The following is a 144,179-nucleotide window of genomic DNA, read 5'->3' as shown; positions in this document are numbered from 1 at the left end:
TATTATTTTTATAGGTACATCAATTTCCTAGTCCAAGCATTTTAATAGCCCTCATTTAAATAGTTAATTACTAAAAGTTTTATAGTTCACTAACAGCTGAAACCAGAGTTACTTTCCTCAATCCATTCAGGTGAATGTGTCCGGGACCGAGCAGCTGGGAGGTGAGTTTAACCCTGTAACTAAGGGACCCTATCGGTGCAGAAGATCCCGGTAATTTTAAACATGGAAGTCAAACTTAATACCCCACTACTACCCCTCTTTCATAGGAATGAATAGGGCCTGTAGCAGCAATCCTGACAGCTCGTTTGAAGGCACAATTTCTGAATATAAGCTGCTTTATAATTAAAAAAAAGACATGGAAACCTCACTTTTTACAATATTGGACATTTAAGACGAAATGGTCAAACTATACAATAAGTGACAATTATGTTTTAATTTAATTTCCAGCTAATTAGAATGTTGTTTCAGAGGCCACAACAGCAAAATCTCCTTTAGATGTAAGTTGAGTTGGCGAGACAGTTGGGAGACCTTAGTAAGGTGACCACAGACAAAATGTACCATGAGGCTTTGCTGAGTAATGCTAATTAAAATAATGAAAAGATGGATTTTAATGTGAGATGGGAGCCAGTGTAATGAGACTGAGTAATGTGAGCAGGCTGTTTTGGTGTTTGTTAGAAGTCTTCTGTTCATTGTGTTTTCCACAGGACAAACAACCTCCAACAGAGATGAATCCAAAAAAAGCAATTACAACATCCAGCACAACAACACTCACACTGTAATGGACGTGTCTACAGCCAATAACTGGCATGAGCTTGACTTGGAATAGCAAAAAAAAGAAAAGAAAAGACAACAACACTTGAATTCAAGCTATTTAGAGTTTTCTCAGCTGAAGTAGATATGTTTTAATTAGTTTGTGTTTACTCTTGGTGTGTGTGTGTTGGACAGCAGCGTTTCTGTCAAACTGAAGTTGCATCAAGCAGTGCAGCACAGTGGGGGACACTGACAAAATATAATTGTAATGATGGCGTTATCTGTAAAACAAAAGTGTTTCTATGGCTGGCTTTTTTTTGTTTTTACACAGTGCTTGATTTATGTTCCATTCTTGTGGATATCAATTTCGAAGCTATCACAACATTTGAGATACACAGAGAAAGCCAAATACAGCTGGATTGGTGTTGAGTTAAAGCTGGGGTTTGCAGTTTATTTTTTGCCGTCATCGGGCAAAAATTCCACAATAACCTTTCAGCATATATTGCAAATCAAGTATCTGAGAGAAAACTAGAGTTCTGCATCTCTTCTTCCACTCTGTTTTTCGGGCTTCAGAAAATACGGCCAGTGACCAGAGACACTGGCCAATCACAGGTCGTTTTAGAGAGCGAGAGAGTGTTCCTATTGGCTTTGCATTCCTTCTTTTAAAGTCTGATTCTTTAGCCTTTTGTTAACTGTAGCCAAATGCTCAAGGCTGCAGCCAATTCAAGGTTCATCTGTTAGATAACAAGGGCATATTGTTATCCATTTATATTCAGTGATTTATAAAGAAACTAAAGTTGACTTCACATATATAGTCTATGTGACTCGGTGCGATTGAAGTTGCAACATTGTTGCATTTTTCCATTTGGTTTGGTTTGCTTTCATACTGTGCTTTATCAAGCATGGTACACAAATATCACACTGTTGACAGTCTATTGGACAGAATATGTGAGGGGAAGAGCTGCCACATTCTCTGAGCAAGTCACAGACTACTGTTGGTAGAGTTTTTTCACTTTATGTGGCATTGATCTACTGTGCGATTGAATCTATTAGCCACCATTCTGTTGCTAAATAATTTGAATAAAGACTTCTGGTTTTTGTGTGTATGTTCTGAGATCATCTGACCATATTTCAATAACGGCCTTTACTTAATCGTTAGACCACGTAGACATTTTTCAAGCCTACTACTACCTTGCCAGATATTGATTCTCAAATTTCAGGCCAAAATTCCACCCAGAATGCACTGTGTTTGGTTGGCTTCCTTCCTTTGGTTCGGACTGCATTCTCACGTGCAGCAAACCGAACTCTTGTGCTTTTGGAAGCAAATCGAGACCCTCAGAGTTTTTTGGGCATACACACTAGCAAAAACTTTCATTTCAAGCTGTCCAAACAGCTCAGGTGAGAATGCCCCCTTAATTGTGTAAAAAGTTATTCCAGTTTATTGTTCAGGGAACAGTCAGGAGAGCTTGTATGCTCGGGTTAGCCTTTAGCCTAAAATAAACACCAGCTTGTTTGTCTCATTTACGTTTCCTCTCACACTGTCTATAGTATCTCCTTGACTTTGGAGGGCAGCAGTAGGCTATGCTACAACTTCAGGTTCTGGTCCTTGTAGCGGGCTAAAGGCCTTTACACACCATGGTATGCACTATCTTAACAAGGTTAAAAGAATTAGACGTTCAGAGTCTTGGTTTGGACTACAGAGCCTCTGTGTTGCTGTTTTATAATCCTCATAAGTAAACAACACAATGTGATTGTTAGATTGGTTGATGACTTTGTGAGCCTTTGGCTGCGGTTATCAAAATTAACTAATGAACCACATTTTCTCTCTGTCTTTGAAATACTTTGATGATATTGACATTTATTATATATTTTATTGCTGACAAATGCAATGTGACTAAATCAAACTCCTGGACTTTCACCCAGGAAACTGCTGTTCTTGTGCTGTGTTACTTAGCTTTAGTACATAACTTACGTAAGTTACATAAACATAATTACTTTAATGAAAGCAACACTCTTTTCCTAAACCTAAGCAAGTATTTCTTTTTGCTGAAACACATTCAGATCTGAAGGGTCTTGTGCAGGCGTACTGATTACTTGTGCATGACCTTTTGTAGGTTATCACAGGAAACCATTGTATGAGGAAGTTCTCCCTCAAAAAAATCTCTCACAGCCAGTCTTTTGGTGGGGTATCTGTAAAAGGTGGAAGACTTAAGCTTAAATTGTTCAACACACACACACACACAGTCTGAAACAGAAAGGTCAGAGAGAGTATGTGAAACATGATGAAGTGGAACATATGTCACGGGTAGTGTAGTGCTCCAGGATTAATGAAACATTAAATCACCTGTACTGGTGTATGTCATTGATGATATGAGAGACGAGTGTTGAAATGTGGGTGGTCGATACGTACGCCACACCTCAGTCAGACTCCCCATTGGCACACTTCCTTTGAGAAGAGAATGAACAAAGTGTGCTGTATGTACGTAAGCAATCACACACATGCTGTAGATTACTCACAACATGATGCAGATCACTGGTTCTCATGCGGGACATGTCATGAGTTTGCAAATTCTTTCCTATGAATGTGTCTCAAAGCCATCACCAGCCTCGTCCTGCTCTTTGTCTAATCCTGCACGTACAACTTTAATGACCTCAGCTGTAAAAACAGAGAGCGTACTCATCTCCTCCTCCGCGCCCTGTCCTACGGCAGGTCTCCAGAGGCCTGTGTTGGCGAGGGGGGAGTTTGCAAGCGTCTGTTTTTTTGGGGGACCCAGATGCTTGGTTTGAAGGAAGCTAAATAACTTCAAGGTTCACTTGGTTAAGCGCCGTAAGACATATTTCAACACTTCCTTCACTCTCTCCCTCTCACTCTAGGTGGGTGCGCCTCCACTGTATGTTTGTGTAAGGCAGTGTGAGAGAGCGAAAGTTTGTGTTATTCTTCAGTGCATATCAATCCTTCTACATTTATGCAGCCAGGAGGTGTCTTGCTGAAAGAAAGAATATCAGGAATCAAGTGTAATGCCATTTTGGAGCAAGGAGAAGAAAAACAAACAGGTACTGAAGGTCTGAATAGAAATGTTATTGTGAGTAAGTGTGAGTAAAGTAGTTAAACGCTTCCATTGCTCTCCCTTTCTCTCTCCTTCTGCCCCTCAGGCTCCATAAAATGGTAGTGGATAGCAGGCCGTCCCTGAGGAGCATCACTAGGATAAACACACACTCATGAATGGCCTGCATTGAGCCGGGGCTGGAAGGGGATGCAGGGGAATACAGGGGTCACCAGTGGACCCCTCCTGCCGGGGGAGAGGTCACCACACTGACCGCCCTCATAGCAGCCAAAGACAAGGAGGATAAATTCTTTGGTAAACCCCTTCTCCACTCCTCCACTGCCACCAGCCCCGGTTCCCTCCATCCCTGCCTTATAGAGTGAATTGATAGCCCCATGATTCCCCCTGCTCTGCTACTGAGAGACTGATTATTTGTTTAGACTGGCAAAGTCATTAAGTATTAACGAGAGAGTATCAATCTGTCAGGTTGTTTAACTGTCAGTTTGAGCCACTCTGAGCTGGATGTCCGGTAACAACACTAGAAAGTAGTTCACAGGTATATCCTGAGCTAAAGGGTGTGTACAATAATAAACTGATGAGTTGCTTCAACTGCCATCATGGTCAAAATGTGGCAGGAGATGAAGGCATATAACAGCTAAAATGTCAGGGTTTTTAGTGTTGTTTACCTAAGACCATGTGGTCTTATGCCTCATTACCACTGTATGGGTCAGTTTGGTTTGGCTTGACTCACTTTTGGTTCTCTATTGAGAAAAGCCAGTTATTGACAGTAGCTTGGTTATTTTAAAATGATGGGTTCGGGCCACCTTCTAGTACCATATAAACTCACATGAAACCTCGAGCGAGTTGGTGCCAAAAGGTGGTAAGTACCAGGTACTAACCACAAGTTTTCTTAGATTAAGATTCAGTTTTGCACACACACACACACACACACACACACACACACACACACAGTGAAACAGTGACCTGCTTTAACCCATCCTTTACAGTGCCCATGCTTGGAAGCAGTGGACAGCACATTTCTGTGCCCGGGGAGCAGTGGGAGGGTTAGATGCTATGCTCAAGGACACTTCATTCCTTGACCTGGGATTCGAAGTGGCAACCCACCCGATTTTTTAACCTCTAGGCCATGGACTGCTTTTGTTAATGAAACAAACAAAGTGAGTCAACTCTTATTATACTGTACTTTTAGAGCCATATGGCATTGATTAATTTATCTAAGAAACTGTAAAATTAACCCAAAAACTGGCCTAGTCTATGCAACAGTTGCAAAAGTAGGAGGCGTGTTATTGAAGTATGAGGAAAATGGGGGATGAAAAGTTCCACAGCTAACTAATGACCAGCGTTCAGATGCACAGATGTATGTGTTCGCTCTGTGACATCCTCGCACCATCCAACCAGCACTGCATTTCACGCCTCTTCCCTCATCGGCACACGGTAACCCTATCCCCTCTGGTGACGGGCAGAGAAATGGAAACACGCTGATCTGTGTAGCATATGTGCTCACACTGGTCTGAGACCACGTCCTGGACCCCCTACCGCCTCGTTCCACCTGAGTGCAGAGTGACGGGAGAGGATGGAGAGATCAAGAGAAGGAGGACCGGAGTGACCAGTGAATCAATTAAGCTACTGTGAAAACAACGAGGCAGGCAGGGAAGCCACAGCTGTCAGAGTTGCTGCAACTGTCTGCAAGCAGCGTCGAAGGGCTTCTTAGATTTGTTGTTAGGTTTGTGAGTTTTAGTCTCATCCTGGACTCAAAAATGCACATGAATACATGGTGATTTCCTTCAGATGACTTCCAGGAAACACACCAGACTCTTTTTAAACCAATTTCTCTATAAGCTGCCTCACTTATTGTCAAAATTCTTGACTATGTTTATCTGGCACCTAATATCTTTGCTTTAAAAACAAGAACTGGCTCTGTAATCCAGTTTTGTTGAAAGTTTCCAAATGTATTATTCTATTATGTTTGAGTTGGCTGCAGCGCTGTACATGAATCGGTAAAGAATAAACAGCCACTGAAGACCATCCAGGGCAGCGTTTGAGAAACTTCCACGGCTAAAGAAACAAATACAGATTTTAAACAAATTTAGATGTTGTTATCTTAGGCTTCATGTAGCCCACAGCAGACCACAATTAGTGAAGCACTGCATATGCTCAGCATAACAGCCAAAGTATTGTGAGAGGAAGATAAGAACATGTCATTGTGTTTTATCATTAGGGTTCAAGTTTTTGTCATTTATTTTGCCTTTTTTGTTTGGTTGCTTAATTGAAAAGAAACAAGGAAAATACAGTAGAGAGCCTGAGGGAAACAACTGAACAAACACTGCACATAAAAGGCCACAGCTGACCTCTGGACTCATTATCTTTATTTTTACTTATGTAGCCAGGTGCTTGATTTTTTTTTTTAAAGATACGAGAACAGGCCATTTTTAGGAAATCATTTCAGGGCAAGGCAGGTTTTTACAAATACTTAAGTTACAAATCCAAATTCCAAGAGTGCCAACCCACCCTAAAGACATTTCTGAATATCAAACAAAACCTTTTCTCATTATTATTACTATTATTATTATTATTGTTATTATTATTATTATTATTATTATTATTATTATTATTATGTATCATCATCATTCATTTAAATTGTATCTGTGTAAATGCTGTTTTGAATCATGTCCATTGCCTGAGTCCAAAAACATTTGACTTTATTTCAAATTTGTGAAAATTGTGGTTTTTTTTAGAAAACACACCTGTAAAATGACAGACATCATACGTGATTTTCACATGTGGTGTCAATTATGAAAAACATTACCCTTAGCCTACACATTTTTTTCTGGAAAAAAAACAATTGAATTTGATCAAAAGTTTAAATCAGAGTGCAATGATTTTTAAATTCTTTGCAACCTAAATTAAATCTCAAACTACAAAGATAGATATCTAAAGGTTAAACTGGGAAACCTTTGGTTTTTGTCAATATGTATATAATGAATTTGATGCATTTGGTTTTTATTTAGCCTACATTTTCCACAATGTGCAACCCCAAAGCTTTCTTAGGAAAAACTCTATTAAATATATATTATATCATCTTAAAACTTGTTTTGATGATTTCATGGTACATTTTATACGTTATTAATCAGTTGCACAGCCTTAAGAGCGTGCATATCACAAATGCTGAGTCTTGTTGGTTTTCTGAGAATCTACTGCACCTACTGGTACCTTGTTTGCCATGTAACAATAAAAATATACTAAAAACCTGGATTAATCTGGTTAGTCACATTGGACTGCTATTATTTTGAACATTACTGTATATTCCTAATATATTATTATTGATTCATTTATGTAAGCAGTGTTTTAATTTTCTGAAGGTGTGGCTCATTAAGCAACACTCTTCGCTGAATGTATGGGAGTAAAAAGTACAATATCTGCCGCAAAATGTTGTGGAGTAGAAGTATAAAGTTAAATAAAACTGAAATACTCAAGTACAGTACTTGAGTAAATGTACTTAGTTACATTCCACCACTGCATAAAGGCTGCTGTGCTGTTAATGACAATTTACACAGAGTGTCAGTGGTCGGAGGAAGTAGTAAGATCCTTAGTTAAGTAAAAGTCGCTTCTACTACCACATACACAGGTTAAAGTCCTGCAAAGTATAATACAATATATTATAATATATAAAGGGTACAAATCAGATAAGCCTAAGTGAAGTGTTAATTTTAAGAATTTTAATGCTTAAATAATGAATGAGGAGCATCACAAATTCATGTTGCTTACCATTAAATAATGATCAAGCCACTATGACTTTATGTAATTAGTTTTCAATAATTCACAGATATGTACATTAATTGAAATGGGACCAAATTGTGTTTGTTTATTTGTTTGTGTATGTTTGTTGCTGTTGAAAGCATTGGAGCTTAAACATGTCTGATCATCTCTAATTTGGCAATTGTTACCTGCTAGATGCTTCACTGCTTCACTCTGCTGGTCCTGAAATAAACTTCTATGTGAGGAAAATAATCCAGCTAATTCAGTTAATGTATGAAGTCATTGTGAATTAACATTCCTTATGTGTGAACTAATCACATAAAGACATAGTGACTTGATCATTTGTTGATGGCGAGCAGTAGGAATTCATCATACATCCTGCATTAATTCATGCATTAGGACATCATGGGTTGTGCATAAGTATAGGATTTACATCCTTAAGTGTGATCGAAATTTTACCTAACAAAATGTATTCAAGTATAATCAGTAAATTGTACTTATAGTATTAAAAATAAAAGTACCCCATGCAGACAAATGTCCCCTTTGACCGATGTGCTATTATATATAATATAAGTTCTTATCATTGTGTCAGCGGTACTATATAAACAATTTGGTAGTGTAAGTTTAAAATGTATCATATCTTATAAGCTATTTGCTAACTTTGTGTGCTAAAACTTGTGCAGTACAGAGTAAAATATTTACCTCTGGACTGTAGTCGAAGAAGAAAGTAGCATGAAAGGAGAAGACTCAAGTAAACAAGTACCTCAAATTTGTACTAGAAAATCTTCTTGTAGATAGATTCTACCATCGCAGGCTGCTTTTTTAGGCCCACTCATGTCTGTGATTGTGCCTGAGTCCATGTTTGTTTATTTGTTTTGAAAATTGATAAGTGATCATTTCCAATTTTATAATACATTTCAGAGCTAGTATAACCCACCATATGTAATTTAAGTTTAATTTTAGTATGTTAGCTCCTCTTCAGGTTGTTAAAACTTGTAAATTGCTGAAAGAATTATTAACCTACGAATTCACCGCTGTATGATATGAAATGAAATGTGCATTTGGGTAGTTGGCTGCTCTTTAAACCAGTGGCCCCATCATCAGTATCATGGAGTCAGAGTAACAGCACTGCTTCCTGGTAAAACAGATATTTTGCTGTTTGGAGAAGCCCGCTTGCATAATGATCGCACTGAATTACCACTGTTGGATGGCGATAATTAGTCTTGATGTTCACATTTAGGAGTGTGTGTGCACTGATGGCATGTGGGTGTGTAAAAAGCCACTTTTCCAGCTTTGCCGCGTACGAGAGGGCAAAATGGAAACATAAGTGAGGCACTTTGAGCATTGGAGATAAAACATGTGAAAAAAATCCACACCAGAGTGATTGCAGATTCAGCCGGGATACAGTTCAGATTATGGAACTTCAGTAAACACACAAGATGGACCTCTTTAATGCTCAGTGAACTGATGCAATCTGTGTGAATTGAGCAGGAGTGCAGCTTTCTGGTCCCTATCAGTTATATTTAGCTTGTGTTAGCAGTGGGACTGCATTTAAATCCAGCCTGTAAATGTAGCCTGTGCTAACATTGGGGTTCGGCTACATTTCAGCAGGTCTGCTGCACCCTGCTGCGCACTGAATATGTATCCAGTTACCTGCCAGTGGAGCCACTTCACATATCCAACAGAGATCTGCTCAGAATTGGCGGGCTTGACCACCTTGAAGCACAGGGGCCGCTGGACACCCCCTTCGGCGAAGTTATACTTTGATAGAGGCCCCTGAAAATGTTGTGACGGGGAACAGGAAGTGCTTACTGCCTTGGGAGGAAGTATCAAATAGAACAGCTCTTTTTTTCCCCCTTTGGTGAGATCTTGCCAGTTAGATGTTTTCTGTAGTGAGTTTGACCACTGGTACTCCAGACAAAAGGAGGCTTTCAGCAGGACCTCGTGAGGATTTACAGTGTTTTTACAGTTTCTTTCCTCCCTTTGAGAGAGTCAACATTGTTGTTGCACACTAGGTGTATGTTTTCTTTCATTATTTGATCAAACCTGTGGAGGGAAAAGATGGGAATGGAGAAGGCTTTTGGGAGGAAACTTCCATCAATCTCCAGAAAGTTTCTATATTGCCTCATTTGTGCTCCCTATATGAATGAAAACAGATACGTCCATTTTAAACAATGTAACGATCACTACTCACAAACTTCCGTGTTTCCTTTATGTTGATGTCGATGTTAGCAATATATCCACTAGACGGCAGCTCAGCTCAGAGTCAAAAGTTTCTGACAAACTTTTTTCTGTCATGGCGAGGGCAGAGGTCAATGTACTAAAAACATAAGTCTTGAGGCAAAAGTTGAGGCAAATTCTTCAAAATGTGTTCTTTGACAGTGTCCTGGTCAAACTATTAACCACACAGCCCTGATACTTCCGGTGGTACAACTCTGTTTTGTCCATGTCCGTAAGCTTTCAGAAAACATGCAGAAATACGGAAGAAATCAACACAGAAGTCTCCATTTGTATATCATAGAGAACATTGACAATAAATGAGCCCTAATGCCTCATGATGCTCCCTTTACATGCAGAAGTTGACACGTCCATTTCAAATGATGTAACAGTCACTGCCTACGGACCTCCATGTGTCTTTACGTTGGCATGGATGAAGCATTGTAGATGGTGGTGGTCTGTGAGGCCATTAAACGCATCTCAACATGTGGATGGATAATGTTTTTCACTAATTTCTAGGAATGTATAAAGAGAACTGGATAAAAGGTTGGAGGCAGGGCCCCATTCATTTCTATGAAAGTTGCTCAGTGATGCATGAAGCCAACTTCCATGTATAAAATTACCCAGAGCTTCCGCATATATGGGCCCAAAGAGCAAACAAACTGGAGACTTCCACTGGTCGAGTCGGCTTCTTCAGCTTTAGCACTCTACTAACTTGAACAGGAATAAAGTTAATTCATTTTTTGTGCAGCTCTATTAGACTTTCAAATGCTATTGGACCAAATTAGTTAAATTCTGATAGTGAAATTAATTATTTTGCCGAGTTGTTACACTTCTTTCTTCTACAATTACAATTCTCTCTTCTGAGTTTTAGACATTTCTTTCCAAACGTAAATCTATGGGGAAAAGTATTTTTGGAAACAATGGTTTGGAAGCCTGATCCTCTTCTTGGGGGCTGTCCTCAAAAAGTTTGGCAGTTTATCAAGTTTCTTCATCATTTCCTTTGACCGTGTGTTGCTTGAACTATTCACTATGCTGCCACAATGATTTCCCATGGCATTGCTTTGTTTCATCCTTGTCAGTAAGCGTTCAAAAAACTTGAATACAGATGAAATGAAAGCTGATTATGGACAGAAACCTCCATCTATGCCCATACATATCGAACAGTGAACATAAATGAGCCTTAAGATCAGACGTATGACTGCAGGCAACTGTGAGCTCTACATGCACACATGCAGTAGATGTTAGGAAATGAACACTCAAATCTTCACATTTACTGTATTTCCTCTCACTCTTTCCCCTCAGTAATTGTTCTTTTTCCAATCATGACTCAGAGGCCGCTTGACAATCTAAGACCATGCCTCTCTTAGGCATTTTCCTCACCTCGGCAGTGTCATACATAACCGCGCAGTGTGTGATCACAAAATCAAAGCTCAGATCCTTAATATGTTGCAGAGGGTCATGGTTTTTGTCTTTTATGTGGCTCACAGTTTGGATGAGGCTATATCCAAAAGTTGGGGTGCTTGGGTGTGTATCATAAAACCTCTGGATCTAATTGTGGGTCGATATGTTGTGAAAAGAGCACATATGTCACATATATAGACGGATTCGGGCAAACCTCCAAAAGCTGGGAGAAGCGACACAGAAGGAGGTAGGGCGGCTTGAGCCGACCACTTAAATGCTCAGCTCCAGCGTCTCCCTGTTCCTTTTCAGAGATCCGAGTCATCTGCCATAGACACTTTGTGGTCGAGTCAATGAGGCGGAGAGCTGGAGAAAGAGGAGGATGGTGGGGGAAGAAATATACAAACAGAGGGGAATGTTCGGGGGAGGAGATGGGGAAGGATATTTAGGAAAGGAAAAGTGAGGAGTGAATGGGCCTACATGGGTGGCTTCCACTGTTGATGTTTTCCCTTTTGAGTGACAGGGCCATTGAGAAATCGATGACATAACGCAGAGGATGCAGACTGAAATTTCAGACTTGGAAGCTGTCTGAGGGAGTTTGAACCACCCACAACCTCACCCCTCCACACAGAAATGCAAGAGCTTTCCATCTATCTGGTTTTGAATACATCCTACTATATTTACTGTGAGTGCACCGCCCTGTGTTTGCTGTATAGATTGCTGGCAGTCTGTGTTTAGAAGCTCAGAGGAAATGTTTGGGGTTCTGCCTTGTGTCAGCTGCAGCCGTTGGTGTGGATTACCTGTGGGTGTCACGATGATGAACGGGCTGCAGGAGCTCGATGAAGTGTTTACGACCGAAAGGCGTTGTTGCATGTAACTAATCAGGCCTGAAGCTCACAAGCTTCTTAGGCAGAACCCCTTCTGAATGGTAACGCGAGGATGCTTAATGATGTGTAGGATGCAAACGGTCAGCGGATGCTGCGGTGACATCACACAGCTGCTGGATTCAGAAGTCTCTGCAGTGACCAGGATTAGGGACTTTCCAACTGTGCAGCCAGTTCTTTTTTGTTCTATTTATTGTTGTAACCTAAGTAGGAGATGTCTAGGTAACCTCTGTACTTTGTTTCAAGTGGACAGAATAATAAATCCTGCAGTAACAAATGGTTTGTTTCAAGCCGCCTGTTATTTTATCATCACATTCTGCACAAGCGTGATGGATAAGCTATACGGGCCCCAGTTGTTTGTATGAGCGGATAGCATGCCAAAGCAAACACGTGCGCGGCTAAAAAAGTGAAAAATGCAGCAACATAACTCTGCAGCAGATCCCGGATCTGCAGGTTCACACCGGGGTGAGACAGGCAAGATGTAGAACAAATAAAAACACCTCTGAAAGTCTTCAGCTAAATAAATTATGTGCAAGGACGCGTAAGCTTTGCACTTCATGGAGTGGTGAAAGCTCAGTGTTTCTCCCCGGCCCTGTGTGGAGCGAGGTGGCCCCGAGCCAGAGTCTTTAATTCCTCTGTCAAACAGCACTTCATGCACCTCTACAGCTGTTACTGTAACTGTGAGTCTCATCATGTGTACTCATCACCGCTGCACGCTCAGGCACTGTACTTTCACCATCACTCTGTGTGCATCAAAAGTGCTAAAACATGATGAAAGCGGTGTTCTGCTTTTTGTTAGACCGCTCAGATGAGAAGGAAGAAAGGAAGAAAGGAAAGAGAGGGAGAAAGAAAGAAAGAAAGAAAGAAAGAAAGAGAGAGAGAAGTAATGGGTCAGAAAAAGAGAGCAAAACGATGGCATTACAAAAGGGGAAAAGCAGAATCTATCCCAAAGCCACTCTTATGTAGCAGGTCCTTGCAATTCTGAGCAGCCTCTAATTAGGCTAGTATTCAGGGGTGGCATTAGTTCCCAAACTTTTTAATGGGGTGGAAAGCGGAGCTCCTTTTAGAGAGAGGGGATAAGTGTAGCGACTGTTCCATACGCTGAATAGCAGATGGAGAGATTCTGCACCTCCCTGGGAGGTATTCACTCTTTTTACTCCTTTTTTTCTTTTTTAAATTTTATTCCTTTTACTCACCCCTTTTCCATTTGCTCTCTTTTTCTCTTCATATTTCTCCTCTGTTTTTTTTCCATACATTTCACTTCAACAGATGTTTAAAGGTTTAGACACATTATTCTTGCTTCTAATTTGAATAAACGTATCCAGGAGATTAACAGTTGAATTGTAGCCTTTTGGCCAGCAGACTAATCAATATAAATTGCCCTATAAATAAGTACAATAATAATTAAATATGTAAGATTGACTTTAAACTCCTCTTTCTTAGATGGGGCTCAAACACTTACATAAAAATTAATTTATGACCGTAATATTAAAAGTATTCGGTAACTTAAAACAAAAATATATTTAAAACTTGTATCAGTACAGATACACAGAAACACTTATTTTCTGATTTGCTTTTTTTTTTTTTGTATATTTTAATTTATTTCTTTACTTATTTATTTTATTTTAAAACTTTTCTTTTTGTATGGGGCAAAGCATATTAAATAAGTTTGGATGATTTGTGATATAAATACAGATTATTATTATCATGATTAATATATTATTATTAGTGGGGATTAGCATTTTTTATTGTTAATTAATAAAAAACATGTAAACCTCCCAAATATAGCTTGGCTCAGCTCACAGGACTTCCGCTTTCCCTCCATGCAGTGCACCTGGGGTTGTAAATAATTTAACGTTTTATAGACTCATTACGGGTCCAGAAACACAACATGTTTACTATTACACTGCTTCATAAACTGTTTTTAATGAGAAAAAAATTAAATGAGCTTCAATGATCGTATAAGTCAGCTTGCAGTTATTAATTATTAGTGAAGGGTTATAAAAGTGCAGTTGTCGATGTTTTCTTCCTCTTTTTTATCAGTGTTGGAAATTTTATTTACTTTGAAATTTTTCTCATTAGAGGAGAAACAAATCTTATTCCAAAATCCTGTTTTACAGCATGCGGTCATAAATAAGTTGATGCTATTTATAGAAAAAATTAATAGCTCTTAAAAAACAGACTTATAAATACCAATATAACTGTGTAGGGGAGTATAAAATATATAATATATATAATATATAATATAATATTTTCAAATATTTTTACCACTATTTACACATTTCAAGTCCAGAAATAATTCTTTTTTTTTCACAATTTAAATTCAAGTACAACTCAAATGTATTCCCAGTCCTTATTGCCAGTTTTTCCCTGTCTCTACAAAACATTTCTGGTTTTGTGAAATGATGACAAAATCCGATAAAGTCAGTGTGAGACTTATACATTCAGCAGGGCATTAGGGGCCAAAATGAACCGTTTACTGTCCCTGAGTTTTTAACTAAAGTAGTCTTTACAACACCCTTTGAAATATAGATTATTCTCACAGCCTTGAATGCCCCAACACTTTTACCCAAAGCCCAAATGTCTTTTATGGGCTGCGTGTGGTGCTTTATCCCCTCTCCTCATGACCTGTGACCCAGCAGGATAAACTGCTAACTGAGCTTCAGTCATGCTCAAGGAGGCTGATGCCCACATGATCCATGACATTTCATGAAAAGACCCCTTTTTTTAACTGCAGGACTGCATACCTATATTCTGCTGTAGTTAATATAGCACATGGAAAAAGAAAAAGAAAAAATCTAAAGAACCAAATTCTGAGTTACAGACATTTTTGTCACTGAGTTATTTATTTTTGCTGATGTCTGCTTTGTTGTCATTGTTTTTAGCTGTATTTCAATTGATATCTGTAAAAAAAATTCCGGTGTGTGTACACATACTTGGCTAATACATTTAAAAACATTTTTTGAATATGAGATTCATAAATTAGCATTTTTTTTTTTAGCTTACTGGTGAGTTTGCTGCAAAATCAATACCCTTAAACATTACCTGCTCCACTTTAAAAACTCCTTATGGCTTTGTTTATTTTTAATATTCAACACTACACTGTTTGCTATGGACTTTTATTATGTAATGTGTCTTTGAGTACCTTTTAATGTGCTATACATATAAAATGTACTAAATTTGGATTATGTGGTATACTACTGCTACTACCACTACTTATAATAAATTATTAATAAATTATTAAAACAGTCTGTTTTTCTTAGACATATATTCTTTAAACCATCTTTTGGTGATTTTACCTACAACGATTTTTTTTGCTTCACCATTTTAACCCACTTAACCATTGCACACGGTTTACAAGATAGATAATAATAGATATTTATAGATATTGCCGTAACAGGCCGGCTGTGTGTGTGTGTGTGTGTGTGTGTGTGTGTGTGTGTGTGTGTGTTATAGTTGCTTTAGTGTTTGCATTGAGTCTTTTTTCATTTAAACAGAACGTCTGTATTATTTTATTATTTTTTCCTAAAAGGCCACGTGGAGTAGATCACGCATAGTCACTTAGAATATATAATTAACAATTTTGCCAGATAGCTCCATAGCACAAAAACACAGGCTATAGGCCCTGAGAGTCATAAAGGAGATAATTTGACTTAATTCATTCTTCATGAAACATGTCTTCAACATGGCGTTTGAATGCTTCATATGAAAGCAGTGTTTCCAAATGACGTTTATAAATTATTCTAAGCCCACGCACGGTGCATCTGCATAAATGCATGCATATTAGCATTAACAACCCCAAACTATTAGCAACAAATATATATGTAGAGAGAGAGAGAGAAAAAAAACTGCGTTGAGTACATTTCAGGAAATCCTACAGAAAATCACACAATTTATAGAGAGATAATAAAGGAAATTCAGATATAGCCAAACACATGCGATAAAACACCATGGAGGCGTCGTATATTCACGATGGAATATAATATGTTAAAAACAATATTGGTGCATCAAACTGCAACACATAACCAGATATTATATTTTAAAATATAATATTAAATTTGCCAACAATTAACCGCAGATACAGTGTGTTTCATTAAAGGCCTCTTATTTTGATAGTACAGCAATTGGAAAAGCCCCTGGCGGCTACACATATTATAATATTATATCTTATCGCATTAATTATTCTCACTTTTCACTGTTTAACCTTCTCTATTTGCAAACAAGTCCATACAACTGACCTGCTTCCCTGCTGCTCTCCCTCTCTCTCTTAACTGTGTGTGTATGTGTGTGTGTGTGTGTGTGTGTGTGTGTGTTTCCCTGTCTCTCGTTGCGTGTTACATCATCACGCAATCGCTGTCCTCCCGTGGCCTAGTGAACTGGCTCTAAGCGCTGCACCAATTTAGCTATCTACTACACACACGTTGCTTTGAATCAGGGGATGCAGACACGCGCAGTCGACGGGCGCACACATTCAGTCACGGAAGCTGCGCGGCTGCGACCGTATAGGCTGCATACAGAGCGCATGAAATATTGAAGGGATAAGGGGGTCTGCCTCATGTAGCATGCAGGGTTGTCGCTTCTGCACAAATATCTTTTAGATATTAAACATGTTAAAAATCCATGTCTTTGGTGCTTAATTATCTGCGAATTTGTGCGTTAAAACGCTCCATTTGGCTTTTTGTGCCACCACAGTACAAATGACACGCTCTTTCCTATGTGAGGGCGAAACAAGGGTGAGTAAACACTAAAGTGAGTGGATTGAGGTAACCTCCACTACATCTCTGCCCATGAGCCCCTGTTGGCCCCCGTGGCACACCAGAGCGAGACTCCAAAACATTTTCTCTTTGGGGAGGTAAAAAACTGTGTCAAATAAGAGCACATAATGAAATATTACACGAGGAGTGTTTTCTCAAGAGCTGACCAGCTGTCGACATCAGCACCGGTGTAATCACCGACCTGAAGCAGGCAAAACACAGCCCCTGTCTCACCCCGCTGACACCTTCCTGTCCGCTCACCGTAATTACGAGGATGAGTGTGAGAGAGGTCAGATGGACACGCAGGCCTCGTGTGCGCATGAGCACTGACGTTAGAGAGTGTGCAACATCTGAGCAAACTGTTTGAGCACATAAACAAATACTCAATTTCTCTTTTTTTGTGTGTTTTGTGCATGTTTTATTAAATTAAAACACCTTTCAACCACACTTCAAAGCCATAATGTTGTTATCATGCAGGCTAGTTGGGTTGTTGTTATTATATCAGCTGATTAATTTACATAACCCCCAAAGTACAGACCTGATGGAATCAATCATTTTTGGAACTTGGCATTAATAAATTATTTTTTCCAGTAAAGGCCCATTAAGGTCAGCGTTATTTAATAAATATATTTCCAAACAATTTACTTTTTTGCAAAACGAAATTTATTCTTGTTGAAAAACAAACTGTGTAAAAATATCACACTTCAATTACACAATACTTGCCAAAAAAATGTACAATGTTTTATTACTGAAATAAACACACACTGCATATTATTATTATAAATGTATGACTTTGCTCTCTGTGTTTTCTTTTTTTAATACAAAGTTTAAATCAAAACCATAAAAAAAGTTTTGATTTGCCAAACTAATAAAAAAAACATGGATGTGTTTGACACAAATACATTATTATTATAGCCTATTTTCAAAAACATGTGATCATTTATAACCTGTCCATTAAGTCCTGAGACGCCCTAAACAGTGACTGGAACGATCATGGAAAATACAAGGAGAAGTTCAAAAAGAGTCTGATTCACACCGAAAAAAATGAACATAAATATATATTTTTAAACAGCATGAATATAGGCACAAATAGTGTTTTTTATGTCCATCATTCAGCTGCGTGCTATCAAACAAACATACAAAAATAATCCTACCTTCAAAGAGGGGCGTTTTTTGTTTTTGTTGCTGTTTTTGAAAAGTTTCTTGTTAAGACATTTAACAGTCGCTAGTGCCGCTCACAGCTCTGCTTGGAAAGTTTTCAACCGGGTGTAAAATCGCTCCAGGGTGCGGCTGTGTGGCCGCTGGAGGCCCCAGAGAGGAGGGTAAGACCGGGATAACGGCCGGGGAAGTCCTGGAGGGGCTCAGCGACCCTCCGATGATGCTCTCTATGGAGAAGGGGGACCGCTGCACCGGAGAGCTGGACTTCTGCACCGGGACTGCAGCCTGCACGCTGGCTGAGCCCAGACTGGAGCTGAGCTGGGGGTAAAACCTACTCCTGGCTAAGTCCGTGGTGGTGGGCATCAAAGAGGGCGCGGGGATAATGGTCCCCGTGTGTGAATGCCTGGAGTGCTGCTGCTGCTGCTGTTGCTGCTGCTGCTGCTGCTGCTGCTGGAACGCAAAAAGTGCAGAGTGTGTGTGGTATGACTGGAGCTGGATGCCGTATCCTCCGCAGCCGTACGGTCCGTACCCATACGCAGCAGCGGCGGGGATAAAGCTGCTGTGCTCCCGCAGCAAGTCCTGCGCCTGCTGCCGCTTGAAGCGCTTCCTCCGCCGCAGAAAGCTCCCGTTGTCAAACATATCAGCAGACTCCGGGTCTAAGGTCCAGTAGTTGCCCTTCCCGGGGTTACCGGGCTCCCTCGGTATCTTCACGAAGCAGTCATTGAGGGACAAGTTGTGTCTGATGGAGTTCTGCCAGGCCGGGAACTTCTCCCTGTAGTACGGGAAACGGTTGCTGATGAAGTCGCAGATCTCGCTGAGGGTGAGCCTCTTCTTGGGGCTCTGCAGGATGGCCATGGTGATTAAGGCGATGTAGGAGTAAGGGGGCTTCACCAGGGTGTTCTTGCCCGCCGGCTTGTAGGAATCCCTTGAGGAGGTGGAGCTGTCCAGGCACGGAGGAGGAGAGCCGGCCAGGAGGATGCCGTCGTGCATCTGTGCCACCTCGTCCACGTAGGAGCGCGTCTGGTCTCCATCCTCCCCTTCCCCGACCACGTCTATGTCGGTCTCTTCCGAAAGGATGGAGGCATCCGACATCTCTGAGCTCAGAGTCATGGCTCACACACGGCTGTGCGCCTCCGACGCCAGATGAGGAAGACGATGAGCTGCCCTCCCTCTTCAACAACTCATATGAGGAGGGGGAGAGGAGAGGCGCGCTGAGAGATGTCCCCCTGCTTTCTCGCTATTTCCATATGTTTCCACCTTTTGTTTTTCTAATAACGAACAGTCCCGCTGATGCCAGGCTGTGTGCATGCAATGTGCCGGGGGAAACCTGCAAACGGGGCCAGACCTGAATCACAGAGGGGGCGGATCTTCTCCCGTTATTTATACCGCCGCCCTGGTCACATGGGGTGGAAACGTCACCGAGGCAAATGAAAAGAGAGAGAAAAAATTAAATAACACAAAAGGTCTTTGAAAATTAACTGTGAGTGGTTTTTTTAGAAAAAGTTTGGTGTGGCCTACATCCTTTTTAGTGGTCATTCACGGTGGCCTGTAGTGCGCATTAATCTGCAGCTTTTTATTCCACCGCAGTTTTGCTCAAAAATAGATGTTGAAAGATAAAAAAGGAAAGTCTAATTACTGGTGCTGAGATCGAAGATATCTTGAAAACCGTTTATTATTTCAAAATCTCATATTTTCATTGTTAATGTGCAGAAAATACATTTAAAAATACCTGGGATTTTTATTTTAAATTCTGCCAAAATATAAAATTTTGATAAGAGACCTGTGATGTGCCTTCTGAAACAGCGCCCGGGACTAGTGCACCGTACACAGGCAGCTCAGTTTGCGTGATCCGGTAGTTATCTAGATTATCCGCGAGCCATTTGTAATGGAAAAGAGTCAGCTGTTAACTCGAATCAGTCACGGGTCACGCAGAGCATGCAAGCCCCAGATATAAGGCCTCTGCCGTGCGTCTGCAGCAAGCATGCTGCTGTGTGTATGCGTGTGTGTACACATTTATATATTCATCTTGTTTTATTTTATGGAGCTAGGAGGGTGGAATAAGTATTTTAAATAAGTGTATAAATAAAGATACTATATATATTAAAGTTTTAAAGGTTTTTTCAGATAAAAGTAATGTTAAGTTAGTGCAGAGTAAAACGTTTGCAAAATGCGTGTGGGCCCAATAAAAGCATTATAATGTCCCACATAATATTTTAATCGTCTTGATTGTATATTAAAATTGATCCTAAATAAAATACGTGAAGTTTATAGACTTAATTTACACCATTATTCAGTTTAGTTGATTTGCTTTAGTAACTTAAGTAAAAAGTAAAAAACAAGATGAGTAAAAGTGAGGTAGTAAAATATGCTTTATAATGATTTTATTTTGAACGATCATCTCCATGACGTTCAGCTTTGCCTTGTTATTGATACGGTGGCCGAAAAGGATTTTGTAACTTTTTTTTTGCATGAAAAACATCCAACATGCTCCTTTTTTATTTCATATTTTTAAGCAAAAACAATATACTCAAAACAAGCACATTTATCAAAAAATATTGCAACAGATTTTTTTTTTTTTTTTTTTTAAAAAACCTTCCCAAACTCATGTGCATTATTTTTCTCACATTTTTATACATTAAGATAATATTCGCCAGTTTTCATAAAAAAATGTTGGCCTAAAACATATTTATAGTGTGCTTCTATCACAGATATATACATACGGCTGCTTATGTTGACTGTATCTTATGTTTTCAGGTGCTGTGTGGCCTTTCAGTAACTTTTCACAGGTTCTTATTTGACTGGCGCCATCTAGCGGTGAACTTGTCTCACGTTTAAAACACTTCTGGCCCATAAAAGTTACAAACTGTTGCAGCTGTATTTGTGTCACAACTTTGTAGTCTATTAACGTCCCTTTTAGAAGTCATTTTTAATGTAGAGTTTGGTGTAAAGCATAGCGTTTATCTGACTTGCTATCCTGGTAATAAAGCCCTGATTTATATTCTATTTGCCTCTATAAACAATAATTTATTTAATTCATAACAACCACGTTGTTGTAAATTAATGATAAAATTCTGACATTATTTTCTGTAATCTCTGTCTAAACTGATAGTTGATTATAACCGAGGCTTTATTTTATTGTTATTGTTGTTATTATTCATAATCACTTTTGCTACATTATTTTGGAATAAAGGGCTTTAATCTGCACAATCACAATCCATCCAATAAAGGCAATATATTCATTATTGGGGTTTTTTTGTAATCTACGGGAAAAAAATCATGGAAAAACTTCCACAGAGACACTAGATACACACTCGCTACCCACGCTTTATATATAATTAATCAATCTAAAAATAAATATTTTTTTCCTTCAAAATAAGTCGTTTTTTTTTTTTTAAGTGTATGAATCGGTGCATATTTACATGTGCAGATATTAAGGAATTTCTACAACAAGCTTAAGTTTTAATCGAATAGTTTAATTTTTTTTTAAATCCTAATCAGTAGTCTGCGGATTGTGCAATGATTTGACATAATTTGTAACCTACTCCGGAAATTCTGAGATAAATCAATGTATTTTATCAAATAAAACTTAAGTCTTCACTGAAAAAAGTTGACGTGCCGTCATGCATATTAATCAGTTAGAATAGATGATCTTATTCTTCAGACCTTTAAACCAGAAAGCAGCAGCGATGTGGTGAATGACTCATTGGCAGATAAAAAAAAAAAGTCAACTTTAAACGTTTAGTTTTATTATGAAAGTTAGTTTAACTTCAGTTTAAAATGGACTGCATGTTAATTTAATTTAATTTAATGAAGTGACGTTTGCAGAACCAAAGATTAGTTTTACGCACAAGACTTGTGTGAATGCACTGAATGAATGAAGCCCAAGCGGTTTTTTTTCTTCACTCGTCTTGAGCCGACACTTCCAGCAGCAGCTCTCGCATGTGTGGTAAACCACCTCTAAAGTGTTTCTAAATTCCCCCTCTGCGATCCGAGGGTGTTTCCGTGCCACGGGGTACCAAGAAAGCACTTAGCTGGTTAAACGCAATCCCTGCCTCTCTGCGTCCTGCTCTGACTAAACCCCTGAGTGTCACCAAACCGGCCCGTCTGAGAGGGTCTGAGAGGGTCTGCGGGGCATGTGATTAATGTGGATCACATGCAGGAGAGGCGAGACAACAGTCATACTGTGCGTGAGCTGGACTGCTCACTAAATTAGCCTGTATACGCCACAAATATCACTCGATGAAAAAAAATAGCTGAATAAAAATGTACTAATTTTCCAATTGCATCAAAACCCAATGGGAATATTTAGAAATATAGCCCATATTTTTGTTAAAAAAGTAAACGTGATACAGTTACTTGCATAAATAAAAATGCCAAACTTTTAAACTTGTGGAGAGTAAATATCTCCAAAATATGGCTCTGAAAAACTCAAGCTATATTGAGCTTGAATAGTGTGGATTCTCTCACTTTATACTGACTTTAAAAAAAAAATGTTTTAAATCTCTGTGAGGTACAATGGCGAACTATTCCATCGCGCCTTCTTTTAGAGATGCATTAATTAATTTAGCTACAAATTCACGCGCTTACCTTTTCATGGGTAAGAATTATCCAACACTTATTTAGAGCCTATAAACTTATAAAGTCATCAAAAAGTTCCTTAAACCGCACCAAAATGCTTATTTATTGTTGGGTATGGATAATTGTATATTCTTCAGTGTCTTATAGGTTGTAAGATGTAGTGTTATGTTTCTCATATGCCAATTTGTAATGGTGAGAAAATTTTTAAATTAGGAAAAGAAACTGATTACAACTCCATTATTATTATTATTATTATTATTATTATTATTATTATTATTATTACTATAACTTGTAAGGGCAGTATTATGGAAATGTACCTGTTTATTTTGTAGTTTGGTTTTACTAGCCCAACCCATATGGGATTTTTCCAACAGACATTGATTTTAAAGGTGGAATATTCACAGAAATGGCATCAGTCATAGTGAATTTTTGAGCTGAAATGAAATTTTCTGTGTGGCTTGTGCACCACTATGACTATACAAAGGTCGCCAGAAGGTTTAAACAACCAACTTTATTACAGAATACTAAGTTAAGTTAATAACAATAACATAACTAAACAAACATTACTATATGTCTAGTACCTTTCAATTTCTTTCCATTTAAAATATGAAAAATATAAATAAATAACTGACACCATTTTTAGCATGTTTTCTGCATTATAAGTTCTGTGAAAACAGTTTTCATATTGATGCATATTGGACAGCATATATGTTGATACTGATAGATACTGATATTTCTATGATAGGCCGATATCAGTCAGGCTCTGGTTTTTACAGTGTGTTAAGAAAGATAATCCGGGCTACATATAACTGTTTCGATTTGATAAACAGATGTATGTAAAATGTATTTTATGCTGATACTGTTTTAGTGACAGTCACTCAGAATCAAAGAGTTACAGGTTTATTTAATTTATATTGCACTTTAAAAGCAACTAGTGTTTTTTGCAGAAAAGTGCTTCTCAAAAAACAGACATAAGCATGAAGATGTATGCATGGATATTGTGGAGGAAAAAAGCAGGATTAAAATAGAAGTTTTAAGACATTTGAAACCAAAGGAATCAAATAGAAACACAAAAATGCACACACACACACACACACACACACACACACACACACACACACACACACACACTGTATCGGATCTACCGGAGTAAAGCTGATCTGAGGTGAAATATCCTTTGAATTCAAAGAGATTGCACGAATTGATATCATATCCCTGTTTGACCCAACAAGTACAGCACACTCTTTCTTTTAGTCGGCTTTTCCACCCAACATGTTCACTTTTTACTGCAGCAAAGAGTTGAGCTGAAGAGGTGAAGGTGTCACAAACAGGTGAAGGTTTTTTTGATGAGAGGTGCTATGTACACTTTTGGATATGATGGACATAATTTGCCTTTATGTGCGTATTCAGGACAAGAAGATAGAGTAAAAGGATACTTTTATGGTCATTTTCATGGTAATATTATAGTGTAAAGTTAATGAAATAAAATTCTGGGAAATTACAGTGTAGCAGCAGCATTACACACAGAGACAATGACAACACAATTAAATAAAAAGAACAGGATGTAATTGATAAAAAACAACAACAAAAGGAATAAAAACCAACAAATAAACAAAAGTTACAAGACACTACGGGAGCTGCAAATAAATTACAACAATTGAAAACAAATATGATGCATTTCCTTCTCTCTAATCACACCAGTGTGGCTGGCATTCATTGTAAAACAATTGTAATTGTAAAAGAGCGTTGTAATTATCATGCAAAAGCAGGCATCATGCCAGCACTGCACTGTACTGCTAATGACATTGTATACGTCTGTCTCCATGTAGATGGAAATTAAAATTGTTTGGCCCAGCAAGCAATGTTTTAGTAAATAACATAGTCTGTATAAATAACAATTCCTATTGTTACTATACTAACTATTAAAGGACTTTTCAAAGCAAAATTGCTTGCTAATGGCAGGTCTGTAGCTTTTAGACATCTATATGTAGAGATCTAATAGTTTTCTACAAATACACTATCTATCTAGTGTAATACAACTATCTGATCAGTCAATCATGTGGCAGCAACTTAATGCATTTAGGCATGTAGACATGGTAAAGGCGAGGTGCTGCATTTCAAAGTGAGCATCAGAATGAGGAAGAAAGGTGATTTAAGTGACTATGAACGTGGCATGGTTGTTGGTGCCAAGGCAAGTATTTCACAAACTGCTGATCAACTGGGATTTTCACACACAACAATCTATGGTTTATAGAGAATGGTCTGAAAAAGAGAAAATATCCAGTGAGTGTCAGTTCTCTGGGTCAGTGGTCAGATGAGTATGGCCAGACTGGTTCGAGATGATAGAAAGGCAACAGTAACTCAAATACTATATGACATACTATGTATTTGTAAATCTTTTTTTTTTCTAAATATGCATTCAAAAAAGGGCACGTATTCTTAATCTAGGGCAGCACCAAAACCAAATTTACCAATTTAAACCTTTATTCTTTGTTTCGCTTAACCCTCTAAACCCCAAGCTGTTTCAGGGCGTATTTTTCCATTTTTCCATTTAAGTCACTCTGGCCTTGTATTTTACTGCAGTATATTAGTCCTGTACCTCTATGGAATCAGCACAATCATGACTAGAAGTTGGAACATCTCAAAATTGTCTTTACTCCAGTATAACAAAGTTATAATGACATACATTGTTAAAAAAGAAAGAAAAAAAGGCACAAATGATTTGGTAAATTATTTTTCAGAAATTGGAATAAAATGGAAAACATTTTTACAAACCTACTTACAACCTCTCCTGTACTCTCCTCTCTGCTCTGTGTAAACAACCTGCTGTTCTGTCCAACTTTCAGTGAATATTTCTCACATAACCGTTTGTCTCAGCAAAATCACTTCCCAGTTGCGCTGAGTAGTGCAGAATTTAATGTTTAAACAGGATCTAGTTATTCCAAATGCTTTATTTTTGGTGACGATTAAAATGGGATGTGGAATTAAGTGCTTTTGACAGGAATATCACAATTTAAAGCTTTGTTTTTGTTACTTTTTCTTAGAGAAACTGTCATAACCTATCAGAAGGCTGTTTTTACAGCTTCCTTCTACGATAAACGGTGTGTTTTTAACGACGTTTTAAAGAAAACATTTTTTTTGGTGGGGGTTCAGAGGGTTAATGTGTCGCCTGCAAAGCTAAACTCAGGGCTAGAGAACCCCAAAGCCACAGTGCGCTTTTTGCCCTGACGTCACTTCCTCCCTCCTCTTTCGCTTCCATCTTGCTTCCCGCATGTGTCTGCTGTTAGTTTACAGGTCAGTGAGGAGCTTTAAATACCTTCTTCCCTGCACTGTTTCCCCTCGATCCGACGGCAAGAGGTAAACGAAAGCCTTTTCTGACTAGATAGCTGAAATCTGCCGGGGTTTGAAGCTAACGTACTGACACAGTGTGTGTGTGTGACAGGCCGTCCATTCCACTAGCTCCCAGCTAGCTCAAAGGCTAGCTAAAGTTAGCTTGTTACAAGTTATCTTGCACAAAAGCTAAAACCACACCTTGTTTCGGTGCAGTAGCAGGCTAAATTAGTCAGGAAACGTTAGCTTAAAGCTACCTGCGGTGCTTCTGATTTTTTTTGCCTTTGTTATGTGGCTGTCCTCGCTTCTTGTCTACAATACAGACAACATAGAAGAGGAGCAGTTCGCTTTCTGTAGCTAATTGCCCAAATCTAGTGCTTTAGATTGTGACACTGACAGCTACTCACTGGCTTTTTTAAAAGTCTGCCTTGATTGTGGTCTAACCGCCGGCTACCACACCCACACCAAAGCCTCTCCTCCCTGCTTGAGTGTGTGTTGACATACATGTGTCTCCTATCACTTGTTCGCACCTTGTTTATCGGTAAGATGCGAGCTATCAGGCAAGCTTTACGCTGACAGTATATGTCTACATTATATCGTCACCGTGTTAAAATAATCGCCTAACTCATTTTTTCAAGTTTTGAAGGAAAGACAAAAAACTTCACCAAAAGTGTAACATATGACATTTATTGATCATTTCACTCAAAAAGGATGTAACAAAGGATGGCTATTGGCATAGTAATAATAATACTTCAAAGTGTCAATAATGTTCATGATACATCCCATGTCATGTTTATGACAGCTCATGTCACTCTTATGTAGACACCTTCAAAATAAAGTGTTAGCATATCTTGCTTAAGTCACAAAGGCATGTTCAAAATTTGTCTTAAATCACATTTTATTTTGACTTAGGCAAAATAAATCTGCTTAAGGCACACACTTGACATAGGCCATTATCTTAAAGGGGTAAAATCTGATCAACTGAGTATGTAGGCGATTTTACCATAGGTGGCAGGCGTCATGAGGAGATGATTTAGGCAAAAAAAAAAACAATTTTGACAAAAAATGACATAGGCGATTATTTTAACAGTGTGACGATGTATGGCTTGATGTAAATATTTGACAGCTCATAGTGTTATTTAATCGGAAAATTTGTCATTTTCTGTATTAATTTCAAGTGTCTTTCTCTGAATATTGCCAACATTATTTAACATTACAGTACCATGGTGCACACTATACTGTAATCACGCAAACGGCTTAGATGACTCAAGTTCTGTTGATTAAACGTGAATACTAGCAGAAGTAACATTTGTAATGAGGTAATGACACTGGTGAAGTATGTTTTGCTGTCATTAGGGCCACTGATCTCCCAAATCGATTCTGATTCCCAACAATCAAATATCAAATCAAATATTGAATTGAATGAGGATTCAATTCAATATTTGATTTGATTTAATAGAGATATTTTAATTCCAATTTAATGTGGTGTTGTGATGTGAAAAGGATTTAGAGAGAACTGCATGCATGATATTAGGTTTTTGCCAATATGCCAATATTTTCCAAGCCATTTGGCTGATTGCTGATATCAATATATGCACAATTTTTGCAGCTAAATTGCAGAGCTCATCAAGTCTCTCCTGTAGTGGAACGAAGATATTATTATGCCTACTTTTATCCGGATGACCTATTGGCAGATTTAGACATAAAATGCAATGCTTTTCAAACATTCACTGTATGAAATCAAAAAAAGGTTACATGGAAACCTCGCCATATTTAATTTTATGTTTTCAGCTGATGCGTTTGGCCTTTAGGTGGTTGCAGTTATATTTCTTGGCATTGTTTAAGGACTGGAGAAGAGGCTGCTGACATTGTCTTTATTTGCTGATGCCTGATTCTCTTTACAAATCCAGCCTGATGCTCAGGATGATGGTTGTTTAGATTGGTAATTAAATTTGGAGTGCTGAATGGAATGTGATCTGGCTCCTGCTCACTTGGCCCGAAACTGTGCAATCATTGCAAACAACAACTTCGCTGTCCACTTCAGACACGTTAAAATCCTCAACACCACAGATACATTTTTCTAGTTAGTTATAAAGCCATAAATCATTTAACTGATGTCTATGGCCATGCCAACATCCATATTGTTTGTCTTCAGGGTTAGATTTTTTAACAACAAAGATTGTGTTTGCAGTGGTCAACGAGATGAGAGCCTCAATCAACACAGAAATGAACCAGATCATACCAAGTCACTACAAGCCCGAGCCTCAGTTTGTTTCTTGATTTCAGACAACTATGGTTTCCAGCTTGCTTTGATACAGACGATATCTAATTTTCAGCGTGTTGCAGTCCGACCATTTTATCTCCAGACTTGCATGTTGTGCTTTTACCTTGTTGCCTGCTATGGTTTATTTTCAGCAACCATGTGAAGTTTTGTGAATAACATTTCTTCCTGTCTTGACTGTTATGTGGAGCAGTTTGAATTGTTTAGCTTTGTTATACATGAAGGTTGTTAGAATAAGTAGACACATGTTTTAATAAAATTTATTTGTTTGTTTTTCCAGATGAAAGAAACAATTATGAATCAAGAAAAACTTGCTAAACTACAGGCACAGGTCCGCATCGGTGGAAAGGTAAGTGACAAATTAAAAGTATTATCACAAGTTCCATAAAATGCTCGATTTCTCTGCCAAGCAGTCTGCATTCTCTGCTGTTTCTTAATGCTTAAAGTTTTCAGAGTTTTGGCACAATGTTGTCTAAAATCTAAAATCAACTTCTTGACAGAAAATAAAGCTAGTTACTACATATTTAAACAGACATAGCCACTTTCAAAGGAGTCCCATGACCTCCAATCTCAAGATGTTGGAAAGAAAATAGTTTTTTATGGGTATCCACAAGTCTCTTTTTTTTTCTTCTTTATTTTCCAGACAAGTATCCATTGTCGAGTATAGTGCTACCTTCATCTAATTGAGGATTTTGTTTTAGAAGATAATGCATTAATAGATCAGTAACAACTTGAGGTTTACACAGTGTGACTGTCCCAACAGGGAAGTGCCCGCAGAAAGAAGAAGGTTGTACACAGAACAGCAACCGCAGATGACAAGAAGCTGCAGTTCTCCTTAAAGAAACTCGGTGTCAACAATATCTCTGGTATCGAGGAGGTAGGCACAAACTCTCCTCTCAGCTTTGCCCACTGTGATTCGAGGTGATGCTGATCCAGTACTGCTTGTTATATTGTTGTAAATGGTTCCAACACTTTGGTGTGTTCCAGGTTAACATGTTTACAAATCAAGGAACAGTCATCCACTTCAACAATCCCAAAGTGCAGGCCTCTCTCGCTGCCAACACCTTCACCATCACCGGCCACGCTGAGACCAAACAGCTGACGGAGATGCTGCCGGGCATCCTGAACCAGCTGGGAGCCGACAGCCTGACGAGCCTCAGGAGACTTGCTGAGGCTCTGCCCAAACAGGGTCAGTAGCTATAATACTCAAACAGCTTGAATAATTTAGCATACATGATCGATGAATTGGTGTATAAAGTGTTTAGTCTAACTTGTTTCACTAGAGATGCAACAAATGCGGTTTTCTTGTTTCCCCAATTACATTTAAATACTGCATAGTAGTGTCAAATAAAATGTAAATGTACAGTAGAATGAATACGAAATATAAACACTTTTGAAGTAAACTGTCAGCGCTGGGTTTAACTTGTGACGGCAGAATCTGGCAGTCAGGATCAAACCCCCATGTGGGGTTCCTGCTGGCTAAATTTGGGTTGCTACAGTCGCTCAAGGTCTCAGACCGTCTGCCAATCCTCTACTTTCTCTCTTCAACTTTATGCTTGAAACGGATATAATGCAATGTTCCTCTTCCAACTACCAAAATAAAAGTGGTCACTTCCTTTTAACTCTGAAAATGAAGCAACAGAATTTGAATTATATTGATTCAGGTAATTAGAAAATGTATCCTAAAATTTCTTGCTCTGTGTAAAGTCCCCTAAGTTGCTTTTTAGAAATAAAGTCATGTAGAGGGTCTAGAAAGTGGCAAAATCTTAAAAGAAAGTCGCCAAGTACGCATCACACTAGTCTGTTTCCTGCTGTGCGTGTGACATAAACCATTGTGTGGAACTTGCTGTAAATTTGACTGACACCTAATCAAGTATAACTGAGACTGAACTGAGTCATGGCCAATGAAGCTGAAAACTGTTTCATTCTCAGCATTTCTAGTTTAAAGAGATGCTGCCCTCAGGGTTTGACCTTGATCGTTTTGTGACTTGACTTTTTAAACTTTTTACACTGCTCTTCAAACTTCTCACTGATTGTTCCTCCTCTTGCAGCTGCAGATGGAAAAGCGCCAATTGCAACAGTAGAAGAAGAAGATGATGACGTTCCAGGTTAGTGCACAAATATTTGTTCCACCAATCGAAATAGAAGACTGCTTCTTTGAAGCCTTATTTGGAATTGTTTCTTCACACTTGTCCATTATGAGACATGGTCTTTTTTCCCCCCTTTTCTCTCAGTTAAATTAGCATGGCAGGTTTGTTTTCTTTTGGCTTGTGAAAGGGGTCATATGAAGGGGATTCATCAATGACTTTAGAATGATGGTGCAACGCAGGCTTTTGTGTTTGAATCTCATGTTCATTGTTTATAAGATCTTAAGATCCAGTTTGCTTTTCTTTGTGAGGAAAATAGGCCAAACACATGAGGTTGCCATTACAATAATCTGAGCTTTTCCCAGGACTTCTCCCCCTGTAGCTGCACTTCTCACTAATGTAACAAACGATTACGCGAGCATTCAGCAATAAGAGCAGTCAGAGCCGGATGGCACGGGGTTAACAGCCATCACCATCATGTTGTTATTGGAGTTAAGTTTCCTCTTTGTTCTCCCACTAAAGGAACATGTTTACTCAGACCTTTTTGAATTGTTTCCATTTTAACCCTTGACCCTTTGAGCCAAAACTTTGAAAGGCAGATTTCTCACATTTCATGTGAGTAATTGAGGCCAACTTTTTGATGCTTTACGCCATCATTTTTACAGCTGCTTTCAGTAGTTGTGAGGGCCTCATCTGTCAAGCACATTGCAGTCTACGTAGGAGCAGGGAAAGATGAGCAAATAATTTGGATGGCATTACATTTAGTATCATGTTTCAGATAAACACACTTTTCCTGAATTGTGCTCTGGCACCTCCTGAGCAAATGGATGTGCCTTTTCTCCCCGACTCAATCAATTTACCGCTGAATCTTTTGTTGTTTCAGACCTGGTGGAGAATTTTGATGAAGCATCCAAGGATGAGGCTAACTAGAGGAAATGGGACTCCCCAAAGTGTCAAAACTTGACAGGACCATGTGAGGCACAAGATGTTTTTCTGTCTATTTCGAGAGGTGGAAAGTTGAAAAGTTAAAGTACCCGAGAAGATGAATCATCTATCGACTTTTGGCTGTGAACATTCTGTAAAATGTGCAACACCTGAACAAAGTACTTGCCTACTCTTAAGTGAATTATTTTTGAGTAATTTTCTAGACTAGTACTCTGAAGTATTAAAAAAGTCGGGGGTAGCAGTATTCAAGTGCAAGGTATTTTTGGACTCATTCCACTTCTTTTTCACCAGACTCTCTAAATGCTTGTTGTGCTCTGTGGTCTGTATGTCCAGTTAGAGTGAGAGATTGTGTGTACAATGTGTTGTTGAAGGCTCCTGCTGTTTGTCTTTTTCCTTCATGTTACTGAACCTTAATTCTTCGTGGCCTCACTCCAACCACCATATCTGGAATAAACCTTTGCTACTGTCAATAACTAGCTAAAATTTCTGTTTTTTTTTCTTAATCTCAAGTATGGTTTCTGCTGCTGAAATACTGTAATTGCCCTTCTTTAAATTAGCCTCCTTAAAAGAAAAGCTCAGATTATGTTATTTGAGATACTTATCCAAAGTCAGTGTGTTACTACAGTAGATGGCGGTTGTCACATTTGGACAAACGAACAGGAGTACCTGCACAGAAGCAATGTACCACTGTGGACAGGGGAAGCACTTAAATGTATTTTAGCCACCTAAAAAAGACCCACCGAAGATAAAAATCAATCTGTTTGAGTGACGGCAAGGTAAAGCAGGGAAACAATTATAAAGACAACATACAGACAGCTCAATTTAAATTTAAATAGGGGGTAAATTAAACTGTATTATCTCTGCTCTCTTCAAACCACCAGACTAGTTTGACAAAAACAGTGATTTTACTTCACAGGAAACAGGAATTTATCTACCACTGCCTCGATCGGTTAGTTTGTGTTATTGCATAACTTTGGTGTGTTAAAGAGTTGGTTTGGATTAATCAAAGTCACACATGGGCAAGGACAAAAACAAAGTAACTAAGGAAGTGGTAGAAACTGAGGTAAAATTTGTATTTTTGTTAATGTCTGGTAACTTGGAAGAGAGCATAGGTGGATAAAACGGTTTCAGTAATTCTTAATGTATCAATCTTGCAAATAAGATAAAATCATTTTCTAAAACACTATAATGGTGTAGATACAAATAAGACATGACAATCATATAGCAACATATTTTTAGATTTCTTAGTTTTTAACTGTATAATCTTATAGCTTTACATTCAATCTTCCACTAAATAAGTGTGTAGCCTCTCCATGACTGCGACTGTTTGCAGTTCAAAAAGACATTTTAATTAAATAACAGCTTCAGATCAGTGACTGTAAACAGTTGTTTTACCTTTTTCGACTTGCAATCTGATGAATATCTGTACAGAATGACGGGTGATACTGAGGTCCGTACAAGTTATTCATTGATACACCATGTATGCCTGGTATAAAACACAAGCACTATCATACAGCACCACAATGACCTTGTGGGACATTTAAATGAGGTGTGATGTCTTAAAATTCACAACACGTCAGCAGACAGTATCACAATACACAGAAACACAACAGACTTGCATCAATATAAGGATTTTATCACATTACAACGAAATGTCTAAATTATTAAAAATAAATAAACTCAACAACACAAAGATCTTCAGGATCAACAAAAACAGTCTGTATCGTGCATTTCAGTCTGTATGAACATATTTTGGTAACATTTTATATGAAGACCACATCTATAGAGCATTATCAAGTCATATTGATATTCCTTAACATACAAAACATATATTCAAAGTAAGAAAAGTCATTTTGTCACATTTAATTTTCACTATAAGGTGAAAATGTGGTGTTCGAAAAAGTTTAACAATTTGGTGTCATAATAATCCGTTATGTTGCAGCATATATTCTTTTCAGTGCTCCAATAATGAAATGTTAAAACTGAACATGCTTTGTTATAAATGCATACAACGATAACTTATGATGCTGCATGGACTTATCTCCTTCGATGTGTCCTTAAAACGTGTAAAGGTTGTCATAATGTATTATATCTGTTTAAAACTACTCAAGCATCCATAAGAAAGCTGAACTTTTAGATCAAATCACATCTATAATGTTTTTATTAGTGTCGATATAGTGCATCAGAAAGCATGCACATTTATGAGTGTACATACGTGCATCATAATTCACCATGAACGCCTTCATAATGTACTATAGATGTGATCCTCGCAGAAAGTGTTACCCATATTTTCAATCCACCCACTGTAATCTTTATAAGAGCAAAATTAACCTCAGAAATGTGCTCGGTATGAGACCGGACAGTATGAACATCAAGCAATTCAACATGTTACATTAATATTTTACTCTTTAAAACAGATTCTTATGGTTAATAAGTTAGTTTATAAAACACTTGCATTGATGGAGAAAAAAAAAGGATAAAACAGCCAATGACGGCATGTCATGTAATATACAATATTAAAAGTCTTAAAGTAAAACCTCCGTGCAGAGTAAAAGCACAATCAATCCGACACTGCACTGCACATTTAGCAGCATACTACAGGTGGAGTGCAGTGCATGCTGGGTAACACTTGATACCTATGACACCCATGCCTTTAATGCATGATAAACATACTTATATTGCATTGTAATCTGCTTATAGTGTATATAATTATAATAGTTATCTGCCATCATAAACACCCATTACGATGTATGACAATAACAGAAACACATTATAAAGCATTTTATAATAACTTAAAAGGTCAAGTAAAGTATCATAATACTTCATAATTTACTATTTTTGCAAGGATGATAATGTATTATAATTGTCTTTCTAATACTATTATGATGTATTGTATTATGTGTTGCAAACTGATTATAGGGTCAGGTAACACTATTACACAAGTATATTTATGATGCATTATGGACATGGTCTTGCAACCTTCACCTTATAAGTCATTATAAAATGATTAAAATGTGCTATGGTTATTGTTTATAAGGCATTATGAGTCATACTTATAAAGTGCTATGAGCAGATTACAACACTTTATAAGTATGTTTATGATGCATTATACACATGAACTTCATAGAACGTGTTACCAAATTCAAATTTACACTTTTGTTCTTTAAATATCTGTCAGTGTATCCAGATCAGATGTGCTACTCCACACACTGTGAAGACTTGTAAAGAGTAAAACCATTTGAATGAGGGTTCAAATAAAAAATTCACACAGCACAAACCTTCATGTGCATCAGGTCCACAAATGTTGATATGATGCAACGCTGTTGAAATATCACTTCATGGAACTAAATATTCCTGTTGGCTGACAGCCGGGGCGTGCTACATGATTGTCCAGAGCCCAGCGTCCTCCCTTCACTATTTGTTTATCTCAAGTGTCACAGTTCATTCTCTGATTCCCATCAGTAGCTTCAGTAAGTGTGCCTCCATCACCTGTTGAACTAAACACAGAAATATACAGAACTTTATTGGTCGGCGTGTCATTTAAAGGTGAATACTAGTCAAACTTTCCCAGGCAATCATCCTTGACTCCCAGAAGAGAGACAAAGTGAGATTTGGCAGAGTCCTTTTTTTCTAAGCAGGCTTTTATTTTCTTGGAAGTAGCATCGTCAACAACTTATTTCTTTTTCAGATCAATGTATGACTGGAGAAAAAACAATTCTGTACATTGAGAGGAATTTAATTTGCCTCCTTCACATCAAGTGGATGTGAGAGTAGAAAATAAAACATACTCTATAAAAATGTTAAAGGAGAGGTCTGTAGGACTTAGTGACATCTAGTGGTGAGGTTGCAACCAACTGAAGATCCTTCCGCTCACCCCTCCCTTTTTGAGCACGTCTGAGAATTATGGTGGCCTTTATGTAATATTAATGTAAATATAAATTACATGACATGCCCTCTCTAGATCTGTCTGTTTGTCTGTCTCGGCTTTTGCGATACTATGAGACATTATATATGAGCAATTGGAAGGGATGACGAAGATTGGTTTTCCAATGGTGACATTAAATCGATTTTAATTAACTTACTGTCAGAACTAAGATGTTATATATAATAATCTCTGAAATCAGCGCCCTATTGTGCACTTAGAGATGTTTGTGATGGAGCTGCATGTCTGCCCACCGAGAATTTTAAATCCTTAATTCCAAAACTGTTTGCCGTCTTTTCCCCTGAGGCTTCCTTACTGCTTGGGAGCTGCTGGGAAATGGCTAACAGGAGCTACATTAGGTCAGCAGGTAATGTTCATGTCTAGGATTATACACTGATGAAAACATACATTTGAGTATTGTGTTTCTTTTCTGCCAGTAGATCCTCCTAAATCCTTCACATTTGTCCTTGAAGTACGTTTGCTTTCTTGTGCAACTGTGAGGTGAGAAGCCAAGACAAAAATCTATTTCACAGCCTGTGTGCTCCTTCGTGTTTTTCAGTCTTATAAATGTCAGCTCAGACTTTGTGTTTAATTTGCACGTACCATTTCGGTGGCCCATAGCTACAGCCATGTCCATTGCATTAAATCCAGAATCTGACTCAATGGTAGGATCAGCGCCACTCTCTAGAAGACAAACAAAAAATAATTTACATGTTAATGTAAGACGCAACACATTTTATAAACACAAAACACTGTTTATCGTGTTAACATATTAACAGATGTTACTTTCAGTAAAAGATCTGTTCTCACCTAACAAGATTTCAACACAGCGCACATGATTCCCATGGACAGCGTACAGCAGAGGTGCTCCTCCATTCTGAAACCCACAGAAATAAGTAAAATATCTCCCTTGTAACATATGATTTCTTTCTACTAAAGCAGATTCAGGATCACACGATAGTAACTTCTTACCCAGTCATATTCATTGACATCGACACCGCAGTCAATGAGCATCTTCACAATATCAGTGTATCCTTTACTGCAGGCCAGAGACAGTGCACTTTCTCTCCCCTTGGCCAGCAGGTTGGGGTCCGCACCCTTCAGAGAAGAATGATACACACTAAGTTAATACATAAAGAGAGCATGCTTTAATAAAATAAAACCATGATGTCTGAATAATACGGAAAAATGTCCTTACGTTTTGGAGCAGAAACTCAACGACAGCGATTTGTCCATGTGCAGCGGCCCACATCAGGGGGGTAAAGCCTTCCTCATCTTGGAGGTTTATTACAGTCTCTATTAGAATGACACATAAAAAGATAAACAACATGATCATTACATGTATTTTCATCACCAAACCCGTTTATCGTTTGCAGGAAAGCGTATGGGAGAGACTCCTTTAAATCTGTTATTATTACACAATTACATACATCTATATTACAGTCTTTAAAATATTCTATGTAGGTGTTTGAAAATATAATTAGACAGTATATCTACTATATAATTGCATTTTCTTGTTTAGCAAGTGATTTATGTGAAATATTAAGACCAGTTAAGCTTAAACGATTACTGGTTTGTCAAACTTCTTTGATATTTTTCAAAGCAAAATTGACAAATATTTTCCTTGATTTTTTTTATTTCCTCTGGCTTATATGATATTAAACTTTATGTCACTTGGGTTCTGGGAAATAGTGAAGGACATTTTTCTTACATTTTATTTACAAAATTATGATTGATCATTCAAGTTCTGCCAATTAAACTACAATTTAAATGGTTATTTAGCTAGCCCTACACACCAGTTTTGTTTTAGGTCATTTCACCAATGCCAGACTATGACGGACTCTAACTGTTGATGACTCAGAGGGGCTGCCTACCTTGTTCAATCCTGCTGGCCAGAAACACCATTTCCCCCTGGGCTGCAAGCTGGTGGATGGACAAAGCTGAGAGGAAAAACATTCATGCATTGATCAGTACTGACGTTTGATTTGATTCATGTTAAATAGCTAAAACAACTGTGGTACTTACAATGCACCAGAAGAGGTGTGGAAGAAACCTCATTGCCACGGTGTTTATTGGTGAGTGTGGTGGACTGTTTGATGGGGGAGAAATGTTTGGTGGTAGATGGCGTGTAAACGTGGCGCACTTGTATACCCGGGGACGGTGAGGTCTGGATGTTGCACTCAGCTGAAAGAGAGGAAAACCATTTTTGTGGTAAATAAGGTCACATAAGTTACAGCTTCAAGCATTGGACATTAAAACAAGGTAAATGAAAATTTAAACACCATGTCAATTACTTTTGAGCTGTGATACTGAAGTTATGCTCCGACCATTTTCTAATTAACAGTGAAAATAAACTGACACTCACACAGATTTTTTTCTTTACCTCAAATGTATATGCAAGAGTTCATTAAAGAGCTTGTTTGTTAAAAAAAAACCCAACAACTTTATTCTTTAATGGTCGGCAATTGACTGGTACTAAACATAGTTCTGGTGTTTTTTTTGTATTTATTGCTCTATTCTAGAAAACAACCATCTGGTTTCCATTGCTTTGTCATATCAGTGCACAATCCACATAGAAAATATCTATTTTCATTTCAGCTTTCAGCTCAAAATTTACAATATTTGCCCTTTTACCTCTGAAATATTTATCAATCTCATAAATCCTACACATAAATTTGTATTTCACACAAAAGAGCTTAAATACTCTATGCATCCTGTCCTTGACAGGATCAGTTTATGGTGTATAACAATGAATAATTACATTGAGTAACTGCACGATGGAATAGGTTCCAGGCTATGTTTGATGTTGCAAAATATCTTTAAATGTAAGAAGCTTTACAACTAAATTGCATTTTTTAGGTATTAAATGTAGTTAAAAATCGGACTTGTCTGTCATAGGCAAAGTTCCAAAGTAATAAGTCAGCTAATTTACAAATAAAGAACAGTGGGTCATGGCCTTTTCTTTTATGTTTATTCATTTGAGCTTGTGAATGTTAGTGTACCTCTTTAAGTCAAGTCTCCCTGCTTTAGAGACACATACACGGGGTTGTTACCTTTAAATAAAACAGAAGCCACCTCCAGATCAGAGTTGACCTGGTCCTGGATGTTCTTGCTGTCCTCCTCGTTGAGAGATTTGACAAATCTGGAGCAGACATTCATGTCGAAGCGGTTGGGCAGGATGAACTTGATGCCCATGGCCACATTCTGGGTGCTCGTGTCATCCGGACTCGCACCCACCGACTGCTCGGTCTTGATGGCGCTCAGATCCGGCATCACGCAGATCCCCTCCATGTCCTCCACGGCCCCACCGGAGGCTGTAACGTTGTCCATTCTCTGATCACTCACCGAGCTGTCACACCGAGATTAAAAGGAAGACACCGCACGCCTGCAACGCGAACACAGCTTATATTGTAAACAAAGAACTGTATTTTGATTCGGTATACATTATATATAGCGTTAATGTTACTTAACCTTTCTGAAAACGCTAATTTTAATACAACAGTTTGTGATAATACATATCCAACTATCTGCTAGCTATCAGTTAGCATGCTAGCTGTTGTAACCTTCCGTTAGTTATGGTAACGAACCGTAGCAAACAAATGTATACATGAAAACACATTAGGCACGAGAGTAAACAATGGTATTTATTTATTGTTTTTAAATAAAGAAATGTCTTACTTGATAAGGCATTGTTTTATTTAAATGTCCTCATGCGGTCGTCCCTCTTTATTCGGTGTTTTGATATATTTGCGCATGCCCAAATGATTACGTCCCCAAAGGGGTGCATCCACTATTTACCTCCCTCTTTCTAGTTCCGGCGCCCTGCATAGCTCTCCCTCTGATAGCAAGTGTGCTTTTTGCTGGAAAAAAAAATTCTCCATATTCACCAAGTTTATGAAGTAGGCAGGCGTAGGCGTAATGTGAAGTAGGCATATATATTATAAATATGTTATTTTTTATTATTAATTATTTGCACATAAACAAGTATATTAAAGACAATGAGAAGTAGAGAAAACGTTTGAAAATTGTGCAGAGATTCAGAGGCAAATTTGCTTATCCGTACCATCCGTACCTTTTTAAGTATCAATAGACATACTTAAAAAAAAGAAAAAGAGGACATTCAACTTTGACATTATATTGTGCCTCTTTGTGTGTAATTTTTTACGTATGTGTCAAGTTTTTATTTATTTATTTTTTGTCTCGTTTCTTTCTTTCTTTATCTATTTTTATTTATTTATTTATTTTACTATTATTATTATTATTATCATCATCGACATCATCATCATCATCATCATCATCATCGTGTGTTCTTGAAGAGTACCTATTGTGAAATTTGATAAACTCAAGTGGACATTCAGCTCCGACATTATATTGTGTGTACTTTGTTTTGATTATTATTGTTTTGACTTTGTTTAGTTTGTGTCAAGTTTTTCATAAAATTATTATTATTATTATTATTTGTGTATGTATGTTATTTGTTACTTTGAAAATTGACAATAAAAATATTTTGAAAAAGAAAAAGAAAAAGATTAAAACAAAGATTGCATAATTCAAGTTTCAAGACTTAGCAGTAATATTAAATAAATATATATATATATATATATATATATATAAAATTTGTATATACAAAATGAATCATATGTGCATTATAGAGAGAGGATACATTTTGTAGCAGAAGTAACTTCTACATATTTACCAGGGTTATCAATTGTGCTGTGATGTATGTACAAAATGAAATACTATAATGTTATAATAATAATAATTATAATGACAATACTAATAAGTCTTAAATTTGAATCACTTCTTGAAATCCAAGTTATGAATTGTAATACAAGCAGCAAATAAAACAGAGTCAAAATCATTTAGTTTTGCACCAGGAAAGATTCTTCGAGGAAAGTAAGTTGGTAAAATGGTATAACAATAATAATAAAATCCAAAAATTACAAGCAGATAATAAGTAGCAGACTTACCCAGTAAAGCATTTAAGTGTGATCTTAAATGATTAAGTATTGCAGAATTAAACTGATGCAAATTATTATCTTAATAGGAAATTTATACAGAAAGATTAAATTACTCAGGTTTTGTGTTGAAGGACAAAGTTATAGCCAAGATGAATATGAATGTTGAATGGCATATATTGCTTCAAGATGACAGAAAAGTCATAATGTCACCTAATTATCATTAATTGACCTCACTACAGGCTCCAATCCAGTATTTATGAGTCCTTTCTGGCAAACCACTTTGTAATATGTCTGTTTTTTAATATCTTTTTAATTTCAACTAATGACTGTGTAAAAATGATTACTATCAGTAATCACTTATTTCTTCTTTCTAATCCAAATAATGGTAAATAATGCTCTTACATAAGAAAAGTTCAACAAAGCAGAAAGATTTGGAAGTTGTTTAATGTTCCGTAAGATCAGTTTACCAAATTAATGATGAGGAATTACAAAATCCTTTCCAGAAGTGGTTCTTATCTTTCCTCAAAGCTCCAAAATGTTAATCTGATTTAGAGGAATTGGTCAAATACCTCCAATCAAAATGCATAAACAAGGCATTAGTTATTCTGAGATCTAGAGATTCTAGATCTATCTATCTATCTATCTATCTATCTATCTATCTATCTATCTATCTATCTATCTATCTATCTATCTATCTATCTATCTATCTATCTATCTATCTATCTATCTATCTATCTATCTATCATTTGTTTCACTGGTTTTTGACTTTGTTTGTTTGTTTTGATGTGACTGTGGCCTGAAAAGCTGGAAAGTAGCGATTAGGCTTTGCAGGATAAACAGTGCTTAAGCCCCTGGAGTATTTATCCCATTCTGAAATATTATCTCTAATTCTTTACTAATCATCTGGGCTTGGTATCTATGTGTATAAATAAGGTGCATAATTAAAAAGTAATCTTTAGACTGCAAGGTTCATCCCAGAAGGTCACTTTTCTGATTGGGTGTTTTGTAAGATGAAAAACTTTAATAAAGAATAAAGAAATAATTTTTGAACTTAACGAAAAAACTGCTTACACTGGAGGGGGTGTGTTGCAAAATTGAAATCTTGCAACTAAAGGACTGAGTTTTTATGATTGGTCCGTTTCAAAGGTCAAGAGGAGCTTTAGAGGCTCAGTTTGTTCAAGTAAAAAGTACCACACAGGGATTCATAAGCTGTTATTCTTGGACTGCGTGTGGAATGTCTCCTCACAGAGCTGACTCAAACAGTCTGAATAGAATTGTGCTGAGATCACACCTACAGGCACTGCAGAAAAACACAAAGATGTTTCTCCTGATGCATATTTACTTGTTTGTTTTTTGAGACTCAGATGAGGGTCAAGGGTTATGGTGGGTGCATGCTGCTGTGATGACTCCAGGTGGTTTTAGGAATAAAAAGCTTCAGTTTTCTTTTGCACCAATATGTTGTTGTTGTTGTTGTTGTTGTTGTTGTTGTTGTTGTTGTTGTTGTTGTTGACTTTTTCTGTCAAGATCAAGATCACACACATCTGTGTCCTTGGACTGCCTTATTTTGACAATGTGTGACAGAAAACACATTATTAATAAGGATGGATACTCGGATCACACACACAGATATTTATCAAATCTCATGCTATGAAATGTAAATATTTGGTATGTTATAAAAGTCATTGCCAGACAATGTACAAAGCTTTGTTTTTTTCAATGCATCAGTATAAATATGAAAGATGTTTTTAAGTTTACCAAACATTACACATTAAATATTTTTTGTAGCTGTATTTCTCTTTTTGGGATTAAATTATGGAATAATGCTAATATTAATTTCTGTAACTTTCCCCTCTAAAGAATATGTTGAGAAGTTATTTTTGAAGGTTCCAAGTGTGAACTATTTTTACTTGTATTGATAATTTTATTTCTGGAGATTTATAAGCATGTATTGGCATCGGCTATATAAGCATTATCATTTTGACCGTACATTTGCAGTCATTTCTTTATTTAATCACTACTTTGATTACCTTGTCCTATCTAGAATGTTTACACTATGTTGTATACTATTTATGTGTTGTTTGTGATGACTGAATAAAATACTACTCTGACAAAATAAATTCCAGCGTGCTGCTATCGCCATCTACAGGGCATCTGAATCAATTGCACTAACAATTACAAAAATACACCAGATTATGCCTTTAACCTCATCATCAGTTTATGCTTTATTTTGCAACTTATTTAGAAAAACAAGTTTGAATTTTAAGATGAAGCAAGCAGAGTGTTATCTGGAAAACCTCCACATGATGGCAGCATTGTAGCTTTATTTAATTTGTATTCACTGTTGTGCTTTCACCAACAGACGGCAGTACAGTTTCACCTGCAACATTACATCTATGATGGGCTTTGTTCTTCTCCCAAATGGCTCTAAATCCTCTCAACTCCCCAATTAAGCGAAACAACATGGAGCAGGGAGGGGGAACTGTAACATGAACTCAGACTGCTGACTGTGTAAAACAGCATTGTTGTTGACTGTCAGCTCTGGCCTCATTTCACACATTTAATCTGTTGCTCATTATCAGTCAGTGGGCTAAGTGTGGTAGCAGGAAGGGTGGGAAAGTCTTCCTCTCCTCTTCCTGTTACTGTCATACGTCTGTGTGTGATTATGGTTACAATCCAACTGAGACCTCAATGATTTCTATCCAACACAAGAGCATGAGGAAATATTTCATGCAAATCTAACACTGATATGAAGCAACACTGTCCTTCTTTCCCCCTCAGTGTACAAGTCATATATACTAGACTGAATTAAAACGTGTAAGTTTTATAATAAATATATCTAATCCTGAAAAAAAATGGTATACAGCCTAGTATAGTTTACAAAAATCTCAGATATAGTTATATGAAATTCTTAAAGCTACAATGTCATATTCAGACGTCTGCTGAATGTTACTAGACATATTGAAGTCTTAATGATACAATCAGTAATAGTTGAGTAGTTGTATCATTAAAGTGAGTAATAGGGTAATGCTAAATGCTACAACAGTTAACATAATGTATCTAAAAGTTGCTAAAATTAGACACAATTAGCTGCTGGTACAAGAAATCCTGTCGCAGCAAAACATTTTCTTCACCAGGTGGATCATGCATTTGGTAGCATATGTGCTGTCTGTCTCATACTACTGAACAAATCAGTCTTATATTTGTTTTGCACATTTACAACTGTTTAATCAAGCATCTTTAATGGCTATGGTGATTCACAAATTTTGATAAAACTGCTTTAGTGACTGTTTTATGTAAACATTGACTTCTGACTGTAGTGAAGCCACAGCCCCTTCTTCAGCCATGGTTTCAGCAAGCATGGCCGACTGTGAGGAAAGAAGGAAGCACATAGAATATATGATTTCATCTTGTTAAAGTACATAATTTGTAATGAGATGTTATATTACTTATACATGTCAAAACGTTTTATGAAACTTTTTTTTCCTTTTCAAAATGCATCCATTAGAATGGACATGGGATCTGAATGTCACCGGAAGGGAAATAGGGAAAAATATATAATATTTAGATTTACTTTGAATGTTCTGATTTGATTTTCTAATGATACAATAAGCTCATAATGCATCATATATATTAGGTACACAAATAAACAACGCATGTGACTTGGAATATACTGTTTTCTGGAGATAATTTACATTCTAAATGTTTAATTTGTGACTAGTATAAAATAATTGTGCAATGGGTTATAATTCATATACATTCATGAAAAATGGATCCTACCTAATAGTAAATATAACAATAGTCCCTAAAAGGACTATTGTTATATTTACTATTAGGTAATTTTCCATGTTCAGATTCTTCGGCCAATGGAATGAACAGAAAAAATGCATTTATTTGTTTTTGTTAATCATTTATGAGTGCAGTTAGAGTTAAAAAAAACAAAAAACAAAACCCAATGCCATTTCAATGCATGTTGTTGAAATATCTAAACATTTCAGCCAATGGGCTCAATGTAATAATACATATGAAAAAGAAAATATTTTTTACATGGATAAATAATAACAATATGTACAAATAATAGACAGAGAAAATACATACAATTTATAGATAAAGCAAAAAACAAACAACCCACATTATTCCTCTGTAAAGAAAAAAATCATTATACAATTTCACAGTTTTAACACTTTTTAGTGTTTACAAGTTTAAGTGTTTGTTCTTTGTGTACAACTGAGTATAGTGAATGTGACGTCACTCCAGCTCGTCTCTGATTGGAGGAAATTTAAAAAAAATACGAATGACCTGTGTGCAGCATGGAAGATAGCCCATGGAAATACCATGAAAGTGTGAAATTACAATATACACTCACTATAGTCAGTGAACATTAAAATATGGGGATATTATAAAAATATTCATGGGAATGTTTCTATCTCTCTTCAGTCCTGCAGCAGGGTGTGTGTGTGTGTGTGTGTGTGTGTGTGTGTGCACGTGCGTGTGTTAGAGAGAGAGAGAGAGAGAGAGAGAGAGGAGGGGGAGAGCAAAAGAGAGAGAGAGAGAGAGAGAGAGAGAGAGAGTGTGTGTGTGTGTGTGTGTGTGTGCGTGCGAGGGGGCTGGACCAGAGGAGAAGTCTGCAGAGAGGAGTAACAACTCTGGCGACACCTGCAAACAAACTCCCAACCGACTCTCCCGGAGCGCATGAAGCTGAGACGAACATTAACGCGGAATAAAGCGGCGAAAAGTGTTGGTTTTTAGCGGAGCAACAGAGAAACGTCAACTCAAAAACAACAAGTTGTGCGTTTTGAGTCGAGATCGGATCGTAAGCTGAGAGACACGAGATCAGGTAATGGCAAGCTGATTCATTTTGATTTGAATGAAACAAAAAAAACGTGCAGTGGGATCATCACTATCCGGATGCTTACAGGTTACTTTTTAATACAGCTGTCGTTTTATTGCTTTATAGCCGAACAAATGGTGGGGCGTTCACAGGTAAAATGTTTTTTTCTAAAAGCGTGGTAGTTCGTGTGGTCTTGCAGGAGACGGATCTGATGCATTTGGGGACTAGGCTATTTGACTGCAGGAGTTTCACTTCCCGGTGAAAGAAGTAGAGGTCATTTATTGTTCCCCTAGGATGTGTTTGAGTGCTGACAATGTGGATAGTAATTCTCTAAAGCCAGTTTTCACTAGACCTGTCCATCCAGTGGCTTAGCACTGAGGTTATTTCCCTTATTTCTTATTAAAAGGGTACAAAAAGAGGCTTCAGTTTTTGTTTACACCCTGAGTTAGAAATAATCCTTATTTTATTTATAGTTTCATGTGTGACCTTTTATATTTGTGGCCTGAAAGAAAGTTTTCACACCTTTTCATTACACAGTGCATGATGCTTATTGTGGCTCTATGTTAAAGAGCATCCTCTTCCTTTTAGAAATGACACATAGTCCCTAATATAGCTCCATAAAAGCACATTAAAGTGTAGTTACTAAAAAAGGTGAAAACATAAAAGTGCACCTTTGCTTTCAGCCCATAACTGATTGCAGTTTGTCATGTGAGAGGAATTAGATTATTCAATCATGCATCACCTGAACAAATGTTGAGGACAACAGGAATCGACCTGCGCACGTCTGGAAATATTTGCATCACATATAAAGATGTCAAACCGAGTTTCCCAAACGCTTCGTGACAGCGTTCGTTCTCTTGTTATGTGTAATCTCTTTTCTCACGCTCTGTTCTGGAGTGCGTGGCCACTAGCCAGGTCAGGTTTCTTATTCACATTGAACATGTCAGAGGCTGAAGTCAGCCCGAGGACAATGACTGACACACATTTTTTTGAAAATCTGGACATCTGGAGTTGAGATTCATCATCATTTTGTGTCATTTTTGCTCATAGATGATTGATCTTTTTCCATGAGTGGATCATATCTTTAAATCTTGCACAAACACAAGTAAACCAGAATATTCAGGTTTTGTTGACGTTATTGGGCGCAACCTGCCGGCATAGGACAATGTTTATTCTACAGTATGACATGTAAACCTTCTCTAGTTCCACATTACAATAGTGCAGCCCCATTGATGCAGTCTGAGCAGGATTAAAAACAAGAGATAGACACCCAGGCCTGTGGCACTGCACTTCTATTGATAACATGTCTTTTGGATGCAATAATATATTACAGTGACAGTGATATTACTGTGAGATAAACCCCAAGGACATCAGTTAGTGTATTACAGTGTAAGGTGACCTGACCTGTTCTTAGGACACTGGATCCTGTTTTTGATGTCTGTCTGATGTGTCACTTTACAGTTAAAGTAGTATAAAGTATTCTTAGGTTTAACCCGGATTGAGAGGATCGAGCCTCCTGGTCACAGACAAGTCAATTCTGTTCATGATGCAGCAGGTTATCTAGGCAAACTATAATCAGATTAATCACCTCTGAAAATACTAATTATTTGCACACCTAGCTAGGGCCTCAACGAGGAGAGAGTAATGTAATGACTGGTGTGCAAAAACAAACTGTAATAGCCTGTTGGAGTGGTACCAGCTCATGGAAATGAGTGTCTAGACCTGCAGAGCTGACACCACTGTGCAGCTTTGAAGTCATGCACTATTCACAGCTGAGAATGAAGTCACAGAGGATCAGGTGTGTGCTGATGATACAGTTACCCTTCCCTCCGCTGCTGCATCTGCCTGAAGAGTCTGACACTGTAGCTTAGCTCATTTCCCTACAGACTGTCAGCAGAGCATCATATACAGCTATAAAGTTTACTGGCTGCAGCATATGTTTTTACTCTTGTTTATGGATGTTAGACAACAAATTTTCACCATATTGACCAAAATGTTCTCAAATTCTAAACATTTCAATGAAATCAGTGCAATGATTTATGATGTTATAAATAATTTGATTCAAGCTGCAAATATTAGACAATTTATTAACTATTTTGAACATCATTGTATTCATTTTGATTTAAGGAAAAAAGCCAAACATTTGCTGGTGTCCTGCTTCCCAACTGTGTGAATTTGATGTTCTTCTTAGTCATAAATAACAGTAAATTAAATAGCTTTGGATTTTTAGTCTGTTGGTCATTTTTTTGGCCTCTGATTGTCATCTGTGGCAACATGCAACCCCGAATCCCTAAAAGTTGGGAGTTGTGCAAAATGTAAATATAATCAGAATGCATTATATTCAGCATTCATTGCATTTTTAAATAATCAATTTGAAGATTAAATATTTTATCCTTTTACTGCAGGATATGCAAATCATTGCATTCTGTTTTATGCACGTTTTTTCACAGTGTCCCAACTTTTTTGGAATCACTGTTGGACAGCAAAACCCGAACCTCAAAATAATTTAATTTAATTTATTTTCTGAAATGTATTTTCTGATGTCTTGTTGCCACCCTTGCAACCACATTTAAAAGACATTTTATTGAAAAAGCAATTAATTTGAAAATAATGGGCATTTTAATCAAAAATGAAAATAACAGCCCTACTTTTGACACCGTATTGTTTTCCTAAGAACATGTGGTTATACATTTGCCTGTACGACAAGGGGCAACTTTTTGAAAAACTGTATAAAGGTTGCAAGTTTGGTTTGTTATTCTCCAGATATTGTTGTAACATGACTTCTCTTCTGTAGGCATCTGGTGGATGGAGAGAAAATGGAGCTGAACAGAAGAGAGGTGCCTCTATATGTAAGTGCCTTTATGTTTCGCTCCAGTCTGTCTGATGTGTAGGTGGTCTCGTGGTGGGGTCTATTTGGATATTGTTGGGCTGAAAACATGAACCCTGAGAAGCCGACTCCCATATCAAGACACAATTCTGTGTTTATTAGAGCACTCTAGTCTCTCCCTGCAGCCATCTCTCTGCCCTCTCCCACCACTGCTTCTCCCTCTGTGCATTGGTTGACTGGCGAGCCTTGTGTCGCAGGTGAAACCCAAGCCAGGAGGGTTTCAGTCCCTGGGGAAGCCAGGCCTTACACAGCCGGCTCACCAAATGACAAATCCCTCTGAGAGCGTGGTGAATGAGAGAATATACCTATTTGTTTCTTGTAGGGTTGTCACGATACTAAAATGTTCAACTCGATACCGATACTCAGGAAAATATTCGATACTCAATACCATTTTCGATACCACAAGGATAAAAACGAAGACCTCAAAATTTAACAGAACCACAGGTTAAATATTTATAATAAAAACAGTTGTGCAAAAAGAAACTGCAACTATGATAACAAGCTTCAGGTCTGAGGTAGTGCAAAAAATAAATAAATACAATAAACAATAGCAATTAGAACAATATTTTGAGGTTGTATGGTTTAGCTGCTTAATAAGTTGTTGGATTGATACTTTTGAAAATGAGTATCATATCCGGATACAACGTTTTCGTATCGATACTTTTTTGAGTATCGATACTTTTGACAATCCTAGTTTCTTGGCATTTTTTTATGTAAGGAGTGCATGAATTGTATAAATTTCCTATTTGGAACCATGTTAGAGTGCAGGTGTAAATGTTTTTATAGTTTTTTTGACATAGTAGAACTCTCTCTGCTACTTTTATTTCACCATCTGTCTTCCTTTTCCCCTTCAATCTTCCATATCCGCCATCTCTCTCTTTCTCTTTCTCTTTCTCTCTCTCTCTTTCTCTCTCTCTCTTTCTCTCGCTCTTATTCTCCCGTTTGTGTGGAAGCCTGGGTGGGCCAGGCACTGAAGCGTTGCCAGATTTCTGGTAAGCAGAGTGTCTGCTTGTTTTGCTGTGTCACCAGTTTCAGAGGTGGAGAGGGAGGGAGGTAGAGAGGGGCTCGCCTCGTCTCTTGCTCATAGAGGCTGATTGAGGACCGCTCTGGAAGCCAGGCATGTGAATCATTACGGGCTCTACCGCTTACACATACACCTTCTCCATTAAGAGGAAGTGGCGTCTCCACCCTCTAAGGTCACAGCTCAACAGGGGCAACTCTCGCTGCTGAATGAGATCCAGATTTCAATGCCGGGCTTTGTGTATGTGAGCCACGGCACGCTGCTGTGCTATAAAGGCTGTTATTGTAACAGCCGTGGTAAAGTGTTATGGTGCACCTTCCACGCATGCAACACAGTGCCAGGTCCATACTGTTTGGCCAGATAAATGGATGCATTGAATCGCATCCAGAAAGTGTGGCAGTTCCTGTGTTTGGGGAGGGTTTATTGAGCTCTGGTGCAGGACAAAGTGATTTTGTTCGTCCTGAGCAGATGTGTGAGTAAAACTGATCCCCCTGCAAGAAGACTGTGTGCTCATGCTGGTGAGCTGAAATGAGAGAAGTCCACATCTGATGTTTGAGAGGAATATACCAAATAGGGGTGTGCCATATCGTATCGTTTATGAATATACCGGTAAAAATGCATATCATTATATTGGCAACATTCCTACTTCTTTAAGTAGTGGCGTAAGGCTTTCCCATTAATTACCTAGAATGTATCAGCCCGCCGGAGTCTCGTGTGCTGCGCTAACGTCACATTTCAAGCTACTGAAAGTATATTTACAGTAACTATTCATAATATAAAGTTATTTTGCGTTGTGCCTCTGTCTGTGTCTGTCACCCGTCATAACCCAACCCCCACCTCTCCGCCCCTCTCCGAGACATGCACACAAATTCACACTCTTACACACGCGCACTAAATATTCTGAGCTGATGTGCCTACCTGTCTGTATCAGTACCGTCACCACATCATCTCTCCGTGTGCGTCTGCGTGTGCAAGTGTGATGGAATAGTGGCATTGAATGTGTGAGAGGCCACCAAATTTGGGCTTTTATGAAAAAAAAATCTCCAGGGGGGCATGCTCCTGGACCCCCCTGGCCAGCTATTTTTCAACACTGTGTGGCTACTCCATGTCCTAGTGGAAAGCCCTGTTGACTGTGAAAATGTTATGTGAGGTGTTTGCTCACATTTAGCTCTCAAAGTGGATGAGATTGATGCATTGTACTTAAAAATGTACAAAATTTTCTCCTGGTGGGGCTCCCGGACCCCCTAGATGGTTATTTTTTATTATTTGCTAATATTCAAGAGTCAAGAGTAGTTTTTTTGTATTTGGCAACTGTTGGGATTTGCACTTTACACTACATTTTAGATTTATGATTGATTTTATATTTTGTTGAACAGTTTTTATTTATTCATACAGACTTAAAAAATCATATTTTCTATATATTTCTCAGTATTTTGTAATATCGTCAAGAATATCGTTATTGCAAAAATTCCCTGAAATATTGTGATAATCTTTTAGGGCCTTATTGCCCACCCCTAATACCAAAAAACAAATGCTTCTTAATTTTTAATCATCTCTAGCAGCATGGCCTGTCAGCCTGTTAGAGCGTCCACTACATTGGTTCAGCCTGAATTACCTCACAAACTACAGTGTATTTAAAAAATTACCAATTTTGCTCAAGCATTCATGGTCCCCAGAGGAAGGATCCTACTGATTTTGGTGTGACTTTTCCTCTGCGATCCAGTGATTTCAGCCAATATCAGCCCGATACTAATACTTGGCTCTGCACATGCCTAGTTATGAGAAAAATACCTCAACTATTTGAGGACATGATTCTTTTGTACAATCATTCATGTTTTTATTTTTTTATTTAAAACCAATTACCTGCAAAGCTAACGGCATGTCCTCAGCTGTACAGTACTGTGGGGTTGTCAGGGTCAGTTCAGTTTAAGTTTCTGCTATATTTAGAATATTTTCACCACTTTACTTTGCTGTCAGACAGCCCTGTTTAAGTTTACACAGGTGAACTGAAGCTGTTATCTATGATCTTGTCAAAGCAACCAGACTCCATTGACAAAACCAGTAATTTTACCTCGCAGAACACCACTGCCACAGCTTTCATGTCAGTACTCCTGCCTGCTTCTACAACTGCCATCTACTGTAGGAGGTCTAATAATTACCCATAATCCAAAAAAGTTGGGACCCTGTCTAGTATGTAAAAAAAACCCAGAATGTGACATTTTTCTAGTCCTTTGTGAGGTATATTCATTTGAAAACTGTTAAAATAAAACTGTTAAATCTTTGTTTTTGTAAATATACACTTTGAATTCTGAATTTGATTTTGTTTTTTTAAACACTGCATCCCAATTAATTTGGAATCAGGATCACACACTGACTGACTATAAAATGAAGTACCTCATATAACCCCACACTGAAAAAACCCAAACTGTCCCATTAATCTTGTTTCTTTATAGCAGCTTTTATCTGAACACAGCACAACTGCATGTTCACAAATGGAGCTAGATTAGCTATATCCTTGTTGTACCATGTTTGTACAATTGCCTGCATGTGTTGATAGTGACAGTTATCACCATGCTCTTTGAGCTAGCAGCTATCTCTGTATTATGGTTTATGATTTTGTGTCCCTGTAAGTGCTGCACTGATCATGTTTGCCATGCTTTTCACATGTCATACAAACAAAACCTCACCCTGCCAGTCGTTTATTGACATCCGATAAGCTGGTCAGTCATAAAAGAAGAACAAATAGACATTAAAGCAGTTTTCTCAAATATTCCAAACCTAAAATATTATAAATTCAGTAAAAGTTTTGCAACAATTCCATGCACTCATTATGTAACAAGGAGAAAACACTTGGCTGCTTTCAAATGAAATGTTTGTGGCACCATGCCAGCTCCACTGACAGCATTTCTGACATGTCGACTAGTTATTAGTATCTAATTTGCACAGCAGATTAAATCAGAGGTATGTGTCTTACAGTTCTAGCTGTCACCCTCAAGGCTCAAATGAGATTCTGGTCCGCTGAGTTTCTTTTAGCTCACTGCGGTAATGTGTGACTCAAATATTTAAAATGTTTTCACTTAGAAATGTTCTTAGGAGTTTGAAAAGGCCTTTTCCTGATGTGTATGCGTGTTTGTGAATGGTCCAAGCATGTGTCTTTCCTCAGACCTCTGTTGGTGTCTGATCAAAGCTAAAAGTTCGAATGATTTATAGCGACTGTTTGAGGATTTCAGCACACTTCATTTTCCACTCTAACTCCTCCTTGATGAGACAAAATGTCATTTGTGTCAGTTTCCTAACAGAAATACTACACTGTGAAAAACTGGTAATATTTAAAAACAAAAAAAATCCCTGCTGACGTCAGGCTGTCTTCTCACTGAGGGGACTGACTGTTATTGGAGCTGTTTTTGTTGTTGTAGTGATCTTGCTCCCCTGACGTCACCTACGTGTTGCACTCAGGAGATCATAGCACAGACCTCTAAAGCTGATGACTGCTGGTTTCCTGGAGACCACAGGCAGCAGATCTGACGCTGTTTTTCCCCGCTGAGTGGACAACAACATGGGGAGATTATAAAACTATGTCACTGGGGTATCATGGATATGGTGTTGTAATGAAGAAGTATATTAATATGCAGCACTTGTTATGTCATATTATGGTAATCTTGCAAAAAGGTACATAAAACTCCAAACAGCCAGCAAACAAACAAGCAACAGTGATGATTAAATAGATTTATTCAAAACAACATGAAACAACAGACAGAAAAAGGAAGAAAGAAGCCAAACACAGCAACACAGCGTCAACATGGAGAACAGCATCAAAACAAATAGATAAAGGAAGTATCTGATTAATTTAGAAAAATAGAAATAGAAAGTACAGAGGGAGGTTTGACCCTGCAGGTCATGAAATTACTGCCTTACAGTAGCAGGTAAGAGGTGTGTTAGTCTAACTTCATGCTTTATTAATGTACAACCTTTATTCTAAAGATACTGGGATGCTGTGTAAAAAAAATAGTGCTTCAAATGTAGAATTCAGATTCAATATTTACAAAAACATTAAGGTTACCAGTTTAAACACACACACACACACACACACACACACACACACACACACACATACACACACATATATATATATATATATATATATATATATTTGTAATTTCTTTGTACTGTTCAATTGAACAAGAAAAGAAAAACAAGAAAAATGAAAAACAAGCACTATTTGCACTGTTCATGTGCACTACCTAACTACCTAATAGCACTTACATCCCAATGGACTCACACTTAACCCATGGCACTAACTTGTGCTGTCTTTTGACTTCATCTTTGCTTGTGTTGTATTTACTCTCAAATGTACTTTGCTTCGGATAAAATCATCTGCTAAATGACATTGTAGAATAGTAGAAAATTTAGCAAAAAGCACTTGCAAGTCACTGTATTTTGCCATCTGTTGTCTAGTTTCTAGAGACTATATTCATGTAAATTACTTTTTCAAAATTGGCTATTTTCCACAGTGCATCAGTCAAATTATAATGTATGAACTTTTTGGCAAAAGCTACAGACAGTTATTGTGTTGTTGGTTTTGCAATCTTGACAGAACCACTTTAATACGTGCAAAGTCAGGCTGAATACAAACTTTTGTCACAGCATGATATGACCCATGATTAGACGAGCATTTCCAAATATTGCCGTTGAGCCTTAACCCCACCAACCATACCTGTGTAATGTTCTGAGCTGAGTCAGCTATAGTGAGATAGAAGGAGCTCTCCTTCTCCTCGCACGTTATATCACATTAGATCCATGACCCAACCATTTTCAATTGAAAATGTTATTTTATTTATAACTTCTTTAAAGATGTGTATATATATATATATATATTTCTTGTCAACATTTTTCCAAATAGGAGGCTTTGGATGGTTCTTCCGCCTGACTTCCAAAAGCAGATTATATAGATCGTTATAAAGATAAGTTACTTTATTAATCTTATCTCCAGGGTTTTCCCTCTAGCTGTTCACGTGTAGCTGTATAGCAGCTATGTTTAATAACGTTTCCGCATAAACCTCCCTTGAACTTGATTCTTTTAGATGCCACCAGACAAAGAATTTGATACTCAAAACATCACTTGGTGGTAATTAGATATAGTATGTGCACAGGTGCATTATCTAGTGTGCATTTTTTCCTTATATTAAGGTAATCTTACACCGCACAACTCCCTTTTTAGATGTGTATCAAGCTCCTGTTCTAATGATCTACCTCCTCATGTTCCATAATTAACACAATAAGCCTGACCTGAGAGCTGCACATATAAGGAGGCATGAGGTAAAACCACAAGGTGTTAAATATTTCATTGTTACTGGATCAGGTTGTGTCACGATAGAGCTTCGGAGAAAAGGCCATAGATCACATCAGTGTGACGTCTTATTGCCAGCCAGCCGTCCTCCTCTCTCGTCCCCGAGGCGCAGCAGATACAGTTAGGATCAAGCAAATTCTGTCTGATCCAATTCTACCTGTGTAAACTAATATTATCTGAGCCTGCTGCAGATTGGTGAGAACTACAGCCTCCTTGAAGGAGTGGAAACAAAATCAAAAGATATTGAAAATAAGCGTTATGTACACATAGCACATATGTTTCTACATCTCACAGCCATTTAAATCTAAAAGCAGGAGGACAGTTTCCAAATAACACAGATAGAGAATAGATATATGTCATTGATTTTAATGTGATGTACCGGAATATTGCTTATCAAGTTATAATAAATAGAAATAACTTGGGGGAATTATCTCTAAAATTGATGTTTACTTTGAAAACAGAAAGATATTCTGTCTCGTTTCAACAATATTTATGAAAATATACTTTCCAAATGTAAGATAACGACTGATGCCCTGTGTCTAGCTAGCCTGGTAAGAAATCAGGAAGGCTGCACAAACAGGCCCGACATCTTATCTTTTTCTTAGGTGGAAAAACAATTAGTGATAACATTAACAGCGGTAAGTGTGTGCTAAGTGGTACTGCAGTACACCACTTAGTGCGCAGAAAACACTGAGAAACTGAGTCAGACCTCTATTATCAGTCCAAACAAACAGCCTGCGAACACAAGAGGTCAGTTTCATTTCTAATCCATGAAACACTCAATAAGTAACTCTGGAAAGATCCAAGAGTTTCGGTGCAAAGCAAATAAATAGCAGCCTTCTACCAGTTTAATGGCTCAAACTCTATTCTATAACTATTGTTGACTGTCAAGGTAGGCCAGAGGAACCTTTTACCTATATTTAGCCTACGTTAACAAGATGCATTTTTTAAAATTTATTGAATGTGCCTAGACGTTATCTGTGTCCTCCTGCAGGCAGCTTACTATCTGGTTTATGACCAAACACCTGTAAAACCAATCAGAGCCTCAGATGAACTTTGTGTTGTGCTAATGAGCACATGTTAGCATCTGGGCAGTCCATGGCCTAGAGGTTAGGAATCGGCGAGCAGAAATGTGCTGTCCACTGCTCCTAAGCATGGTGTGTTCACTTGTATGTAAAAAAAGATGGGTTAAATGCAGTGTCTGAATTTCCCCATTATGGGACTAGTAAGGGAATCTTAAACGTAATCTTAACACATGCGAGACATCTGCATGTAGCAAATTTTTTTTTCACATCTGATTTGGATGTGGCAAAAATGCAATAAATGCACTTGTTTTGGGGCTTTTCTGGACATTTTTCATGGTTTATTTGATAGTGACAGAGAGAGAGAGAATGTAAGGCGGAGACAGAGTGGAAGACATGCAGCAAAGGGACCTCAGGCTTGATTCATTCCTGGTCTACTGCAACAAGGACTCAGCCTGAGCGATCTGCACTCTACAAATGAGCCACCAAGACTCCCTGCAAAAATAACTCTTATAAGCTTACATTTTCATAATTTTCTAATCGTTTGGCTTTTTCAAAAATTACCTGTAGGAGAGCTTTATTCATGTACAAATGTCATTGTTTCCTGTCACTGCATGCCAAAATAAATTTAAGCGGACATCCCTTATAAATGTGCCCAGTTACATCCAACTCTCTAAAGATTAATTTCACTATAACTGCGTGTGATAATAAGCGTTGATCTTTATGAATTGGGCCGTCTTTACAATGAGGCTCATTTGCACAGAAAAGGGCCGATTATGCACCAAATGTATGCACATTACAGTACCTCATTTAAATACATGCAATGCAGTGCATTTCACCCTGCTTAGAGAATTTTCAATTATTCCTTTGTCTTGATTGTGCAGGTTCAGCAGCTGCAAAAGCAGCACAGTCCTTTTGTGCATTCACCTCTGTGGTTTGTTTAAAGATAACAATGTAGACTATGTTTAATCCATACACAGTCTAAACTGTAATTATAAACTGTGCATGCTTCAGTCTCTTTTATTTAGCTGCTCTCCTTCTAAAATGTTCTAAGAATTTAGACTCAGTGGTGTGACGAGAAGCCACAAAATACAGCATGGAGTGGCCTGAGAAGATTCTTCAAATGTAAAGATAACATGACGTATGCGCTTAAAATACATTTTGACATAACTGATCACATATTAACAATGAGGATAAATTAAGGATGACCCCATAAATCACCAGATAAAGACCTAAACTGAGCACAAGAAAACACAAGATAAGGAAATTGCACAAGCATGGAACTCCAAGTATGCGATCCCTCTTGAACTTGAGCGATACACTCTGAGCTAACCCTCTTGTAAAGGTCAGTCTCTGGGGGAAAATAATACTGGGTAGGTGAAGTAAATCATGTGGTTTCCATTTTTGGTAATCTATAATGACATTGAGGACAAAAAATTTACTTTGTCAGTGACTAAGAGGCATTACATTCACTTTCTATCATGTTGCATTGGTTAGCGAATGCTTTGACGTCCTGTGCTGCAGAGACAAATCGTCTTCTGCTCGGTGTCTTCGTGGTGATGCGGGTCAAAGCAGAGTTCAGATGAGGTCAATAACAAAACAAGGTCAGTGATGTAACAGAAATAATGGATCTCATTATGAAGGTGGATCATGCTCAGTAGGGAGCAGCTCACTCCCATTGTGAGAAAATGACCGGTGTCTCTTTTTCTTCCTTGTGCCTTGCTGCCCAATTTTTCTCTTTCATCCAGCACAATGAGCATATAAGTAAACTTTGTGAAACTAGATGTAATCAGAACGTGTCAGCAGGGTGATAAGGAAAGAGAAAGCTGTGTAACTGTCTAAAAACGACTTGGGTATGTTGAATATGTTGTTGAGTTGTGTTCTTACATATTCCCAAGTGTTTTTCCAACTATTTTCAAAAGAAAACCTGTAATTTAAATTAAGGTGCGTTTTATTTTGTCACCTGTCAGTGGCTCCATATCGTTTCATAAACTGACTTTTTCATCCAGTTTTGATAAACATTTTTATGATACATTTGTAGATTTAAAAAAAAATCTTTTTCAACTACATGTTTCAACTGGATGAAGAATTTTAGTCATCAGAGAAACAAGCTGAGAACATGCTAGTGGTCGCTCGGCCCGCAGCCCCTCTGGGATGTTTTGTGTCCTCCGAACAGCATCACGGAAACAATGATTTTAATGTGAAACTGCTTTATTCAATGGTTTTAATTATTGTTTTTGAGAGAAGGAGACTTCTGTGGATAAAAACCTCCTGAACAATGAAGACCTCTCCTATGATCCCACGCTACTCCAAAATTGCACCAAGCTCTGTCTTTTTTTGTTGTTTTGATTGAGAGACCCCTAGTGGCAGAACATTACACATTGTACATTTAAGGCCTTGTTTGTCTTGTTCTGACATGAATGGATTTTCTTTTTCTCCTCTCAGGGACAGGTGGAAGCCCATATGAGGTTACAAGCAGGCGTTCCTGAAGATGCAGAGTTTTATGTCGTTGTACAAGGCTCTAAACTCACACACGTGACTGCAGCAAAAAGAGGAGATGATGGGCTGACCCTCTGTTTCACAGTTCCAGGTATGTCCTTATTCAACCTTTAAAAAAAACAGTCTTACCCTGCCAATAACTGCGTATCCATTCACATATTTTAATGCAAATTGCTGAAAAGAATCAAAGAACAAAATTGGATAAAACTTTCTCAATTGTGCAAAAAAGTTTTTATGCTCGCTTGAGGAGATTGTTTCTCGAAAATGAGTTGATGGGCTAAATGGGATATAGAAACATCTTCATTGAATAAGTTCTGACTTAATAAACTTTTAACCCACGTGACTGATCAGGTGTTTCCACTCTTGGCAAAAGCACAATTAAAACTTGCACAATTTAACCAAATTCCAGCAGACTTCTCTCCATGTTCCTCTCGTAGATCAGTTAGATGGTCAACTGTTTTCAGTTAGCAATCTCTAATTCTTACGCTCTGTTTACTGGCAGCCATGTATAGCTCATAGCGCCAACTTCTGATGAAACTACACTTTGCATAGCCTAGGCCTGGGACGATAACAAATTTTGCTGGACGATATATTGTCCCACAAATTATTGCCGATAAACAATATTATTGTCAACATGATAATATATCATAATAATGCACACCCTTTCAAACACAATACACTTTTATTTCTCAGTGTTTTTTACCATTGTAATTGTAATTTTAAGAACGTTTAAATATCCTAAATAAATAAAACAAACATTTTTTTTTATTTTTTTAAAAGGGCAGCATTTATTTTGCGATGTAGCAAACTCCACTTTCTGTGAGCGCACAGCGTTTATATTGACTTTGTCGACCAGTGTTGACTGTCGGGACGAAGGCTCTGCATCTCCAGGTGCAGTTTTTTTCCCCAGCTGGGAAAACTGGGTCGGGTGGTTCTGCTTTAGATGGGCATGCAAGTTTGTTGTGGTGGCTTTTTTTGTTTCCACCACTTTTGAACAAATTCGGCATACAGGCTCGTCCGTGTGTTGATGGGCTCACCTTTTTCATTCGGTTTGAAACCAACATATTCCCACACCAGGGCTGTGGCATTTGGCTTTGCAATCATCTTTTTTCCTTGCGTTGCTCCGCACGAGGCTCACCTGCTGCACTCTGTGTGTAGCCAATGCTAGTGGCCCAGCCTTCCCCACAGAGACAAAGAGACTGGATGACTGACAGGAGGGTTCACTCCGCTCATTCTGCTATGGAACAAAAGCGCCCAGGTGCTGAGATCGAGCACAGAGTGAACCCTCTTGTCATCCAGCCTGCTTGGCGGCAACAGACGAGGACAACAAACACGCATGCGCATGGCGATATATCGAGGCCGGCAAAATTATTGAGTTCATTTAATTTATCGTGCGATTAATTGATGTATTGATTATCGGCCCAGGCCTAGCATAGCCTGGTTTATTTGCTCCAAACTAGGGCTGCACAGCATAGTGTTCCAACATCGACATTGTAATGTGTAGCTCAATTGTCCCCATGGCAGGATGGGCAAAACCTGATAAGGCAAATAAATTCAAACATGTCATGCTGCAACTTTTTTTGCTGCTTGATACAAAGAAGTAAAAATTCCTGTCGGCTGCTTTTTCAATTTGCAATATATATCACATAAAAATATTGCAATGTCAGTTTTTTCCAATAGCAGCCCTATGCCAAACCAGTTATTGCAAACCTGTCTTAGTTTGGATTTCTTTTTTGCAACATTTAAAAAATTAGCTTGAATAGAAACATGACTATTGTCTCACCCCTCATATCTCCCCTACAGGCCATGACCTTGTGGAAGTTGTCTCTGTCGCAGCGTACTGTTACGCAGAGGACCAGGTCAGGCCATGCAAGGGTGAAGCATCTCTTGAATACCTCAGGGACGTTGCCCAGGAGGCAGCAGAATACCTGAGTGCAAACAGGGACCAGCTCGCTCCGCAGAGCTACCTCCAAGTCCTGAAGAGGTTTTCCACATGGGCACAGGCAGCTGACGAGGAGCTCCCCGCTGCAGCGCTGGACTGCACTGAGAAGGATTTGCAGCTCAGACAGAGTTTGGGTGATGGAGCTGGTCTCAGGCAGCTGGATGAGAAGATCACGCAGGCTATGGCCAACATGGATTACCCTCAGCAGTGGAAAAACACGGACGGCCAGCCAAGAGAAGGTAATGAAACAGGAAGTGGGAGTGTAAGTCATGAACTGAGATGTTGTAGATTTTTATTTGCCAGAGGTAATTTTATAGCAGCTCCAGTCCTTGTCTGTTATTGATGCTTTTTGATACTTTTAAAGCACAGATTTGTCTGCATGTTGTGCTGTATGAATAATTTAAACCTCAAAAACTAAACTAGTCAATTCAAAACAAAGCACATTCAGGATTTTTTTATAAGTGGATTTTTTTCTTTCGCTTAGAAGAGAAAGGATGTTTAGCCTTAAAACATCCACTCGTGTTCTAGTTTCTGCTCTTGAGCTTCCCGGATCATTTACAGAGGTCAAACATCAGGGATTCCCCTCTGCTCAGCAGATAAGAGGACTCAACTTTTGAACTCCTAAAGGAGTTTTTTGTTCTTTCTTTTGTTTTGTTTTTCACTTTTTTTTGTTTTGCTGTTGTTGCTTGTATGCACATCATGGAAATGTTAGTTAAGGCTGGTTCACCTAAGTTCAGGAACACATATTTTCTGCCTTATCTCTAGTTGTTTAGAGCCACACTTTGGCTCTCATCAACCATATTTTAAGGAAACAGACCAGTTTTCTGCAGTAGAAAGGAGCTAATTGATCAAGTCTGTGATTTATCTAGAGTAAAGGGGAAGCTGCCTGTGGGAAGACAAGCAGATTTTTTAAAATTTCCACTACACTCTTCCACTCTTCCCATATTGGAATCAGTGGTTTTGTTAAAGTCTCCCTCCGGGCATGTTTTAAATATAATCTTCGGTTAATGGTTAATATTTAGTTTTTTGTGGTTTTCCCACATTAAAAAATCTGAAAGCCCATCTACTTTTTCACCCTCACTGAGAAACTATTTTCTTCAACACGTCAGAAATAGATTAAAATTGCCATGGCTTGTTACAGTTGATCTTAATTTCAGTTTCACCTTTGAAAATACAAAATAAATCGCTCGTATCTTCTACAGAACTGATTTTTCTCCCACCACATCCACTAAAATGCAAGTTTGTCTGCACTGCAGCCTATGGTCAAAGAAATCCACCACTTTATAGGTTTAGGGTTTTTACAATATGCAACATCTATATGTTCAAAAGTCAAATGCTACCAAACCAGTGGTGGATTATAACTATTTACATTTACTCAAGTACTGTACTTAATTACAATTTTGAGGTATTTATACTTTACTTGAAAAGGTATATTAAGACGTTAAAATGAGCACTACCTTTAGAAAATTAAAACACTGCTCACATAGATGCATCAATAATAATCCAATAAGAATATATTTAACAATGGGCGGATGAGTGGAGCCATTCTGCATAATGAGTACTTTTACTTTTTATCCTTTAAGTACATTTTGATGCTGATACTTTTGTACTTTTACTTTAGTAGTAATTATGACTGTATGCACAACATTCTTTATTTCGTCTTATATTTAAAAAAAAAAAAAAGTTGACAATTTACCCCAAAACAAATGCTCAATGCTTGGACATCGTTCCTTGCTGCTTGCGACTATATCTTTAAATGATTTGTGTGAACTTCCTTCCCCTTTAAGGAACATATTCAGGTTAATATCATCGCAGTGGTGTTCTGGTGTTCAGTAGGTCTGAAACCCAACATGAGATCTGACTGATCACATGATGCTCAGGACCAGCCAGCCAGCCTGGGCAGAGGCCGGTGTGCTCCAAAGAAAGAGCAATTACTGCCATTATTCCTCCTCAGCCAGATTAGAGTTGTCTTGCAGACCTCTGCATCTATTAAATCAACTCCCACAATCCTCCTCTGCGCCGCACTCCTACTCCTTAACACCACAGCTGTGTCGGAGTTGTTTCTGGCGTCTGGCCCCTAGATTTTTTGTTATTTATGATGTTTCATTATTTCAAAGCAGTGAAGTGTTATTATTTTAAGAAATGAGGTAAGACGTGCCAGGGTGCCACTTTATATTGAGCACAGCTGCATTTTTAGAGATTACATCTCCTGGTATGGAAAATATACTGAGCTGATATAGATAATTTATTGCCTTTGTACAATTCCAGTTTGTTTTATTTAGCATGGAAAGAAAAATAAAAAGATTGGATCCCTTTCAGATCTCTCATTAGACAGCAGTGCTGTATATGAACAGGACTTGCACAGAAAAAGAAAATGTGCATGCAAAACACGGGTGCAAATGCAATGCAGATGCAAAGTAGCTGTTGGCCTCTTGTTTCTCCGTGTACTATTTACTGGCCTTTTCCTGACAATGGCATTCCTGTTTGTTGAACTTTGCATGAAGAGCATGTTCAGCATTCACTCCTCTCAGTCGCTCGAATCTGGGTCACAATTAACAACACCATTGTGGAGGTGACGGGGAGTTCCAGTTCAACTCAGGGCTCCAGCGACGGCACATTGGAGGGGAAAAAAGACAAAATAAGAGTTGAATTCTTCCGCACATTGTTTCTGAGTTTGAAAGATAGTGTCATGGCAACCTCCAGCTCTCACCCACACTTGAAGGGAAAGCTCAAAGATAAAGTACCTCTGCTCCCCGCTCTACAAACTGTCTTTCATCCCGTGCTTACAAAACAACCAGGGTGTGTATGGAGGGTTTGTGCTGAGTAGTGATCAGCAGTAATGAGCCATGCTGTCGCCACCCTGTACTGCATGATATGAGTAAGAGCATCATTCAGAGTGATCCAGACTGTTTATATACCCTTATACTTACTGTTTATACTCCCTTGTACTCCTGCAGAAGGCAGCAACTGTCTAACAGCAGGTGTTTGCTCCCACAGAAACATCCCGTTTTTCTAGGCACTAATATTATTGATATACTGCCGACCTTGTGCAACCGAGACTTCTTCATTCCTTCATGCATGGTGGTTTATTACTGCCGTACATTCCACACATATGCAGCAGATGATCTGTACATCTGAGAGCGTATGTGTAGAATAACACACCCTGATCAATGTGACAGTTGGAGGAAAGGTTTACTTTACAAAAGTATAGCATGAATGGTTTAGATGCTGAATATGACTGATATGAGACAGATAACAGATATGATGGATGATATTAAAATGACACTGAGTTGAAAAGAAAATAGACCTTTTCTATGTCGACTGGGTACCAGTGTTGCACCATATGCACAATATCACTATGCAAAAAAAAACAGGAGGCTGCTTTCTAAAACAAGAGAAAGAAGAGGGAATTTATTTTATGAAAGAATATAATACATTATTATGCATTATTTACATTGTGCATAAAAGTATTTACATTGTTAAACAATTCTAGAAATGATAACTGAGAAAATAAAGAATAAATAGGAGAAGAATCCCACAATGGGGAAATTCAACCTCTGCATTTAACCCATCCTTTTTTTACACACAGTAGGCAGCACATTGCTGCGCCCAGGGAGCTGTGCAGGGGGGTTAGGTTGCTCAAGGGCACTTCAGTCCTAGACCTGTTAGTACCGGGATTCGAACTGGCGACTCTCCAGTTACAAGCTCGATTCCTAACCTCTAGGCCACGGACTGTTCAATATCGGTCAAGTGCTGAGCTTTTAAATAAAGAATAGATAAAAACAAAGAAAATGGCTAGCTTAATTTCTAAATCAACCCAAGCATCATTTTCTACAAAATGTATCGTTGTTCACAGACATAACAGATTTGACTGATTTTTAATATTTTAATCTTGAGAACATAAATAAAAAGTCAGTGCGGTAATTCACAGAAACTTGCAAGATCAAACATGACGTCAGATAAAAACAAGCACAGCTGGTTGCACTTGTGTGATTGAGAAAAGGAACTGTGAAGAAAGTCGTAGCTTTTAGTAAAAAGTTTTCATTCCTGCAAGTATAGCATTAATATATGCTACTTTTTGTTAGAATGTGTTCATTATAAAGTTTCTAATCTGTTTTTTCTACATAGTTTTTTCTGCATAGGTTTACAGTTTGTGTCTTTCACCATAAGTATATATTGTCTTTAGAAAAGTGCATATTAGGAAAGCAAATTATAGCAGACTCTCTGTCTCAGGCTCAAATGTCATGCATATTCTTGTCATACTTGTTGAAAAACCTGATGTGAGAAATAGCACATGTAAGCATTTGAGCCTGCCTATATAAGATCATCCTGCTATTTATTCTTCAATCATTCTGATGCATGTGAGGTGAATCCGGAGCGCTCTGTACTCTGTACCATTTTACTCTGACCATTTAGCTCTGTTCGTAACATATAAGTGCATTGAATGACATCTCTCCACTTCCTGTCCTGTGTCATCAAACCACAACAAACACGCTTCATATCACCTTTTGTGTAGGTTGGCTTTATGTGTTTACATTATTGCAGTCAGTTAATATAACTTGAGATGAAATTAGCCCCTCTGTGTACTGAATCAAGAATAGATTTTGAATCACAAATCGTGACCTCAAGAATATAATCAAATAGTGAGAAACCAAAATTCAAAAGCTTTACATAACTGCTGAAAATCTAATCTATTTCACTATGATTGCACCAATAATTTCAGGTAAAACTGCAGTATGTGTTATGTCTCTGCCTGCTGTCTTTGTCTCTTTCTTTAGCTGCTGAGCTTCAGCCCAAAGAAACCCTCCTTCACCTCGCAGTGCGTTTAAGTTTGGTCCATCTCTCCCGCTTCTTAATCCACCAGCCGAGAGGTCAAAGGGCATTGACCTCACCCAATCAGGAGGGAGACACACCCCTCCAGTTGGCTCAGAAGGATGGACAGCATGCTATGTTCAGGGTGCTGGCAGCGTAAGTTTAATTTTATCTGTTGTCTTATTTTTGACACATGAATACTGATGATTACTTCTAATAAGGCTGAATCACAGGGGAGCTTCCTCTCAGTCCTGTTAACCTCGCTTCTGTAATCTTTCTTATAACTCATCAGCCCTCCAGGTCCTGGCCCCGTTCCAGGTGTGTGGTGTGTGTGGTCCGACAGCTCCTGCATGTTGAGGTTTTGTCCCAGGACGGACTCCCTGACCCTGACTGTGCGGCAGACAGCCGGAAACTGCCCTCAGGACAGCATCATGGTCCTCCGAGACAGACTGGGAGACCAGAGCATTGTCAAACTGGTGAGAGAAAACCACCAGTAACACCTTTATTTAAAATCCTTATTGTAATCTAATCTAGTGTAAAATATAAGACAGAAACGACTGATAAATATTCCCATGCGTCTGTGCATGATGTAATGTGTCGCTTCTGTGGAGGTAAGGCCATTTGCACGGGTTTTGTTCCGGATTGTGTAAACAAAAAAGCCCTTGACTCCCACACACTTTAACATGCAATCAGACTTTTTGATAAGAGTCGAGCAAGTGACGGCAAACAAAGAACTATTGCAGCTATTGCAGCTCGTAAATCAAAAGACATGGGAGGATAACATGAAAAGGACAGACAATATGTTGGCGACAGTTTTACAATATTTAGTCAATAATTACAACAGCATGACTCAGGCTATAAAACTCTCTCATAATAATGGTAATGGTAAATAATGGGAACAGGAGTAAATTGGAAATATAGGGATTATTTGCTGTAGCTTGACATGTCATCTGCATATAGAAATGTACTTTATATCATACCATAAACTGACATAATTAATTAATTTGCCAAATACATACAGTGGTCATGTGGTGACGCCGAATACATTCTTATTAACACTGAAAGTAAGATGTTAATGTTGGACTTTTTTGTAGGCTAATACTAGCCCGATACCACTGGCCGCTAGCCAGTATCAATCACATTGCAGTTAAACAAATCAAATAAATGAATAATACACGTTTTAGTTAGTCTCTTTTAACGGCATTGAACTTAGTTGAACTTGGTGCAATTTGAACATGCAAGACGTTATATTATATTATATTATATTAAACGCTGTACAGTATTCCATTATACAAAATATAAAATGTATAAATTTCAGTGTTATGATCAAATTGTACATGAAATTGTTTCGCATTTTGGCTCAGACAGTGCAGTAGTGTTGGCAGTACACATGTTGGAACCACTTAACTGGTAGGAGCCAGTGGAAGATGATTCCTGGAGAATTTTTTGTGATATGATTTGCCAATCTTTTTGATGCATTCCTGGTAAACAAAGATGATCTCTTGTAGAGGTAGGAATCACCAGAGGCCCCACGATACGATTTTATCCCAATACTTGAGTCACAATGCAATATTATTTTGATTTTAAGCATTTTAAGCGAACACTCTGTTAGGATAACTCCAATTTTTGAGTGAGGTTAGACTGCCTGTTAGAGCGAATGGCTAGCTAACGTTACTGCACACGGTGGTCAGTCAGCCTCCACTTGTTTTCCAGCTGCACGTATTTACTAAATGTTACAGTAAGAATGTGTTAGACCTGCCTTCAAAATAAAAGCAGTGTTCAGGTAAACATTATTTTACAGCATTTTCACAATCATTAAATTCATATACATAAATGGAAGCACATAAAGGCTATTCTATTCTATATTTGAAAAAATGTGGAAACAAGTAAAACTTAATAAATAATAAAGGAAATAGCTCAAGCTTCTTGATGGTCGAGACATTAGTATTTCAACTGTGAGAAGCCTGGACAGACTTTAATAAGGACTACATTTACAAAGGCCAATGTGACTTCAAAGTGAGTACACCTCCTTAGAGTGTTAATAAAAAGAAGTTTGAATCCCAAAAAGCTAAACTCTGAACACTGTTAGTATTAATTACTAACCTGTGAATTACTTCCTGTCGCTTAACACATTTAGCTTTCAAAAAAAGAGCACATGGCTGTGTTAACAGAATCCACCCCAGTATGAATAAAATATGCAATGATTAAGATGAAAGTTTATGATGTAAAAGTCACATTACAATGTGCAAAAGGCCAACAAATTTAGGCTTTTTACGGCCATCAGAACACTAAATATCGATACTTTACGATACTATGCTGTATCGTTTCTTTTCCCCCACCTCTAATCTCTTGACTGTTAAAGTAACAGCAGTTGAAATAACTACATGACTGATTGAACATGCTGTGCATCATTTACCAGTCTTACAGGTCAGCAGACTGTGACAAAGGCAGCGTCCATAGTCGAGTTTCATACCGCTCAGCAATGGTTACATGTCCCATATTGTCTCACATGAAAATACTCTTTGTCCCTGGATCTGGTAACTCTGGTTGGCAGGAGTGTTGGGGGTTGCACATGTGAAGGGAGTATGCACTATGCATGCAGAATGGTTGTAATCTTACCAAATTCCTATTTAGTGGGATGCTGGATGCAGTTCAGTAAAATTATCCTACCGTAACCAAAACATGCCATAACACCCAGCATTGCTTTTTATTTACTGTAAATTTCCGGACCATTTGCAGCCCTAAGCATGAATACATAAGTGTTTCATATCATAATTTTACTGTTTATGCTGATATTGATTTCTGTGTTTATTTTACAGTGCTTCTGTTCCAACATAAGATGTTTTTCTTTCAGATCAATGTGCTGAAAGCTGACAGTGAGGCAGACAAGAGAGGCAAAGAGGAATCCCTTCCTAATGATGAAGGTAAAGAGACTAAATAAAATTCAGAGTTGCCATTTATTAACCTTCAGACTTATTTGCTTAGATTAGGTTTGATTATCAGCGATTAAAGTATGTATCACAAGATGCTTTTTGCAATAATCGACCTGCATGAGAAAACAGTACAATGCAGCATAACATTTCAGATTTTACACAAAGAGTCCAAGTACTTGAATCTGTACCAAATTACACTAATTGTAATTAAATACATGTAATCCGTTGTAATCAAGTGTCGGTATACCCATGGTACTCCTGCATGACACGCAGATGTGCATAGTACAGACAGCTGCAGTGTTCTCCCTCATGTGCCACACGTTAGCTGTCACATGGACGCACCAGCTGTGAAACATGAGCTCCGAAAAACACACAGAGACACACACACACACACACACACACACACACACACACACAAACATAAGACTCACAGATATATTTGTGTCTGGTGCTGACGTTATTAAATGATTCGTTGTTGACAGAAAACGAATTAGAATAATCAATCTTTTAAGTCATTTATGAAGCAGCTTTTCAATACTTATTATTACTTATTACTGTTTTTTTTTAGCTTGGTTTGTTTGTAAGCAGGATTGCAGAAAAACTACTGGACTTATTTGAATGAAACAGGACAGATACACATATTGTTTTTATTTTAATTACATTGCTAACAAAGGGCATCTGTGCTGCATTCAGGTGATGTCGAAAAAAACGAGTTCCCAACTGAGAAAATTCATGTGAAAGACTCAGAGAGTCAACAAAAATTTGGGTACACATTTCATGGCTAACCTGATCCCAGAAACATGTTGTTTAGAAGCTCAGAGCATTGAAAAACAACACATTTTCTTTATAGCATCAATGTTGTTTCCACATTGTGACTTAAAGATAATAAACACACCAAAATCAGAAGAACAACATGGTAACTCAGGGACCATCAAAGCAGCAAGTGAACGCCCCGTTGGCCTTGGCAGAGGTCCAGACTCTCTGAGTGCCATTATAGGTACATTTTGATTTAGAACATGTTGGACAAAAGAAGCAATGCGAAGATTTCTCCCTGGGCTCTGGCTGAGAAATTTTGAAGGACATTTTTCTAAATCTTTTCTTCCACTATGTATATATAAGTGCATGTCCATTTATGTAGACTGAATGACTATTTGGTTCATCAAAAAACTAGAAGGGTATGGGGTTATTTATTGAAATTGAATTCAATAGCCAGCAAAACCTACGGATTTGAAACCGAATTTTAGATTTGCAAACTGGAGTTTTCAATCCACAATAACAATACTAGTTACAAGTGTATTTTACATGCAATAAAACATATGATTACAGTGTCAGTAGTTTTCCCTTTTTTTAATGCATTATAATAATAAGGACACATAGTAACCCCATAGAAGGCCACTTGGAAAGCGATGACCTCCAAAAGGCCAAATGCCCGATCTTGCAATGCTACAAGTGCAAAAATAATTATTGTATACACCCCAGAATTCAGGTCCCCTCCAAATTTGAATGGGTTCCACCTTGACCCGTAGTTTACCCTCCAACCAAGCTTCATGGAAATCAGGCTTTCCTAAAACCTAAAAACTGGAACTGAAACCATAGCCTCCTTGTCAGAGGTGATAAAAATGAAAAAAATACTCAACAATAAGAATAATCAGTAGTTGCAGCCCTAGTATTGCCATCACAATGGTCTCTGCAGGCACAAAGAGCTCTTATTTGCTGTCTTGTCTGTATGCAGCTGTTGGTGGAAAGCGAACCACTTCAGTTTAGCAAACATTTGACATCCATCACTTACAACCTAAAGAGACTAAGAAAACACTTCCAGCAGACACCATAAAAGGCACGCTCTCCTTTAGGCTTGTGTTTGTTCTTCCTCAGAGAGTTCGGAGAAAACTTAGGGGGCAGATTGTTTCTTTTTTTTGCCCCTATGGTGACATGCTCAGACAGGCATGCAACACACACAGAGGGAGACCCTTGCAGATCTTCCATGCTGCTACTACCTCTATTATTTCTCTAACTCACAAACACACGAGCTGTGGACACTGCTTTTGGTAACCATAGAGATGGCACATGGCCGTATCGACTCATAAAGGGAAGCAGGAAGTGTACCTCAGTATTGACCTTAACCCTGTACCGACTTCGGCAGCCGTCCATTAATCCTCTCGAAATAACAACCACACAGTAGGGAGCATGTGCTCTTCCTCTGGACCTGCTGCTTCGCACGAGCATAACATCTCCTCGGCCAGTTTTCCATTCCTGGATAGTCAAGTCACATCCAGAGGAGGTTGTGCTGTACTGCTCGTCTTGGGAGGAGAAGTGTTATGCATCAACTTCTGGTAAAATATTTTTATTTTACACAGGTGTTAGCAAGGAGGAGAACAGGCTGGTAGACAATGTGAGTATTTATACCAATATATATATGAGTCTGTGTGAGTGTGTTTGTTGTGCGCTGTAGATTTGCCTGTTTTAGTTCGTTGATGGGTCTTGCATGCAACTGTGATTACATCTGTTTGTTTTTGAGTAAACAGCACTTGAGTTTTGCTAAGAGCAATGCTTCCTCTGTGTATTTTCTGGTTTGTTTAAAGGTATTTGAAGAACAGCTTGTTCTTTCTTTGGATGACGAGGACGATGAAGAAGAGTACACATCTTCATTATCTGGTAATTTTTCTCCTCTTCTCTTCTCTTCTCTTCTCTTCTCTTCTCTTCTCTTCTCTTCTCTTCTCTTCTCTTCTCTTCTCTTCTCTTCTCTTAAAAGGACAGTTCAGATTTTTTTTTAGGTGTGGTTGTATGAGGTTCTTATCCATAGTCACTGTCAGTTGTAGTAGTACAGTTTGGAGTACTGGCACACAAGCTGAACAATGTACTGCTGTCGATGGGGGTAGCAGCAAAATGTATTTTAGCCACCCAAAAAAAGGCAAAAATTAATCTGAGTTTAAGTGTTTGCTAAAATCAACATTTTCACTGCTGTCAATCCTTTGTGATAAGGAACTGAAGCTGTTGTTTATGCTCTTGTCACCAGACTCCTTTGAAAATAACAGTAATTTTATTTTGCAGAACACTGTAGTTGCTGTTCTAAAGCTGCCTTGATCATTTAGTTTTTTTGTGTTATTGTGTGACTTTGGTGTTTTGAGGGTTAGTTTGGATTCACCAAAGTCACACAATAACACAAATAAACTAAACGATCGAGGTAGAGGTAGACTAATGACTTCTGTTTTCTGTGGGGTAAAAATGACTGTTTTTGTTAATGGAGTCTGGTGGCTTTGACGAGAACATAAAACGGCTTCAGATCCCCCTGTGTAAACTTAAACTGGGCTGTCTGACTGAAAGGTAAAGCAGCGAAAATATTCTAAATATAGCTGATGTCGGTTTTTTTAGGTGGCTAAAATATGCTTTGCTGCCCTCGTTCACAGCAGTGCATAGCTTAGCTTCCATGCCCTTATCCCTGTCTGCCTCTTACTGGGGGCGTGCCGACTGCCATCTACTGCAGCTAATACACTGACTATGGATAATAACCTCACACAACCCCACTTCAAAAACATCTGAACTATCTCTTTAAGAGACATGGATGATTTTTTTGGCGAACAAAACAGCATCTCATCCAAACCAAAATGCTGTTTCCATTTTAATATTATGGCAATAATACTCCTGCATCTGGTTTCAATCCCTGAATATGTAGAGTTATATCCAGAAGACTTGATGTTGTGCTACTGCTACTCTTCCTGGCTGGACGAGAGGGGGAGGGTGTTAATGTCATGCATCAATCTCTGGTTAAATATATTTTTTATTTTGCACAGGCATTAGCAGGGAGCTCCATGTGGCTTATATAATGAATGGGTAATTCATTAAAACAACACAACAACATATTTGTGGCTGTGCTGAACAGCAGGGTGTGGGAACAAGGCATAATAAGCTGGTTGAGGAGCCCTAACTGGAGGCCTCTCTCTTATACGCAAGGCTCTGTTTTGAATCACATCATAGGAAATCAATACACTAACTGCTGCACGGACACAGGCAGCTTCTGTCTGAGGCTGATGAGCAGTTTTGTTTGATTAAATGGACGTATTATCCTTCTGGAGTCTGGCTGCAGGTTTGGGTCTTCCACAGCGACTCAGTCTACGAGTCCAGGAATCTGCCCTGTCATTGGGACAAAAGCTGCAGGAATGGGGTCAGGCGTGTCCCACTCAAACTTTGTCTGAGCCTGGAGATGCCCCCTCCTCTGGCCTGTCGCCCTGCCCTCCCCTCCCCCAACTCCCCTGCATCAGACAGTGGAGCTCTGTACTTGAATTGCGAAGGGGGGAATGTTAACAAGCTCAAATGTCATAGGTTTACAAAAGCTGACATTTTAGGTGAGCCACATACATTAACCTTGAATTCTCTTAAAACACACGGGTGCACGAAAGATTGAAGAAGCTTAGTGAGCGCAGACACTCAGCGGCCTGTGAAATCTTTGAGGAGGATGCTTTCAGGTGTTGCCACAGTTACAGCGAAAGCTAATTTCCTGTGTGCTGTTGTGGAAGAATGAAGAGTTTGTTGTAAACTCCAGAGAGCCCATAAACTATGTGGCCATAAACTGAAGTGTGTGTGAGTGTGTGTATGATAATGTGAAGTAGTGATGAATGATAACACATGGGGCATTGATCCCAATCATTCCTCCTTATGCTGGGTTCAGACTACACAAGGTTTTTGACTTGAGGTAGATTGCTCTGTGCTCCCATTGCAAACAAGATTTAAACATGCTATTCTTTATGTTGAGTTGTTGTGATTCGTCCTAAGTAGGGCCCAACCCATATGGGATTTTTGAGACTGATGCCGATACTGATTTTAGTCAGAAACTGATAGGCCGACATAGTGATTTTTTGAAGTTGAATGATAATAAAGCTTTTTTTTTTATGGATTGTGCACCGTTTTTTCTCTGCAAATGTACCCAGAGAGCTGCTTTCTCAAACATAAAACTTTTAAAAATAATATTTAACATTGTTATACATTGTTATACAAACAATGAATTACTAATTTTCAGCCAATTCTATAAAAGATAACTGAGAAAATAAAGAGTAAATATGAATAAAATGAATTGCTAAATAAGCATCGTTACTGTTCAGTATCAGTCAATTGCTGACTTTTTTTTTTTTTAAAAAGGGGGAAAAATGCATAAAAAAATCATGCCAAGCAACGTTTTGCTGCATTATATATTGTGTAAAACATTTCCAAAATGGCACATCAAACAACATATACACAGATACCGATACGCCTATGTTGGCCTATAACATCAGTCAACCGATATCTGTCGGACTCTAGACGTAGCTGTAGCTGGTTTATAACCACTATGACACTCCTACAGGGATAAATCGATAAATAGATTTATTGGTGCAGTTTTTCTAAGCCGACACCCAACAATGGCCAGATCGTGCTATAACTGTCATTAAGAACTGCAGATTCTTCGAGACAGACGACACAATATTCAACCAAGGGCTGAAAAAACAAACAAAAAGCCTGTAGAGAGCTAAAAACATTATTTTACAATATTTTAGCACGCTGTGCAGACCAAAGCGGACAAGTAAGCAGCTGTTAGCTATGTGTTAGAAAGCTGTGATGCTTGCAAACATAATACTGCAGAGTTTTATGATTTATTTATGTTGCATACTGTCAGAATGCTTCAGTTTAACTGGCATTTGGATATTTAATTTAGTAACAAAATGCTGCTCCATTCTTACTGCTGATGTCTCACGTCTCATTGCTTGAATCCCCTTTTGTCTTTCTAAAATATACGTTCTTTTGATTTGGCAATATATATATATATATATATATATTTATATATATATATATATATATATATATATATATATAAAGCATGGATAAGGATTATTTATGCTGTTGGTAGTGCATTCTGCCACAGAGCATCTCTGAGCCAGTTTTCTGTTGTTGGCTAGCAGAAGCAATTTACAAGGAGGCACCTGCACGCCATATAAAGTCAGTAAGTGATTAATTATTTTCCCCTCTAATGTGGGCAGGACCTAAATGCGCTTCATCTGTATTGCTCAAGTGTTGAGCTGAATATTTTTATTGTGATGACAGCGCCTCAAAGTCTCTGTGGTGCATGAGTTGTCATCAGAGTTATTGTTTTTTCCAGATCTGTCTAAATGATCTTCAGGGTTTCTCTGGCTTCGCCGACATAACTCAGCAGTGTCAGTTATTGTTGGAGCTAGCCGCTGTGACAATTAGTCTACCAGCTGAGACTGGGGCTCCTTTAATCTGTCACCATGCTTTAAATAAACAGAGGAGAGTTTGTGTCTGTGTGTGGAGCAGCATACACACTAACGCTTTGATTTGAGCAAACAGACAGAGACATAAAGAGAAAACAATATCGTGAGTGTATATAAGAAGCCTGCCTTGTATGTTTCAGCTCCACACTAATGTCTTCACTGTGTGAGAGCAGCAGAGAGGAAATGCCTCTGTGATGCTCAGGATTTCCTTTACATTAGTGAAGGCAAGGCTGCTCCAGACATCAAAGTCTGCATGGAAAGTGCACAGAGAGCTATGAAAATGACTCCTCATCAAGAGAGGTCATTTTCCACATTGTTACAGTGAAACATCATCCATCACTCCTGAACATGTGCACTCATGTCAGCAGTGGTGCTGCACATTTACTTCACTTTACTCAGGCAGGAAGTAAATATTTGAGGTGCTTTAACTTTACTGAAAGGTTAAGTGTGCAGGATTAGGCTCACACAAAATTAATTCTCACAGATTCTTTCAGACCCTGCCCTTTGCTTGTATTTTCATTTCATTTTATTGCATCCGGGACAATTTCTGGGTGTCACTCTTTAGGCACAAAGCTACGAAAACAGTGGAAACGGTGCCATAAAATAATATTGTAAATATAGCAAGGCGAAACGCCAAGCAGATAGAGCTCATTCCGAATCGAGAGTGAATCTGGGGTTTGCTTTTACTTTTGTTGAGTCACCATAGTGTGCCTTAAATTATACTTTTTACAAAAACTTTTAAGAAAGAAATATTGTGCTTGAAAGAACTTTTCCTAGTATGTCTAAATCAATCTATTATCTGACTTCACCCAAATGCACAAAAAACTTATTTGATTGGATGTCTACAAGCCAATCACAGTGTTCCACATCATCTAGAGTGGACGACAGTTGAGCCACAACCCCTTTTTCAGCAAGCATTGCCGACTTTGAGGCAAGGAGGAAGCGCAAGGAATATTTAATCTAATAATCATAATGTTAAAGGGCATAATTTGTTGGGGAAATTAAAAGGGAAATACCGTTTTGATTATTCATTCTATAGAATATAGCACTGAGGAGAATTGGAACATGCTGTTTTCTGCAGATAATTTAATTTAAAAATTGTTTATTTCTGTTAAAAATAATAGAAAAATATAAATGCAATGTGTTTAAATGAGGTAACCATTAATGAAGAAATTGATGGATTAAAAAAAAAACTTGGATAAAGGTCTTTTAAGACTATTTACCATCTATTTACAGATTCTCCGTCCAATGGAATGGACAGTAAAAAATAACCCATAATAAAGTATTTTCTCTTTCTGTTTTTTATTGCTAATGATTTATTAGTACATTTAGAGTAGAAATCACCCATTACAATATTTTCCTTGTGTTTTGAACATAATTAAAAATAATAAATAAACAGATAATAAATAGAAATAATAAAGACAAATAATAAATAATAAAGACAAATAAATAAATAATAAATAATAAAGACAAATAATAAATACACAGCAGAAAATGAAAATAACTGTATTGGATCAAAACTAGAAAAAAAGTCTTATTATCCTATTTACGAATACCCCAAAGAGAAAGTGCACATAAATATTGTTAGTCAGATAAAAGAGAGTAAGACTGAAGTCAATAACCCACTTTTTTCCCAGAAGTAGACAGCCTGCCGGTAAGGTTGATATGTGTAGCTTTCTATAAAAACAAACCTTAAAAGGTCAAACAGGGAGTCGGTATGCAGCGTCTCATCACATTTTCCTTTCTTTACTCTAAGCCTTGACATTTAAGCGGTGAAAGATCAATAAGTTATTGCACGATGATCCCAAATTACCAGAATGAAGCAGAACAGTAGGTTTATGGAAGGAAATATGACCTAACGGTGCGATATTATGACATATCTGGTTATTTTATATCATGTTTATTGGTTATTAATGTGTTTTTGTTGTCTGTTTTAAATATTTCACATTACCCTGAGAGCTGCTCTCTTTATTAAACCAGACATTTAACTGATGTTAGGATGAAAAATGTTATTAAAAAGTGGCAGTAAATCATTCTGCGGGATAAAAACAAATTCCAAGCAGCCATCTGCATCTTATAAGGCACAGTAGTGGATCTTAACTGTGGAGACAAAGAGTTGTAGTCTGTTTGAATTATTATAAACTGTACTGAAGCTTTCCTGATAATCTACTGTATGTTTATCACAGTAAACGGGCATCCCATGCAGTCTGGTGGAGGAGGACCTGCTGTAGATCCTCTGCTCTCCATGATCAACACCAGCAATGAGACACATCATACTCAGGTCACACATCAATGCTCATCTCTATTTAAAGGGACAGTTCACCACAAAAAAACACAAAAAACAAATTTCTCCTCTTAAGCTAGTTATCAGTCTAGATTGTTTTGCTATTACAATAAAAATAAATACATTTCAGTATTTATGTTTTTAAAAATGATGATTATGAAGGTACAGTATGAGGATATGGAAATATATTTCATATTTAATTATACACCAATATTAAACTAATTGGATGTATAATTTTTTGCAAATTAGTTTGAATTGGTATATAATTAAATATTAAATAGATTTCCATATCCTATACTGTACTTTCATCTTCATCATTTAAAAAAACAAAAATACTGAGATTTATTTATTTTATTTTATTTTGCTGATAATTAGTAATTTAGGACAATTACTAGTTACTTTGGTCAAAAAGTAATTTTAATTCCGTTCCGTTCCAAATTAAAAGTAATTAATAACTAGAGAAAGACACATTGTTACTTTTTTGTTACTTTTGTTGATGCTTCAGTTCTCTAGTTATTACCCATTCCAAATACTTTATTTTGGAAAGCATGAATCCAAAATAGTGGAAAAAAGTGTCTGTGCATCAGCATTTAAGTACAGTATGGAGGATATATATATATATATATATATATATATATATATGGGTGATTCTTCAATTAAGGGAGTTTTTCTGTCCCCAGGGTAGCTTTTCAAGAAAAAAATGTTTTTTAGGAAAAACAATTATTGTATTTGTTAAGGTTAGGTTGTAGTAGCTATGAAAAAAATAACTGTGTCTCAATGATGACATTTTAATACTTTTTCAGTGTGTTGAAAATTGAAATGGGCAAGAATATCACTGTTTTGGGCTTGTCCCCAACCCAGACTTTTTAACATCCCCTCTTCAATAAAGCAATAAAAAAAATTGTCATTACCATCACGTGTCATTACCATCGCACAAGTGACTGTGATGGTAATGACAATTTATCTGTTTATTACCTTATAACTAGAATATATTAGCTTAATTTACTATTTACTACTTTACTATACATAATTGAACAGTGACCAAAATGTATTTCAATTGTACTTACAAATATTTAGAATATGATTCTTAAAGAGCATGTTTTGTACTTACTGGAATGACTGTGAAAACTTTGCTTTTCAAATAATTTTGTATTAAAATCAGTGTTTTGTTTTTGTGATGGTAATGACATTTTGCTCTGACAACTTTGAAAAAATTATAAAAATATAACAAAATCATCATGAAATACAATCAAAGCTATGCTAAGATATTTGTTCCAGACCAATTGATAAACTTTTTGAAATAGAAAAAACAGAGATTAAAGAACATTATATTTTCAAAATCTGGGGACAGAAAAACTCCCTTAATTGAAGAATCACCCATATATATATATATCTTACACTCAGCAATCCACTCAAAAATAATCATGATTGATAAAATGCCCTACTGGTAAGAGAAAAAATATAGGGTTTTTTTTTCATTTGGGGGTGAACTATCCCTATAAGCCCAGATTTGTAATTTAATCTTTTGAATTTTGCTACTTTTTTAATGTTGCTCACTCTTCTGAACTTTTTTCTCCTGTTTCTTACCTTAGGAAGAAGATGCCGACATTAAGTATAGCGTCAGTGGAGTGACGAGGGACAGCACAGGGACGGACAGCGGCTTATGGGACACGGTGGACTCAGAGGATCTGCTGCCAGCCACTGACACTCCTCCACCCTGTTCAGAAGATTTCTCCCCTCTCTCTCTACCCTGCTCTCCATCTCTCTCACCTGCCGACCAGGCCCTCGCCAGGCTGAACCGTCCCACTTCCTCTGAGGCGACCAGTCAGAGAGAAAGCCCGCCCATGGACAACTGCGACCTCAGGTACTTGTTTTTTTTGTCCAAATGGTGCACAGTGTTTTCCGGTGTCTCTGTTCTAACTGGTCGTGTGTTGCTGCGCAGTCCCAGTCTTGTGGCTCTGGAGGTGGACAGTGAAGAGGACAGCACAGAGCCAAAGTCTCCGCTCTCCCCGTTCTCTTCAGATGTTGAGAAAATTGAAGAGAAAAGGGAAAGCTTTCGTCCCTCCCCTGACCTCACGTGCACTCGCAGCCAGTCTGCCTCAGCATGTGAACCCACCACAAAGGTAAAACACCATCTCAGGCTCCTCCTACACATGTTCATCAAATATTTACACTTCTCTCCTTATATCACAAGAAGTTTCAAGATTTTTTTATTGGCAAAATGCATTGCTTTTACATCAAGAGGCAATACAAATAGGAATACAAGCAATGAGACAAAAAAGTATGGCACATTTTTAAACCAAAGAATTAAAAAAGAGAGAACATAGAAATATAGTCTGCAAAAACAGTTTTGGAAAAAAGAGGCATAATGTAAATAGCTATGTACATCCAAAGAGAGAGAGAAAGGGGGAAATTAAGAAATAAAATAACTACAAATTCTTGTTGTTTCGCATCACACAGCTGCATATTGAGACAATACTATAATGAACAAAAAATCAGTTTTCTTTTTCAGTAATTAATCTTTCTTGTCTAGGAACTGGGTGATATAGGGATTCGACTGCGTTCGTATTCCTACTCTTCCCCCAAAATCAGCCTGCGTCCTGCTCGTTTTACCCGGGACAACCACTCTTCAGATATCAGCCCCGGTCAGTAACACTGGAAGTGTTTATTCCCTCACAGGGTTCGAAAATGAGTCTAACACTTAACTAACAATCTTTCTGTGAGCTAACTTCACTTGTTTGGTGTGTCACTAATAAGAACTGACGTTTTTTAAGTTCTGTTCATTTTACTAATATAAAGTGCAGTCAACTCCCAAATGAATGGATGTTTTATTCCTTATCCATTCCTTTAAAAAGTTGCTCTGATGTGATTAGAGTACAAACATTTCTGTGTCAAAAGACTGCCATGAAATAATATACTCTAGACCAGCTATTCTCAACCTTGGGGTCGGGACCCCAATTGGGGTCGTGAGATGGTTTCTGGGGGTCGCCAAATCATTTTGGAAGTCAGCTCTGTCTCCACTGTGTTAAAGTGTTCATGTGTTAATGTGTTTTAATCTTTTTGGTCACTTAATGTCTTTTTTGGGTTATTTTGTGTGTTTTTTGGTAATTTTGTTTCTTTTTTTGGTAATTTTGTTTCTTTTTTTTATAATTTTGTGGTCAATTTGTGACTTTTTTTGGTAATTTTGTTTCTTTGGTCATTTTGTTTCTTTTTTTAGTCATTTTGTGTCTTTTTTGGTAATTTTTTGTCTTTTTTTGGTAATTTTGTGTCTTTTTTATCATTTTCTGGTCAATTTGTGTCTTTTTGGTAATTTTGTGTCTTTTTTTAGTCATTTTGTGTCTTTTATGGTCATTTTGTGTCTTTTTTTGGTCATTTTGTGGTCAATTTGTGTCTTTTTTGGTCATTTTGTTTCCTTTTTTAGGTAATTTTTTTCTTTTTTGGGTGATCTGAACTGTGCGTGTGAGATTCTGTTCAGTGAGTGGGGGTCGCGGACAACATGCATGTTAAATTGGGGGTCGTGACTCAAAAAGGTTGAGAACTACTGCTCTAGACGAAGAAAACTGTTTATAATTTTATGACAATACAGTGCGGAGTTGACTGTACTGTATGTTGTGATGTGTGAGCAGCCCTGTGTCCACTGTGCCCTGTAGATGCCGTGCTCCACAGTGTCAGCCACAGCCGATCTCTCCTTCAGGCCCTCTCTCTGTCTAAATCTCTGTCTCTCCTCCACCCTGGTAGTAAGTACTAGACACCTGCAGGCGCCACACTGCGACACAGCCCCATGGCCAGCACGCCGCTGTCAGTGTCAGTGCTTATGTGTGTGTTTAAGTCAAGGTTTTTATTGCAAACTGACTCAACTACTGAAAATAAATTTTAGAACAGTTTACTTGACATGCTGCAGTTCAGCTCAGCTCTACAAAGATTTGTAGCATATTTTAGCCTACTGTTTTGGTTTTATGGTTTATTCTCACTGCTGTCATTGGCTTTGTTTCCAAATGCAGGCAGCTTTTTCACAAAAAGCTCAAATAAACACACTTTATTGTAAAAAAACAGAAATCGAGTACTCTGAACAATGCACTCTTTTGTAACGTTTTCCCCCAAAAAAGTCTCACTCTAAACTCACTCAATTGACTGAATTTAGTGAAATTATTGAGTCAATTGAGTCCATATGATAACTATACCTATTGTGTAAAACATATATATTACCTGAAACTATTTTTACTTTACCTGTAGCTGTATGCAAGCATGGGTTTGCAAAAAAAAAAGTCAGTGAGTAATCATCATTTATGATTTTTTTTTTGTGAATTTTCACCTTTCAAGTCATAAAATGCTTTGTAATGTGCTATAATTGTTTTTATAACACATTATGAATATCAAGGAGAATGTACATTATAGACATGGGCCTCAAATTAGAATCATGAAACGGTAACAACCTTGACGTGTGTTTGCATGCGTGTCTGTGTGGCTTCCCTAATGGTGACACAGTGTGTTTGTAATGAGAATGGGAGAGGGAGAAGAATTGGAGTCTTTGCAGCCTGGTGAGAGATACGAGGTATCTCTAAGGGGTCTGTTTGTCTGTTCTGTCTGTGCTAAAGCTTTCATGTGTATTGTTCTGTTTTGTACCTGCAGATCATCTGTTTTACATAGTAATTGTGATTGTATTGAGATGCCTAAATATGAACAGCTTCTCTGGCTTGTTAGTTAAATTAAATATGTCAGGCTTTATCAAATATTCAAGTTAAGAATGAAGCTTCCTCATTTTGTTCCTCAGTCTTACTGGATGTTTGTTCTGCTGCCTGACTTTATCTCAAAGTTGGAGTCATGTTTTAAAAAAAATCCATTTTATTGCAGGACTTATTAGATGTTATTAATGTTTATTGTACATGTATTTATTTTTAGAGTTATTATATTAGAAATGCATATTTCTTTGCATATCATGTTCTTCATACTTGCAGCATTCCTGCATAGATATGTGTGTGTGTATATATATATGAGTAACTAAAAATTGTTATTGTTATTGTTAAAAACTTATTGCTTAATAAGTAGATAAAAGCAAAAGCAAAATAGTAATAAGGTTGGAGGGGGAAGGGAAAGTTTTTTTTCATGAATATTTGGTGCTACATGTGCATTTCCTTTTCATTCTAGGCAACTTTTAACAACTTCTCCTCATTCTTCATGTTCACAGAGCAGAGAGCTTCCAGTATATCAGAGCAGTCACATGAAACAAGGTATTTAAGCTTTGCTTTAAATATATTTATAAGTGTTATTTCTGTCTTCTCAGTTTCAGTGTTTGTCTGCTAACTCCTTTTATATTGGCCACACTCATTGGGTCTCTCGCTCTTAATTAAGATGTGCAGTATGTTTCATCAAATATGTAATCCCCAGCGGCAGGAGCAACATATGTGGGTAACCATGAGGACCGCGTTGCTTGGTGACAGCGGGCACTTTTATCAATCTCTTTTGTTCTTGTGAAGCAGAGCTGATGTTTTGATCCTGTCTCTTATTCTTTTTTTCTAGAGACAACTGAGGTAGTGACGTAAAGATATCAGTGTGACCCTGAACTTCTTCCAGCCCTGTTTTTTGTAATGCACATTGCTTTTGTTTTACATCTGTGGCTAACAGTGGATTCCTCCCTTTAGATAAGATCAGCATCATCATAGACACATATGCATAATGAATGTATTATATTTGTGCTGTTGTTTACAGGGAGATTAGTTTCCGTAAGCGAGCCCAGTCTGCTGATGATGACGAGGGCAGCATGGAGATGGCAGAGTCGCTCCAACACCTCACCCTGTCTGAGTTCCTCAAAGAGTACGAGGAGGGGGCGACCCCTGTTTGACTGTTTAAGCGCCCTTTAACTGTTCGCTCTAAACAAACTAACCCGAACCAAAACTTATAGCATGTACGCACAAGTGACAACAAACCACAAACTCCTCTCTTGTTGTCTCCTCTCCTCTAGTTTACTCTTCTTGTTTCATCTTTTCTCCTTTTTTGTCTTCTCTCAACTCTTTGTTTTATTCTTGTCTTCTCTCTTCTCATCTGCTCCCTTCCTTTCCTCACCTAAACACCTTTCCTTTCCTTTCCTTTCCTTTCCTTTCCACTTCTCATTTATTTTCCTCTTCTGTTGTCTCCCTCCTTTCCTTGTTTCCTTCTTGTCTCCTCACTTCTCACCTGGTACCTTCTTTTCCTCACCTCTACACCTCATATTTCCTTTCCTTTCCTTTCCTTTCCACTTCTCATTTCCTTTCCTATCCTGTCGTCTACTTTCCTTTCCTTTCTTTTCCACTTCACTCATCATTCCCTCCCCTCTCCAGTCGTCTTCTTTCCTCTCCACTCCTCATTTCTTCTCTTCTCTTCTCTTCTCTTCTCTTCTCTTCTCTTCTCTTCTCTTCTCTTCTCTTCTCTTCTCTTCTCTTCTCTTCTCTTCTCTTCTCTTCTCTTCTCTTCTCTGTCAGAGAAGCATGTCATTGTTACTTGCATGTATCCAGCCTCTAACAATTCTACTAATTTTATTTATTTTCACAGCACAGATTTGCAGAGAATGGTCACAATTTTTTTGCCACATTTTAGTGACTAACAAAGGTTTTTCATTTCACTGCAGGAAGTTGCAGTTTCAACTAACAGGTCTTTAAGCACGAAGCAGTTATATGCTTGTGTACTATAAGCATATGAGAATACACGTCTGTCCATTTCACCTACAGTAACCCATCATACTTGCTTTTGTTGTCCTGTAGACTCTGCAAGAAGAAAAACAGGATGGCGTGACTTTACCAACTAACACGTCTGCAAACCAAATAAATATTGTGTTGTGTGTTGTGAAGTTATAGAACAAACTGTACTCACATGATTTTTATGTTTCCTCAGGATTGAAGAGGAGGAGTTGGACAAGTACAACATCCCGACAAAGGTGGAGTCAGAGAAGTACAAAGTCATTCGCACCTTCAGTTTCCTCAAGAGCAGGATGTCCAGTACACGCAACAAGACCAAGGTACATTCATAAAACTAGACTATAAGGAATAAATGCTTAAATCGAAGCCAGCGTTTGCACTCTCAGACTAGTTTATTATCTTACAAAATATCAATGATGTGTACATTCCAGCTGATTCAATTTCACTTTTTATTCTTAGAGAAGTGTGTTTGCTATTGCACATTATAAACATTTTGTAAAGGCCAGTATGCCAGGTCCAGACTCAGGTTTGGAATTTGTGACTCTCTGGGAGACACAACCAGGAAACGTTTCTGGGAATAACTCAAGGTCAGAGTGACAGACCAAACACAGTGTCCAGCGTCTTTCCTTTTAATGATTAATCCCCTGATGTTGAGTCAGCACAGAGAATGGAAGCCCTCCCCGACCTGCATCTGTTGTTTATGCTACGCTCCATTTCCTTGTCGTTGGACTTTCTTACGATTTGGAAAAAGGCGGGGATATCTACTTACATGTGGGAGAGTTTGCTCTGCAAATAGAAACTCACTCTGGTTTATAGAAATGTGAATTGAGGCCTTCATTGCTCTGAGTTCTTAGCTGTAGCTGTCACGTTTTGTCTCTGTCTGTAAGGCCTCTGTGTTTACTCTTATGTCTCCGGCGTGGTTTTCCAAGGGTAAGGGGAAGGACAGAGAGGCCAAGGATCGGCAGCTGAATGGACATCGGTTTAACACAGGGTCCTGTTTGGGCCCCACTGTGTGTGTGGTGTGTGATAAGCCAGCTTCTGGAAAGGACATGCTGCACTGTTCCGGCAAGTATTAGCTTAATTCCTTTTTTTTTCTTCTTTTGCAAAAAAATCACATACAAAAAAGTTACAAATATCTTTGTTACCCAGGTTGCACTGCAATCGTCCATAAGGGCTGCAAGGAATCTGTCCCCCCGTGTTTAAAGGTGAGTCTTGAAATACTAGAATGAAAATGGTTTGAAGTGGGAATGCACAAGGTTATTAGCATGTCATCAGTCACGACAGATAAAGGCTTTAAAGCAACATAATGTAGAACTGGTATTTTTATATTTAGCCAGTACAGTTGCAGTTCACTTCTACACTTCTTCTTCTACGCTGAAATACGAACAGCTGTACATAAGCAATTGTTAAGATAACAGTACTTATTATCAAAAGCTTGTCTAAATTTTGCTCTAAAAAGCTAAACATCAACTAAGTACAACAGTAGTACAACAGCCAGCTAATAGCAAAGTACTACTTAGTACTACTAACTAACTTACTTTGTTACTTTAGCAACAAATAAATCTCTCTGTCACCAGGAAACTCTGTAAATCACAGAAAATCAAGGCAGAACAGCTGGGCAGACACCACAGGGAAAACCAGACAGTATTTTTTCCAGATTATTGAAAAATTAGTGGTGTGTTAGTGCTGTAAAGCTATTTTTTGCAGCAGTTGACACCTGCTTACCAAATTTAAACGGTGCAAGAACAGGCACTCAGGGCACAGAGTGGGATTGACAAAGGCACCATTTTCCCTATTACATATGAATCAAGCATCAAAATGATGTGTTTTTTAGGTGAAATAGTTGCATAATGTTTCCTTCAAAATGAAATATTGGCTTTGGCTAGAAATATACATTTGTAGCTGTATGACAGGCAGGCAGATAAGATGACGCTTATGCACACTTGAGACAAACTCATGACGAAGTGGGTGCAACAAATATGCCTGCCATGTGTGAAGGTTTTTTAAATTGTCAGAAGGTGATCGCAACTTTGCTGTTGAAGTTGAAGTACTTTTCTTACTTTTTTAATTATTATTTTATATCTGCATCTGCCAGTGGGCCATCCGAATAACAGTAGGCATAATAAAATGCATATTCCACTACAGGCAACACTTGATGGATGTGCATATATCAGTATCAACATTGGCCTTAATTAGTTGAAAAAATATTTTAAAAAATCCATAGACTGTATTTAAATAATGGACGTAGTCACCGTGACGTCATCCATTGGTTTGTGGACTGCCCGTTGGAAGCATCGAGTTCAGCGTTACACTCGTCGCCATCTTGTTTCCGATACGCGGAGCAGACCATATTTGGACTGTGGAGGAGTGAGAGGGATCTGACGACACTGACTACAGCCTCTCTACACCTCAACCTGACTGAGAGAAGCCGCTGCTAATTCATGTTAGCATTAATTGGATCATTAACTGGGAAGTTAGTTTTGGCTAGCAACAAACAAAAATAAAATGTATGTTACTTACCTCAGAAAAATGAACAGCGACTCCTTGGAGTGTCTGTTAGTCCAACCAAACACTGAACAAGACATTTTTACTGAACAAAACTTCATCAGTCAGTCATTAAGTGAAAATACAGTGTGAAAGGGTCAAAGTTATGAGACCAAACTGGTAAATGTACTCTTTTCTATCTATATAACGTTATATATAACTTTATTGACATGTTGCCGTGGATACCCATTGCTCTGCTTCTCTCCTGATGACAGCTCGCCTTGTTAGTGACCTGTCAATCAAAGGTAGCCACGCCCCAAATCATATGATTCTTTATCTTCTATTTTGTTCTATATGGGGCTATTATTAGAACTATTGACATCAAATTGTCTTGAAGAAGATTATTTACTAGCGATTGAGACCATAGTGTTGTCCTGAAAAAAATTTCTGAGCTAATAAATCAAGTGAGAAGTTTTCAAATTTTGCACTGAAATGAATGGGCAGATTTTTTTTGCAGCCAAACTTAGCACCCCCTGCTGGAATTTTCGGTAGAATGCAGCTTAAGGCACTTCCTGGTTTGCCTCCATGCTCAGACCCGGAGATTGCCGCCTGAAAAAATCTGATATTGTGCATCCCTAGTTTAAACCACTCATCTCCACTGGAGCCTGTCCTTGTGTCAGTTGTTTATAAGCTGTAACCAGCCTCTCTCATTTGTTTTACTTAGAAACTTCAGGATAAGTATGCTGTTACCATGGTGAAGAACAGGACAGCATCCCTCCCACAGAGTGAGTTTACAACACAAGGGTCGACGCTCTCCAACTATTTTGTTGCTAAGCTCTCCTATAACCAAACTTCCTGTTTGTTACGCTTGTTTGGGGAGTTAATTGTTGTTAATCCTCTTTGATGTTCCTGCAGATTTCACAGTGAGAGACAGTCCTCCTCAGTGTGTTGTCCCTGTCTCTACCTCTCTGCCTGCCATGAAAGACACTGCGACCCAGCCGTGCCTGCTCTCTGGGACTTTCCCCAACAGTGACAGGTCACTAAGCTCACAGACTGAATTACAGAATATGATGTGGGGATATTAGCAAAGGTTTTTGGGTAATATGAATGGTTAATGTTTCAACAGTCGGCTCAATGAGAGTCCAGAGATGGAGTCTGATGCCTGGAAGGTGACGAGCCGATCAGAAGAGCTCCTGCAGACTCCAGTGTCCTCCACCTCCACTGACTCATCGTTTGGAGAAGGTATGAGATCAGTAAGCCTCTTTGTTTTAGGTCTTTACAGATTTTCACATACCTGTAAAGCAGAGTTTCTCAGGACAATATACAACGACATGTTTTAATCGTATTTACACATTGTAAGAGTTTTAGATTTGTTGGATTTAATGTATCTATTACGGATTTAACTTTTAAACTTTAAACTATAATTCTCTAGTTTATAAAAACACATTTACTAAACCCAAAGTACAAAGGATAATAAGCTAGATAACTAATGTGGCAACAAAGTAACATATTTTTTTTTTTACATATTATGAAATGAGAAAATTGGCTCCTACACGAATGTTTCTGTAAAAAATGCCTTTCCCTACTAAATGGGTGTCCGAGTTTTTCCGACAGCACCTAAACACAACATGTATTTAAGGATTGGCGGTTGAGACTCAACACTCCATGCAAACGTAACCCGATATACACGTGCAAGATAATCTGTGCACACACATTAACAATCTCTGAATAAATAAAAAAAGGCCCAAAATTGTGGCTAGAAGTATAAAGCAAGTACATATTACATATAGATGTGTATATAGAACAATATATGTAAAGTTCTGATATTTATTCAGACTATATTTATTTATGATATTGTTGTATATTATTTGTTCAGTTTGGTTGGTATTTGTTTGTTGAGTAGAAATATGCATTTGTGAACACCTTGAATTTACTCACAAGTCTTCATACACATTTGTAAACCTTGTTTTTATTTGTAGATCATAAAAAAATGTATTTGATCACCAGTATTGAGACTCATTTCTTTCCATTTAATCAACCTCAGAGAAGAGAAGACGTAAATTGAGATGGGTGACAGTAAAGAGCTCTGTCTCGTTTTAGTGAGTGTTATGAAATCCTGGTGCATTTATTAAAAGTGATTTAGTAACTCATTCTCCCCGTAGACTGCGTGGATGCGTGTCTCCACAGTGACATCTCTGCTGATGCTGTGGATTACGAGGCTGAGTCGTGGAGTCTTACTGTGGAGCACAAGTTCTGCAAGAAGCAGGACAAGCGAGCTGTCAAGAGGCAGGATGTTATCTATGGTACGCAGATGTCAGAGTTGTGAAAGAAAACCACTGAAATGTGTCATTTTCTGCTTGTGTCAGTATTCCATATATAAAAATTGCTGTAATTACCCATAATTGTTTTATACGATTGAGTAACATATTTCTGGTCTCATAAAACAAGTTTTTATCTGTTGAATTCCTACACCCTCAGAGCTGATGCAGACCGAGCTCCACCATCTCCAGACGCTCCACATCATGGCCGAGGTTTTCCGGCGAGGCATGAAGGAGGAAGTGCAGCTTGATGCAGACGCGGTGGAGCGGGTTTTCCCCTGTCTGGACCAGCTGCTTCTCTTCCACCACGCCTTCTTTGCCGCCATGAAGGAGCGGCGACACAGCTCCGCCCAGCCCCAGGGACACAGGAACTACCTCATCCAGCAGATAGGAGACGTCTTGCTCCAACAGGTTAGCTGGCCCTCTGGGGCTGCTTTTCTCTTTGATGTAATAGATGGAAATAAGTGGTAGTTTTAATCACTGGGTGTCTTTTGTTTCTCCGCAGTTTTCAGATGAGAATAGCGAGAAAATGAAGCAGGTGTATGGAGAGTTCTGCAGTCGCCACAATGAAGCGGTCAGCTTTTTCAAAGAGCTCCAGCAGCATAACAAGAGATTTCAGAACTTCATTAAGGTACTTAAAGGGATAGTATGAGGTTTTTATCCATAGTCGGTGTATTACCTCCAGTCGATGGCATACAGAGGTCTCTTTCTCTGTTTGCTTTCACACCACCAACAGGAACACTGAAGTGAAGCCATTCGGTGGTTGAAGAGTGAAAATCATTTCATTTTTCTTCCTTTTTTTGTTTTTTATTACAAGCTGTAAAAAAAAAACTAAACATCAAGCAAGCACAAAAGTAGACATAGCAGCCAGCTAATATTAAAATTACTACTAACTAAATGACTTACTTCAGCAAAAAATAAAGCTTTTATATCAACCAGGAAAACTCTACTAAATCACAGAAAATTGAGGCAGAACAGCGAGGCGGACATCACATGGAAAACCACACAGCGTTTTCTCTAGATTATTGATAAAATGATCCAGTTTCACCAATGTGGCAACATAGCTAGTGGTGTGTTGGTGCTATAAAGCCACTTCGAGCTGTAGATTGTATTTTGTGGTGTCTGTTGTTTATTTGGCTAACAGGCTTCTAAAAAAGGTGGTGGCTGCAATACGGTGCACTTATATCACGCATGCTGCTGGTAGAGGAACTTATCTAAAATAGGAGATGAAAAAAGTCCCTGAAAATGTATTATAGGAACTATCACATTACAATAAAAAAGGGGGCTCTTAGAACTAGGAAAAAAATCTTAATGTCTGAAAACATGTTATGCTTCCTTCAAAGCCACCATGCATCTTTGACAGAAAGCAGTTTTTCCTTGCAGGGGTAAGCTGTTTTCAGACTTTTCATAGTTCTAAGAACTCATTTCTAAGAATGATTGTGTCTGCACGGCAAGAACTAGATATGATCCCAGTTCTTGCAATGCCATTTTGAGGGATTTTTTTTAAAGCTCCTGTTTCATAGGAAGGACTCTTCCAACGTGTACAGCGATTTTTGTCAAAGGAGTCTGATCGCTTTGAAGAAAACAGATATAACAGCTTCAGTACCTCATTTGAACGGGCTGTCTAACAGCAGGGTAAATCGGTGAATTGCTTAACTTGCCTAATTCTCCAAACTTTAGATAAAGCACTGACTATGTATAATTACCTCATTCTACACCACTCCAAACTGTCCCTCCCAGAACAAATAAATGCACCACTACCCTCCAGATTAGAGAAATGTAGCCTAACTCTTGATGTTCCTTTTTCAAGCAACAAGGTAATAATTATTTGGTGAGACGGAGAGAAATCCCAGAGTGCATCTTGCTGGTAACCCAAAGGATTACAAAGTACCCTGTGTTGCTGGAGAGGATTCTGCAGTATACTCAAGGTCAGTCATCTACTGCCCTCTGCTGGCTATATGGTTGTATGGCACAAAATACAACATTTCAGTCTAAAAATATACAAATAACACAAGATATCATTCACTTTTTATGTATGTCTGCTTCCTGATGCCTCAGAGGAAACAGAGGAGCACGCCGACCTCTCGAAAGCCCTGGCTCAGATTCGAGAGGTGATAGCAGCCGTGGACCTGAGCGTGAGCGAATACGAGCGGCATCAAAGGTTACAGGAAGTGTGGAACCGCATGGAGAACCGCAGCGCTGCCAAGCTGAAGAACGGCCACACCTTCCGCAAGCAGGACATGATGGGGCCGGGACAGACGCTCAAACACCAGGGCCTGCTCCTGTGGAAAACTGCAACCGGCCGACTTAAAGGTGAGACCAATGTCGATTAATTGCATCATTTTTTTACATGCATAATGTGAATAAATTATGAGGCTAATGACATGTGTGTCCTGCTTCTTCCTCCATAGATATCCTGGCGCTCCTTCTCACAGATACGCTCATCTTCCTGCAAGAAAAAGACCAGAAGTATACATTTGCCACAGTGGTAAGCTCACATTCATTCGCACAGTAGTCAGCTGCGTCTCTGTTATGAAGTGACACCCTATTACCTTTTCTGTTTTATTCTATCATGTAAAGTGATATTCCTCCCCATTCTAATGTGCTGCAGGATCAGAAGCCTCCAGTCATCGCCCTGCAAAAGTTAATAGTGCGAGAAGTGGCGAACGAAGAGCGAGGGATGTTTTTGATCAGCGCTTCAGCCGCCGGGCCAGAAATGTACGAGGTCCACACGTCATCCAAAGAGGAACGAAACACCTGGATGAGGCTCATTAGAGAGGCTGTAGAGAGGTGTGTATCAGTCTGGTTGTGCTTTTTATGTGTGTGTATAACTGAGGAGGAGTCAGTGTTAATATTGTTAAGGAAAACTATAAATAATAAATATTTTTTTTCCATGACTAAGAGGAGACGATAATGAAATGGAATGAATATCAACAAACACTATCTGTGATGATATCAATTAGGGCTGGGCGATATGGACCAAAAGTCGTATCCCGGTATATTTAGGCTAAATATCGATATACAATATATATCCTGCTATTTTTATCGCTAAGTGAGAGTAAATGTTCAGTCAAAGTCAAATGTCACAAGTAGTTGTATTGAAACTGTTTATTTAAGTGAACATAAATACTGTATAACATCTTTTTTTTTTTTTTTTTTAAATCAAAGCTCCATAAAGTGACATTTAATTAAAAAAATATCTTATATAAAAATAGCCTATGAAATAAAAGGAGCCAGTCTTTTTCTGAAATAAATATATTTATATGAGAAAAAAATAACGAGCATTACAAAATAACTAAATATGACAAACCCTAGTAAGGGCAGCATTTATATAAAGAAAGAAAAAAAAATTGAACTATATCGATATATGCAATATGGTATATATGCATATGGATATATGCATATCACATTTGAAAATATATCGATATATCTTTTATATCCATATATTGCCCAGCTGTACTATCAATGTACAATATTAAAAAATAAAAAGATAAAAAAGATGAGACTAAAATGTAGTGTAGAAGTAAAAATCTAAAAATCCAAAGTCCAAAATCTATCATTCATTTCTTCACCTTTCACCTTCTCCTCTCCTCTCCCCATCACTCTCTCCCCGCTTCTTACAATTTGGAAAATACTGCATATTAAAACGTTATGTTTTCAAAGTTACTATAGTCCTTAAAAATGCTTGATTTTTTTTTTATCATAACCTAATATTATTTATAATATTCATATAAACTGCCCTGTTCAGTTAGTCTCTGCCCTCCTCAGTCCTTACAGTCGTGCTACTATTATCCATAAAGTTTGTTTTGTAATGTTTGTTTATGGGTCGGTTTCAGGTGAATTATTAACACAAACTTTTGCATGTTGGGTGCTGCCCATTGACTCTCATAACGGCCAGGACTTGGAGTAACTGCAAAGCTTCATTTGTTATCATTCGGCCTGTGTTTTCATCAGATAATGAAATCATAAAGTCTTATGTGAAATAAATTTCACATAAGGCTCAACTAGATCCTCTGATGATGGGGATTATGTTAACTAAATATCATAAAATCTAACAAGAACATTCAAACAATAGGACTGAGATTAATTGAAAAAAAAAAGCTGACAATATTAATCCTAGTTAAAGTGAGAAAATATTTTGACTGTAAGAAAAATACTTTTTATTGACAGTATGGAGGATAAAAATGATTAAATGTGACTAAAATGAATGAGCATTTTCATCGGAAAATAAAGTTGCCTAAATTAACACTTGTTTAAAGAAAGAAAACATTATAACTAAAACTATAATATGAAGAATAAAAATAGACTATAATGTGACTGAAAATAATGAGCATTTTCACCTTAAAACTAAGACTAAATCTCCATCAGTGGGAGGAGGAGGGCATTGAGATCTACATAGTCAAATTTCATCATCTGTGGAGAGTCTAACGCTGTTTTCTGTGCTCAGCTGTCCGGAGGAAGAAGAAGAATACACGAGTGAATCTGAAGAGGAGAAGCGAGCAGCCGAGGCTCGTATTCAGAAGATCCATAAATTACAAGGTACTTTCAAACCTGTGGCATCATTTCTCTGATATATTTCCTTCAATCGTCTTGAATATTCTTTAGCCCTGAGTTAACATTTCACCACCCTTCATCTGTGAACCCGGTGAACTCGTTTATCAGAGAGCCTGATGAGCCAGGACCAGCGGATCTGCTCCAGCCTGGAGGAGAAGCTGCATGTCTACGCGGCGCTCTCTGCTCTGAGTGGGAGGACGGACGCCTCGCTGGTGGAGCCGCGACTGCTCGTCCAGCCGCACTCGGAGGAGCCGCCACAGGCCGCCGTGCTGCTGGCTGCAGCTCTGCAAGAGGGTGAGACACTTTGCATATTGTACCCTGCAGGGACAAACACACAAGTACAGCACAGTTTGGGTTTTTATTTTTTTTTGAAAGCTCAACAAAATGAGAGAAAATATTAGATGCACATTACTTTAACCCATTAAGGCCTAAAACGCCTGGAAAAAATGCCTGGAAAACCTATGGGCGATTTTGAAAGAACCCCCTAAAACCTGAAGTTTTTCTGGAAATTCAACAGAAGATTTTTCAGCCTATGTAGCAGATAGAAATGAAATTCAAAAAGTACTTGAGAGCTTATACCCCCGGCTTTCATGAGAAGTTGAGTTTATTTGTCCAAACCTTCAATTAAGTTTTTTTAAAAATCAACAAACTCAGCAAATGTTACATTTGACTGAATAAAAATCCTATGCATAATACTAATACATGCCCATTAGCAAGATGCAAACATGATATGACCATTGGAAGAAATAGACATAGTTCTCATTAGCCTACTGTAATAAAATAATAATAATAATTATCATAATAATAATAATAAATAATAATACATTTCATATATTGCACTTTTTAGGGTACTCAACTACGCATAAAGTAATATAAGACATAAACAGTCTTGATTTCTTATATCATCATCACAATCATTGTTATTATTATTATTATTATTGTTTTTTATTATTATCTCCAGATGGCCACAAATCTGTCTGTTCTTCGGTGAAAATATGTCGTCTAAGAACATATTCCTCATCCATAAATGCCGGTCGATTGGTTCCGAGGGTTCGAAGTCCGGATCAGTAATAAAATCATCGGCGCTGTTTTCATCTAGATCGCTTCCGTCACTTACTTCTAATCTCCCTCCGCTATAGTCGTCTTCCGCCATGATTTCAAAGTTCTGGAAAAGTCCAATGTTGCATTGCGACACTCCCGCATGTATTCTGATCATGATTCTGATGCATTTCATTGGCCAAGAGACCGAAAATAGGTGGAAAAAAACTACAAATACTACAAAACGACGTAGCCGCTGTCCCGGCCTTAATGGTAGAGTGACGCAACAGCGCTCCCGGTTTCAATGGTAGAAATGCTGTAATGCTTTCCCGGCTTAAATGGGTTAACCAGTTGTTTTGCATTTATAAGCACCATATACATATATAATAAATGGTTTGAGTAGTATTTGTTACTTACAGGCAGAGGGGAAATCTTGACACAACACAACTTTCCACAGTTACTGATTACTTGATTTTACCAGCTTTTCCTTTATCAAATTATCACAGAACCTCATCTGAATTTATAATCATTTCATGTATTTTTTCCCTGTGCTACACTTCTATTCTTTCTCTGATTCACTGGCAGCGGTGCGGTTTTACCCCCCTAAAAAAAAGTCTTATTAAACACGCTTTAATAAATGATATCTGGTAGCAAAGATAAAATTAACAATCAAATAAATCACATCAACTCCAGTAAGTAGGGGACATCAGATTACTGCATAGCATGTACATGTTTAATTAACCTTTTTAATTATTATAGAACATTAAGTTACCTGTTCTGCCATCTATTATTCCATTACTTTCTTTTCTTTTTTTAATTATTTATTTTGTTTAGCTTTTTACAATATAAAGTTTAACTAAATTAGAACATGGGTGTTTTCTTTTTAAAGAGGAATGAATAAATAAATAAATAACAATAATAGACATGTAGACATGCAATTATCTATTATTCCATTCCTTTCCTTTTCTTATTCTTTTTTTAATTCTTTTTTTAAAATTCAGCTTTCAACAGTAAAGTTCGAACAAATATTAGAACATAGGGTGTTTTTTAAAGGGGGGGGGGGGGGGGGGATAAATAAATAAATAACAATAACAAACACGTAGACATGCAATTATACCCAAACATATATATTACTAGATTTGTATACATATAGAAAAATATTTCATTACTTTTTCTGGTGTTTGATGATTTTGCTTTGGTATCGTTTCAACATTGGTATCAATATATTACGGCAGGTATTTTATTATGGGTATTCTGCATTTCTTGGTTGTAACAAGTGGTTATTTCTCATATTTAACAGTTTTAATTAATTGAGCAGCACTCTTAATCTCACACTTGTTGTTTTTCGTTTTCCAGCTGAGAACCTGAAAGCAACGCTGTCATCCAAGGCCTCTTCTCCATCGAGTCACAGCCCGGACTCAGACACAGACTCAGTGTTTCCTGTCAGCCCTGCTACACCTGTACAGCCCCCCTCAGACTCTGAGAGCTCACCTGAAAACCCCGAGGCGAGTGAGGAGAGCTGGACTGAGTCTCTGTTGCAAAAACCCGACACAAATGACATAGACGTCAAGGTACGGAACAGTTTCTGCTCTATAAAATGTACAAAGTATGTAGTGGTTACTTTTTTGACCCCATGATATAAATAAAAATAATTTAATAGGTGTTTTTGAGTTAAATATTGATGCAACAACATGATGTAATGTCTTTCCCATCACTGTAGTTGTGAGGTTCAGCAGTCTTGCAGAGGGTATTATAGGTCATTAGAGCCTCTTACAGGCTGCTTCTGAACCTCACCGCTTTCCATTTCTTCCCAGATGTGTGGCTCAAGGTTGCCAACAGTTATTTTAATAATTCAGCACCGTCTATTAGAATTACATTTCAGTCTTAATGTGATGAATCATTGATAAGCTTATAATAAAGGAAGAAGTCCATTTAGTTCCCAAAGGTACTGTGCCATTAAAAATGGATATGGAGACGTATTCCAACTCCAGTGCCACAGTTGTGCTACCGTTTGCAGCTTTCTGTGACCTGTGAGGTAAATGAGCAGATTTTATTTATTTAATTTTATTATCGACTGCAGTGTGTTAATGTAACCTGAAAGAGTGAGGTAGGACACTGTGTCGCCTCAAGGGGGCGCTACTGTTGCATGAATCATATTTTGACTCACCTTTAGCTTAACATAAGAGGAACTATTTCCTTGTGAGTAGATTGTTCGTAAAATTATGTCATTTAAAATTCATAAAAAACCCAGCAGGCTAATTAATCTGCGTGTGTGTGTGTGTGTGTGTGTGATTTTTTTCCATTAACAGATCGCTCAAAGTGTCCAAAGCCTGACCCAGTTACTCTACAGTCTGCAGGTGAGTGCATTATTCAATATCCAGTCAACCACCTGCCTACTTCTTATCCTGCCCTCATCTTTATTATTATACAATCAGCAAGTCAGCAAACAAACAAAGCTCTTCTCTTCTCACTTTGAACATATGCATGCTTTGTTAGTCTCATGCTCAGTGATGATAAAGGCTTTAATATGCCTGCACACTCCAGTTCCAGCAAACAGAGAACCAACGATGTGCTCAGGCTTCTGTTTGAAGCCAAAGGCAGCGAGCTACAGGAGCGAGAATCCTACTGATCTTTTTTCTGCTGAGAGACATACGAGGGTCTTTTGTTTCACCACACACACACACACACACACACACACACACACACTGCTGTTAAGTATAAAATGTAAATTTGTCCTGTGTGTATTTGCATGAGGGATCTGTGTGCACACTCTTGCCCATCTGTATGAGCTTGAGGTTTTCATTTTAATGATAATTTTCATATTCAAAGTTCAGTATCCCTTCTTGGGAATGAACCTGAAAACCACACTTCTACCAGTGAAGGTGGAGTCTTTTCTCCATGTGAAGAGATGTTGTTTCATTAACGTTTAAAATGTCAGGGCAGCCAGTAGAGGCTTATCATAATTTATTTCTATTCAAATCACCTGCTCTTACTTCCTGCAGTTAGGTTGCACCTGTGCATAAAGGGAGGATTTAGATTTTTTTGAAGTGGGGTTGAATGAGGTGCTTACTCATAGTCAATGTATAACCTAACATAGATGGCAGTTGGTATGCCCCCACTTTGGAGAATCAGGCAGCAGCACTGGCACAGAAGCTAAATACGTTGCTGTGGATGGGGGCAGCAGCAAAACATATTTGAGCCACCGTGAAAAAGGCTCACCTTAAAAACAAATGAATATCAATGTATCCTTCCTGTTGTCCTCTGGCCAAAATGGACCCGGGTTCAAATGTTTTTATATCAGACATTTTGTCTTTCATTTAATTGCCACAAAACAACATGGATAAACTCCAAAAAGAAGTTTAAAACTTGTTGGAATGAGTTATGATGAAGTGTCACGCAGAATTGGGTTATAACCAGGGGGAAAAAAGGGTCAATTTGTACCCAGGAGAAAAAGTTTCACAGTGGATAGGAATACACGACAGGTGAAGACAGGTGTGCATTATATTTAAAATATTTTCACCGCCTTACCTTGCCTTCAGACAGCCCTGTTTAAGTTAAGACCAGGGCAACTAACTAAAGCAATTTTACATCGCAGAATACAGCAGTATGGCGTCATATTTGAGTCAAAAGTCGCGCGAGCAATGACACATCTGCACGCGCATTTATTTCGTGTCACGCGCGCAGATTTCAACTGCCGCGCACACTTTTTTGATCTTCGCGCACATATTCAGCAACCGCGTGAAGCAGATTCTCCCCCGTGCTCGCTCGCGGTGGAGCTCTGCTGGCGCGGAGTGAGGACTTTTGACACATTGGGGACGGGGCCAAGGCTGACCCCCGGCCTCTTATGATTGGTCATTTTCCAGCCCTCCACGTGGGTGCCTTTTCAGTTTCCTGCTGACAGCTGGTAGCGGCGGCATCATCTAAACAACAACAACGGTTGTTTCATGACGTTCACGACCACAACTCTACGCTTAATCACTGGTAATAAAAAGGTTAAAAAATGCTGTTTCTTGTTTCTATATGATCATACAGTATCTCCGCAGTCCGTCAACACACACCGGATCCGTCTGTGTCCCGAGGACGCACGAGATCTCGCGAATTCACGCGTAATGAAGTGATATAACCGGAAGAGAATCATCATCTCATTAATGACTGGAGACAAATCCAGCGACTCGGTCTTAACGATCGCTAACGAGGTCGGCCGGAGCCGACAAGAACCTCTTGTTAACAAGCCGGCTGACCTCGTTAGCGGTAGTTAGTTACAGTTAGCTCTGTAGCAGTACAGTGTGGATGTGCTAACAGGCTAACAGTTAGCTCTGTAGCAGTACAGTGTGTATGTGCTGCTGCTGCAGGAGGTGTTCACTTAGCGATCTCTGTTTGTTTCATAGACTGTATATAAATAAACTTCAGGTCTGTCCCCGCCCATCATGACGTCTTCAAGTTGTGAAATACGTTAACCTGAGGTACTTTATTTCGAAAATATACCGGATGTTTTATTTTGTGTCTGTGCACGACTTCCTGTCCTGAACGATCTGCTCTGTGCTGAATTTATCACGTGGAGGGCTGGAAAATGACCAATCATATGAGGCCCGGGGTCAGCCTTGGCCCCGCCCCCAATGTGTCAAAAGTCCTCGCTCCGCGCAAGCAGAGCTCCACCACGAGCGACCCAATGTGTCAAAACTCCTCGCGCCCCGCGAGCAGAGCTCCACCGCGAGCGAGCACGGGGGAGAATCTGCTTCACTCGGTTGCTGAATATGTGCGCGAAGATCAAAAAAGTGCGCGGCAGTTGAAATCTGCGCGCGTGACACGAAATAAATGCGCGTGCAGATGTGTTATCGCTCGCGCGACTTTTGACTCAAATATGACGCCATACAGCAGTTTCTGGTCTACCACTGCCTCGATCAGTTAGTTTGTTTGTGTTATTGTTTGCCTTTGGTGAATCTGAACTAACCTATTAAAACACTGACATCACACAATAACCCGAAGAAACTCACCAATCAGCTGTGGTAGATCAGTAATTCCTGTGTTCTGCTATGTAAAATTACTATTTTTGTCAAAGGAGTCTGGTGGCTTTGATGAGAACATAGAACAGCTCCAGTTTCCTCCATGTAAACTTAAACAGGGCTGTCTGATAGCAAGCTAAAGTGGTGAAAATAATTACAAAAACAGCGTAAACCTAAAATTATACAGATTTTTTAGGTGTTTTCATGAACTTAATCTCTGTGCCTTTCCCTTTGTGTTCCAGGCCGCAGTGACCATCCAGGACAGCTGCTATGAGGTCCAAAAGCTCCTCCTCCAAGAGAGTGGACGCCCTTCCCCTCGCGCTCAGCGGCCGCACCTTCCGAGCATCCGGGGTAATACGCTGCAAGAACAGGAGAAGCAGCGAAACCTGGAGAAGCGGAAAGAGGAGGTGGTGGCAGCTCAGCGGCTCCAGGACCGACTGCGCCAAGAGAAGGAGCGCTGGGAGAGGGAGTGCCAGGCCAGGGAGAGCCAGCAGGGGGAGCTGGAGAGCAGGCTGGAGGAGAGGGAGCGGCAGTGCCACCTGGAGACGGAGAGGCTGAGACACGAGAGGGAAGAGCTGGACGACCAGCTGGAGGAGTACCAGCAGAGCCTGGAGCGGCTAAGGGAGGGCCAGAGGAATGTGGAGAGGGAGCGTGAGCGTCTGGAGAACCAGCAGAAGCTGCTCCAGACCTGGAGACACAGCCGGCAGAGGAGTCTGCCCACTGTGATTCCTCACATGGTCATTCCTCTAGATGGGCAGCAGGTAGGGGGGGCACACAACTGGCAACTTTCCTCTTTCTGTGGTTTTTAAAATAACTCCTGACATTTAACCTGAGGCGTTAATCGAGGGCTCAGGAGTGCTCCTGACTAAAGCTCTTGACCCTGACATGAGTGTGAGGTAGATATGTAGTGTTTATGGAGTATTTCTTGGCTAAAGCCATTAATGAGAAGCTTTTCTCAGACAGCTATCAGCCTGAGTTACGCTGGTTCACTCATTTACACAGAGCAACTCAATCCCCTCTTGATATACGACCTGCGATAATGAGAGCAATTTCAGCATCATTTGTCTTAGTGCTCCAGCAGCTCCACTCACCAATAAACATCTTAATGATTGATGATAATTAAACCGTTGCACATAAAAGCCCCGACAAAATAATTAAAACTGGAGGCACGCAGCCCAAGAAACCAATCAATCGTGTCCGAAAGGACTTAAATTATCGACACTTTGTTTGAAAAACACTACAGTGAAATGTCCCCTGCAGCTGGAAGGCACGGAGGATAAAGGGTGCACTGTTCTCCGTTGCCCTTTTAGGACTCCGTGTACCTCACATGGACAAGCAGCAGCGGTGAAACCAATATAGCACGTACATCTATGTGAGCCTGTGCTTTGTGCTGCTCAGTTCAGCAGGTGTGACTGTTCAAAAGACGCACACTGAGAGCCCCCGAATGGACAGACAAATGAGCAGACTCGTGTTACAATATTCCCTCTCGCCCTCATTAATTTACACACCACCGTGGGCTCTTTACAGACTGCGTGCAATGAGGCTCTTTTTTTGCAAACTTATTTATTTCCATTCATCTATTTCAGTCAGTGTGGAGGATGCATTAACAGCAGTGGTCTGACAAAAGGCGTGAGGAGGCAGTGGAGGTCCTAATGTTCGCCTAGTAATGTTTTAGCCAGAGGCAGCAGTTCACAGGGTCAGAGACAGATCAAATGACACACACACACACACACACACACACACCATCTCTCAGGTTGTTTCTAATTAGCTGTGCTGCTTCTGCTCCGTAGAGAAAAAGGAGACCTCCTCCTGTCCCTGTGGCTGCAGCAGCTTTTACCTAATATTAAAGGGTTAGTTCGCCCACATGACCCACCATTTTTCACACGTATCAACCTTTAGTTGTGATTTTTTCGTTTTATTTGTCCAGGATTTGAGTTATCCTCTCCATCCAAGAGTTTTCCCTCACACCAATATGATTCAGCTGTGGTGCTCAAAGCTGTGAAAATAACATTTCTAAAAGCAGAAAAGTACATTTTTCAGAAACACTGAAATTTCATCTGCATATTATTCATATCTCATCTAAGCTTCATCTCTGAACCTCTCTTCTTGTTTTCCGCCTTTCATCTTCGTTGCTGAACACACTCGTGACATTTGCTCTCCATTTCTCAGGACTCTACATCAGGTCAGTCCAGAGACCTCGACGGTAACGGCTCCGTGTTTGTGAATGAGGCAGCGTTCGCCAGCACCAGCGTCAACAACCGTTGCCACAAAAGAAATGACCCCAGCGCGCACAACTGTCTCAACACCCTGCTGGCGAGATCCAACAGCAGACAGCCCCCCATAGCAAAGACTCCCCACAGTCCACACTCAGACTCCCAGGGATGGATGATGGGGACAGGATACCTGTACAGCCCTGCAGGAAGGCTGGGGCTGCAGCACTCAGCCAGCGGTAAGAACTGAATGTTTTATTACCTTTTATAGGTTATAGTTATAGTTTGAAGCAAAATAGGGGGTTCATGGGGAGTCATATTTTCATGTTTTGTTGTCTCCAGTTACTATAATACCTCCTCTGCGGGATGGTTCCATTTATGTCTTTGGCTCTGCTCAGACAGCATGCGTCCTGGGCAACAAGATCTCCAACCTAAACAACAGAATAGACCGTTTCTCAATACCACCCATAACGACACATATGATCGTTTGTCAAAATGAACGTTTCGCGGGTCATGGTACAGATCCTTCTAAATATAGCGCACTCGTCATTATACATACACGTATGGTTCACGGTTGTAAAAAGGCTGCAGTTTCAGTGAATTTAGCCTACAAAACCACTGACCTAGGTTTAGGGCGAAAAACTTCCTGGTAAGGCATTATAAAAGACAGTTTAAACAGTAAATAAATGTACATGAATGCAAGAAGTGAAGTAGTTAAGGGTGACGTAAAAAGTCGTTTACTGTTGGTTTCCCATGGGACACGAACCCCGTTATCCTGGGTGAAAGTCTGCTGTGTATTTAGTTGCATATAGAGCAGGGACGTCAGACACAGAAAGCTGAGCATATGTGAGCAGCAGCTCGGCTCTTTTTAACGTGATATGACTTTATTCAGTCTTTTTATGTGATGGTCATTTCTTTTGGAGAGGAGGACGTCTCTGCAGATAATTAAAATCCTGACGATGAACACTAAATGAATTCCAACCATGAGACTGCAATAACCGCAATGTACTATTTTTTTATTGTTTTGATTGACATACCCCTTGCTGCAGAAAATAATATTCTGCACATTTAATCAATTATCATGATTTTTTCCCCCTGTTGATCGATAATCGATTCTTGGACTAACTGTTACAGCTCTCGTGTAGCCAAAATAATTTTTAAAGCATTACAACATAGAAACTAAATGAGCTTTTGAGCATGAAACTACATTAATTTCCATATTAATGAGGAAAAACAGATTTTTTTTTCTGCTTTCAAATACCATCTGTGAAGGGACCCTAGTTGACATAGAAAAACCCAGTAATGAATGCATCAAGCAGCTCAATTCCTAATTTTCATCACTGCTTATGTTTAATATCCTGTATCCTAGTGCTAATGGCGTGACATTACACAGCTCAAGTGCCTCTGGTATTGGACAGCAGTGTGCTGTTATCGTACTGTCTCTGCTGCTTAACATAAATGAGAAATCTGCTTCCTGTGAGAATGTAAACAAACCCTCTGCCTGCACTGGTTCACCCGTGTACGTGAGAGCGCACTGTACACAAACACACTCTGCTCTCAAGTCTCTATCCCTGCTGAGGCCTAGTCTGTCCTTCCTCTCAGTTAATCAGTGTCTCCTGACAAAGGAGCCGCCCCTCCTCCTCCCCCATTGCGTCCACCTGCACCAGCAGCAGCAGCAGCAGCAAACCGGGGCCTGCCAGAGGGAAAGAAAATCATTGGTTCCTCTATCTATCGACTGGCAGGGCAGACAACAGCATGTGAATCACAGTTCACAGGCGATGGCAGCCTGATTGGGATATCGATCTAAAAAAAATCTTTACAAAACTCATTACAGCATGACTTGTCATCGCATCAGGAGAACGGGGGGATGCGCGAGGAGGGAAATGAGAGATGCAGACACGTATTAATCTGCGTTTCACTCGCGAGGTGTCAGCTACATTCTCACGCCCGGCCATCCCCATTCCTTAATCCATTCAGCTCATTCTGATATTCACGGCAGGCGGGGAAAATTACAGGTTACATGTGTCCTGTGCCTTGTAAAAAATGGGGTCAGTGTTAAGTGCATCTGATGTGTTGCGGTATTGTTTACCAGCTGCAGCAGGGAGCACAATCACTTCCACATTGATCAGCTTATTAACCTTTTCTCGTTATTGAGCACACACAAGCCCCGGTGAAACCTGAGTCACTTGTTAACAAGCCTGGGGTGTATACTTGGCTGCAATCTACATTTCAGGTTGCGTTCTTGCTGACATCTACCCACAATGCATTCCTGAGTGGATCCCATGAGGGCCTGCGACGAAATACTCTTAGACACGGAATAATATTGCCCAATCTTCACATAATTCCCCATTAGATTTATACCTCTGTAAGGACTCTTTTGGTATTTTATGTGCAAACTGTGTGCCTGGTTTGTGCAGGAATCAGTTTTTTGTCATGTGAAAAGAAAAGGACTTACTTTCATATGCAAATGGTCCATTGTTCCGTCAGTCACATGGATCAAACATGATCTCACGTCTCATTCTCACCTGAGCATGTGAAGATTTCTTCCCATGCACGCACACATACACACCCTCTTTCATTCATCGGATTTCCATAATTTGTTCCCGCACAATGTAATCTTGGGGAACCAGTTGGATGGAATTTCGTGAAATGACGACTCATCTGATGAGTGGTGTCAGGTTTTTGTTGCTCATCTTTTCACACAAAGGATGAGAGCATCGTGAGTTGGCCGAGGAAGAAAAGAAAGATGAAACTGGTGCTCTTTACAGTATTAATGGCACACCTGATTATAATATGCTGCATGATGCACAAACCGGATCTGTGACTCTCTAGTAAAGTATCAGACTGCACAGTAATGGTTTAATGATACCAATTATTATGTTTGCCCTATATTGACAAAATACAATAGAATGAGATAGAATGTTTTTGTCCCCAACAGAGCAGGAAATTACTCTTTGTCCCACCAATCATCACAATGAACGCAGTGAAAACTCTCTCAGAGAGTGCACAGACTTCTGCAAAGGCCTTGCCCTCAAATCCTGACAAGGACTGTTTTCTTAATCCTGCTCACGCTTGTATGCCCGACCCTGCACAACAAAGTTCATCATTAAAATTATTTTTATATTTTTACCATCTCTTTTCGGATGTTTGTGTTTTGTTAAAACAGCGCCCCCTTTGTGCATCAGTAACCATTCAGGTGGAAAGTGGTACTGCAGCATGGGAGGCGCGTTTTTTGGTTAAAAAAAGAAAACCCCACAAAAATTATAATAAATTCCGATCAAGTTCTGTGAGAAGTTTGAGGGGAAACTTGATAAAATTAGGAAGACACCGCAGTAAAATAAATGTCACGCTTGCGGAAATGCTTTGCCTTTCTGTCCATTTCATGTTAATGAGTAACATGAAAGAATTAATACTTAAAAACATGCTCGTTGGTGGATTATGTCTTTGCAGAATTATAGGACATGCTTTGATGGATTCAGAAAAGATGGTGACACTAATTTTATTGCTTCATTTGGTTGGTAATTAGAGCCATGTTGTAGAGTTCTGCTGATACAGACTCCATCATTCTGGTTAGCACTAGTTAAATCCCCGGCCTTGCAGTTTAAGTTTCGACTGCTTGTCCCACCTGCAGCAAAATTAAATCCACCCATTCAGGAAGATTTGTGTTGTCCTGTAAGATCCTAATTTAATGCAATGTTAATTTACGAGAAATATTATTTGTGCATCTCCCCTGTGATATGTATCAACTGCAAATTTTAACAGGTTCTTCCTTTGTCCATGCATCATCCTTCCACCAAGTTTCATGTAAATCAGGCCAGTAGCTTTCCATAATTCTGCTGATAGATAAACAAACAGCACAGAAAAACAACATATGTATACAAAAGTTGATACCATTTAATAAAGAATCCTAGCATAGTCATATTTTATTGCTGTTTGTTCATTGTATTGATTGCAGATGGCTCAAAGAATCCTTTATTTATCTTTTTGTTTATCAGAAGTGTTGAACAGCGTTGTCCATACGGCTGTTACTCAAATTCCGCCTGGAAGTGTCACAGTTTTCCTGCAGACAGCAGTATAATACATAGCATCTAATGATGCTGGCAGCCCACAGCCAGCTGGTTTCTGTTGCCACAATTGGGTTACCATACTAGTCGGAGATTTCCTCCAAATGTTCTGCAGCCCTTACAAATTTGTCGCTTTCTTTTAATAGCGCACATTTGCTGTCTGTGTTGTAACACATTATTACTGCTAAAATGTTATTACCACATGGATAAAGACAGAGACTGAGTGTTTCTATCATTTGGCTGCACACTGATGTGTCATCGATCAGAATCCGGGCCTATATGGTGGCTAACAGAGCTACTCTAACAGACTCTTATACAATTAATCAAACAGAGACACTTTCCAACAGGGACACAATGAGGCAATTTATAGTTCATGCCATCTGTTTCCATGACAGCACACCTGCCTTAATGCTAGACAGCACCCACCATGCACACAAATGTAGGAGCACACACTTTTTTCAACTAGATGCCACCCATGAAAACACTCAGATCTCATCTAATTGAATGATAATGCTATTGATCCTTGCAGGGAACACCCCTGAAGCGGCGGATATAATATTTGGCTGGAAAACACTTCAGCAGGCCGTTTTTATGCCAATTCAACGGTTTGAATCCTTGTTATCTTCCTCTCCCTAAGATATTCTCTCATCCCTCCTCGTTTCCGGGCCCTCCGTCTCCTCATCTTGTCTTGTTAACCGTCAAGTGCGAGGAGGCGGCTGTCATCGAATCACGACCATGACGATGGATTATGTTGACAAAGATAATGACAAAAGTGACACCTCTAAGTAGATGGGGGAATGATGGATAGCTTGGAAATCTTTTTGTTTTCATTTTCAATCTCGTGCCCCGGTGCAGGAGTGAGCACGCAGCAGCTGTGGTTGATCTGTATGCAGTTAGTGATTAGATGAGTGGGCTAAACAATTAGACTGAGCTCATTAAACAAGTGGTACATGTCTCATTCTGTTGATTCTGTATCACTGATTAGTAAATGATTGATTTGGTCGATTTATTATCAGTATCACTAACTGCATTTCTTCTACATGGAGAATAATATTACCCCTTTTCCTTTATGAACTTGTTTTTCTTAGTTGTATTTATTTTATTTTATTGCTTCGTGTCTGCTGTTTTTGATGCCCTTATTATTTTTATTAGTATTAATATTATTGTTTTATTGCTTTAATAACACGGTTTGAGTTGCATTTTATGTGATGAAAGGTGCAAAATAAATGGAGTTTATTATTATTATCATTATTATTAGGGATTTTATGATGTAACTCACGATTTTGATACAATTCATGGTACTGGCTTAATATGATCTTCTCACAAATTTTTCAACAAAATGAGATAGAGGAAAAATTACGAGTGAAAATGTGTCTTTTTTCTTCTAAAACAAATATTTATATTTATTCAATTTGAAAAATCCCTTTTTTTCCTGAGGTACGATATAATCCATGCAATATAGTGTATATATCCTTTTAGGGTTAAAATTAATTAATAATAATAATAAATAAAAATATTTTGTCATAAATAACAACAAAAAAGAAACAGATTTTAAAAAACAAAAAAATATAATAGATACATGAATAATACAAATAAAGAAAATATCTCTGCTCAGCTACGCTAAAAAGAAGACAAAATGCTGCTTTACCTCCAATTTAAAACAGTCACATCTTTTGTCTATTGAAAGTACAGGGCAAAAGATATAAAAGCTAGATAATAGATGCATATGACTTAATGTTTTGTATCACGTTCATTATCACAACGATCCTTTCTTATGCCTCCCACAACATATTCCTTATTTGAGAAGATCTGTGTTCCCCTTACACAGATGAAATCATCAAAAGTCATTGTATGACTCTTAAAGAAAGGCTTTGTATTTTGGCTGATATTCTGTGAACTAAACTAATTTAGTCATTTGTCACAGGATTGACTGATGATTTTAACCTTTTCCACTTAAGAAAAAAGCCAGATGTTAGTGGGTTTCAGTGGGTTTTTGTCCAGTGGAAAATAGGGTTAACTGTGTTTTTCTTGTGCTCTCTCAGATCTTAACAGTCACAGCTACATTGGGGAGACCTGGCCGTCAACAGCAAGTGGAGCTGACCCATATCCAGTTCTCCCGCATCCCAGTGACCCTCAGCTGGACCTCAGTGCACTCGTTTCTTTAGAGACTGACAGCGGCGGGGAGGAGGGCAGTGAAGAAACCATTGTGTACCTCTGAATGTTGATACATTTCAGACTCTGAAAGGCCAACTAAGCACATGGAAAAAAACATAAAGACATTCATGAAGCATCAGGATTGCATCCAGGGTCGCCTCAGAAAGCATTTCTCTTTTAAATATTCTTATGTCATGTTTTTTTTAACTTGATTCTTATAAGTGTAAAGTTACTGGAAACACAAAGAGAGAAGCAGAGATAAAGAAGGTCGTTTCAGACTTACATGTGTCATGCACCTTAGCTCGAGGCACCACTGGGTGTTCAATAGCTCTTTATTTTCTGTTTTTGTGTGTGTGTGGTCTTTTTTGACTCGTTCCCTGCAGCTCCCCTTTCCCCCCTATCTGCTTCTTATTGTCCCTCCCTCGCCGCCTTCTTTTCTAGGTCCCACATATCTCATCCCTCAAGCAATATATTTATAACATTTACCAAGTAAAAGCGTATATCCAATATAAGAAAAACATCAAGCTGTATCTCTCTAGTGGGTGATTGTCTTGCCGTGGAGTAAACTGCCCCTCTTTCATTTATCAGACATGCTATGTTTATGTACAAGCCAAGCATAACGTGCAGCACATAACATTAAGATTGAAAGATGAGGTGCGACACTGTCAGTCCCACGCTTATCCGAGCGGCTGCCTGTCGCCATCATTTATTTCTTTTTATCTTAAGCACATTTTTCTTGTAAAGAGAAATAAGCACAGATGTGGGTTTTAAGAGAGATGCCGCAGCTGTGCTAATATGTCAGTTTTATCAGAGTGTAGACATTCAGCCGCAAAAGCCTGAGAAAGCATGTTTTGAGAATAAGTGTTCCAGTGAAAAGTGAGAGGAAGGTTGCGGTGCAGGAAAGAAGGAGAGAAGAAGAACATGTGGGCTCAAACCAAATGTCTGACTTTTTGTTTTTGTTTACTTCTGGCAATCAGCAACCCAGCTGCCAGAATACAATGTTGTTATTGTACATTTCTGCAAACCACAGATACGTTGAATCTCAACATTTCTAACCCGCTGCAACCCATTCTCATTCCTCACATGCCATGCAAATTCTGGGGCAGCAGCCTTCTAAGGACACGGGCTGCAAAGGTGCGGCCCGTTTAGAACAATATGTGACCTAATTCATGCTGTCAATGCTAAACTTTTCACTTGAATATTTGTGTCGTATCTTTGCATATTATCCCTCATGGGCATTTTTATGTGCAAAGACCTCCCTGTGCCAATGCTTTAGGTGTCCCTTGATGTTTTTTAAAAAACACTATAAAAGATTAAATGGTTTAATTATTTCTGTTTCTGAATGGGACAATAAGGCAGTGGCAGTATTTTGATGTAATCTTAGTACCATGTATATATCATTTGTTTGTGCTTTTATTTATTTATTACAGTACAAAGGAGTTGAACGCTTAAGGAAGGGTTGTAAATAGAAGTGTACCTGTGTGAACAGGTGTTTTTCATTTTGTTCGTTCGTGTTGTGTGTTCAGACATTGATGTCTTGATAAAATGACTTTTATTGAACTTGAACCAGTGCTGTGTTTTTCTTTAGGCTTTTAAATGGTGCTCAGTGAAGGTACCATACCATAAAAAAGCAAACTGGTAGAAACACAAACACAATGTTCAGCTCGGGTACAAGTATCACTTCAGTTTTATGGCCCTGGTCTGAATGTGAAGGGCTTCTAAACAGATGTGTGTGCTCTTGCCAGCAGTAGCAGGTGGTAGACCAGGGACCAGGTGCATGAATGTCATTGATTTCCTGTTCCACTGCACCTCTGAATTGCAATCACAAAAGCCACAACAGTATAGAAGGAATGTGATGGTGTTGTGTAGCAGCAACAGCCTTGTGTCTTTACATTCTTTAAAGTATGTTTGCAATTATTCGTATTTTGATTATCATGGTGTTCCCACAAAGTAAAAAACAACAACACCCAAACAGCCAACCACTACTGCTTGCGCTAGGTTGACTGGTGAGCAGTGCACATCAAGATGCTTTTAATTAAAGGAAACTTTAGAGAGATTTAGCTGTACGTGTGAGCCTCAGTCAGGCTGTTGTGCACCAAAATAGGCAACTGCACTGTAAAAAAAGATGAACAATAGCTACTCAATAAAATTGAGGCAACAGATTGCACGCAATATTATTAATTAAATCTAACTACGTTACAAGTTGAGTTAATAACAACTTAACAGGAAGTGCCTGTCAATTAAAAGCAGACTAATTCTATTGTGTTGGATTCATTCAAAATTCTCTTGATTTAGAATTACATACACATGAAGATTATATTTAATGTGGTCAAAATAAGTAGATTCTATCTCAAACATTTTTATATTAAAGTTACTTAAAGAACTGCCTCAAAATCAAGGATGCATTTATATTTAATACATTTGATCAAATATATTAAGTAAAATGAAATGACTACAGAATAATTTATTACAGTGTAGCAGACATATCAGACTGGTAATTGTGGGTAGCATCTGTTATCTGTTTATGTTGTTTATTAGCTTGTAACCTGCAGTGACTGATACAGTGTTAGTGGTTATGAAACTTATGATTATATCTGCTAACAAAACTGCTTGGTTAAGTTTAGGTAAAACATCAGGGTTTGAATTAAAATAACTACTTCCATAAGTTAAAATAACTACTTCCATATGTAATTAAAATAACTAAGAAAGCAAATTTCCAAGGAAACTAAAATACATAATTTAAAATAACAATGTTGACATTTGATTTCATAAGGGATACAAACGCTGGCCTCCTGGATCCTGTGTTATATCCATCTCCTTTGACTTCCTCCTTTAGTGGACTTTCTCACTCTTTATAGTGTGTTGCCTGACATCTTCCTTTACTGTCATCGCCGCTAAACAAAAAACATACATTAACATAGTGTCAACCCATTAAACATAGGGTTATATAGACATTAAGTGCATTACTTTCCCTATGTTAAAGTACGAACAGTGACTGAGAATGAGAATATGTGTATATTCAGTAATACACATTTCTGCCATCATTATGAAAACTGAAATTAAGCTTATAAGATACCAATATGTAGCTACACCTGACATCTCCTCTTATACCCCCCCTTGCATCGTAGCATTATGTTAATGATATGGAAAGCGGGATTTGTTTCGTAGATATGTGACATATGGAGCCGTAGCTGTCAATGGTTTACTGCAGTTCTAAGGTGGAAATGCTTAGCAGCTTAGTTTGTTCATGATGTCTTTCAGCATATAGAAAACACCGTATGGATAGGTTAACAAGGTTAAAAACGTATTTTTCATGGAGGGGGTCTTTAAAATATCTTTCTTTTACAGATATAATGATTCCCACCAATCACAGCCTGTCTCTCAAGTAAAGGCTAAAAATAAAAACAGAGACACCTCAACTGGAGCTTCCTGGCTTTCCCTGACAGCAATAATGTATTTCATATGCTCCACCTGTGTCTCTGTTGCTCTTTCCCTTTTAGACAGAAGAGCAGATACCAGAGATCAACAGGGTCCCTGCTCTACCCCCAGATGCGCCTTATTATTTCACCAAGGTGCTGCATACAAACGCCCACTCCATTCCTTGTCAGCCGCAGTCATCAGTCTTTATTCTGGCTTATTAAATTTTGCTTTATTAAATGTAATTTGCAGGGAAATCCAGCATAATTCATGCTTTAATTAACCATGTATTGATTTTAATATTTTAACTCAAACTTGATTAGAGCTTATTCTCATTTAATCAGCCCCTCCCATCCTCTAATGAAGAGGTTAGAGTGAATGAGAGCAGAGGTGGATGAGCTATTCTAATGAACTCAAACGAGCAGATGTCATTTGGATCGCTTGCATCTGTTGCATATCTTTCTCCTGAATTAAATTAACCATCCCGAACCATCTACAGACCAAAATGTTATCCCACCTTTTTCGATGACCTTGAATGTCTATTATTAGCATTTTTTGACTGTATACTCTGTATATTTTTTGGGGATAAGACATCATGAATTTAATGTGAAGACGATTTACTTTTAAAATGTTCTCAGGATAACAAGCTCTTGATAAAGTGTAGTTTGGCAATCCAGGGTATAAAACCATTAACTTATTATCCTTTTTGAATCATACTATCAAGCCAAACAATTGCATAACCTTTCAGTGGTGAAAATAAAAAGGTTAAAATGGAAAATTGACGAAAATCATGACCTGATGACATGATTTAGGGCGTCTACTGTTAATGAAGACACTAAATCTGTGGCCTTTTTTTCCAGTCTTTAACAGCAATCTGACATCTCCAGCTCATTTAGATTGCTGCTGAAATAGTTCTTATGAAGTATCCGGGTGTTCGCACGCACATTTAAACTATGTGAAATATGCAAACAAACACATTGCATTTCCTCAAATGGTATTCATACTGTCTTGGTTGTTTACTTGTGACTTCTTCCTCTTCTTTGTATCTTAAAGTATTGATTTTAAAATGCTCAAGGCCTAAAATACCTCTCTGATCTGCTTCGGTTTTCACCAACCCTCCAGGCCTCTCAGGTCATCTGGGACTGCTTTGCTTCCAAGAGTTAAAAGAAAATATATAAACCAGTCGTTAGTGTCTCTGCACCAAAAAATCTGGAACAAACCTCTGAGGGAGATCTGAGGTCTGCTCCAAGCCTAACCTCTTTTAAATCAATGTTTTTCTGTTTACCACTTTATTAAATTTGAGGCTACTTTTGCACTCTAACCACACTATAACTTTAATGCCTTTGGCTAATATTCAATTTTTATTTTATATTATCTCATGTAATTAACAATTCATTTATTATATTGATACATTCATTGTCTTCTAAATGTTTTAATCAATTTTCAATCCTTATATAAGCACTTGGCATTGCTTTGCCTTTCTTTCTCTGACCCTTCGCACTGAAGAGCCATGAGATGAGGTCCTCTTTGTACTTCTGGTAGCCCCTCAAAGATCCATTATGCTCATCATTCTTACTGTTAAAATTATGATTGCTCTCTCTTCAATCACCTCTTTCTAAGCCCTTACCTTATCCATTTTTACACACTTTATATGCTTCAGTTAGCAGCAGATTTTATCATGATTTTATGGGCCATATAGATGAGTATAATCAAAATGTTCTTGTGTTTTATGTCAGTGAATCCCAACCAGTATACCCTAGGGTTTGCTTCTGCAGCAGGGAGTTCTTGGAAACATCATGGTGTAGCTTAACTAATTTAAAACATTTTTTTGAGTCAGCAGTAACTTAAACACGGTGTGTTGCAATTAAGGGTGCATGGAAAGTACTTAGAGAGCTGAGAAGGCTAAAGCATTAGCTACAAGTAATGTGCAAACACTCCAAAAAAGAGCGAAGAATAATTAATTTAAGGTTCAAAAAGGTTGTGTATAGTTTTTTTTTTTTTTGCAACCAATGCATGCACAAGATAGATCAGGTGCCGGAGAACTGATGCTAGTCCAACTAACTAACTAGCTGATCTGGTATTCAAAATGAACAGTGGACTCCTTAGAGTGTCTTAATGTTACAGTGAACTTTGATGAACTGTGAAAGGGTCAAAGTTCTAAGAAGAAAACCAAGCAGCAACCTCCGGGGCTGAAAAGTAAAGGCAATGTTAAGCGCCAAAACCTGCAATTCTGCAACTGACCACTCATGGCTAGCTCCAAAAGTCAATGAGGATTGATTTATAATAATGCCCCAGCAGAAATAAACACGGTTACAGCCTGGTGCAAAGACAAAGCAATTGACCTTCATACAAACTGCCTTTTTATATTTTGCAGCCAGTGGAGTCGCCCCCTGCTGGCCACTAGAAAGAATGCAAGTTAAAGGCACTTCTGCATTGGCTTCACTTTTCAAGCCTGGAAGTTACAGCTTGGGTATGTGTGTCTGCATCTTTTTGAGCTCTGGTTGAAGGAAACCTGTCAAAGGCAGCAAACAGCCGTTTGAAGAGGAAATGTTTGTGTTTGTGTGTGACAACGACAGATGATAGAAAGGTGTTGAAAGAGACGGGAAGAGCGGATTTTACTGTCACACAAGCTTTTTGTAGGTATGTCATGTTGTGTGTCTATGTGTATACACTATGTTTTATGTGTGTGACAGGTGTTATTGTACTTGGAGGCACATGTGCTATGATGTCAATGCCAATCAGCCATCTGGGTATTTCCAATTCAGCTGACAGTCTCTGATATCATTCCCTGATAACATTACAAAGGCTTTTCATTTCCTGATAACTTTACAAAGTTACTGATTAAGATCTATTTCCAGTGTGTCAACAGTGGAGTCAAAAGTGTAAATATCCTTAAGTGAATTTTCCTTTCAATAAGCCATACACTACAACTGTTAAATACTTGAAAGCTCTTTAGTGTTTCTCTTCCTCTGCTTCACTCTCTGTGGAATCAGAAGTTTCTCATTATACAGTAAAGAAACCTCAGTACTGTATATGGCCTCTGTCTGTCTCCCCTAGTTGTTTTTTAATGACCCCTGTGGAAGGTAACCAATAACGCCCAAAGGAAAAACCGATAAAGGGGAAACATATTATCGCTGAGTCATCTGCCAGGGTGAAACGCGTTGCTAAAGCCTTTCCCAAGGGAAAGTGTAATGATTTCTGTAGGCGCACAGAATAAACCTGCCCGGCCCAAATATAAATAACAGCCATTAAAGCCTATCCCAGTGAGGAATGCTTTTATGAGAAACCTGAACAATATACAGCATATATACAGGTTATTAGATTTCTCTTGGGGTGAAATATAGTGACAGGCCAGACTCAATATATATATACAGACCGTTCACAACCACAGCTAGAGGAGAAAATCTATGATGACTGGAACAACTTACTGTAAATTTGTTTGACTTTTGTTAGGTTTTCTTTCTTTTTGTATATTCATAAATTTAGTGAAACTACATATATCAGGGCAAATTTAACACTTCTTATAACGTGCCTGGGCAGCCTTTGCACTCTTTGCAAAGAATGTAGCATTACTTTTGAAGTGACATTTTAGGTGACACATCCTCTGATCTTTACTTTTGACCCTGGATTTAATTGGCCTCTCTCATCGTGTTCCTTTAAAGTCACAGTCATCTTCTGCAGCTGTGTCAAAGCCGAGTGCAATGCTGTTTATCCCCAAATATATGCTAATTATAGCACTCACAGTCACACCTTGGAGAGTTTCTTAACCACAAGTCTGAGCCTCAAAGCAATGGTATGCAGGTCAGACATGGCACGTCATTGTAGGCTACTTTGGCAAAGGTTACAACATTTCTAGACGCCTTTATCATGCGTGGGAAAATTAGATCTGTAATTTAGTTGCTGATGGCTTAGTTAAATCCATTTTTGCAATTCCAGTGGGCCCTAAAATTTGTATTATGAGTTGGATCTTGCAATAAAATGCCAGCAGACTTTCCCTGTTGTCTGAATATAAAGAAGCAGATAAATGTGTCCAAAAATATTAAAAATAGATGTATAAATCCAGAAATTACCTACACAAAAAAGGTTAAAATGATAGGCAGGATTAATTGAAGTGAGGATATATGAAGTACTTGTCCATAGTCAATGTATTACCTGCAGTAGATGGTGGTCGGCCATCCACGCTTTGGAGAAGCAGACAGGAGTACTGACATGATAGCCAAGCTAAGTACCAAAGCCAGTCTGTGCTCTGGTCAAAGCCACCAAACTCCTTTGACAAAACCAGTAATTTTATCTTGCAGAACATGGGAGTTGGCTGTTATTGGGTGACTTTGGAGAATCAGAGCTAATCCTTGAAAACAAACAAGCACTCCCATGTTCTGCCAGATTAAATTACTGTTTTAGTCAATGGAGTCTGGTGGCTTAGAAGAGACCATAGAATGTCAAGGTAAATCAGTGAAAAAAATCTAAATATAACATAAATTTAAACTCATATATACATATTGTTAGGTGGCTAAAAAACATTTTGCTACTTTCTTCGTCCCTAGCAGTACTTAACTTAGCTTCTGTGCTGGTACTCCTGCCTGTGTTTGCCGACTTCTATCCACTGTTGGTATTACACTAACTTTGGTCAAGTCCCTCATAAAACCCCAGTTCAATACATCCAAACTACCCCTTTAAATTAGAATTAATTTACCTTGCAGTGGTTAGCTTCGGTTGATGCAAGCCATCCGTTTTTGTTTCCTTTCAATATTATGTGAAGCCAAGTTGGTTATATCAGAGCCTTGGGAAAAGCACATCAGCCATTCAGTTACAACTTGGATGTTGGTTTTATAAGCTGGAAAATGGCAAATTTGTTCCTTCCGTGTGACGTGAGTGCAGCATTAATAGGCTTGCCAACATTGTTATTATGGGATTGCTTTGCAAATTTCTAGTAGCCTTGATAAGTCTCAGAGGACATTAAAGTTCATTCAACAATGCAATCTTTTTTTTTTCCACAATTACCCAGGCCCAACACAGAAATCCAACTTCATGCACATATATATTCATCATCTGACCTAAAGGGTTATGGTAATAATTAGACAAATAAACTGACAAGGCACTTATTTGCTACATCTAAAGTACATCTGACTCTACTTTGAGGTTGGAGACGTCATCCGATGAAGATGAAAGAAGATGATAAGACACTGCAGAAACAGACCAGTAATACATACAGTGTTATCCCAGAAACAGAAATACTGACAAGGCAAATATCTGCCACATCTAAGGTACATCTGAATCTGCTTTCCCAGAGTTTGGAGGCGTTGCTACAGATAAAGTAGGAAGAAGATGATTAAGGAAAGAGATGAAACAGAAGCACATACTGTATATTCCCCCTCATTGTAAATCGGAATCACAGGCAAAACATTTCTCCTCTAGGTGGATAAATATTTCATATTGATACGGCTTCTCAGAATATGCCAAAAAAAAGGGTTGGAATTGATAATCCATGGACTTCTAATACCCTTCAAATACCTCTCACTGCCAGAGGGTGAGCACAAATCGATACAAAAATGATCCATATTCATCCATGTTGGTGTTACATTTCTGCCTCTTCTATCCTTTTCTCCGTCAACACTTATTTAACACCTATTTGCCTTAAAGGGACGGTTCAGACCAAAATAAAATAAAAAGATTTTTTCTATTACTTGTACTGCTATATATCAATCTAGATGGTTTTGGAGTGGGCTGTCAACAGACCTGTAGAAAGAAAATAGATCCTACATGACACTGCTCACAACAAGTTCTGTAGATCTTGTTCCGGGTCCTGATTTCTTGAAAGAGACTTTGCTGTTTGGTTGAATGCATTTTTAATGCCCTTTTAATGCCCTTAATGCTATGAGCAACATAATCCGAGGACCAGCTAGTTCTTTTATCAAAACTGAAATTGAAAGCTCTTTAAAAAAAAAAGTGAAAATCAAATACTTCACAAGTAAAAGGTACTGAGTAATTTCTCTCTAACAACAACCTTTAGTGCAAAATTATCTATTTAAGTGAAATTATACAGAAAATAAATAATGTGGTAATGAAAGCTGAAGAAGCTTGGAGAGTGTTGTTTGTTAATCACACTGAAGAAAGTGGTAATATTAAGTGTAATGTAATTACAAAGCCACAATCTTCAAAATAAATATTTCCATTTTATTTTCTGAGAAATTTGAGTTATCTCACATATATAACTTAGAAGCAGAGGTGGAAGTAAGTCACATGCAATGTCATTATTGTAAAAAAGTTGTTTTTAGTAACATTTTTGAACAATTCAACTTCATTTACATAGCACCTTTCATACAAATGTGCAGCCCATAGTGCTTTATTTAGGTAAACATTTAATTAAAGTGAAATACAAAAAAACATTTAATAAAAAAAAAATATATATAAATTGTATTTGCAAAAAACAATACTTTGTAAAACATTTAATAAATAAAACTCAATAGAATAAAATTATCATATGAAATAAATAATGCAATAATAATAATAATATTAATAATAATAATAATAACAATAATAATAATAATAATAATAATAATGCAATAAGGCTATAAAATTCATCCAGATTAAATGCTGGTTTCAAAATATGGGTATTTTTCTTGTAAAACCAAATAATTTTATAAGAAAAACAGTGCAGAAGCTTTATTGTACCTTAGGTAACAACAACAACACAACTGTAAGTTGAAAACAACAAAACAAACATGTTGCATCTACTTTAGTGCAAAATGAACAGTTTCAAGTGAAGTAATAGAGAAAAATGTAAAATTGGTGAATGGAACTTAAAGGTTGAAGAAGTCTTTTTTGAGTTCTTATGTGCCTGTTATTATCCATTAAGACATCATAGTCGTGTATCATAATCTCTCAGTATATGATTTCATCACGATACGATTTTATTGAAAGACAATAGATCACCATATTGAATTATCGCCCTTGTGTGAAGGTGCTACATAAATGCATGCAGCATCTGTTTCACCACCTGTTGGAGGTCTTGCTGTCATGAATGCTATATCATTTTTCAAGAAGTGTGTTCACCGCCTGCCGTCCTTTCAGCACCACTCCATTCACTCTGTCATCAGTGTCATCAGTTGTTCCTGCGATGATGTTGGCACAACAACATTACCAGAGCATGTGTGTGTGTGTGTTGTATCTATGAAGAAGAAAAATGTCTTTAATCATGTGTGTGTGTGTGTGGTTTGGTCAGAGCATCATCTGTCTGGGGTTGACAAAAAAAAAACACAAAGGAAGAAAGATAGAGAATATTTTTCTAATAGTGTCCTGACAGAAAACAGCCATTTTTAAATGCCTCCTTTAATTGCTGTCTTAGTGGTTTTTGCACTGGGGGGAGGTGAGTGATCCTGAGGGCGGACTGATGCACGCCAGAGGCCTGTACCTGTCAGCAAATGAGCAGTGTGTGACATGCACAACTGGTGCTGTTCGTGAGAGCGCGGGGATGAGCAGTTCATTGTGATCCTGCACCGTGACGGCGAGGTAATCCTCAACAATAGGCTCACTCATTAGTTCAACCCACCCACCTGCTTCTCAATGGGACCCTCATTTTCCTGCTTTGTCCTAAATTATAGAGGACTGTCAGGTGTTCATGTGAGGTGCGTGTGAGTAAGGGGCAGTGTAAGTATGGGGTAATGGATAATGGATAGGTCGGGTTTTAAGCTATAGAATGAGTTAATGTAACTTTATTCGGGTTCGCTGGATCCTGCAGCAGACATCATCCTATGTTGCCTTTTGAAGATTTGAATTTGAATTCTCAGCTGATTTAGTTTTGTGTTGTGTGTTGAATTATTTAATAAAAATTGGCTTTGAGTTATGATGAAATTGTTTTAAAACTGAATTTTATTGGTTTTCATCAGAAACAAAATCTACTTTTAGTTATTAGTTAGTGAGCTATATTTTTTCAAAAGCTACATATTTTACCATCATATAGCACACAGATAACAATGAAGTAAATACAATTAGTGTTGTCAAATTTGATAGAAATATTGCACTAAACAACAGAACATTTTCATCAAATTCCATATATTTTACCTTTTTTATTTTCATAGTTCCATGCATTATATTATTACATTGTAACCCATGTATTCCCCATACATAGGTTTGGACAACCACAACCACAAATCCAAGTTTTATACAACAGAAGAAGGCTTTAAGAATTGTAAACAGAGCTGACTAAGATAAACCAACTATAAACTATACAATAAACTTACATGTTCCCAAATTTAGAGATCTGGTGGACTTTTAAACTGTAAAGTTAATGTGTAAAGTAAACAATAAAATGCTTTCAGATTGTATCCAATCCAAAAGTTGTTCCAAATAATAGTGAGTCAGTATGAACTAAGAGCAATATGTATGCAGAAACAAAGATTAGAAGAAATGCAAAAAAGAAGCGAGAGATCCGTATAATAGTCAAGGAAATTAGATTGTGGAAAAATGGTAAAAAGGAAATTAAAATGTTAAGTATAATACATAAAAAAAAAAAAGATGATTTACAAATTAAAAACTGAGGTGTGACCAATACTGTCAATTCATTTTGTTGGGAGTTCTGTGGTATATATATTCATTTATCTTTATATTAATTTATTGTGCTGTCAATGTCATTATTATTATTATTATTATTATTATTATTACTACTACAACTACTGTAATTGTTGGGAAATCATTCACGTGCTACCATGGCATAAGTCCTCAATCACACATGCCTCATTGTCATGCTACAAGTGAAAGAAATTGGGAAGAAGACCAGGAAAAATCCTGGTTCTCTCTGAGAGAGGTCAGAAATGAGGCACGACTTCCTCCACCGGAATGTTTACTGATTCCTCCCACACTCTGATTGTGTTGTATATAATCGGATTATTGTTGATATTATCCCTCAGTAACTTCTTTCTATTACCTCTGACTAAGCTGCATAACCAAGAAGTCAGAGAGGATCGTGAACCTAGACGGGACTCAGATTCATGATCAGTTTCTTTGATTTCTGGATTAGAAAGAGTTTTCGGATTTTGCACACACACACACACACACACACACACACACACACACACACACACACACACTAAAAAAAACAAAACATTAATCCCATTAGATTTTACACTGACTTCCTCCTACTCCCCCGCTTCAAAATTGTTGGCCTCTTATTTTTAGAGTTTTGTCTAGGGATCTGATCTCAAAGACTCTGTATCGGAGATGATCATGGGCTCGGAGGATAAACAGACATCCTGAAACTGACAGTGAGTGCACTGAAAATGTTGGAAATAATCCCACATTGTTGGTCTGCAAACTGTGATGAATGTTTCCAACAGAAAGTTTGCCTTCATTTGTCTTCTGAATAAGTTTGTCTGTGTTTACTCTTTGTTTCCTCACAGAGAAACAAATGAGTAAATGATCCCTGACACTGTTTAATGCCTTAGCTATGACTTTATTTCCAGTAAAGCCCACGTTGAAATAAACATGAGTTATCATCCATGTTGGCTCATCTGAATGCATATGTGTACATGCAATTTCTTAATGAGTATACCTTTCTGTTCATTGAACCGTGAGCTCTTTAATGTCAGTCTCTCACTCTGCTTCCCTTTGATTATGTCCTTCCCGACATCAGAGGAAGCAGCAGTTAGCAGATAGCTGGCCCTCACCGATGAACACTGGGTCATTAAAATAGGTGAAAACAAGGTCAGTCCACACCTCCATCCGCCCGTGCCCAAAGAGGAAACGGCATTTATAGCTTTCAGGGGTCATTTGCTGTTAGTCACAGGCTCAGCAGATTGGCCTCTGCCTTGTGATCAGCTGAGGAGGCTGTTGATGCTCTGTATAGAAGATATTTAGGCCAGAGCAGATTAAACAGGTTAGACCCCCGTGGCTGAAATGGGTCATCATGCATTTACTTTGACCCAGCAGGCAGAAGAAGAAACTCTTCATTAGTTTGACACTGATGAGAAGAGACAGAAGGAAGTCATTTATTGGTGGCTGGGAGAACTTTAGAGATATTCAGAGGTCTTTTTTTTCTGTCAGTATGCATTAATCATCCTGTTTGTATCTCACATATAACCTAAAAGCAGGAGTGGAAGAAACTAATTACATGAACTGTCATTATTATCACAAATTTGTTTTTTGGTGAAGCTTTTGTACAATTCAACTTACTTTACATGCAGCCAATAGTGCTTTAATTAAATTAAAATTAAATAAAATTCAAATTCGAAAAACATTTAATCAAATAAAAATATAATCAACAATAAATAAAACGTACAGCAATAAAACAAAAAACAATATAATGTTAAAAATGTAATTAGAAAATAATGTATGTAATAATAATGTAATAAGAATAAAATTAACACCAGAAATAACAAATAATGGAAGAAAAAATATATTTTGAAAAACTCCCAAAAACCAAGGCTATAACATTGATTCTAATTAAAAGCCAGTTTAAAAAAAAATAGGTATTCTTCTTGTAAATCCAAAGAATAAAAAAAAAAACTGTACAATGTCATTATGGAGTAGCCTTGTACCGCACAGTCGCTTAAAAGAGCAACAACAAAACAAAACAGAATAAAACACATTGCATCTCCCTTAATCAGTCTGGGGTTTGATGCACCACGCTAAGTGACTAAAATCAAACACACCCATGTTTTTTTTTGCATGACCTACAGGTTCACTGGTCTACCTAACTTGCTGGCTGAATGCTAAAATCCTCATGGTGGAATTCTACCTTGCTTTCACTGAGGAACCTTTACCTTTCTGTTGCTGTTTTGGCTCTTAACCTTTGCAACAGGTTTGACTGCTGAGCAAAATGTTTGACCACTTGATGAGCGTACTTGAACAAAGAGAACTGTTCATGTCATGAAGCTGGAACAGAGTTGGGAGGACAGAATGGCTTCCAGACAGGTGAGTACCACAACAGGATGTTGTCTAGATGCTAAAGGAGATGGCATTGTGTGTGCAAAAACTCTGCAGGATGTTTTATATCAACCTGTGTAGCTCTCTCTCAGCTTTAATATATGTTTGTGGCTGCAGCCGCTGTGGACTTTCTATTATTTATACCTCTCTGTGTTGTGTCTGCATTGGTGATGTTTTATGTTGTTGTTGATTCCATAAAAATGGCAGGAAGTTTAATTAATTTTACCAAGTTATGCTTTTTGCAGTTGGAATTTAATAGAGTTTTTAGATATTTTTTTGGCCATTTTTCAAGGCTTTATTGATAGTGAGACAGATAGAAACGGGGTGACAGAGGGGAGGACATGCGGCAAAGGGAGCTCAGGCCGGATTCAAACCCGGCTCTGCCGCAGCGAGGACTGTAGCCTCTGCACATGGGGCGCCTGTGTAACCCACTACGCTACAGACCACCCTTAATAGAGTTTTTAATAGACTTTTTTCTGGTTAATTTGAGTAAGATGACCCTGAAGAAGACAGTTGTGTAATTAACAACCAGTTGCACTGGCTGCAGCAAAGGGCCCTCTATAGGAAAGTGACATGTTGTTGGTTTGGAGATAATATGGGTCTCTGAGGTGTAATGTGTAAGCTATATGATGACATTTTAAATGTGTTGATGCACTTTATTTTGTAGCTGTACTCAGTGGTGTAGGGGCAGTTTGTGTAGTGTGGGTAGATGGGTAGGTTACTGAGGAGGAAGTGGGTATAATCTCCTTTATCTTCTAATGTTATTATAAACTGATACCTGGGTTTTTTCTAAACTGCCAGAAAAAGACGGGAGTAGTGTCGCCTCCACTATACCACTAGTTGTAATTAAATAAAATATCTCTAAAGTAATATCAGTTCTTCCACATGCAACATATACTGTAACCATGTAGTCCTACTCTTACATTACCTATAGTTCAGATCTGACAATGTACACATCTGCAGTATATGCAACTCCATGAAGACTGATAGCTATGTCTATATTTTTATGATCTATGTTATTAAACCTATTTTGACATTCTATATCATGTATATATTTTGGATTTGCACCACATTGGTATCTAAAATTTTAATTTTCTCACTCTTTATATTTACACTTGCAACTCTGTATTGCAACTGCTGCACAGCAGTTTCATTGCAAACAATTGCGATTTGATTCACAATGTAAGAAGAAAATTAGAATTTTTGCATCATTATTTGCATTTTAAAAATGTGTTAAATGATCTTTTTTTTTTGCAAGAATCTGTACCAAACAAAGACTTATTCTTCAGTCTGTAGAATACGATTTATAGCCCTTATCTTATTTTATCTTATCTTGTAAAGTAAAACTGAACATTTCTGCATCTTGTTTGGTTGTTTTCCAAGAGTTATGCCTACACACTTTATTTGCATCTTGTGCTTGAGACGCAACATTACCTCAGGTGGTTAGATCATCATGTGTCACCTGTAGCCATGCTGTGCATTACATCAGTGCCAAACAAAAGACTAATAGCAGGGGAACAAGGTACACAGACTCTTCTTCTTCTCCTTCTTCTTCTTCTTCTTCTTCAGAGTGATTCATGTTAGATAAAAAAAAAGCTTCAGGATAGTAAAGACCAAGCAGAACATTCACCTCCCTTCATTTTGATTTTCAACAACATAATACTGCCAGTTAAAGTTAGACAGCCAATGCTAAAGAGATAGCTTGCATATTGTTTGTATTGCAAAGTAAGTGGAATGATGTAATGCACTGTGCTTAAGCAAATAGTTTCCTTTCTATCTCTCCTCTTTCTCGCTGTCTCTCATGGAATAAAGACACTGAAAACTGAATCGACAAATTCTGATTGAGTAGGTTGATCTGCTGTAAATGAATGCATCTGCATATTGTTTGCACATATTAGATACTGCATATCACAGTGAATTGAGATTTGGTACTAATTGTATAGCCCTTACTCATCATTTTATGCTTTACTCCAGAGCAGGTTGTCCATCTCTGATGCTTCATAGGCTCAGTTATTCACATTATAAAGCCATTCTGGGTAAACTCCTACATACATTTGCACTTTGATTTATGTGTTTCGCTGTTGAAACAATCAGATTTATTGAGTTTTAAGCTTGTAAGTGCACTGGTGAATGATTTTGTTGGTTATTGTCATTTTGCATAGACCTTTCAATATTTACATAATTTTAATGTATATATTCTATATTTTCTTGTGATTATTGTTGTTGTCTGCAACATTTTAAGCTGCCTCTGTCTCGGCCAGTTCTCTCTTGGAAAAGAGATACATTGGTTGACTGATATTATCAGCCGATATCGGCCTGTAAAAGGCCTATCGGTGTCTGTTTATATGCTGTCCGATATGTGCTGTTATGAAAACATTTTTTACATGGTAAATGCAGCAAAACATTGCTTGGCGGGATTTTTTTTTAATAGTCAGCAATTGGGGGAAGAGTAATTATGTTATTTAGCTATTCATTTTATTCCGATTCATTCTTTATTTTTTTCACTTATCATTTATAGGATTGGCTGACAATGGAATGCATTGTTTGTAAACGATAATAATGTTGAATATAATTTTACAAAGTTTTATGTTGGAGAATGTAGCTCTCTGTATACATTTGCAGAGTGGTGAAAAATATTGCATAACCCACATTAAAAAGTATATTTTCATTCAAGCTCAAAAAATTGGTTTCTGATGAATTTTCCCCTCTAAAATCAGTATCGGCATCGGCCTTAAAAATTCCATATCAGTTAGGCTCCTGTAATCTTAACGCAATTTACCTGGTAAATATGGGTTAAATAAAATAAAATTAATAAAAAAAAATGTGCATGTACGAGGTTTCACACAGTCACAAGTAGGGGCATAAAGAGACTTTTCTAAAATTACTTATAAAGTCTGCAGCTTGCAGCTTTGTGAGGTGCATGTTGAGTGTGCGGTCATGTTAAAGCGAACTGATTTCAGACACCTCCTCTGAGGATAAATGATTTTACTTGTTGGCACTTAATTCACCATTGCGGTGAAATGAAATTGCCTGTTATTAATGAAGATTACAGGTTTGCAAACTGCAAGCATATAAAATGTGAATTAAAAACTCATTTAAATTTTATATCCTGGTCACACTGTGGGCATAGTTTTACATTGCAGACTCGAGCCATTGCTGCCTGTCAGGTGCAATATATTGGACACAGAGATTTCCTCTTTTATAGTTCATCTGCAGTTCAGTTTTAATCGTCTCTGAGGCAGTGTATTCGAGCCGTGGTTCACACACTCTGGTTGGTCATGTGAGTTGATACTCATTCGGCCTGATATTGATGCTCCATGTTTTCGGCCTTTTGATGTCTTTGATGTGATTTCTCCTCCAGAGGAAACTGCTGCTCTTCCCTTTCCTCTCCAACAGAAGGGGAACCGCTCTGAGCTCGCCTGTACACACATACACACAGTTATATTCATAACTCCGGCAGTTAGGGTTAAAAGGATTTGGTCTCATTAAAAGATTCTGGGGGATATAGAGGAAGAGGGATCAGACTTTATTTGATAGCCCGGGGCTGGGGAGCGGAGTACTTCAATCACAGAACAATTGCTTTAAAAATGGCAGCCTCTTTCAGTATTAGCTCTCCCCTCCCCTCAGCTCAACTACTGAGGCTTGATGTGTGTTTGTTGTTCACACTGCTGCTTATGATTGATGTAGCAGTGTTGTGCTGCAAGGCAATAATCAAATGTTATTTCTCTTAAATTAAAAACAAATCTCGAAGCTTTGTAGCAGTGAAGCGGGTGTTTTATATGCCAGGCAGCCTGCAGCAGTTGTTCAGATGCACTCAACAATAATGACTGACTTCATTCATCATTAATGTCTCGGGTTAGAATACTTTGTATTGATGATCATGGATTTCAGTTTCTTTACACAGGGTTATTGAAAATAATTTAATAGTTTTTTTAGTTCTGTTTTTAGGCTTAAATACAAATGTCATGGGGACTGGCACTCTTTCATAAGTGGCTCAAAAATGATCATATTTAAACAAATGTTTGAATTAGGTACTAACCAGAATTAAGCTTTCAAATATTCTATGCTAACTAAGATGCCAAGCTACTTACTGTAGGTATGCCAACACTATCCACAACTACAGAAATGTAGCTGGCTAGAAAATAGGCTAATTAGATGATAATAGCAAATATTCTTTAACATAATCACAATCAAAGTTTAACCTGAATGTTAAATAAACTGCTATCAATTGTTGTTCAGGGTCAGAATATTTTGTATTGATGATCATGGATATCTGTTTCTTTACACAGGGTATATATATATATATATATATATATATATATATATATATATATATATATATATATATATATATACACATTATTGGGACCTACACTCTTTCAAAAGTGGCTCAAAAATGATTATATTATGATTATGATTGATGTAGCAGTGTTGTGCTGCAAGGCAATAATCAAATGTTATTTCTCTTAAATTAAATGCAGGGTTATTGAACATGATTTAAATTTGTTTTTAACCCCTACCTACATACTGTACATCATTGGAAACGGCACCCTGTCATAAGTGGGTGAAAAAAAAAATCCATGTTTACTGTAAAGTGGCGAAGGAGGAAGTCAGGTGACGTAGTATAAAGAGCTACAAGTCCGTGAGGGGAGGAGGTCGGGGTGGTTAGATTGGTCAAATAAACACAGGACTTTGACCCTGGAGACTGGTGTTCCACAACATTTTTTAGTTATTTACGGTCAAACCATGATCTCTTCCTAAATTTAACCCAGTAGTTTTGTTGCTTGAACCTAAACAAGTAGTTCAGTTTCACAACATTAGTCATGTCTATGTTTGATGTCACCTGTTTAAAACTCAACTCATAACTTAAATAGTCATACGTTGTCATTTTGAATGTCATTAGAAATCAAGACATGATTAAATTAAATCAAAACATGATTAAATATCCATATAGGAGATGTGCATGGGTGTTTATTTACAGAAAGTTGGGGTAATGAAAAAATATCTTGAATATGAAGTGCTGAAATACTTGAATGTTGAAAAATGCATTGTTTTAACGTTCATTTGGTGATTAAGATACCCCAAAATTGGTTGGGGCAACTGGTGTAAAGGTGAAAGGAAACTTGTGCAGTCAGGTAAACCTCACAGTGAGTGTTTAAATTTAGTGGATTAATGATCTTGGATGGGTACCAGTGTTAAAAATACACAAGCATACAATGATTCAATGTGTGGAAGCCAATTCTGTTCCTGCCTAAAGCTATTCAATCAAAAACTTTGTCTTTAATGAAAACAAAATGTTATGTCACAGGCCTGTGAATCAGACGCTGGCAAATCCTTCCCTGAGAATGAGTAGAGGAAGTGAATGAAGAAAAAGGATATTTTACAATGCTTGGTATTTTATTTGCCAACAAGTGGGATGCCTAAATAAACAGGCAACCTGAGAGCTTGGCTTGAATAGTCGATGAACAGCTAACAGGATATGAGCAAGAACTGTGAGAATCCTTCTCAGGGTCCCTGGAGACAAACAGTGGGTGTTTCTGTGGGAAAGTAGCCAGTAGTTGTTGTTAGCAGCTTCACTAAAACCTGAAGTGAGAACGAGAAAGAGCAAACTGACAATGTTGAATCTATCGTAATTAGTGCTCCATGCGGTCCATTTAACCAGTCCAAAGACAGTCTCCTCATGGAGGTATATCTCGCACACAACCACCAACCAAACGGACATCCTAACCAGTCAATAGGAGAAACCTGGGCAGTGAGTGGGATGCAATCTCATTGGTCTTTCCTTCAAAAAACAAGACATACTGTTTACATCATATTGGTGATTGCACAAGTATCACAAGTAGGCTTGCTGTTATTGACAAAAGTAATGTTATGCAGCTCCCAGATTCCTACAAGCTTATCTTTTTAATCATATGTGCTTCAGGGCTTTTGGAATGAATTTCTAGAGTCGAATATAAATCAAATGGTAAAAAACACTTTTCTCAAGTAAAGTGCTATAAATCAACACAGGAGGCCAACGCCAGCTAGCTCAATGAGTGAACCCACACCCAAAGACACTAATGGTATAACCCAGGGGTCGTAACCTTTATTAACAAAAGAGCCATTGTTGGCCAAACAAAAAGAGAAAAATTGTCTGAATGGAGCAACAAACCTTATGTTGAGCCTTACAATGAAGATAAAACAATATCCTAAGTGTTAATTAGCCTACCAACATTAGTTCAAATAAAAGGCTTGACATCAAAGAAAATATCTAAAGAGATTTGGAATTGAAAGCTAGACTAGCGAAGGAAACTCAAAACTAGAATTGAAGTTGGCAAAATTCAGAGGTTAAGGTGCCGGGCCAGAGACTTTCATAAGCCATGCTGCACATTTTAATTGACTATTGAGATTTAGCGTTTGTTGTGACATGGAGTCACAGAGGACTGTTTCCTTTCACAGACACCTTGCTCACCTGTTGTGAGATCAGGAGGAGGATGAGTGAGAGATTAAATGGAAACTTTGCAATCGCTTCTGCTTCATTGCAGCACACACAGATGAATGAGGCCCGGCCTCCCAGTACCTCCAGGCCAACAGCTCCCCCAGTTGCATAAAGTCTCATTTGATTGGATTCATTCACTCCTCAGTGCAGCATGAGTCATCAAACATCTACAGGGATAGTAAGTAAAGGGTTCCGCCATTAAATACTGATACTAATACAGATTTTTTAAAACATATATTCATACATATTTATATAAACAATTAACACAGGAGCACAGGATTAAACCAGGGATATGCATTATACATTTCATTGTGACTATATGTTTCTGATTCGTCGGCACAGAGCATTAAAAAGTTTGAAAAAGATTCTAACTTTTGCACCAAGATATTAGATCCGTCTTGTACATACAGGATAATAACTTGCTATATGTGAACAAGATAATAACATTTTTAGAGACATTGTGGGCTCTGTCAGTCCATAACTTGTAAAAACTGCAAGCAAGAAAATTACATTTTCTCAGCCAATATTGAATGCAAATGAAATATTGTAGCTTCTATAATAAAAAAATTGTAATTGAAGGCTGTGAAACCACCTGCAGTATCTCTTATTCGACACTATATTGGCAGAGAAAAATAATTATGTAAATGAGCATGTTAGAAAGCAAGCAATATAAGAGGCTCACTTGGTTGTAATACATGAATGTTATTATTTTATAATTCTGTGTTTGATTGATACTCTGCTTGCATACAGCATAAACTCACCATCAGTTATTTCTGAAAGTGAAAAGACGTGAAGTGAAGTGAAATCTATTTACATGGTTTCTTCTATCGTCGTGACCACGAGCCCCCCACGCTTCTCCTCAACACACCCACACACAGACACATGACACTACTAACCCCTGGGCCCCGTATGAATTTTAATCACAGGAGGGTAAAGCAGTGAAGTGCAAATTCAGACACAATGCCACAATTACCAGCCTCGCGGCAGTTTTCGGGGTCCCAATTAGCAGCAGAAAGAGCGGCGGAAGAGTCTCCTATTAGGCTTTCTTTTTGCTAACAAGTGACGCTTGACAAAGGTCAAAGAGCTCGCTGTGGACTCTCTTTGGATAATTAATCCGACTGTTTATAATGTGTTATTTCTCCACTTGTATCTGTTCCTTACATTTATCTTATAAAAGTACAACCAAGAAGCTTTAATGAATTTTAATGGCAATGAGCTCAGGCTCTAAATACATGTTTACTACGAGAAGTTCTAAAACACATCACATGATGGAAACCCTCCCAGCATGAGTCATGGATTTGCGTAAGTTAGTGACATTTAATAAGGGAAAAGCATTTAATACTCAGTGGATCCCCTTAAAATACCATAAAAGACTCTTTGATATAAAAAGTTGTGGGCTATTAAAAGTTTTCTAGCTTAAGGATTCCCATTTAATAACAACTGGACACTTTTGGTCATGGTTGACTTGCTCCTGGCTGTTTGGGCTTCTATTTAACCTCTTACCATTCTGCTGACTGATTATTTGAGGGGTGGTGGTGGGGGACAGGGGCTGTTCAGGGGGAGATAAAAGGTCAGCAGTAGATGCCACATGGATGTGGTGGACATCATCTGAACGCTGGGAACTAGAAGATTAATTCGAGCTCTACTCCAGCACTGTCTGTCAAGGTATTCTTGTCATGAATTATAAAATAAAAATCAATTAAATAGATTGCAATTATGTCTTATAAGTTGTTGCAACAGTTTTTGGAGTGAGACCATTTTTTCACATATTTTTTATTTCTTACAAAATAACAAACCCTCTTTTTGGCCTCGGTCTTGAGGGGATTTCTCCCATCCTCCAGTGTTTCATATAGTAACCTAAATAACAATATTACATTCTATTTATTTTTGTTGTCTGCACATCTTTTGGAACACAAGTTGTTTGTTTTTTACTTTTTGCTTGCAGGGCTATCCATCTGTATGTTTTATCCTTGGAGCCCAAGCAGTGGTTAAACACCATGCACCATAGAACAGCAAACGCAACAGACACTGAGCTGAAATGAAATGAGTGCACATACATTAGGTAACAATAGACACCAGTACCTTGAGGAACACCATAGAATAATCCATCCTGTGATTTGATATAAAAATGTTCAACATTGCAAAAATTGCATTTTTTTCTGCAATTGGATGGCAATCACTGCAGAGAAACCTCCTTAAAAAGAAAAAAAACAGAAAGAAAAAAAATCATCCAGGCCTGCCATCTGGCCATTGGAAAGCTGAGGAGTTAAGGGATTTTAAAGGGCAGTGCAGCCAAGTAATGATAAATACATTTATGTTAAAGAATAATGCAAAAATGTCTTTCTCAGAGCCATGAAATATGCTATCACACATTAGCTATAATTTATATCATGTGTTGTTTCTCAACTCAGACAACTCGGCTGTGCACTAGCATCACTATGCAGTATGGTAATCCTGTGATTGCATGCTAGAAAGCAGAGACGAGCTGTGTTGTCTGGAGCACAAAAAAGCATCTGCATTTCATTATGCTGAAAGAAGGTATGGAAATCCAATAGCAGTTGTGCCTCTCAGGGTGTGTGTGTGTGTGTGTGTGTGTGTGTGTGTGTGTATGTGTGGTGTGTGTGTGTGTGTGTGTGTGTGTGTGTGTGTGTGTGTGTGTGTGTAAAGTACACGCACATACTCACCTGGCACACATTACATAGTTCTGCTGTTAAGAAGAACAGCAAACAGACAGTTGTTTGCCAGCACGGAAAAGCTTTTCTTGTGTGTGTGCCCTGCGCTCCTTTGGCCCTTTTTAATGGCTGCTTTTATTCTTTTCACCCAGGACTGGAGTGTGCAGCAACAGTGGTGCAACAAAAACCAAATTTATTCATGAAGAACATAATAATCGTACAGTGGAAAGGAGAGGAGGTGGAAAATGGGGAACTATTCCTGAATGGTGATGGGCTGCTGCGTGCCCTTGGTGCCTCCATGGCTCGTAGGTTGAGACACAGATGGATACACTCACTCCGAACAGGGTGACTGACAGCTCCTGTCTCTGTCTAAGTTTAATTTACACGCCGTGCTGTCTCACACTGATAACCTCTGTGATATAGCTGCTGCGGTGGCGACAGAGGAGAGGGTAGAAGTGTTTAATTGTGATTCATCTGGTGGTCACTCATCAGCTGAGGCTCCACGATGCAGTTATAAGAGAACATGCCGGCTGGGTGCTGATGATAGATCATGGGTAATGAGAGTGTGAGAAGTTCATGTGTCATACAAGTCATCAGTCCCCATTGCACCTCCCTTGAGTTGGTGAATCACCTCCTCTTGTGTCGAGGGAGAAGGAGAAGCAGGAGAAGAAATGCACTCCTATTTAATTTGTGAGTGAAAGCGTTGCCTGTGATCTATCAGCTGGTGGAAATGTCTTTCTGAGAGTGGAGTCAGGATGTCAGATGGAGCTCAGGAACAACACAAAAGTGACTCACCGCAACGGGGGCGTCATGTCTAGGGAATGTCCTCCGTCGTGGCCTTTCACGCGCCGAAGATGCTTACCCCGAAACTCCTTAAACTTAGATTTGCCTCAGATATTTTTATTTACATCTGCTCGTTTCTGACCTATACCTTTTGTTCTCGAACAGATGAGATGGAAGAGGTGTTGCTGCAGAGTTGGGAGATGGGGGAGTTTAAATGATAAATCATGTCGGGAGCACACAGGGATGAGAGATCGGTGCCATCGATCACCTCAGCTGTATCATAGCAGCACATTTAATGAGGAAATCTGAAGAGACAAGAGGCGGGGACGGCAGTCTGTCACCGTGGGCGGCTGCCAATCAATTTCAAATTCAAGCAATGCAGCCAACACTCTTTTTCAGGGACATTTAGTATGATACCAAAACATATGAAATAGTCCTGCCAAATGCATGGACCAATGCAGAAATCCCTTTAACCTGCATTCTTTTTAATGGCCAGCAGTGGGCAACTCCACTGATTGCAAAAAGAAGTCTGATAATATGGAAGAAAATTACCCAATTTCTCTCATGATTTACAATCTCACTAGTCTAAACATTTTTCTAATGGGAGGAATTAGAAAAGTAAAACACACAAGTGCTTCCAGGTGGACAACTGCTGAATCATTTGAATTGCAGAGATATGGGGAAACAGTAAATTTGTTTAATTCTGTTCTTTTATGTGTTAATATGTTACATTTTTACAATTTCATTTAGCAGATGCATTTATTCAAAGCAACATACAGTTGATATAACACAATCAAAGATTTAGTCAGAAGTATTTTTGTTTATGTTTGAGTACAATAGGAACCTAGATGCCATCAGGCAGTGTATAAAATAAAATAGTGCATAAAAGTTTGATTTCTTTTTATATTTTTCATCCATATAGATTATGTGTGGAGGTGTTCACGAAAGAGGAAGGTCTTTAGTCTCTTTTTAAAAATTGAGAGGGACTCAATTGAAGTTTGGTAATTTATTCCACCACTGGGAACTACAGACGTGGAAACTCGAGCTTGAGACAGTTGCTGTTTTGTAGGCAAGAGTCAGGGTTTTGAATTGAATGCCGGCAGCAACTGGGAAGATATATCGTTAAACACAGTGATCCATCTGATTTTTATACTGTGCTAATGTTATATACTGAATTACTTTACTTGAATAATTTATAAACCACTACCCAACAACATTGGTAGGTGTTGTTATTTATGCGATATGAAAGCATAAAACATGCATTTTAGATTAATGAGATGTACACTTTTCACACTTGCATAACTTTCTTACCTCCGTTTGTTCAGTGCTTTTAGTTTTTATGTATGTTACACAGGAATATAGAATTTTTACTGTAATAGTTCATGTTATGTTACTGAATTAAAAAGGTTAATTTTGGACATGTGATGGCCTGTTTCTGTCAGTAGACTGCCTCCGTCACTCAAAATTGGGCTTAATTATTTTAATGATGATGTTAGGGGAGTGCGGTTTGGCTTTGTCGGACTCCTTTTTTAGCCGAGGAATAAGACTATCAGCAATACTGTTGAGGGAAACACAAAAAAGCCTTGAGACGTATGGACAAGAAGACGTGATGTAATTTAAGCTCTGTAGCCTCAGGGAGTCAGTATATTTAAGCGCTTTCATCAAAACAGAGGAAGAATAAAGCGTCAAAGCATAATGCAGAGTAGTTTTGACAATCTCCTGTGGTTCAGGTAACAGGATCCCACACACCTGTGTCTGTTGTGCGAGAGGAAAATGAGTTTTGGGGGAGTCATTACAACAAGAGCTGCTCTGTGTTTTTACCTTCATACATGACAGAGATGACATACGAAAAGGGAGCGGTAATTGCATTTTTTCTCCCCCAGTTCATATTACAGGAGAAATATGAGAGGGCTGCTTGTCTGAAGGGTCGTTTGTGGCAGCTTTGACAGCCAATTTAGTCCTGCAGAAGCAGACCTGCCCCTCCAGCGCTGGGGGGGGGGTTAGAGCTGTCACACATGCACGGGCATAGAAAAGACCTCTCTCTTCTTTTTTAACCCCATCACCCATCCTTTTCTATTTGCTGTAGTCTTGTCTTGATTAGAGCCAATTCAGATTTGTTGCCAGAAACCTGCTCTATATGAAAATGTAGACTGTTTTTCAAGGTTTTTTCTTCTTCCATCTTGACCGCAGCTGTATAGATAGTGCCCTCCACCAGAGTGTTTTATTGTTTTGTTTAAAAAAAAGGTTTCTATTACGGATTTATGAAGATATGAAAAAATCCCTGAACCGATCAGTGTGGACAGAGACGAATGGTTTCATATTTTGGAATTTACTGTTTTTTAAAGGACATTTCTGCTCCTTTTATACTGCTGCTGAAACTGCTGAAGGGCAACATAAAATGGAAAAGGACTTCAACTTTTCCCAGTTAAAGTTTGGCTATCTGCCTTGATTTGTTGAAAAGGGCAGCATGAAATTTCTATTCTGCCAGTCTGACGATTGTATTATATTCCTTATCCGATAATACTTTCTCTTTGTTCTTTTCATGTGTGATAATGCTACATTCTAGGAAAGATGCATGTTGTGGTTTTTGCCTTCGACTAAGATATAAAAATATGTCACTCTCGTGTCTGTGCATTAACTATATGAACTCGAGCTAACAGTTTACTTGCTTAGCTTGGCTTAGCTTAGCATGAAGACTGGAAGCAGGGGGAAACAACTAGCTTGGCTCACTCCAGAGTAAAACATATGCCTACCAACACCTCAAAAGCTTAGCAATCAACACATTTTTTTCTGTAAACTGTTCACAAAGATGGAAAAACATTAGGCTTGATGATCGCCCCCTAGTGTCTGGCTGCAGGGGGCTCAACATTTTCACAGTTTAGACATGGGCCAAGCTAAAAAAATAAATAATTTTTTGTTGTCATTTTAGGCTGTATTTTCCTGCTGATTGACTCACAATTGGTTGGGTTCGCTCAATCATTATGGAATAGATTCTGCCTCCAAGTAACTTCACTAGGATATATCCAGAGGTGGAAAAAGTATTCAGATCTCTTACTTAAGTAAAAGTACTAATACTACACTGTGAAATTACTCCACTACAAGTAAAAGTCCTGCATTCAAAATGTACTTAAGTGAAAGTACAAAAGTATCAGCATCAAAATGTACTTAAAGTATCAAAGTAAAAGTACTCGTTATGCAGAATGGAGCCGCTCAGATTATTTTATATATTCCAAATATTATATTAGATTATTATTAATGATGCATTTATGTATACAGCGTTTTAATTTTCTCAAGGTAGGGCTCATATTGACTACTTAATATTCTGTTATGAGGTTTATTTTAAAAATTGTCTAATCACCTAAATTTAGTGTTTTTTTTATGTTAAACCTCAACCTGTAAAGTAACTAAAGCTGTCGGCTAAATGTAGTGGAGTAAAAAGTACAATATTTGCCTCAAAATGTAGTGAAGTAGAAGTATAAAGTGACATAAAATGGAAATACTCAAGTAAAGTACAAGTACCTCAAAATTGTACTTCAGTACAGTACTTGAGTAAAAGTACTTAGTTACTTTCCACCACTGGATATATCATCTGTGTTTGAGCCACTGGATGGGTTTGGCTGTTGTTGCTGGGATAAGCACAGCTTTTTTAAGAAAGTCAGGTTAGGACATGTTTTGGTATCTTTGGTGAAGCTTACAATAAAGTTAAGCATACAAACAAAAGCAATTTATTTAACATAACACTTTTAATTAGCTGACACCATAATAAAACCAGCAAGTTATTAAAGTTGGTAACCTAAAGTTAGGGAAAAAAAGCGAAAGTGCCCTCCAGGGTGCCCTTACAGTGGACAAAACGTGTTAAAGTGCCCTTTCAGTGGCGCTGGTGCCCCACCGCATACAGCAAGTGCCCTTCTTTATTATTTTCACCCCTGCCCCTCAAACTTTCTTAGTCCACCAATACTGCAGAAAATGAGTATTGAGACTGCTTCAGATATTCAGTATTGCTGTGTATCCATACTGTGATTGATTAAGCCCTTCTTACAGTCTCTATGCTATAATCAAAGTAGCACATTTCTCAAAATGTGAAACTATCCCCTTTAAAAGTTGAAACCAGAGGGACTCATTTTTTCAGGTTTTTTATTCTGTGAAACTTTTCTCTCACAGCTTTGCCCTTCTGGAGGGGTTGCATAAATGTATGAGGGATGAGATGGAGATACTTTGCCTGAGCATGGATACAATGATGCATTACAAGTATAAGTCACTGATTTAGAGATAAATCCATTTCATTTGCTGAGTCCTGGCAACGTGATGAGATATGGTCATAAGTTTATCGCTCTGCTTCGCGGCGGAGTGTTTGTGCCCACTTCAGCTGCTGTAAATCAACAAGGAGGTTAGAAAAATCACAGCACAGCATCAGATAGCTCCCAGTCCTTGGCTAACCTTCACTCTGAGTGTGTGTGTTTATGTGTGTCTGGCGGAGAGGGTCTTTATCTTCTATACATTAATGTAAACGTTGGAAAATTAATATAAAGCTTTTCAAGATATTTCAATGTCAAAACCTCAAACATTTTCACTGACAGCCTCCTCTCCTGGTCCTGTCTGCAATGTAACACGTTAATTACCTGCTATACATACACACTGCAGCAGGTCAAAGGTCAATGAAAGCGCATGCTGCCCGCTCTCAAAGGCACCACTTGCTCATTTAGCCATTTCAAAGCCGGTGCATGTGACTGCAGCTGCATACTTATGTCCAAATCAGCACACACTGCTAACACACAAACGCACTGCTGACACACATACACTGACATCGATACTGGCAGTTACACACACCCACGCTGTATACCGTACCTGGGTTAGGCTTATCTTTTAAAGGAAGTCTTTGTCTTGTGTTAAAATGAAACTCAAATCCATGCCCACATAAACAAAAGCGGCATCAAAACCATCTATGATCTTTACAAACACTCATCCGATACACAGGCTGCATTCAAATCCACACGGGTACAAGCTTGTGGTCAGGAGTCAATACACAGGAAGCCAGATTAGGTCTGTGTAACACAATTGCACGAAGCTCACCGGAGCTCTGCTGATCTGCAACTGATCATGTAAACCCTGTGCTTGAGAATGTTAGCGCTTTACCCTATATCAAACAGCACAACAGCTCTCAGTGGTTTACTGTAATACTCTTTTTTTCATCTTCTTTAAGTTTGGAACAATACACCAGACTGCTGAATAAAAAATAGAAGGCTTTCCTATTTAGCCTGCAATCGGATGGCTCTCAGGAGAAGTTATATTCGAACTGGGCTGTGTGCTGGGTTTCTCTGCAGTGCTTTCCATGTTCGGAGAAGACTGAAAGGTGAGTCAAACCTGTTGGGCTGGCACACAGATGGTGAGTGCAGCTCAGGGCCGTGTTCACACTTCACAAGAGCTAGCTCAAAGTTCACTTCACACAGATTAAAGTGAACTTGTTCAGGTTCATAGTTCACAAAATTGAATTTGAAACAATGTTCACAGTCCCAAAAATGAACCACTTCACGCTTATTGTTTCCTTTTTTAAATTTTTTTAGCTGAGCTGCTCTGAGCTTGTCTTTTCAGTTCAGATATTTCTAATCAGATGTTTCCAGCTCAATGTGTTGTTTCAATTTGCAGATGTGGCTGACATTCTGACTTTTTTTCTAAAGCCAGCGGTCCCAAAAATGTGAGTAGCTATCTTGTGAGCATTAACAAAACAAAACAAAGCCAAAGTGAGAAACTAGACAATGGCCAACAAGATCTCCAACCTAAACGACAGAACAGACTGTTGTCAATACCATAACAACACATTTTATACATACACGTACGGTTGGTGGTTGAAAAAAGAAGGCTGCAGTTTCTGTGAATTTAGGCTACAAAACCACTGACCTAGGTTTAGGGCAAAAAACTTCCTGGTAAGGTGTTATAAAAGACAAAACAGTAAACAGTAAATAAATGTACGTAAATGCCAGAAGTGAAGTAGTTACGAGGGTGATGTAAAAACGTAAGTTACTTACAAAACGTAAGTTACGTGAAGAGTAAAACTTTTTTGTTTTCATACCGGACACAATCTACCAGCGGAGGACAGTTTAAAATGTAAATGTGAGTCATATTTTGCTGCCTGAACAAACAACATTTTTTAGGGGAGACCAGTCTCAGAATGGAAGATGGTATGAGTTTTATGAGAATTTTAGCAAATATTGTAACTAAAATTCAGCCAGCACAAACCCGACAGGCATCTGATCCTGGACTGCTGGATGCTGCTGTTACACAGGTAAAGTCCGCTGCCACCAGCCTGATGTCTGGGCCGAATTCAAGTTGCTGCAGCGGCTAACTCAGCAGCCTCCGCTCGCTCTCCTCCTTGCAAAGTAGTCTCAGCGGGGCGTGTGATGGAAGGACCACGGGGTGGACTAACTCACAAATTCTTGTTTCATATGTGCTCTGATAAACACAGAGATGGGGGTCAAATCAGCCAATCACTCACTGCACAAAACTCTACAGCAAAATATGATTATAGACATTTAAAATAGGAAAAAATAATAATAGAAAATTCATTTTTGGCAGTCTAGTTGGGATGATGGCACCCGCCACAAATAAATCAACATGAACACTTTGCGTTCCCTTAAAAAAGTACATTATTTTATATTCACTGTGTTTTCTTTGCAGTTTATGTATGATGTTGCTGAAATAAGTCAGAGAGAGTCACTGACCTGTTGTGTATTGTTTGGAAATATGCCTCAGTCTCTATAAGGACATTATTCTACATTTTCCCATGGTAAAGTGATGAAAAAGTATACAAAAAATGGCAATAAATTGAAAAATGGAACTGTAATACTTAAAATTAGCAATATGTTTTAAATCATCACCCAAGAATCATGAAAATATTGAATCAAGAGATAGGCGTATAAGGTGTTTAATAATAATTATGAATTTTAATCCAAGCCTCTAATATTATACAGTATTTGCATTTGGAATTATTGGTATATTGTGTTATGATTCTACAATACATTTGCATTTCCACATTTCCATTCACTGTAACCTTTCAATTCATTAAAGAATAATATATGACTGAGGTATGATATAAGTGCTGCTTCCCCATTCAGAGTGGATTCTCAGCAGGATGTACAACACAAAACAAAACCACTTCTTCACAATGTAACGACTGGAACAACCAGGTCACTGCATTGTTCAACAGGGTTTGAATAAACATGGAGTAAGTCCCTCACATATTTTAAATCAGGATGGTATTATACAACATACTGTTCCACCCTACAGCATACAGTAGCTCTGCTGCCTCTCACATGCCACACAAAAGGAAAGATGCGAGTTACTAAAGGGAAGGTAGAGCAGGTAATTAGTAAGCATTCAGCAGGAACAGGTTTTGTTATTGTCAGAGCTTGAATGCGCATTATCTGCTGTGAAATAAAATGAAAACAGTCGCCTGTCAGTATGATTGCTCAAAGTCATTCTGGCTCAGACACAAACAAATGCCCCTGTTATTGTTTGGAGAATAAATCCAAAGGCACGAACAGCAGCCGCATATTCAAATTAGCTCCATCAAACAACAATAACCACCCACACATGTCTGAACTGTAGCAACAAGGAAGGACAGAGAGAGGAAGAGAGAGGGAGTGTTTGCTTTGTGAATTTTTAGGGCCCGAGCAGGCAACGACCTGCGAGGTCCCTATTGTATTTCGAATGATTATTCTTTTTATTTTTATTATTATTATTCTTCTTCCCAAATGATCGCATATTTCACTGCCTGAACATACCCCAAAACTCATGAAACTTTAAATATAAGTCAGACATGGTGAAAAATTTTATAATCTATTGTCATCCTGAATTTTCACCACTAGGTGGCGCTATAATAAAGGAAAGTGCGTTTTGGCTAATAACTTCCACATACTTTATCGCACATTCAAAAAACTTATACCCACGCGTTCACTGAGTTGTGCTGAATCTCGTGATATAGGCCACTCCCATTTTCGCCTTGAGTTTTTTTTCGCAAATTCGCGAAATGTCGCAAACCTACTTTTTCGAACTCCTCCTAGGCAATTTCATCGTTTTGCACCAAACTTTGCACAGAGCATCTATGGACCCTCATGACAAAAAGTTATTAAAAGAATTTTGATTACCCAAAGAATACTCAAGTTATTAAGTAACAACTTCCTGCAGGTGGCGCTATTTTCAACACAAAACACGAAATGTTGCATATCTCCACATTGGTGTGTCTGAATGACATGAAACTCAGGTTACTACTTCCCCATGAGCCCCTGAGGCTCGCTGAAAAATTTTGGATGATTACCACTAGGTGGCGCTCTTTAAATTGAAGTATTTTATATCTCCAAATCCGTTGGTTGGATTAACACCAAACTTGGTATACTTATTGTCAATGCCCTCCTGAGGAAAACCCTTGAAGATTTTATTGATCCGTCCCTAGGTGGCGCTCTGGTGGCAGGATAATTTGATATTTGCCACTGTGCCCAGACCATAAGACTTAAGGCAATGAAATTCATAGGGGTGGTATAGACTGGCCCCTGTAACGCACAAACCCAGACGGCAGCATGCCCCGACACGCGTGTACTTTTTATTATTTTTCTTGGTCCCAAATGATCGCATATTTCACTGCCTGAACATACCCCAAAACTCATGAAACTTTAAATATAAGTCACACATGGTGAAAAATTTTATAATCTATTGTCATCCTGAATTTCCACCACTAGGTGGCGCTATAATAAAGGAAAGTGCGTTTTGGCTAATAACTCCCACATACTTTATCGCACATTCAAAAAACTCATATCCACGCGTTCAGTGAGTTGTGCTGAATCTCGTGATATAAGCCACTCCCATTTTCGCCTGGAGTTTTTTTCCGCAAATTCGCGAAATGTCGCAAAACTACTTTTTCGAACTCCTCCTAGGCAATTTCATTGTTTTGCACCAAACTTTGCACACTGCATCTATGGACCCTCATGACAAAAAGTTATTAAAAGAATTTTGATTACTCAAATAATACTCAAGTTATTAAATAACAACTTCCTGCAGGTGGCGCTCTTTTCAACACAAAACACAAAGTGTTGCATATCTCCACATTGGTGTGTCTGAATGACATGAAACTCAGGTTGCTGCTTCCCCATGAGCCCCTTAGGCTCGATGCAAAATTTTGGGCGATGACCACTAGGTGGCGCTCTTTAAATTGAAGTATTTTATATCTCCACATCGGTTCGTCGGATTAACACCAAACTTGGTATACTTATTGTCAAAGCCCTCCTGAGGATAACCCTTGAAGATTTTATTGATCGGCCCCTAGGTGGCGCTCTGGCGGCAGTTTAATTTAATAAGTGCCACTGTGCCCAGACCATAAGACTTAAGGCAATGAAATTCATAGGGGTGGTATAGACTGGCCCCTGTAACGAACAAACCCCGACGGCAGCATGCCCCGACAGGCGTGTACTGCGAGGGCCCGTTCAGTACTGCGCGCAGTCCTAGTTTAAATTGCTTTTGAGAAAGAAAGCAAAGAACATTGCATTAGGCTTACACTTTGTTGGCCAGAGGTGGTTAAACGGACACAATTCTGCACTTGCAAACATCACAGGAGTTCTCAGAAAGCATACAGCTGTGGCAATCACCGTAGAGCCTAGGTATCGCAGCAGTGGTTCAAGCTATTATCGACCTCCACGGCACAGCCTCGGAGCATCTCAGCCCATCAGCAGTGGCAGAGACGAGAGATTTATCTTTTTAATTCTACTTTTGTATTAGCTCCTGACAACTCTATTCTGTCATGTGGCCAGAGGTCTCAGAGAGAACAAGAAATGATCCCCTCATTCTCTTCTGAAGGTTGTTCCACATGCAACGGGGCTGCAGAGCGGTTTCTTTTATTTATCATGCTTGTCAGTGTGGTTTGCTAATAAAACAGCTTGTGTGCAGTTCACACAGGGAATGGATTTCAAAATGAGTGCAATGAAACTGCCTGAATTAAGCTCCACTGGAACAACATACATAAATCCTCCCAACTGCTGCATTTACAGCTTTAAGGAAGGGTTTGAAGAAGCCGGTCTACATGCTTTTGAGTCCTAACTAGAAATTCAGTTTGCAATTACATAAGACAAGTCAACTCTGGTGTTATTGCTGTTGTTTTTACTGTATATGCCAGAAGCTAGTCAAACACATTTTTACGGAAAATGTGTATAATATGAACCACAAGCCCTTTAATTGATGATGTAATGTTTTTTTCTTTGCAGTCACGCTCTCTAAAACTGATCTAACACCATGACTTCATTATCAGGATTCCAGTAATAAGGTTGAATGGCACAGTGAGGCAATTTGCTGCAATATGGCTTTTATTTTGCTGCTGAATTATTAACGGTACACTGTCAACCGTTCCCAATGAGGCTGTCACACTTGTACAAGAGAGCGCGAGGCAAATACAGTAGAGTTTGAAATGACGGGTCAGCTCATGATGTCACCAGATCTGTCAGCTCTCACCGGGTGACTCACTCCAGTCTGCCAGTAGCTGCATCAGTGGCTGAATCATACCCTGAGCTTATTTCACACTTTCATTTCTCAGAAACTCTGCAGGAATATGGGTGGATGACAGTATTTTCCACATCAGTGGCCGCTGCCTTCGGTGTCAGGGGAACTTCTAAAAATCCAGGGTCAGAGGTCGAGCTGGTTATGATAAGGCTGCAGAGAGGAGAGTGGAATGGATTGTCATTCAAAAGGCAGGAGGAGGGAGAGGAGTGAGACCCCCAGATAAGGATGATGGTGACCTTTTTCAGAGCCGGCATCCAGAGGGGAGCGAAGGAGTCCGCTGGTTCTGAGTGACCTTCAAGCTGTATTCATCTCTCTTTATTGCTGTCTCTGTCTGTGGTTTCATTGTGGAGGTCGGTTCAGTCAGAGGAGGAGCATGTCTGTGCACCTTCTTTGTTTGACAGGCAGGAAGAATAAATAGATGCGCGGGCGAAAACCTTTCTGCTCAAACTCTGAAGGTTTGTGGAGGCAAGGCTTCAGGGACCTGTCGCTATTCTTAGTTTGAAGCAGCAACATCCCACTGCACACAGGGACGCTGCACAAAGAGTCAGTTTACCAAAGTAAAATCAATTTTCCAGTTTTAATTGTTCCCTCAACTTTTATTAATTGATACAACATTTACCAGCCTGATTGTATTATTGGATGGAAAGGGACAAAACTATGTTTTAGAACTCAAGATGATGGCTGCTTATTGTGCAGATTAAATGACAGCATACATTGTTTGTAATTTCCCTTCCGTCACATCACATATGAGCATTTTCCTGATCTGATGGCAAGAGAGTCCAGACAACATAATCTGTTCGGGCCTTCAAAAACAATAAATATTAATTTAAAGGCACAGAAACGTCTTGGTTGGATGGTGGTTTGGGTTTAAAATAACTCGAACTGTGATGTGTTAGAATTTTAAAATTGATAATAATAAATTAATTCATATTCAGGCATCTTTCTCCCTGTGGTCTCTTGTGCACATTTGTATCGGGCGCCACAGGAATGAGTTCTTAACCTGGGAAGAAAGCTAGCATGTTAGCGCCCTGGGGTATATCCTCACAAACTCAATGAGGATTTTGAATGGGTTGGTGGCTAGATGCCCTAAATAAGTTCTATGGTTAACACAAGCTGAATATATGTTGGTGTTTTGCTGTATGACATAAAACACATCAGTAGATACCAATACTTGTGAATTTTTAAGTTTTATGTGTCCTTAAAATGGCGCTTGCTAAGTGGCTAAATGAGACCACAGTGGCTGTTGGGGACATTCAATGTCATCATAGGATATGGTTTTGCTAGCCTTTCAAAACTGTGGGTTAGCTTGATGTTGAAGTCATGCTGCCGGGTAGCCTGGGTATACCCACACTGCCTTGCGCGCTCGAATTTAATTTCGAACCTCCATCCAGTCTGGCAACCAGAGAGGTTTCTTAGCCCTGTTTTAGGGATCCAATCACAGAGCGGGGAGGGACGGCAAGACGATGACGCGCACTACTTTGGCACTTGGAAGCTTGTAGTTTTCTTACGGATCCAACATGGCTGCTGCAGACGCGAAACTCTCTTTAGCTGTAGATGGTGTTTTAAATAGTTTAGAGCGAAAGTTGAAAGGCGAAAGGTCTCTCGCCGGCTCCGCCGTCCCCCGGCTCGTAGCGAGATCATCTCGCTACGAGCTGGGGGACGGCGGAGCCGCCCAGAGACCCGCAGCAGCTTGTTTATTGCCCATAAAATCAGTGGATGTGTGTTGCTGAATGACATGAGGGGGAATAAATCTCATTTGAGATTTGTCTGGTGTTAGCCAGCCTAGCTGCCGGGGTGAAGTCGGCTACATTAACACTTCAAACATCATAAAAGTGGTGTTTATGATTATCCTGCTGAACAAAACCCATCATCATCAAAAACATGTGTTTGCCACATAGCAATGTGATGATTGTTCTGCAATGATCCAAAAATATTCAATGCAAAAATCCCACAGGTGAATTCTCAATAGACTCTTATGATGATGCTACTTCTAGGTTGGCCTACAAAAATATGTCATTTAATTTGCTCTTGATGGGGGTAAGATTGTGTCCAGTAAGATAGAAAGGCAATATAAAAATGCAGTGCATATATATTTGTAAATGGATAATAAATCACTAATGCAATAAAGGTAATTTGAATGCATTTTATATGAAAAACGATTGGGTTGCCAGGTTCATCAAAGTTGCTCTTTGTCCTAAATGATTGAGGTCATGGTTGTCTTTCAGTCAGTGGCATTATTGCAGGTAGGTTATTTAGTGCCAGGTTAGATATATCAGTTTCAGTGGTTTCTGTTTTAAGTATCTAATCTATATTCCCATTTCAATCAGCCGTCAGTTTCCATTTCCTTCCATCTAAAAGAGGAAAGCACACCACAGTGTTACAGTTCCGAATGCAGTCGAGGTTAACTGGCCCTAACCCTCCTGACCTCCGGGGTCGCCCAGAAGTAGCTGTACGTGCAACAGCTATTTATCAGTCTCCCCTCTCACCCTTGTTGCTATGCACTCACAGGCTGTTTCCATCCTCCACTCTTTGTTTATCGGGAAATGTAATTCATTTGAAGAGGCAGACGGTGGTCCGCTGTGTGGGGGAGAAGCCGCTCACTGGGCCTGATGGATGGAGGGCCACAGGGACACTGACAGGGCGGCAGCAGGACCGAACACATGAACCTTAAAGGTCTCAAAATGACATACTATTAATAATGATTGGATTGTTATTATTGTTATAATTATCTGTTGTTCCAGTTTTAAAGTTTAGCTGCCTGAGATTTTGAGGACATTGTAACCTTTAAAAAAGTTTTTAATATTGTTTGTGCTGAATTTATGAGACTAGCCAAGACCAACATTAAATCAATATGAGTCTCTACAAAATACATATTGCAGTATTGTAGCTGTTCAGCACTGCTGCTCAACCCTCACACTATGTTTTCCACAAGAATATCCACTTAACTCGATTTTTGTTCACT

The 144,179-nt window shown here is 38.4% G+C and overlaps 4 protein-coding genes across 6 annotated transcripts; 2 read left to right on the top strand and 2 right to left on the bottom strand.

The window, feature by feature from the left end:
• Positions 1–17,514: 17,514 nt before the first annotated feature.
• Positions 17,515–22,599, bottom strand: foxd1 (forkhead box D1). Of its 2 annotated transcripts, none has more exons than XM_059358265.1 (2): positions 22,573–22,599; positions 17,515–19,378 (listed from the first exon to the last, which is right to left on the bottom strand). In XM_059358265.1, the coding sequence occupies exon 2, from the start codon at positions 19,093–19,095 to the stop codon at positions 18,043–18,045; it is 1,053 nt and encodes a 350-aa protein (XP_059214248.1). In that variant the 5' UTR covers positions 19,096–19,378; positions 22,573–22,599; the 3' UTR covers positions 17,515–18,042. The 2 variants fall into 2 exon arrangements, with proteins under 2 accessions (XP_059214248.1, XP_059214249.1); XM_059358266.1 differs by lacking the exon at positions 22,573–22,599 and adding an exon at positions 19,504–19,644.
• A 3,174-nt stretch (positions 22,600–25,773) lies between these two features.
• btf3 (basic transcription factor 3) lies at positions 25,774–31,689 on the top strand. Of its 2 annotated transcripts, none has more exons than XM_059357862.1 (6): positions 25,774–25,857; positions 28,455–28,523; positions 28,938–29,051; positions 29,162–29,363; positions 30,226–30,282; positions 31,145–31,689. In XM_059357862.1, the coding sequence occupies exons 2-6, from the start codon at positions 28,455–28,457 to the stop codon at positions 31,189–31,191; spliced, it is 489 nt and encodes a 162-aa protein (XP_059213845.1). In that variant the 5' UTR covers positions 25,774–25,857; the 3' UTR covers positions 31,192–31,689. The 2 variants fall into 2 exon arrangements, with proteins under 2 accessions (XP_059213845.1, XP_059213844.1); XM_059357861.1 differs by having other exon boundaries at positions 25,805–25,920.
• Positions 31,690–32,826: 1,137 nt separating this feature from the next.
• On the bottom strand, positions 32,827–38,906 carry ankra2 (ankyrin repeat, family A (RFXANK-like), 2). The gene is made up of 9 exons (XM_059357859.1): positions 38,807–38,906; positions 38,182–38,513; positions 37,154–37,312; positions 37,003–37,068; positions 36,327–36,424; positions 36,101–36,226; positions 35,939–36,005; positions 35,732–35,812; positions 32,827–34,703 (listed from the first exon to the last, which is right to left on the bottom strand). Exons 2-9 carry the CDS (start codon positions 38,456–38,458, stop codon positions 34,648–34,650), a joined length of 930 nt encoding a protein of 309 aa, XP_059213842.1. The 5' UTR covers positions 38,459–38,513; positions 38,807–38,906; the 3' UTR covers positions 32,827–34,647.
• Positions 38,907–44,776: 5,870 nt separating this feature from the next.
• Positions 44,777–107,971, top strand: arhgef28a (Rho guanine nucleotide exchange factor (GEF) 28a). Its single transcript, XM_059358054.1, has 36 exons — positions 44,777–44,923; positions 47,712–47,766; positions 57,640–57,784; positions 59,497–59,874; positions 64,414–64,603; positions 64,740–64,923; positions 67,302–67,371; positions 69,735–69,769; positions 69,960–70,032; positions 75,821–75,915; positions 77,511–77,782; positions 77,861–78,041; positions 78,452–78,563; positions 79,569–79,655; positions 81,104–81,146; positions 81,625–81,729; positions 82,783–82,906; positions 83,516–83,651; positions 83,736–83,791; positions 85,795–85,855; positions 85,986–86,106; positions 86,197–86,312; positions 87,233–87,373; positions 87,549–87,799; positions 87,894–88,019; positions 89,199–89,316; positions 89,447–89,701; positions 89,800–89,876; positions 90,000–90,178; positions 91,836–91,927; positions 92,051–92,236; positions 94,337–94,551; positions 95,290–95,337; positions 98,226–98,744; positions 100,153–100,432; positions 106,300–107,971. Exons 2-36 carry the CDS (start codon positions 47,734–47,736, stop codon positions 106,473–106,475), a joined length of 5,280 nt encoding a protein of 1,759 aa, XP_059214037.1. The 5' UTR covers positions 44,777–44,923; positions 47,712–47,733; the 3' UTR covers positions 106,476–107,971.
• Positions 107,972–144,179: the final 36,208 nt, after the last annotated feature.

Source organism: Centropristis striata, chromosome 19, assembly GCF_030273125.1.
Source record: "Centropristis striata isolate RG_2023a ecotype Rhode Island chromosome 19, C.striata_1.0, whole genome shotgun sequence".
In the NCBI taxonomy this organism is placed as follows: Eukaryota; Metazoa; Chordata; class Actinopteri; order Perciformes; family Serranidae; genus Centropristis; species Centropristis striata.
The sequence above is the reverse complement of the archived record's forward strand: the minus strand, read 5'-3'. Positions and strand labels throughout refer to the sequence as shown.

What these genes read in the sequence shown, in the direction of transcription:
- foxd1 (XM_059358265.1), bottom strand. Translation starts at nt 19,095, where the DNA reads ATGACTCTGAGCTCAGAGATGTCGGATGCCTCCATCCTTTCGGAAGAG.
- arhgef28a (XM_059358054.1), top strand. Translation starts at nt 47,734, where the DNA reads ATGGAGCTGAACAGAAGAGAGGTGCCTCTATAT. An exon ending in GGACGGCCAGCCAAGAGAAG is followed by an intron (nt 59,875 to 64,413) that starts GTAATGAAACAG and finishes CTCTTTCTTTAG; the next exon opens with CTGCTGAGCTTCAGCCCAAA. An exon ending in CTGTCCCCCCGTGTTTAAAG is followed by an intron (nt 83,792 to 85,794) that starts GTGAGTCTTGAA and finishes TGTTTTACTTAG; the next exon opens with AAACTTCAGGATAAGTATGC.
- btf3 (XM_059357862.1), top strand. Translation starts at nt 28,455, where the DNA reads ATGAAAGAAACAATTATGAATCAAGAAAAACTTGCTAAACTACAGGCA. An exon ending in AGGTCCGCATCGGTGGAAAG is followed by an intron (nt 28,524 to 28,937) that starts GTAAGTGACAAA and finishes CTGTCCCAACAG; the next exon opens with GGAAGTGCCCGCAGAAAGAA. An exon ending in TGAGGCTCTGCCCAAACAGG is followed by an intron (nt 29,364 to 30,225) that starts GTCAGTAGCTAT and finishes CTCCTCTTGCAG; the next exon opens with CTGCAGATGGAAAAGCGCCA.
- ankra2 (XM_059357859.1), bottom strand. Translation starts at nt 38,458, where the DNA reads ATGGACAACGTTACAGCCTCCGGTGGGGCCGTGGAGGACATGGAGGGG. An exon ending in GGCCAGCAGGATTGAACAAG is followed by an intron (nt 36,425 to 37,002) that starts GTAGGCAGCCCC and finishes TCATTCTAATAG; the next exon opens with AGACTGTAATAAACCTCCAA. An exon ending in ATGTCAATGAATATGACTGG is followed by an intron (nt 36,006 to 36,100) that starts GTAAGAAGTTAC and finishes TGTGGGTTTCAG; the next exon opens with AATGGAGGAGCACCTCTGCT.